Below are 144,179 nucleotides of genomic sequence, written 5' to 3'. Positions count from 1 at the left end.
TACAAATGACAAATGACAAAAAATAAGAGTCCTTACTGAGATGTGGGTACAGATTGAGGCTTGATAAGGAAGAGTTAACATCTGCCTAGATGATACTTTGCAGAATAGAAATAAACATTTATAAATGGAAGCACAGGCTAATATTTCTTCAATTATGAGTAGATATTAGGTCACATTTACAGTATTAGGCCTCATGTAGAGTCCAGAAAATATAATTTGGGAAGTGTTGGTTAACTCCTTGACAGTAGAAACTATGTATTTTACAGTGACATAAAAATGTCATCTAGAAACATGTCAATGAAAATTGCTCTAATGATAGCTTGCATCCCATCAGAGGGGAATGGGGATCATTAATCATAACCAGTTATGAATCCGATAGGTTACAATAAAGACTGACCTTGCAAGTCAGGCCTGCTTGTTCAGTAGTGGCACAAACAGTATGGGAATAAACAACCAGTTGTTTTTTTGTTGGAGTTTAATCTTCCTCCACAAGATGGGACCCATATATAACACTGTTATCAGGTCCTAGAGTGATCATAGTTCCCAGGGGGAAAGTCAAATATCTAAAAACTGCTAAATAGACACACTCCTTAGCTGACTCCTAATGATTTATTCTCATATCCATAGACTAATGCCTCCCTCAACCCTAATCAAAGAAGCTTTTATTTGTAGTATTTTCACAATTGACACAAAGACTCAGAATTGTTCATATGTCTTGCACTCTTTTCACAGATTACTGTGGGAAATAGATCCCCCAGAAGTCCTGAGTTAGGAGAGGACCATCATAAGACTTAACTATCTTTTTTAATTAGGTATTTTATTTATTTACAATACGGATGTCATCCCCTTTCCCCTTTTCACCTCCATAGAACCCCCTATCCCATCCCCCCACCTCCTTTATGCTTTTATAACATTTTGATTACATGCATGTATTAAGGTCAGTTCTAGGTTGAGGGTCTAACAATACAATAGATGCAAATAGTCAAGGAACAAGCTAGAACAAAGAAGTAATCTCAGGCAGGAACCTAAGTATTAGGCTAGAACAAAGACATAATTTCAGATAAGAATCTGAATTTTAGGCTAGAACAAGGAAGCAGGCTTCAGACATGAAAATGACCTTGGGCTAGGACAGGGAAGTTGGCTCAGATACTTTGGTCATCCTGATAAGCCCTTAGAAACAGTGATCGCGGGAGTGTTCACATAATTGTGTTTATTGTCTTGCTTATTCCTAGACATAACTCTCTTAACAACAACAAGGGAGATGTATAAAGACTTGCCTAACACTAAAACACATGGAATATGAGAGCTAAGGTTTTTACTAGGATCTACCTTTTATAATTGGAGGCCGTTGTTACACTTCATCAGTATTCAGCCTTGCTGTGGTCTAACAGAAGACAAATTGTTACAGCATGACACAGACCTACACATAGATATTGGTGTCACAGTAAATGTGTGTGAACATCATATATCTATGTGGTCTACCCTAAAATTTCACACATACTAAGACCTTTAAAGGCAGAATATCTTTAGGGGTTTATAGGTTATCACTCCCAGAAACTGATCAAAATTCAAATTCTGAAGATCATCTAGGCCTATGGAGTGGTTCTTCATTGAATACCCTCTAGGAGTGAACAGTTGATTATGGGTAACTTTTCTTGAACATCAGGGCTGTGGGTTTAAGCTTGCTGATAGCATTCAAAAACACTTCATGTAAAAAGCCTAGTTTGATTTATTTGTCTATAGTAATTTAGTGATACAACACAATAATTTAGGCAGTTCATTCGTATTTAGGTAATGTCTAACTGTGCCATACAGTTTTGAATTTACATTCAATGTTGTATGTATATAAAAATACATGATATATAAATCTGTACATGTGTTATACATACATATATATTTATATATACATAAACACATATATGTATATTAAACATGAGTTGATGAAATATAACACTTAGAATGCAGATGAATGAAACTGTAATTCCATCAAGTGTGATGCTGAAGAAACAGCTTGGCAGAATTTAAAGCTAGCTTCAACTCCATAAATGAGTTTGAGGCCAACATGGGCTACAAAGCCTGACTTTGTCTAAGCAAAAATAGCAGCAACAGCAGTAACAGCAACAACTCCCTTAAAACTAAACAACAACAACAACAACAACAAAAAACTGAATTAAGTACCAGCTTCTAAATGGTAATGTGAGTCAAAAATGAATGCAAATCAAGTGTACAGGTAAATAATATAAAGAAATGATCCAATTAAAAATTATTGCTATCTTGACTAAGAAAACAATTTCACAAAATACACTAAGCATATTTATAATTGAGTAACCCATATTCATGGAAGAGAGAAATTTTCCCATGAAAACTTACAGGAGAAGAATTATCCAAAGCAAAGCTTTTTGATATTAGTGCTTATAAGTGCAGACATTTTAATATAGTTTATTCTCTTGTTACTTTTTATTGTAAAAATATTTATATGAATTAACATTTGCAAAAATTGAATTAGAAACTTGGGTTTGGTTAACAGAAAAATAGGTTAAATTACTAATAGAGTGTGTTTGCTTATTATAACACATCGCCTGAAGTGGGCAGAGGCTGATCCCACAAAAGCCAAGATTCTGCCTGAATTGGCTTAGAAGTTTATTGTAAGATATTTTGGAGCCAAGGACATTTAGAGGAGCTTCTCCAAGTAACGATGAAGGTGCCAATGTGGCATGATCCTTAAAAGATGGATGCTCCGTTGCTGAATTAACTGTCAGTACAATTCATGTCATGTCAAATTAACGGAAGACATTTGCTTCCAGGACATGGAAGCCAATCTATCTATTTAATTCTAAGTAGGACTATTCAGCATGCACTCACTCTATTAGTTTTAATAAATATGTTGTAAAAGCTACTTTCAAAGGCTGCTTTTGATGTTAAGACAAGTTTTAGTCTGTGCCATTTTTGGTCATTACATCAGTTTTTGAAGAACAGGTAGAGGAGAAGGAAGGTACAGACAGAAAATTCTAACCATTGTTGGAATGAGGTCATTTCTCAAAAGACTTCCTTCTATATTGCAGCATCCCTCTGGAATTGTTCTATTAGCCAAGATCTGTGATAGTCTTTACTTTAATAGTTGAGAACTTCTGTATTGCTTGAAATGCTATAGTTTTTTTTTTTTTAACAAATGCTTATTTAATGTCTATCAGTCAACTTTCAAAGCATTTTTTGAACGAACATATATAATGTCCTAAATGGTAATGACAATTTCTTAAATCAACAACCAATTAAGTAAAAAAATAAAGTTTCTTTATAAAGAAAAAAAATGACATGTCAAAAGTAACAAATTTATTATTTACGTAAATAAATAGTATAGATGTGCCATCTAACAGAGACCCTGGAGGCAGAGTACAAGTAACTTCCACTTAAACTGGCCAACCAATACCAAATAGTCCTGCAAACACAACTACAAAAGTGAGAAGGTTGTATTTATACATAAACAGACACACACACAGGCAGACACATACACACATGTACATACACACATATGTATACACACACACACATACACACACACACACGCACACACGTACAACAAGTAATGGAAAAAAAGAGAGACCATGAATTTGTAAGAGAGAAAGGTCATATATGTGAAAATTTTGAGGAGGAAAGTGCGAAGAAATGCCATAATTATAATCTCAGTCAATAAATTATGCTTGCAAAGCATGCTCACACTGCTGTCTTGTTTGACTAGTTGTTTATCATTAAATGTGATCCACTCCTTAACAAACTCTTTCCTTTCATACTTATATTTGAGTGAGTTCTCAAACCTGCAGACCAAGTAGTGAGTCTCATTGATTGTGGTGAGAGATAACACTGAAAACACAAATTATAGCACTTACCTGGGAACTTCCAAGTGTCCCAGAAGGCTCATATAAATTCTGATTTTAATCACAGAGTGTGATAGGGAAATTCTGTAGCAATTCTATTGACCATAAAGCCAATTCTTATAATATACCCCAAACTATAAGCTCACAACCTATCTTACAATGCTTTTGTGTCTGGCATCAGTTTAACTTTCAAATTCTTTCAAATTTGGTGTATGTGTTGTGTTCATGTATGTTTAATTTCTTGGGTGTATGCCAATCTTACTTCAGAGAATGTCGTTGGCCCTCCATGGATCCACATTCAAAGAGACAATTTTCAGGTTTATGCCAAGTTTAGAAATATAAAAGCAGTGTGGGCCATTCTTTTCCTCCAGTTATGGCTTTTAGATTCTAATACTTTAGTTAAATAAAGTTATTTTAAAGTCTCAATTAAAGAATTAAATGATCATTATTTATTGACTATTTAGATTTTACATATTTGTCAACAATGTAGGATTTTTTCCAACTAAATATACAATAAAGCATTAAATAACTCTAATAATCCAAAACTTCTCAAGCAAGGGTTTACTGGACATTGATTGAATGATCTTGAATATGAAACTGTTTTTATTTTTCTTGCTTGAAATTTTGTGTATGAAAATTGTTCCAAAAGTTAATATTTAGTGTTAGGTGACTGAGAACTCTCCTGTATATTTAGGCATTAACAGTTAAATACTGGTTTGTGCATTAAATTTAGTTTGTTGAATTGAAAAGTGACCTCAGATATTTTTTTTAAGAAAAAATGAAGAACCCTTCCAAATGCTTGTGCAAACTTTTGCTGTGAGGCCAAAGACAACCAACTGAACAAAGCATGATTTTTACATTTCAATAACTTGCACCAATTTCTAAGCCAAAATAAGCTTTTATAGTCAATGCATATTTAAGTTTTAAGCTTAAAATTGAACAGAAGTATTTAAAATAATTTCAGTCACCTATTTTCAATATCATGTATTAATAGAAGATTTTCATAAAGGTTTTGAAATAATTTTTTAACACTGAAAATACCTGCTTACCTATAGCAAAAAAAAGTACCTTTTTCATATTTTTTCATGGTTTCTCCAACATGAGAAAGAATGTAAATAATTTTAGAAGTATATGGTGTCACGTGAAAAATCTTCAGGAAAATAAAATAACATTAAGAATAAAAATAGTGTTGGTTTAAGTCTACTTTGTTACTGATAGGTAATTAATTTTAATGTGAAAATATTTAAAAAACCAACAGAGTTTAATTTACAACCTGTGATAATTGTTCAATAATCCCTCCAAACCTCTCACCTGGCAACCCACATCCCCACAACAGGAACAGGATGTGTCAGAAAAACAATAGAGTCCAGTGTAACAGGGTTTACTTAGCACAGTGGCTCTCACCCTGTGGTTGTGACTCCCACACACTTTTAGAAAACACAGATATTTATATTACTATTTGCAACAGTAGCAAAAATACAGCTATGAAATGGCAACGAAAATAATTTTGTGGTTGGAGGTCACCACAACATGAGAAACTTTATAAAGGGTCGAAGCATTAGAAAGGTTGAAAACCACTGGGAAAGCAGCTAATGGCATTAACCATTATGCCTGATAACCAGAGTTATATTCCCAAGAATCATACAGTGGAAAAAATTAAGTTATTCTCTGGCCTCCACACATTAGACATGATTCATGTGTGCATACACATACACATCATATGTACATACACACATATCACAAAATAAGTAAATGCAGTCATAAATTTTAAAAATCAAACAATAGATAATGAATGCTTTTTTTCTGATCTTATCTTTTCAGTAGCAGAAATTTATTTAGTATTTAAATTCATTAGAATAATCCACAGAAACACATGAAAATAATTTTATGTTGAGTTTCTTCTCCATTGAAAATGAAAATTACTGTATACTGCATGATTAAATAAATTATAACATCTGCAGGTATAGGTATGAAAATAAATGAGTCTACTAATGCATTATTTAAATATATTTTGAGCTTTAAAAGAAGTTGGAAATTATGACAGTTGTTGCTAACATTTTATTAAAGACTTTTTAGCTATTACTATACTCAAAATATTAAAATGAATCTTCTAAACTAAAAACTAAAATATACCCATGAAGAATATCACCAATAAAATTATAACATTTAAAATTTCTTAAAACCTTGACTATCTAGGGAGCCACATAATTTTATATTTTATTTCTGAGATTATAATTTAGTTACATTTATTCCTTCCTTTTTCTCCCTCTAAACCTTCCCATATACCCCTGCCTGCTCTCCTTCAAATTGTGACCCATTTAATATATATATATATATATATATATATATATATATATATATATATATTCATAAATTTAACCTGTTGGGTCCATATATTGTTATCTATATGTATGTCTTCAGATCTGATACTTTGGCACTGAACAACTAAGTCATGTGCTTCTCCCTGAGGATAGGCACTTCTCATGTTTCCTATTCCTAACTTTCCACACATTTATTTTTCCACATATTTATTCTCAGAAAAAAGATGTTTGGGACAGCCTGGAAAATCTAAGTTATTTCTGTATAATGAAATACTCTATGTTTGGAGCATGAGATATAATAGTTATGTCACTGTCCATTGGAATAAACTATGCCATTCAAATAAAACGATTTACTTCAGTTAAAGAAGAGCCTTGGATTAAGAAAAGTAAATTCTGGTCCTATTCCTTGTGAAGAAGTCCACTAAGGAATCCATGTATAACTTTCTTCAAGGCCTGGGTGAAGACCAATGTCAAGATTTGATTGCTCCAATTGTTTTCATTAAATGATCTGTGTCATCAAGTGAGAGTTTGTCTGTAATTCTTATTACTTTCCATTGTTGTATACTAAAATGACTACAAAATCCTGAAATTGTATTAATGATGAATGACATCAGTTTGTTTCACTATCCTATAAATATCATTTGGACCTCCTTTAATAGCTTTTTTAATTTGTAGTGGAAGAGAAGGTGAGGTATGATGTTTAGCTGTTTTGTCTGTTATTTTTATCAACATTCACAACATAATTATTATAATTTTATTATATTAATGACAAAGTATCCAATTTACCCATAATTTATTCTCTTTGATGTCAGAGTTTATGTTAATCTATATCAATGTGCAAACTGAGAAAAATCCTGTTTTAAGACAGGAAGATATTTAAAATATCTGTCCAACATGACTCTTATTCATTTTACTTATATTTATGAGTAGAAATAGCACAGAAAATATCATTAATATGCCCAATTAAGAGGTTTTTAAAAAATATGCTTCAAACCCTGTGCACTAAGTTCCTTGCTTCAGATGGTCAGTAGCAAGTCCTTCCTACAGAGTTCATTATGTAGAAACCAGTGGCTTTATAAATATATGTAATTAATAAGATAGTTTACAGTTCATAGCTTAGGAAACATTCTCTTAGCTCATGAGATTCTATGATGTACCACTGGCAATTTGTATGTAATTTCGTGAGAACAAAGAATCATCTTCTCCTACAAAGTATCATTTTGATGGTCAAGGTGTTTCCGGCCTCCAAGTTGTTCTGTTGGTTTTGTCTGTAGTACCAGGAATGGAATCTAGAGCTACTTAGTAACAAGCTTTACCACTGTGCTGTAGTTCTAACTCTATTGATACTTTCCTTTCTATTTTTTATTCCAAAATAAATGAAATAAAATACCTGAACCATTCCTTCTACAGATTCTAGAGAATCCAAATTAAGATAATGATGAGCTGTATGTCATTCATAACTATACATCTAGAAAACGTATCTCAGAGTGACACATACTTGATAAGTGAAAACTCACTGTTATGCAACTAAACTTAGTGAAGCTTTGATTGGTATCTCCTTTTCCAGTCCTCACCAGAACTAGAAAGTGCTAGCCATGACTTAATTTCTGTAAATCTCTGCATGTGTCTAAAAAGTAACCACATTATTAATAGTAAGTTCACCTCCACAAAATCTCTCCATGTTCCCTAGAAGCGAGACAAATTCAGGATGTAATAATCATCTGTGAAACTGTTTCAGTGAGATGACACATTTAGTCCTCTGTGTCTTAGTAAGATGTTAAGGTAAACTGTCCTTGTCTAGATGATAACAAGTAAGACATCAAAGAACTCACAAGTAATGCAAGCAGGACTTATCTTAATCTTAATGACACCGAAAATTAAGGGAGGTGTGTGGGGGAACTGGGAGGAGTGAACAGAGAGGAAGATGGGGTTAAGAGATATTGGAATCTCTAGGCAAAATGATCCACCACTTGTTTTCTGTATCATCACATAGCTTTGTTATAACATTTGTATTTCTTGTTTGTTGAGAAAGGGTCTACAGTGGCACAGGCTGGCCTCTGACTGTCTGATGTGCATGAAGTTGAACTCATGATCTTCCATTATTCACCAAGTACTGGGACTATAGCTGTGATTCATTGTTTATATCTCTCCGGTAATATATATTTAAAATAGGAAGATATTTAAAATCACTGTCCCTCATGATAGTAACTCTCTGTCTGATCAAATACTAGTGTTAATTGGTAACACATTTTGATTTTTCAACAACCTAGGCGTTATATTTCTTCATGTGTCCTGAAACAAATGCATGGAATTCTGTTCAAATTCCTAAATCTTGTAAGTAAATAATCAAATAGTTTTAAATTATAAATGTATTTTTATATGTATATTTATGGCAATTTATCACTAAAATAAGAACACTGGCATAAAATGAAGATATAAATTAAATGCTAAAATGAAAATATACATTTTGTCATCAGAAATTTCTCATATGCACTTGAATAAAAGCAGTCAAAATATTAATATAAGTTGGCTTTTCAGCATTGTCTGTGAGGAATTTAGTCATGAGGTAGACACTGGACCCACAACATTAACGTGACCTAACTATTCTGAGTAAGAAGACTGACTTTCAAGAAACTGGAACATTTACGTTTACTCCCAAAGTGGCTCAGATTATGTGACCATGTAAACATCTTTTGCAACCCATTTTTTTCACTTTACTTTTTCTTACTACATCAATGGTGCATATTTTGTAAAAAACATTTCAGTTAATGTGCTAGTTTTATGAGAAATGGTGTTACTAATGCTGTTAATTAATGCTAATTTGTTAACCATTGTTTCACCATCATGACAAATAACTAAGAAAAACAACAAAGTGAAAGATTTATTTTTGTCACCTAGTTTTACTCTGTGCTCTACTGGGTATGATAATTTTGGATTTGTACTGAGACAAACATTATGGTGGGGTGCATACAGAACAAAAATACTGTACACCATGTTGTACCCTGAAATTGAAGAGAACGAAGGGTCAAGACCCTTTGTAAGGATACAATTTTAAGGACCTAACTTCATTCTATTAGGTATCACCTTCCAATGATGCTACCAGCTCTCAGTTGTATCATGAACTAGTAACCAGTCCTCTAGGATAGGACCTTTCTGAGAATCTAAGACCTGAGCCATAATTGTGTTACATATGTGATAAGGTTGAATACATCAAACCATCTAAATGTTGCATTTTATCAATATTTTTCTAATGCACAAAATATGTGAAGAACAAAGTAAAATCATTGTTGATTAATTTAGTGAATTGTTTCATGTCAGTTTATTATATTATTGCTGCTTTTCACTGTATATAAGGAAATAGAACAATATCTATTTCCATTGTGATGGAGGAATAGACAGAAATGAAATGATTCACTGCTGACTCATCTAGAACAATCAATATTTGTCAGGAGGCTGTAGAAATACTTGCATATAAAGAATCGCAAAATACAGGATTCAGCTAGTTTTGTTGGCTTTGTCTATAATCCCAGCAATTTGGGATCTGAGGACAAAAGAGCACAAGTTCAAGATCAGCCTGAGCTACAGTTTGGGAAACATTAGTGAGACCTTATTTTATAAAAATAAGAAAAAGATAAAGGTTGAAATTTGTAGTGTGTGCTAGGTAGGCTCTGATTTTAATCCTCAGAACATAATAAAACAGAACTGAACTTAGTCTAGGAGTTATTGCCAATATACATCGTAAGTATCTACTGTCAGTAGTACTTGGTTTAATTATTGTTGCTTGCCATCTGAGGCTTCATGAACACTTGGCAGATTTAAGATCAAATAAGAACTAGGACTTGGAAGAAGTAGGGTGAAGGCATGAAGTTATTTTTTTTTTCTTGCAATTTGACAGTAACTGAAGAAGATGGAAGAGTTGGGATGTTGACATAGGTTAATGAAATGTATTTATTTTCAGGTTAAAAGTTAATAGAATATGTTGACATAAAGGCTTATGAAAATCAGCAAAGATAAAATAGTTTACATGTGGTAAAATCAGAAGAAGTAGAGTTTGATTAACAGCAGAAGAAACAATGCCTACGTAGTCCTAGAGATGGTATTTTTCAGGGTTGCCTAGAGAAACAGAACTGATAGATTGAATAAACGAAAAGGAGATTTACTAGTGTAGCTCATGGGCTGTGGTCTGGATAATCCAACATCATATATCTCTTGATAGATAGTCAAGAAATTAATAGATCTTTAGTCCATAAGGCTGAATATCTCAGCTGATCTCCAGTTGGAATACTAAAGAAGTAGATTCTAGACAGGGAAGGACTGCCTTAGCAAAATGATAGATGATATTGCCAGCAAGAGTGAGGACAAGCAACCAAAAGCAGATGCTTCCCTTTCACATGTCCTTCTACATAGGCTTCCACCAAAGAGTGTAGGCCAAAGTTAGGCTTTTTCTTCCAACTTCAAATGATCTAACGAAGAAAATTTCCCCCAGGCCTACTGAGATGCTTGGGTTTAGTTGAGTCCAGATGTAGTCAGGTTGACAACAAAGAGTAGCCATCACGGGTGACCAGGAGAGCAAAGGTGTAGAAATCAGAAATAAGAAATTTAGAAAGGGAATTGTTAGAAAAAAGTAGCATTTATCCTTTAGTAGATCAATGTTGAAATTTAGTGACTGGGAAGAAAGGTGAATTTTCATTTTAAATGTGAAGAGATTCCTTTTCAGTAGAGATAAAAATCCCATTCATATTCAGAATACTTTTTAATATATCATTTTACTAGTTGTTAAATAGAACAAAGCTCTGCTTGTTCCAATAGTTCACTGTCTGTGTGCACCAGGATTCTGGATGCTTAAAGGGAAGGTATTTTATCTAGCTATTGAGTTAAAACAGTGACAGAAAGGCTGATGAAGAAAACTGCTAAGTCTTTAACTTGGAGCTAGAAAAATGGTTTTATGGTTCTCAGAACTAGCTGCCCTTGTAAAGGACTCAGATATGGTTTCCATTATCTACAAAGAACGGCTCACAATTTCGAATAACAACATGTCCATGGATCACATACTCTTTTATGGTTTCTATAGCTACCCCAATACATATGGTGCACATATAGACAGATAAACAGGCACATACTTTCATAAACTGAAATAAATAATAATAATAAAAGTTTTTTTAAAGGGTCTTTGCCTGAGAGTTAGAAGTTGCTCTCCCTCATTTCAGTTAGGCCTTTTAAATCTGAGCTAAATTTATAAACACTGATGTTTCTGTCAACATCCTCCTGTGTGCCAAATTGGAATGATTTCTAACTCCTACTGAACCCAACAATGATTCCAGTACACAATTCCCAACTCCTGTCATGCCAGACATACAACTGTAATAGCCCATTCCTTCCTCATGTGTGGAATTTCTAGACAGTATCTCTAAGGAGACAATTTAATCATCATTTGCAGGATAGTATACAAAACATAGTTTTCAAGCTTGCACCTCCTTTCAGTACTGAGAACCCAGAAAGGTCAGAATGTGACTTTGGCTTTATGACAATGGATTTGAAGAAGAGCTGAAATTGTTAAAGCATGCATGGACAATTTCAGTAATAAAAAACCTATTAGGAGAAAATGGTGGTGGGGAAAACTGACTGCCTGCATTGTAAGATACAAACGTCTATTTCCAATAATTGTTATTCCTTGTTCTTTTCATGTATTGAGTGTGTGTGTGTGTGTGTGTGTGTGTGTGTATCTGATGTTGCTATTGTGACTCTTCCTTAGTTGTTCATTTACCTCATTGCTTTGAGGAAGGATCACATAATCAAGTTCAGAATTAGTCAGATTCTTCTATGATCCACTATCTCTGCTATCCAAGGATAGCATACAGGTGGCCCACCATGATACCGAACAATTCCATCAGTTCTTGGGATCTGAACTCCATCCTCTCATTGGCAAAACAGGTACTTTAACCACTGAACTATCTTTCCAACCCTATTTTTGCCTCTTTCTATTCCTATGGCCTGATATGAAGGGTTTCCCATAGATAATACAAACTACACATTCATGCACACATGTGTATGTACACCAATCTATATATAATCTTCCTTCTTTTTCTGCTTTCTTCTTCCTTTCTCCTTTCTCCCTCTCTCTTCCTTTCTCTTCCTCTCTTTTTTCTTCTCCCTAAAGATTTATTTCTTAAAAAATTCTCTCTTGCTTTTTCATTTTTAAAGAATTAAAAGAAAATGTAACCTCGGTCTTCTAGTAGGACTTCTAACAGTGGAAGTAGGGGATTTATCTGATTTTTTTTTTACTGATTTGAGGACCCTTACTTTTTCCTGTTACTGGTTTACCTTGTCCACCTTTAATACAAGGAGTGGAACCAACTGTTACTGCAAGTTGATATGTCATATCTGGTTGATATTCATTGGAGGTCTTCTCTTTTCTGAAAAGAAAAGGAGAAAAAGTGGATGGGTATGGGGCCAGAAGGGGAGTAAGGAGGGGAACAGCATTTGGAATGTAATACATGGGAGAAGAATAAAATAAAGATAAACATTCTTCATGGGGTCATAGTTTAAATATGACAACTCACCGAATAATTTAAAAATGAACCACAAATAGCTTGCTATGTGCACTAGATATTAGAAATGACAAACAAATCTTAATATTGGCCCACATTTGCTGGGAACTGATTTGTATCACTGTAGCCATTCTAAGGAGTTGATATGTAGCATTTCACAGCAGGTTTTCAGGTAACCACAGAGCAGTTCTTTTGCTCCCTTTGTGACCCAGGAAATAATAAAGAATTAAAAGGCAGGAAGAAAACAAGAGCAGATTCCTAAGCATCTCCCTCAATTCGTAAGTATTACCTTAGTCAAGATAATAACACATTCTTAGTATTCTCAGGAAAATATAATGTGTCAAATGTTTACACAGATTTTGTATGTTAAGGATTGTACAGGTTGAACTGAGACAAGCCTTACCTAGACTTAACAGTCTCTCCACCCACAAGAAAATAAATTTCAGTGGTCCTCAAATAAATATCATTTTCTCTTTAAATATACTTAGGCTTGTGTTAAAGCATATATAATATGGAAATGCATGTAGGTCTCAAAAGACAAATACTTGTCTGGGAAGATTTTCTGGAGTGCTCAAAAGTGGTTGGAAACTTTCAATATGCTTCTAGGAGGGCAATGACATCATGTTACAGACCAAACCAATATAGATTTTCTAAATTTATAAAAATAAATGTTCTTGTGTACATCAGGCTGTGCTGAAGTCATGACATCATGCAGCCCAGGGGACAGCCAGAGTAAATCATACCACGGCTCCCCTTGAGAAGTCATGCTATCCTCTGTCAGTTTCTCCCTTTTGACCTTTAGATGCAAACCAGTTTCTTTATGGTAATATCAGGTAGCATCTAATTTGTTGATTTAATACTTCCTGGCAAGTTTGGTAATCATTAAGTTAGGTTCCCTGAGACACATCAACCAAACAGTGGTCATCACTAATATTCTAATCAGGTTATGATGTCTATGCAATTGGAACAGTCCCAACTTCTAATGTGTCAGGTTTCTGTTGCTTGTTTTTTTTTTTATTTTTAAAAATAAGAACTCTCCATATCATCCATATTTTTACAGTAAGTAATACTGACAAATTTTGTGGATCCTTGTTTCTTATGATGTGGAAATAATAAAAACCAAAAGCTAAAACAACTACTTGAACATAGGAGACAGGTGGTATCAATGAAAGTTGGTTGAGAATTTTGTTCTTCTAAGGGCTGCAAACCCCTTCATCTCCTACAATCCTTGTCCTAACTTCTCCATTGGGGTCCCTGCCCGCCATCTGATGTCTGACTGCATACATTCGCACATTGGTCCTATGAAGGCTCTATGACCCAGTGTAGGGGAATGCTAGGGCACTGAGGCAGGAGTGGGTGATCAGGTTGGGGAGCACTCTCATAGAGGCAGGGGGGAGGAGAAGGGGATAGGGAATTTGTAGAAGGGAAACTGGGATGGGGGATAACATTGAAAAGTAAATAAATATAATAACCAATAAAAATTTTTTAAAAAAGAATGATAGCATCATTTGTAGAAGTAGGTAGAAGAGAGAAAGGTTAAGTTTGAAGAAGCAATGTTTGATGCAGATCTTTCAAGATGAAAAAGACTATGCGGTGGGAACTCTTGATGTGGGCATTAAGAGAACATTCTAGAAAACATTCCAGCATGCCCATGTTTGTGAGAGAATTAAAAATTAGTGAACTTGAAAACTGATAAAGAAAAGTCAAATTTCTCCTTCTGTTGGTAAAATGTAGCTGGTGTTTGGTTTTTTGGTTATAGCAGACAGCAGGCTACATCTCAGATATAAAATCTTAGAATGAGTCATTTTCGTGGAGAGTTTTACCCTTCGGAGAAAGAACTTCTTCCTTCCAAGGCAGGTCTGAGGGAGTTTTCACCCATCCAAAGGCCAAGGAGAATTAGCCTTAATATCTGCACTATTTCAGATATTACCCTAGGGTACGTTCACATCTGCTTTTCCTCTTTTTTCCGCATGATGTCACTGAGTTAGGAAAGACAAATATTACTCTTTATTTTATAGATAAATATTTGGAATGCTATCAAGTTAAAAAACAGATGAGATTAGAACTCAGAACTCATAAATATTCATCTAGAACTCACCTCACCCAAACTGGTGTCCCCACACTTAAAGAATTTAGCCACAAGGTGAATTTTCCTCTTTCGGATAACTTTTTTTTTATTCACTTTATTATTTTTTTTTCTGAATTGGGATCTTTGAGAGGACTAACACCTTAGTGTATGTACAATGGATTTTTCCTATGAGGTAACCGCTGTCCTTTGCTTCACCCACAAAGCAGCTGGGATAAGTCACTTTGGAGGAAAGCTTCATGCCAAAGACTCAGGCAAAGGAGTTCCAGTGAAAAAAAATATTTTATTAAAACAAATCCAGGCTTTTTTTTTTCTTCCATCGTTTGTACTTTTAAGAGTCCCTTGGTTAAACATTAAGGTGTTCTTACAACAGAAATAAATAATAATTTTATGTGTTTGGATATATAGTGTAAAAGTAAAAGACATTATGCTCTCTGAAAATGAGACTGTTTACAAAGCCATTGAGTGTGTACTTTCAAAAAGCTTAGAAACCAAACACATGAAACACAAACAACAGGGTTTTGACATAGAAAGTCTTAGACTTCAATAGAACAAGTTATTTGGACGATTACATAACTACAGAGTACTTTTTTTTTTTCACTTAATGACTAATTTGGTTGATTTGGTTGGGAATTTCTGTAAAATAATTCATGGAGATGGATTTATTTATTCCATATGTTCATTTAAAAGCCAGATCGTTAGAGAAAGAAAGATAAATACTCATCAAACAAAGATGAAGGTCTAGCTTTGTTTGCCTCTGGCCTAGAACTTGGCTCGCTTTGCTTCATATGAGATGAGACTCATGTGACACTCCCCCCTGCAATAGAATCTGTCAGCATTCATAGTAGTGGGTTCTGAAAGATCTGTTACTTTCAACTGTCTGATCCCTTTATAGAATCACCGTGAAATGACAGTGGGGCTTGTGTTTCACTCCGGGGCAGATAAACATCAACATCTGAATTGATGAACTAGGTTTTCTTAGATGTTTCCCCAAGGAGGTTTCAATGCAGGGAGAACTGAAACCTTCCAAGGGTAGGGTTATGCTGATGCGCCAAATGAGATCTGAGAAAACAACACCAGGACCTTTCTTTGTGAGAAGCTGGCAGGAGCTTGTAACAATTTCTACAAATATAACATGACTCCAGCATGGGACTGCCTGTTACACTGTATTCTAAAGATAGCTTTTGAAAAGCTGGGTCAGTATCATGCATAAACCAACTTGCCTAAAGTAAAGCCAGGCTGTGACATGACACTATAGACAGTGATTTAGATGCTGGTCAATGCTGATTTATGTTTAGTTTGACTTACTTGCCAAATACTTTTTTTAAAAATGTATTCTTCTCTCGTATATTACATCCCAGCCATAGTTTCCTCTCCCTTCCCTCCTCCATGTCCCTTCCCGACCGCCTTCCTTCCCCTAGTCACTCCTCCATCTCTCTTTAGAAAAGGACAAACCTCCCACAGACATCCACCTAATGTGAAACATGAAGCTACAAGAAAACTAAGCTCCACCCCCATTATTACAGCTTCATGAGACAAACGAATAGGAAGAAAAGTGTTCCCAAAACCTTTTATTTATTGGAAATAAATATGAAAATGAATTGAAGAAAATGAATTGTTGTTCTTACCCTCTTACTCTCTTACTCTTACCTTCTTGCTTCTCTGTCCCCTCCCCTCTTCTCTTCCTCTCTCTCTCCACATGGTCATGGCCGGCCTCTACTTCTCTTCTTCCTCCTCTCTCTTATCCTTCCATCTTCTTTCCCCCACCTTTGCCCTTTCTCCTGAATAAACCTCCCCCTTTTGGAAAAAAAAAAACAAAAATGAATTGTTAGTTTTTAATAGAGAAAAGTTAACAGTGACTTAAAAAATCTAAACATAAAGTGTGATTGGAGACACATTCCACCAGGACAAGCAAATCAAAACAGCCTGCTCAATATGTTGAGCATAATTTTCTATTATACTGGTTATAGAGACTGCTGAGTGACTAAAAGCACTTCCTGATCTTCTAGGCTTCCTGAGTTCAGTTCTCGGAATCCATGTCAGTCAGTGGGCAAACAATTACAACTTTGGATTCAGGGTTTTCAACATCTTCTTCAGGCCTCTGTGGGAGTCCATATACATTTGCCACACAAATACACACACACACACACACACACACACACACACACACACACACACAACTTACCCACACAGATAGTTAGATAGATAGATAGATAGATAGATAGATAGATAGATAGATAGATAGATAGATAGAAAAAATACCAGCTCAAGGGATAAAGAGCTAGGTACACAAGAGGACCAGGTTTCAGATTCCCACCACTTATGTAAAAGTTGTACCACTGTGGTGACCACAGTGCTTTCAGGATGCAGACAGAAGGGTGTACTCAGCAAGCTTGATAAGTAGACTAACAGGACCTATGTTGTTACAGGTTCAACTAGAGACCACGCTCAATGAGTAAGATGGAGTGATATAGAAAGACAGCCAGCATCAGCTTTAGGCTTAGACATCCATGTGCATGCACACATACATGCATATACATACATATGTCTTTATACATGCGTGTCCACACACATTAAAAAAAAAAACCAAACATACAATAATGAAGAAAAAACGCTGTGTGCAGAATTTGTAGAACTCACAATGAATAAATAGCTATGTTTCCACAACAAATGCACATACAGTATTTTGTTTTATATATTATTATTAATTACATTCATACCAAATTATATTTTGTTATTATGTAATAGTAAAAATATATTATTATATTAAAATTCATTTCAATTATTATGTTCTGTGAGGCTTCCTGAGAGCTCTACCTTGATACTGTCAAACGTCTCTGTAGGTTAAGGCCAGCTTTCACAGTGAACACTCATCTTTAGCTTTCAGACATTTATTTAGTCTCTTTAATGATGTAGTGAGATGGCAGATTTAGAGTACTGTAGGGGGCAAACACTAGTCTGAACAATCCCATTGAGATGACAGACAACAGAGGCACAGTAAGTCTCTTCAGTCAGGTTCTCTCTGGTGCTTTAGCGACACTAACACTAACACTTCACAATGGTTCTGTTTACAAAAAAAAGAGACCTGACACAGGAGAAAAAAGTATCTACCTAGCAAATGACAGCATTGCTGTCCACTCCCTGGTCACCCAGATCTAGAAAGTGTGTTTGCATTCTATGTACACCTCAGTTCCCTAGCTAACAAGAGCAGTGGTTCCTGTGTGTCCTATGGAGCTTACTGCTGCAAGCTCATGCCATCCTATATCCACTGCCTCTCAAACCATGTCTTCCCAACTGGAACCTTCAATAACAAATCAACTCTCTTGTCTACTCAAACTTTCTTGACATTCTATTTTATGAAGTACTCTCCATATGTCAAGCTTTTCTTCTCTACAAACACAGAACAAGAGAGAAACCTTTAACTTCAGTAAAATGGAATCTGGATGCAGGAGAGAAAGTACTGGAATAAATGCTCTCACCTAGAATGAATAATATCAGGGACAAACGTGTAACTGTATCATCAGAATGAATGAGAGATGCTTATAAGGCTTTAAGGGATGACAAACTTTGTAAGATTTCAGATTTATTATTTTATTAAAATGTATTAAGTGGATTAGAATGTATCATATTTGATAGTACTTGCTGCAGTAAAAGAAATCAGTTTAATTTCATTCAAACTAATACTGAAAGATATTGATGGTGATATAAAACTAAATACATTTAGTCAGACTCACCTGAACAAAATAGAATGCTGTGTTCCCCAGGCTTAGGGTACAGCTATGAGATCCATCATATTTGATAATCTGTTTCATATGTGACATACCATGGAGTATCACATTTGGGATATTGACCAGATGGCGTACTTTTGATTGTCTGAGAACTTAAAAAGCTGGAAAGTCCTGTGTTCATGGGAAAGAAAGACTGTTCCTTTTGAAATGCCTGTAACAAAGGCACTATTTATTCAGGTGTCTCTCTTGATCTACAATAAATAAGAAAATAAATAAATGCTTTCAGTAACTTTGGAATAAAGGGGCAAACTTATTCAGAAATTTTTTTTTCAAAAAAGAAATCTAAGGAATATCTCATGATATTTTTAACAACTCTGCATTTGAGTTAATATTCAGATTTTCAAGTAAAAAAACTATATATTTGCATTTGAGTGTGAATATTCATGTAGCTCTTTCCTCATAGCCCTTTGCTGATCCACAGTTTCTACATCTGTGAAATTCAGAACTGCAATAAATACGGAGATTTCTGGCTAATGCACACACAACATATGCAGACACACACACACACACACACACACACACACACACACACACACACACACACACACATACTTATACTCTCCTACTACAACCACCCCTACACCTTCCCCCACACACTCACCAAAACTGATATCCTTGATATGATCCCCAAGCTGAGATAAACATCTTTGTGACCTTTACTCTGCCTCAACGCTTTGGGGGCTAAGTGTTCTGGTCAAGAGCGAGAGTGGGGCTGCAGGGGCAGGAGACGCAAAGAATGGAGACAAGACAGGGTGTGATCAAGTCTCTGGTCTCAAGTCTCTAGTCTCATACCAAGTCTCTTTTATTGAAGGGAATTCTGAGGTATTTATACGCTTTTGCCACGTGCCTTGTAGGTGCGTGGATATCACGTGCCTTGTAGGTGCGTGGATATCACGTGCCTTGCATGTGTTGATATGACGTAAGCCTTACAGGCATCTATAGTGTGAATAGCACGTGCACTGTGTGCCTTGCAGGCTTGGATACCACGTGCGCCTTACAGGCACATATGGCTTGGATAGCACGTGGACAGCACATGAACTGCATGCCTTGTAGGCATGGCTACCACGTACGCCTTGCATCTGGGGGCAGTAAATAGCAACACAAAATATGTGGGATATCAGAGTGTGCTTCAGCTGTTGTAGGCTATTGAAAACCAAATCTCTTATAAGGGTATATGGTTCCAGATGGCTGCAAAGATAATCTAGCCGCTTTCTGCTAAAAGTCAGCTCCCAACAAACATCTATATTTACAGATTTTCAGCATGCAAATGATGTTATTCTGCAGAACTTGCACTAACAATATAGATTCATAATGGTTCAGTGTTTTAAATTATTAAATGACTAAAGAGAAAGCAAACAGCATTTATTGAAATTGAAATGTAATTGTATACTAGTTGAATACTAATACTTAGGAATCTGGATGAATTGAATTTTCATGAATTTCTAGCAGTTCCTACTCCAGAGTTAATCTAGGATAGGAGAATTGTTGTCCTGCCTTATGCCAATGGTAGTAGGTTGTAGTTTATTACTCAGTATTGTATTCCCTCCCAATTCTGGTTTTCTTTAATGATTGTTTCAACAGTCTCAAGGAACATGATGGACTTTGCCTCAAGCCCATGTAAGTTGATATCAAATATTATAAATATATACATAATTGTATCATCTGCTCATGTTCATCCTGCTGAACCTGTAAGGATTCACCAGTATGATATCAACTGAATCACTGTAATTTGTAATTATTTTTAGACTTTGTTTTATATAGTCCTCCCTCCCTCCCTCCCTCCCTCCCTCTCCCTTCCCTTCCCTTCCCTTCCCTTCCCTTCCCTTCCCTTCCCTTCCCTTCCCTTCCCTTCCCTTCCCGTCCCTTCCCTTCCCTTCCCTTCCCTTTCTTCTTCTTCTTCTTCTTCTTCTTCTTCTTCTTCTTCTTCTTCTTCTTCTTCTTCTTCTTCTTCTTCTTCTTCTTCTTCTTCTTCTTCTTCTTCTTCTTCTTTCCTTCTCCTTCTCCTTCTCCTTCTCCTTCTCCTTCTCCTTCTCCTTCTCCTTCTCCTTCTCCTTCTCCTTCTCCTTCTCCTTCTCCTTCTCCTTCTCCTTCTCCTTCTCCTTCTCCTTCCCCTTCCCCTTCCCCTTCCCCTTCCCCTTCCCCTTCCCCTTCCCCTTCCCCTTCCCCTTCCCCTTCCCCTTCCCCTTCCCCTTCCCCTTCCCCTTCCCCTTCCCCTTCCCCTCCCCTTCCCCTTCCCCTTCCCCTTCCCCTTCCCCTTCCCCTTCCCCTTTCCCCTTCCTCTTCTCTCTCTCTCTCTATCTCTCTCTCTCTCTCTCTCTCTCTCTCTCTCTCTCTCTCTCTCTCTCTCTCTCTCTGTATTCCCCATAGTCTCTCATTTTGTTGTTTTTGGGGGGAGATCCACATGAGATCAAGATTTACCTTATTGGGCTGAGCTGACTGACCAGTGAAGCCAAGGCACCTATTTGCCTATTTGACTCAGCCTTTCCAGTGCTGGAATTTCAGACATGCCTCCCCTGGCTCAGAGTTCTTACAAGTATTCAGGTGATGGGACTCAGTTCTTCAGGTTTGTTATAAGCACTCTGCTGAAGGAACTCATCCCCCAACGCTGCCATTGCCTGTCTCTTTGACCATTTGCTTCCTGAATTCTTGTGAAAATATTTCTAATGCTCTTCAGGAGTCATTATCATCTTTTTAAGATAACTGTTGTCTATGAAAATTTTTGAAAAAATATTTTAATACCTTGAATGAAGAAACACATCAAAATCCATGTTCTTAAGTCTTATTCAATGTTGAGGAAATATTCACCCTAAAAAAGTAAGGAAAAACTCTGTGATTTTTTTTAAAGTCTGTTTTCTCAACCAAAATGAGCATGTGGTAAAGTGCTTGTGGCACAGACACAGGCTTTTTCTTTCTGTGGAAAAAGGCGCTGCTGTTTTACCATGGCCTGGAGGCCACTGGGGGCTGGCTGCCAGGGACAGCGGCTATGATGATGTCAGTGGGCAGGAGGAACCTGCAAGAAGGGGGTGGATCTTTCTCTTAGGCTGTGCTCTCTGTGGAGAGCCATGTGGAGCTGAGGCTCTTAGTGTCTTCTTTTACTGCCATCCCTCTGATATCTTGTAGTGCCCTTCAGTAGGAATTGGTTGAACTTGATGGTGGATTTCCCATTGTAGATTTCTTGTGCTTTCAGAAGAGTTAAAATAAATTGGGGGGGGGGGCATAGATGGTGTGTGTTATTGGATTCCAAAGTGCAGGTTCTTGAGCTATATATAGAACCCCTACTACTTGCTATGGCTGCATAATTTACTGTCAAATATCAGCGAAATCAGTTAGTGAAAAAAGTGTTTACAGTAGCCTTGGTCTCTGAAACCCATCCTGGCTCTCTTACAAAAAGGCTCTATATCACTGTTTTTACACCTGAAAATTGCAGGACTCCAGTATACAGAAAAGATGAAGTCAGAAATAAGCCAGCTTACATGGGGCATTTAGCATATTTCTGTCATTTTTCGATTATGAGAGCAATTAAAAATATGCATGATACAAATTAAAATATCTTGTGACTAATATATACTATTAACTTATGCATAAAATAAATAGCCTTGTTAAATATCTTCATTTACCATGATGAAATATTATGGACTTTTCTAATGCTTGAAGGGATAAAGGATATTTTAAGTCAGCTTGAATTTAGAGATAAAATATCAAAATATTATTTATGAATATTTGATAAGAAATCTGATTCTTAAATCTCCAAAAATATTTTATATCTCTAATTTGTCATACAATTTCAACTCTGGTTGTTTATTTTCAAGTCTCAGAAATTAGAATCTATTGCTGATTATATGTACTTGATATTCAAAGTATGTTTATAGGCCTTTATTTTAACCATCATCATGTGGGTATTTGCTAGTATGTGATGTCCAAATCTCATTGGAGTTATCAAATGTGCAGTTCAATATGTTCCTTAAGAGCTTTTATACATGCTTTAGTCAAATATACAAGACTACATTTGTAGATAGACAGTTTGTCAACTATACTTGAACATACCAAGTATTGAGGAAGTGTTTCTCTGCATATTGAGACACTTGAACCATTATTGGATGATTTAGCCGTCAATAGACCCATTCAAGTGTATAAGGTAATATTTCTCATATCAAAAGGATGAAAGTATGCATACTTTTATTCTGTTTTTTGATTTAGTTATGGCATCTTTTGTTGTCTAAGTAGAAGAACCATGATGACTTCCCGAAAGATACTAGCAAAACATTTTTAAAAAGGGGGGGTGGGGGGGAAAAGAAGGTATATCTCTAATAAATCTTTGATTTAAATATGCAATAAGAATGGTGTTCTAATATAGGTAAAGTCATTGGTTGCTTATTTTTACAAATGAAGGCTTATGCAAACACAGCCATGTTCTTCTGTTTACATTCTTTCTGGTCAGTTTCCTGTGATATGGAAATGCTAAGTAGTTCCAACACAGACAGCATGGCCAACAGTGTAGAGTTTTTCTCTACATATCTTCATCTAAATGAATGGCATTGCTGAACCTTAGTACAAAGAAACATTGACTTTTATCCCACAACAGATATTTATAAAACCTCATATGGCTCCTAGGAGCTGAACTGGAAGTTAGGAATTGTTTGTCTATTAAGTGAGGCAGGCATTTTTAAGGAACAACTTCTATTGTAATGTACATTCAAAGTGGTTTTCTTTTTATTTTTTGCTAAATGATCTATTGCAAAGTGGTCATGCCAAGATTCATTGCATCAACAAACTTTATATCAAACCACATATCCTATACCCAGGTTCTTAGAGTCAGTCCTATAGAAGATACAAGTTTCATACCTAGGTGTCTTTCTTCTTTGGCTCTGCTTTTCTCAATGAAAATTTAAACAAGCCTTTATTGTGATACATTCTTTTAAACTATGCTATTTTACTGATTTTGTTCTTAAATATTTTTTATATTTGTACTCAACATATAATGGTCACATGATGCCACCTCTGTAAACCAACTCCTCCCCACAAATCTCTTTCAAGACTGTTACATAAATGGAATCAGAGAGAATACCATGTTAGAGGGTGTGTTACTAAGGATCAAACGATCAAAGGTAGGATATCTTGAACATGCTAAGCATGAGCTATTCACAGAATTTTATCCCAGAGCTGAATGTAAGTTTTTACATGTGACTGGTTATTCAGTGTAATTGCCTCACTAACTGCTGCCTCCTGAGTAGCTTCGGTCTGGAAATCTGACTGGAGCAGTAAGGGAATGCAGAAAAGATAAACATGCAGACAGATATACAGAAAAGCTGGAGTTAGGATGGTGGTGACACTTTGATGGAGTGGTAACAACCACACAAAACCCAGGAACCCGCCATGTTTATTATATCCAGTACAGGAAAGGGTTAGCTAGTCTTACTAAAAGGTATATGTAAGTGAACAGTCTCAGCTGACAACATCCTGGAGAAGGAAGCTGCAGTTGCTAGTTATTGCACACACTTTTCAATCTTTAGGGAACATATGTATGCTTTGCCATCCTGATTATAACCCTTGAAGAAAAGGTTTTTTCCAGTCTCATGGACTTGAGGCTTTGGAGTCTTGACATAGCTCGTCTCATGTCAATGATATATTTTTACTCAGGACTTCTTGTATTATTTACATATTCATTTAATTATTCCTCCACTACCATCAGATAACCACATATAATACTACATGAATTATTTTTGTTACTGACAAATGTCAGTGATTTTAAACAAAATCCCTCCTATTTATAATGGTGGAACATTAACTGCAATACAGGTGTCAATACTTGCACTGAGCGTAGCTAGTTTGTTCCTTTCTGTCCTGGTTCCAGGACACTGGAGACATGTCCAGAATCCTAGATAGCACAAAAGAAAATCAACTGCTCCAGGCTCATTAAGATATCTTGCAGTTTGAAATTAAGAAACACAATTCCAGTGGAGCAAACCTGGGAGGAATATAGGGAGGGGATACTTATTCAAATAATATTATATGAGAAAATAATCTATGCTTAATAAGGGAGAAAATGGGTTTTAATAACCATAAGATGCAGGTGAGGGTGAGCAGGCCCTTGCCAACATGTACTCCTGAGAAATTTCACCATGTAACTGAACTAATGTAAGAGATTTATTGGGTGAACAGAGAGTGAAAGGCCATCTTGGAGTGGTCAGGTCTATAAAAGACAATAGATAGAAATGGTACAACATTACAGAGAGGAAAGAGTTGTTTTCTTGATGTAAGAATGGGTATACGTCTGTTGGCCCGTATGTGTTGGAAAGTTCACATCACATATATACCAAGGCCAGTAGAGTTCCTTGGTTGATATTAGGTTTCTTTCTCTGTCCATCTCCACTCTATAGAGGGAAGGTCTTTAGCTAGAGCTTTCAAAATTCACTATCTTTTCTAACCAGCTTATTCTGGAAAAATCTTTGCCTCTTGTCTCATGCTGTGAATATAGGTGGGGACCACACAAATGTTGGGCCTTATCCTGGGCTTAGAGGAACTGCTTGAACCTGGCTCAATTTTTGCAACCCATCCTGGTTACTTTCGCTGCGGAGTGACTCAGCACAACCCACATGACCTAGCTGAACCCTTGCCTGCCCAACAACTGCTGATGTACAATAATCTCATAGGCCCTACCAGATCACCGCACATAACCCTCATCATCTGCTCTTCCAAAGCGAGAAAATGATGCAATAAAGCAAGTTCCATCTTCAAGGAGAGTCCTGTTGAGTCTCTGTGTTTCTTTTGGGCCATGGACACTTGCCATCCAGCTCAGCCCTGGAGAGACTGGAGAGACCTGGACCTCTATCCTCTCACTTGGACCTGCCGGCAAGGAGCCTTCACACTAACATAGATTTTTGTGGATTTATGGAATTTGAACTCAACTCCTAACACTCCCACAATGCACTTTACTGACTAAGCTATCTCAAGAACCCAAAGCTTATAAAGGACTCAAAACTACAACAAACCCATTTTGTAGTTGTCAGCTCCCATGCTCCCAAAATCATGTGGACAATACTTTAATAATTCATATTTTGGAAAGCAGCTGAAATTAGAAGGTGGTTAGAGTGTTTGGCTATGGAACCCAGGTTTGATAATGACTCTCATGTCTTAGTGAATTTGCACATTAGTACCATAGTCAACTGTGCAAAGTACACTGATGATTGATTATGTCTCCATCCTGTGATTGGTTATCTCAGTTATGCAACGTCTTGGACATGAGAATGTCTAATCTTCTAGCTCTGCAAACAGATGTGAAAATAAGTACTAATCACCAATAGCTACTTTTACTGACCACCATTATTTTTTAATCTGCTTTCTTTTGTACTCTCGAGTGATTGAAAGAAATATACAATTTCTGGTTTTCTATTCCTTCTGTATTGTGTAAGATTTATCTTTATTTGTCTTCTTCCCTATGTTCTGCTTCGGGATACTGAGCTTGGGCTACTGTGTTCCCCCTCTACTCTTGGCATGCTCACTGTTCATGTTTGCCAGTAGTGGGTCACAAGGAAGAAACTAGAGAGTAAAGGACTGAGAAGAAGCATAGCTTTTCCCTATTTGTTTTCTGTTCATCCTTTTGATTCCTCTTTCCTTTAGAATAGTTTGTGCTTCCCCAGTGCTCATAGACACCATTTTTTTCTTCACAGAAACATGCAAAAGCCAACTTCAGTCCATTCTTCAAAGATCTGAGTTCCATCTCTCTGGAGCTGCCTCCCAATGGTCTGTGTTTTAAAAGTTTCAAACGCTTCTCTACTGCACTCAGCCCTAGGAGTCAACTTTCTTCTCTAACTGGTGTCTATAGAATTCATTTAACCTCGCTACTGCCTGAGTTATTTAATATCTATTGTGCAATCACTATTTATTTATGTATTCATGTATGTATTTATTTATGGAATAGAGAATTTAGTTTAGCTAATGGTTTAAGAAGTAGATTATTTTATGGCTGGGGAAGTTTAAAAGTATGAGCGCAAGGCAACAAGTCACATTGTGTCTGTTGGCAGGAAGCAGAAAGTCATAAAATCTTAAATTTATTCTCATTGTATATATTTAAGGTGGTAAACATGACTTACTGGCATGCATATGTGCATTTTAAAGATTATTATAGTCAATGAAATTAATATACTCATTATTTTCAAATATTCTCCCATACATGTATATGTAGTAAGGGCAAACAGTTACACTCTTAGCTCTTTATAATAACACTGCTGTGTTTAAATAACTGATTAACAGATGCATATTGTCTCAAAGAGCACACATTTGCTATTTTCTCAGTTATCATTATGCTTCTCTATTGCTTAAAATTTTATACCCCTATTGCTCAGTATTTTGGGTGGTTTCCTCAGCATCCTGATTAGTTTTAATTTTAATTTGACCCACTTGGGAAGAGGGAACTCAGTGGAGGAATGGTATAGATCAGACTGGATTTTTGAACACATCTGTGAGGATTCTCTTGATCGCTAATTGGTGTAGGAGAGCCAGCCCACTGTGTGCTATATTACCTCTAGGCAGTTGGCCCTTGGATACAAGAAAACCACCTTTGCATGAGTCCAGAAAGAGAATAAACAATCCTGATGGCAACCATCATTCCTTTGTGGCTTTTGCTTCAAGTTTCTACCTGGAGCTACTCTCTTGGGTTCCATGGAAAATCAGGAATAACCTAAAGTCAAATAACCCCTTCCTCTCCTAAGTTTCTTTGGCTCACAGTGTTTATAAACATAAAAGAAGGCAAACTGGATCATTCACAATGGATGTATTCTGGCAGTCTTGTGGAAAATCAGAAAATGGTGGATTCTGAGAAATATCAGATTATAGTAAACAGTAAGTGAAGCAGAGTAAAACCATCATTATATTAATTCTTAGAGTTATCTTATTTGAAGCTTCATGGGGTATGAATAAGGAAACATTATATTTTGAGACAATGCATCTTCATGTTGTATGTTTCAGAGAAAAATATGCACTGAATAGGAAAAGTAAACACATTGTTAGTTTGCATACAAAGACAAGTGATATTATGTAATTATGGTTAAGTGACTAGAGTTTAAGCTTGTATTATTGATGCATTCTTTTTTACTCTGGACATTATGGAATTGTTTTTAAATTTAATTGTTCATCTGGGTGTCATATTTTATATAACACCCTATTAGACAGCTTGCTCATTCCCTTTCTGGAACTCTTAAATTGCACTTTTGTCTTATGATGGATTTATGCTTAGGCATACAGTTTTCTGAGGTATTTACATTGATAAGACATAGGTCTTAAAGGAAACAGTAATTGAATAGTGTTTTTTAATCTATAGCCATTTGATAAATATAGATCCAGTATTGCAGCAAAAAGTACTTTTCAAATAGTGCATATATTTCTACTACAGGGTGCCTTCTTGGAGAGTGGGCTAACCTATGAGTTTATTAAGTGCTTAACAGTGATCATAATTCCATGAGATGTCTTTCTTAAATACACTCTAGAATGATATACACAGGCAAGTCAATGGCATATGACAGATCACCAGAGATGCTTTTCCAACACTCAAGTGTCTGCATTTTCTACTTTGATCCATTCATAGTTATTGGTCTGGCATTGCTTTCTATAAAGTATTTAACTGATTTTAATTAAATTTCTCATGTACATCTATTGTGCTGTACCTCTATAACTTAATGATGCAAATTCTATAATTTCACTTTTCTTTACAGCTGAATAGAAATCTACTGTGCATACATTTCACTATCCATTAGTTAGTTGATATCCACCTAGGTTGATTTCAATCCTTAGCTATTATGAGTAAAGCAATCAATGATAAGGAATACGTAAATATCTTTGCAGTAAGAGATCATATCATTTGGTTATATGCCTAGGAGTGGTATAGCAGAGTGATATGATTAATCTGTTTCTTGTTCCTTGGGAAACATTCAAACTGATTTCATTTTGCATTCCTATTCATAGTGTATAATTATTCTTTTCACCAATTCCATTTTTTTCATTTCTCAAACATAGCCTTAAAGAGTGCTTATCAGCCTACTTTATCCAGCAATGGTTACAAAGCTCCTTTTGAAAAACCTTCAAGGTTTCTTTAAAGGCATCTAAAATATCCTAGGATCAGTTAAATGAAGAATAATATATTTTAGAGTGTCTACCACTAATGAGTTAGTGAGCTATGTTTATGTTTATGTTTAGCTGTGTATTTGGGGTCTATACATGTGTGGTGGAGGCAGATGTATATGTTTAGATTTAAAAATATCCCTCTGAATGCATAAATAACAACAGAAGATGGCCAGTGTCCTCTGCCACTCTCTGTGTTATCCCCTTGAGAAAAGATGTGTCACTGAACCTGGATCTAGGTTGGCAGTCATCAAGACCCAGTAACTCTGGTCTCTGCCATTCATACCAGCTGGGGATATAGGCATATGAAATATCATGCCTGGGTTTTTGGAGGTTCCAGGAATATGAGACCAAATATTATTATATATTTGGCCATCTTCCAATTCCCCTTATTATTATTACCATATGAATTTTATTTGGAATTCAGATATAAAAACCTCTCACCCACATGTATTTCTTTTGAGAGTGTACAACAGTAATGTTTAGAACTTATGAGTAAATATAGTCTCATTTAAAATGAATGACTACAAACAGGTGTCTTGAATGGAGATTTAATCATAGTGTTCTTTCATAGCATTCATGTGTATGTTTCACCCTTGTGTTTTATGCTCAATCCTACATGTCTGGTCTGTATAAATACATATGAATTGGCATGAATGGATGACTGAACGAACAAGATCAGGGATCAAACATGGACTAATGGATGAATGTCACTGACTGTTTGGAAAATCAGCGCCAGATTCAGGGGTAAGGCCCTTGAATGTGGCTTCACTTCAGAAACACTCTGGATGCTCAGAAAGGAGTATACTCTTTGCTGAATCATTGGTTTATTTTTCATTATTAATAAAATAAACAAAGTGAGAGTTTGCCCACAGCTTGTAGCTACATTACCTAGGAGAGAGGCTCCTGAAAAGAATTCAGTGACTTAATTTTTCTCCTTAACAATAAAAGGAGGGTAATATCCATAGTCTGGGATTCTAATCTGCTGAACTCATTTTGAACTTTAAATTAAAAGAACGGCAAAGTGAAAACTCTCACCAAGTTTTCCTACCTTAGTGATCTCCCCATTCTTGGAGCTAAATGATTTTTTCACACATATGACTAAATTCCACAGTAATTGAATTACTGGGGGGGGGTTATTAGTTTTATAATGATATTTTTTCAGGTTCACACATCCAGTTTTGACAAGAACTGATAATATAGCTTACAAAAAAAGTATTTGTTAAGCAAAAAAATTCAAGAGTGGTAATTTGGATAGGATTTGAAACAAAATTAAATCACAGCAGGTTTAGGGAAAGTGAGCCAAATAATATGAGGTTTACTGGAATTTGGCTGGGGAGTTGCTTAGAAGCATGTCTGATGTATTTCCAGTTATAAAAAGGATTTTTACATTGCTCTTTCATGGAGACTTAACTTCAAAGAGATTATTAACAACTAGCACTGGGAAGGTGTGGGCAAGACCTTTGTTCACACTCTAGGATTCAAGAGCATGAACCCCCTTACCATTTTGTAACAATCAATTAGACTGTTGGAACAGGAACTTGGCTTCTGTCAGAGTATTGTAAACATGAAGCATTCTTCAGGCCTACAGTTATACCTCCCGGATGCACAGGGCAGGAGTTTACAGGAATAAAATCAAAGCTGGTGGCCGACTGTTGTGCTCTTTACTGGCTTCATAGTTTGCAAGATAAGGCCATAGGCACTGAGATTTTTAAGTTATTTTTTTTTATGTGAAAATTCATGATTTTGTTTACTTTGAAGATTTTTAAGGTCATTGGAGTTTAAAGAGCCTCCAGGGATTAAAAACACTCACTTTTTCAGAGCTGTGATTTCATTCCTGAGTGAAATACTTGAAACACTGTGTCTGTGAAAAACAATTGTGGCTACTGCATCACTGTTGAATTTGGGAGAAGAGCCCCGTGACTCTACTCTAAAAGCTCCACCCCCAATCTCCCCCAACCCCCGTGTTTCTAGAACTCATGCTAATTTCATTCTATAAACACAGACAGATCTTTATTGGCTCTTTTCATGTAATTTCCTCCTTAAATCATTAGAAAATAGTATGAAGAGAAAATTAAACAAGTGTATACCACATGCCTGCCCTCCTTGAATCTGAGAAGTTGAGGCAGGAAGTACTGTACTTAAGGCCAGCCTGACCTGTGTAATGGTACCTTGTTTTCAAATATCAAAAGATCCAAAGAAAGGGTAAGGAAAGAAAAAAGAGAAGGGAAGGGATGGAGTAAAAATTGGAGGGAGAGATGATCGAGTGGAGGAGAGTAGAAGAGAGGATTGGTTTAATATTTCTTGACAAATTCCCATCTTAGTCAAGTCAGTTGATGGGGTAAAAACATTACTATCAGATTTATTTTATCGTAAAAGATATTTTTCTCAGAAGTGTAAGTTCATACAATCTTGCATAGAACTTTTCATGTATGGGTTATATAAACTAGTAACCTCAAATTAATATCAATGCTTATAATAAATGTGAGGTTTTGGGGTTGTTTTGTTTTGTTTTTTGAGACAGGGTTTCTCTGTGTAGCCCTGGCTGTCCTGGAACTCACTTTGTAGACCAGGCTGGCCTCGAACTCAGAAATCCACCTGCCTCTGCCTCCCAAGTGCTGGGATTAAAGGCATGCGCCACCACCGTCCGGCATAAATGTGAGTTTTAGGGGAAGGAGATAAGGGGCTTTTGGAGGGGATACTGGAAGGGGGATAATATTTGAAATGTAAATAAATAAAATAACCAATATAAAAATGAAAACAAAACAAAACAAAAAACAAACAAACAAACAAACAAACAAACGAGAAGAAAGTCCCAAGGAGGAAACGAGGGGTAGCTGAAGTGAGTACTTCTGGGGCTGTGTGCAGCACAGCTGTGCGGTTTGTGGTCATTCACGTTCGTTTAGCCCTGCAATCATTCGCTTTACCAGAAGAGCTATTTGAGCCTCTTCCTAGAATCTATCACAATAGATCAGGACTAGGAATAACAAAAAGCAAGTTGAGATCATGGCAGAGAAAAGCAACTCTTCCTGGTCAGCTAGCAAGCTCATTTTCATCCTCCGTGCCAACTGTAACAGAAGACACATGTGAGCAAATGCAGGCAAACTCGCTTGGTATCAGTTACATCTACTTGAATACGTACCTCTTTTGAGTCATTCCTGCTAAAACAACCTCATCCTTCTTATTAAAGTTCACGTCATGAACGTGTTACTCAGGCCAAATTCCCTTTAGTCAGTGGAAAAAATTCCTTTGAATAAAAGCCCTTAACACTTTTTCATGACATAAGATGCTATTTTGGAAGCTTCTTAATCATATATATCCCCTGAATCTCACAATTCCTGAATGCTAGGCCTTAACCATTTGGTTAACGCGGGTTCGGGAGGCAATTTACACCTCTTTTATTGGCCTGTATATTTATGTCTCACTCTTCTCTTTAAAGGTTGTGAATCCACTTTCTACTTCTATTCCAGTCTCTCTCTCTCTCTCTCTCTCTCTCTCTCTCTCTCTCTCTCTCTCTCTCTCTCTCTCTCTCTCTCTCTCTCAATATATACATATATATGTTACTTTCTAAACACCTGTAAGACTTGGGTGAAGTAATTATTTTTGTCTTCTGTAAAAGAAGAATTGGTAGCTACAGCAAAAAACATTATTTGATTGGGAATGTATTCAGCCCTCTGGGACTTGTGACCTCCTTTCACTGAAGTTTCGTGGCATTTTTTCCCTAACCACAGATCATCAGAGGCTGCCTTGCTTAACTATGGAGTACACTCACAAAGTGATAAAGAAGTAAGGTACCACAAACATAAGTCGGAAAATTTTAAGACCAAACTTAGAAGAGTAACTCATATTCTAGAGCATCTAGATTTTTTCCGGGTAAATTAAATGTGTGATCTTCCACAGTTTGTAAGGTAGTCCTCTCCAATCAAATGCACTGGGATCTTGGAAGGACAATAACGCTAAGGTGATTTAGCTTATTTTTTTTGTTGCTGATTGTTTTTAAACAGATTAATTTTCACTTGTAGGATTTAAAAATCTGCTTTTTTCTAGTGTTTTGATCAAATAGATAATGCTACCTAGAGGAACATTGATATATTTAGTAGAATTTAAATAATATCTTTATAGCCTCTTAAACATATATACTATCTCTGTGCCTTCCCAATTTAACTGTTCAACGAGTGAAAAAAATTAACAAAAACAAAGTAAGCATGATACACTGAGCATAACTTAAAATTTTATGTAACAACTGTTTTAGTTTGCTTCCTATTGATATAGTAAACATGGTGACAGAAATAATTTTGAAAGGAAAGTACTATTTTGGCTTATATATCCTAGGGATACATGCTATACACAGTTTATCACTAAGGGAAGCTAAGACTGAAATTCAAACAAGGCAGGCACCTCCAGGCAGGGTATGTAGTAGAGACCACAGAGGAACACAGCTTATTGACTTACTTTTTGTGGCTCCTAAAGATTAAAATCTTTATGCAACCCAGAACCACTTGTCCAAGATTGACACCACCTCCAATGGTATGTGCCCTTTTGTCAATCATAAGACAAGAAAATTCCTCACAGACAAGTCTACAAGCCAATCTTAAGGAGGCATTTTCCTAACCAACAGTCTCTTTTCCCAGATAAAACTTTTAGTGTCACGTTGACAAGAATCTAACCAGCACAGTCATATTCACCTTGTCCACACTTTGCTTTTGATGTGCACTAACTTACTAGTTATCAATATCAATAAAGTAACTATTAATTTAGTGAATAAGGTTTATTTAGCACCCATATTCTGTGCAGTGTTAAAGATCCTGAGATTTCTGCTACAGATAAGACAGGTAAAATATTTTGCTCTTGTGATGCATACATTTATGCTAAAATATATATCATTTGAAGGATGATCAAGAGCAAGATGAGAGATTATATAAATGCTAGCCAATAATTCTACAATACACTGCTGTAAGATCTTTGAACATAATTTGTACTTTATTTTTTTAGCAACATAAATTCTTCATTAAATACTTAAGGCCAGTGTTCATAAGAAAATTGTATTAATTATAGATAAATGAATGTAGATAACATCCTATTTCTGATACAATACGAAAATAACCAAATAAAATAGACAAAGGTTTTTGAATTTATCACACTTCTACCAAAACTTTTAGCATTTAAGATATATTCTCACCATGTGCCAAAGGTTCTACAATTATTTGCTTAAAGTACAAAAGCATTCATCTCAAATATCAGCTAATTTATAAACTATCTGCACATAATTGAACCTTACAGTGAGATTAATGAAGATAGTAATGTATTCTGAAAAGTTTAATCAGTCATTTTACTGTGAGCCACCACTTCTTTTTCTATTATAATAGAAAATTTCCTAGTTCTATTTTCTATAAACATACTTAAAAATGCAGCATTATCAATTACTGAGTACAGATAATGTTCACCCGAATTCAATAATTTTATTCTTAGTTCAGTATGGTAGATCAATAGTGGTAGGATTTGATTAAATATTTGATGTTTTCTTACATGTTCTTTCTCCGTTTCTGCTCTGCCCCTGTGTCCTAAATGGATACCATACATCATCTCCTATACCATTGCCTCTTTTTAAATTTGCTTCTCCTAGAGTCAGTAAAATTAGAAGGCTTCCTTTATACTTAAGTTAAATACTATTACTTACAGTTAACACCAGTGATCTGACTTTTATACTTGCAAGTAATATACTTTGTTATTAAGCAATAACACTTAATATACTCTTTTATTAAGCAATAGCATACAATAGCATATTATGTTATCTTAATAAAAATGAAAAATGATAAAATTCTAAAGAAAGGGAAAAGATTCTTTATCAATTTGACTACTGTACATTGTCCTATTTCATCAAGAAAACTGGTCATATCTTTTTTTATCACTTCAACCTTTCCTCATTTTCTCATACTAAGTAGAAATTAACTGCTGTGGTCTGCTATAAACTGCCATGCATTGTATTTTTATTAACTATCGAAGATATAATCAAAGATGGCTAACATATAATTCAAACTAATGAACAAGGCAGTTTTTAAAAACAGAAGATGCAGAAATATGGTGGAAAAACACAGTTAAACCCATTGACATGATAAGCAGAAAGTGAAGTTACTAAGGAATGAGCAATTAGTGGTGAGTAATTGCTTGGCTTTGGAGAGTTGTTCCTAGCTGTTTGAGGCAGGAAGAAGTGTAGAAAGTTTTTGTTTGTTTGTTTGTTTTTTGTTTTTGTTTTTGTTTTTACATGCCTTTGTATTCTGGAGGCAGAAGTAGGTGACCTCTTGAGTTCAAGACTGGTATTCAGAAACCAAACCAAACAAACAAACAGAAAAAAATGTAGTGCCCACTCTAAAGCCAAAAGATTGAGCCCACAAGTTAATTTACAATTCTGTTTTGTTTTAACTAGAATTAAAATAATAATTTTGTGGTATTTTTGCATCTTATGTAGAAATCTTTTTATGAAGGAAAAAATCTCATCTAATGCATGGTCATTTATTCAGTCATTTTTTCTTTGCCCCATATGTTCCCCTCTTTGTGGTGAAGAGGAGTTTCTTCTTCTGTCTGTCAAGAAGTTGCATGTGTCTCTACACTGAAGACAGTTGTTGCGTGAAAATAATCCCCTTCTTCTTCAAAAGCTATCTGGAATGAACTGGAAGTGAATGGACTGAAAATGTTTGTCATAGAACATAGATTTGTTAGTCTGCACTGGAAAGCTCACAGGAGAATATGAACCAGTGCCACGGTGGTATACAAGGGCATTATGCACCCTTTGTCATACCTTGGGAAGAAATGGGAGGTGCAAGCAGCTTTTGACGGCTAATAAATCATTAGTTGAGGGATGAATGGACACAGAATACAGACAGTAGTTTATAAATGGTTCTTTTTTAAGGAGCATACAGGGGACATTTAACAATCTGTGACAAAATCTGTCTGGGAGTCCTGAAATTCTTCAAGCTTCTGCTCTGACATAATGAAATCCCATAGAGAAGAATGTAACTGCTTTTGTTGTTGCTGGGTCTAGTGTTTAAGCAGATGGAAGGCTATTAGGGTAAAGCATCTTCTAGCATATATTTCTCCCCAGGGCTTCATTCAGTGATCAGTATGTAATGATACCACACTTTAGAAAGACAGTCTAGTGTCCTTCATGCCCAAGAAATATTTTAAAAAACACCCACCCTCCCTTGGTTATGCCTTCTTTCCATAATGACATTTTATTTTCAAAGTATCTAATATTGCCTATTCACTTCATTTAAAGTTATTCTGCTAAATATATCTGCCCCTTCAGTTTCCATCTATCATATCACAGCACTAAAATTCAAGAGAGGCCCCTCCTCAACCCGGTAGTCTTCAATCTGCTTCAAGATCAATAGATGCTCTTGAGTGATTCTTGCTTATAGATGTCAGTGAGTTTTTAATTTTATTTATTTATTTATTTATTTATTTATTTATTTATTTATGTGTTTTTCCACTGAACTCATTTTTCTATTATAGCTCTACAGTATGTGGCGAGTTCATTCTTGATCTGTCACTTAAAGTCTTAATTAGTCCTACACTCATCTCTTCTCTCCCCCAACAGGCATTCACAGAGAGACACACTACATCAGTTTTCATGTGTTTACATATGCTCCTTGGCATTTAAATTCAAAGAGGTATAGATTTGTCTCTAATAACCTATGTGATATTTCAGTAAAATTCTCTCTATTATGTTGAGCTTAATAAAGTAAAATTGGGCAAGTTTTATTTTAGCTTCAAACAACTCACCTTTTCAAGTTTTACAATTTCTGATCATTATCATCAGTCTTATTCCAATATTTTATCTACTTCTCCTTCACCAATTGCATGCCCGTAGTTTATATTTCAAAGTTATGTCTTTCCACAATGTGCCTGGGAAACAAAGTTAAACATTGAGTCACAAATTATAATTAATATGCTATTTGTTTTACTATTATTTCTTTGGTATAACTAAATAATCCCCTGCTGCCTACAATGAAGACAAGATGAGCTTTTTCTGAAATGCTTATGTTCTTTCACATTTAATGGTTTTTCATGCTTACTGAGTGTTAGGATTCATTTAAAGTATCCCAATGTGTCTCTTCTTACACATATATTAAGCTTCTCTTAAGAGAGAAAGATAATAATAAATATACTGTAATCCTCTCTGTGAGAAAGGTTATGAGTAAAACTTAGAGCCAGAAGAAAGCATGAGGCATCACAGGTAACTGACCTTCCTTTTGATTTAAATTTAGCTGAATAAAACTATAAATAACTTTTGAATTTTGCTCTAATTTGGGAAAGGAAGTGAGCTAGACTACAAAGATAAAGATGAATTCACGAAAATTGAGGAAATGACACAGAGCTCTACTTCCATTAATATTGTTGTTTGGAACAGTGTGTCCTTTCCCACTTTGAGCCTGTATCATTTTCTAAGGAGTAAAAAGAATTGACAATGGAGCATAGTTTATATGAAGAATTTTATGAACATCTGTTCACTCTCAGTCCTAAATCAGGTTATGTGAGTTATTATTGTCAGATTATCCCATTAGAGTTTGAAAGCATTATCTACTCATTCTAGCTGTGCCAAGTACCTTTTGTGAGGTCTCTCTTGCAGACCACTTAAAAAAGTATTTATCCACCTGAAACTTGATTGTCTTGTGAAAGTTCTTAGGGATGCAAAGCATTAATTACTTAGAATATTGTTTATAATTAACAAGGGTATGCATTCCTCTCTAATTACTTCTCTCAATAGAACAATTATGCTTTAAATGCAGATCCTTAACTTGTAATGTTTACTTTCTTAACTGTACAGCTGAAAATATTTCTGTGAAATAACTTTACCATGTGGCAAAATCTTTTCTGTATCATATTCTTTAATTTAATATGATCTAATTTTCAAGAATAACAATCTGGTTCTTAAAATAGCATGGTGCCAGGGAGACAATTTTGCAGGAATTAATTCAAAAAAATAACCTCTGTGTCTTTTCTTCCTGGCCTTCCTTTTGAACCTTGTCCTGTCCTGAATTTTTCCTGTAGGAAATTATAAAAATAACTCTGATCCTAATGAGAACACAAGTATCCAGAGCAGTTTTCAGAGATTATCAACCCCTGAGTCATACTTGTGTGACAGAGCTCTATTGTATGTGCCATCTCACATTCTGCAAGTGTTTGACCAGTTTCCAAGAAAGGCTCAGTCAAGGAAGATTTTTAAACTGGAGACAGCCTTTGCCTTCTCAAAGAAGATGGCATTGTAGCTTGTAGCATGTGATCATAGACTATATAGTTGCATGTTTATAATTGCCTATAAATGATGCTAAACATTCACAATAATGAATGCATAAAGGTGAGAGTGTGATAAAGTGTAGTTGTGAGACAGTCTGACACTGTAAAACAGATAAGAGGAGTTAAGTATTTTGTTGATGCCATATTATATCTAAAGTCTTAAATGTTGTGTTTTTATTTAAAAGGAAATGAATAACTCTTGGAATATATCTTTAGTTATTATATTTTGCATGTATGTTTTAGTAAGTATGAGAGGGAAATAAATCCACAATGCAGAAAATAATATTTCTATTTTACATTTGTGATGGAGAAAGGAAGGAGCACTATAAAGTGTTTATAAGGATATAACTGTAGCTACACAACTATAATTACAGATTGGATTATTGACACTTGCTTTAATCTCAGCAATTAGGAAGCAGATGGAAGAGAATCTGTAAATTCAGGCCATCTTTATATAAGTAGCATGTTCTAAGACAACCCGTGCTACAGAAAGAGACACTGTCTCAAAAAAAAAAAAAATTAAAAAGAGGAGAAGGAATAAAAGGACAAAAAGAAGAGAAGGAACAGTAAAATAGAAGGAAAAGAAAGAAAGAAAGAAAAATAAAAAGAAACTATATACAAGGCCAATTGCTATAGCAGCAGTCTAGATTATTGGTACAACTTCAGAATATATGAATTCCAGAATGTTAGCATCATTGGAATGGTGCTGGTAGTCATCTGCCCTTCTAAAGTTACTTAAATGCAGGAATTTTAATAGATGAATTTAAATAGTGCTTTGCTTACCAATTTTTTTTTGTGATTTTTGTATATGTTTTGATATTTTTTTCAAGATTGAATTTTTTACTTTTTGATTATGTGTATGCCTCTATGTGCTGGCATGTGCTCATGAGTTCTTGTTCCCACAGGATCCAGATGGCCGGGTACTGCCTGGTGTTGAAGTTATAGCTGTCTGATGTGGGTGCTGGAATTTGAACTTATGTCTTCTCTAAGAGCGATAGATGATGAGCCTTCTCTATACTTCTCTTATTAATATTTCTTACTATGTCTTTGTATTTATTGTAGAAAACAATTTTAATTATACACATAGATTTAGGATAAATGATAAAGAAGGTATGTTGCTTAATTCATTTATACACAAAGTGTCAACGTACTATCATCATGCCTGTCTTCAATTCTACCTTGATAAACTCTTCAATGGCTTCTGATGTTCAGTATTCTTTTAAAGCAGTGCCTTGGAGCCCATCCCTGTACATATGTGGTCTATTCTGTGAACTACTCTCTAACACCAACCCAAAATGTGACACTTGCTGAAGATTTCTGTTTCAACCAGTGACATGTTGGCATGAAATTCATAGGATGTTTTTGAGATTCAGTTTGATGGGATCTCAATAATCAAATTGATATCACTCATCTTAGACACTCAAGACAACAAAATGAGGATTCTATAACCTGTCAACTTGGTTTGTCAAGGGACATGTGTTAATCATGCGTGTGATGATTGAACTTTTTATTACACTAGTGTGAGGCTGTTTGGCTTTACCCTTAGGCCTGTGTTGAAGTTGAGTTACCTTCATTTCGAGGGACATTTTATAGAATTTTATAGAATTTTTAAAATACGTTTTGCAGATAACTTAAAAGTACATACATGCTAGTAGTTGTCTTTGCATTTCTTTCTTTGTGATTTTATTCTGTAAATCTTGACCTTGGCTTCACAAAGAGGAATGACTTCTATGTCATCTCTCTGTCTGGTTTTGCTCTGCTTACCATAGTCTCATGTCCAGCTAAGAGTCCATTACCCTGTTTCCTGTCAAAGGTTGTCTCCTATTGTTTGTTTCAAAATATTTGTTTGTGTTTAAGAAGTAAAACTTGATTTCTTTTGAAACCATAAATCACCAATTTAATGAGATCCTCCAAGTTAAGTAGAAGTGTCATTTGACAGTTTTTTAAATAATTATCTCTTTGTTCATGACTGAAACAAACCGATTATGTTGTACATACTATGACACTATTGTGGAAAGGTTGATATTCTGTTTCAAAAATATAAAATACACCAATGAATAGATGAATAGTATGTATCAACTTGTAGTCACATATGATCATTACTTTTTCTTAGATTTCCTATATACATTTATAGCCTCAAATAGCTTTGTGAAATCTCACTAGACCATGATGAGTCCTCTTTGGGTACCAACATCAAGTCACTCCAGGATTAGTCTCATCCTCTCCCACTGAGGCCAGACAAGCCAACCCAGTTAGGGGAATGAGATCAATAAGCTGACATCCTCCCATTGCTAGAAGTCTCAGATAGAGTCACCTTCAGACTCCCTGAAACCTCCCACATCCATGTCTCTGGGACATCCTAGAGCTGTGTCCCAACCCTGATCCCTCTGCTGATTTCTGTTCACTTTCCCAGCATTCTCTCATTGGCTTTACCTCCATTTGATCCCTCCTTTTTGTTATGTCCCCTGGAGAGCCAGAGGGAGGATGCTTGAGTCTCACTTCAAAGGGGAAAATTCCCTCACCTCTTGGCTTAGCCTTGCTACCTCTCAGTTGTAAACAAGGCTTCCCTTATGATATCAGAAAACCCAGAACAAATGGAATTGTTGTAATGAGACTTTTGTTATAGAGTAAAAATATATATAATGTAATATAAGAAGGCAAAAATAAAGTTAATCACAAATTATGATGTATTTTGAAGGAAATTATATTCTTGAAAAAAAATGAACACCCAAAGCATAAGATTAAAGGCAATATAGGATCTGAGATCAGAATGCAGAAGGCCCTGGGTTAATCCCTTAGCAACAACAAAGTAAAACAGACAAACAAACAAAGCAAAGTCAAATCAAAACTACTATCCCCATTTCAGGACTAAGCTTATTGAGGCAAGGGAATTTCTGTAAATTTTAAGCCATCATGAATCCAGAGCAAGATCCTGCTGCCAAAACTAAAGAACAAACAAAAATAATAAAAAAAACTTATGGGTAAAATTTAAGAAGGGAGGTCCAGCGATGCTCCTTAGGAGGCCTCATTTATGGTTACATCAATACAGTAAGTGACATTAGTGGATGAAGGGTGTGAACAGATGTATTCTGGAGAGAAACTAAGGAAATGGCAGGGCTAGAAGGAGAGAGAAGAAAGTTGTGTGATTCATTTGATCAGTTACAACTGGGGGAAAATAGAAAAGTTCAGGACAATGTTGGGTGTATAGGCATGGGATTTTTACAAAAGGAGAATGCAGAGAGACCAAGTAAAAAAGGTTGTATTAAGCACTGGATTGTGAACAAGTATATATATATATATATATATATATATATATATATATATATATATACACACACATGTATGTATATCTATATCTATATCTATATCTATATCTATATCTATATCTATATCTATATCTATATCTATATAAAATCTCACAAGTTTTAGTAACTACATCTGAGACAACTGTTTTAAACTTTCAGAAATGGAAGGCTCATTCTTTCCCCTTACTGAGAATGAAATCTTGGGCAGAAGCACAGTTGTACTGTATTGTTTAACAGTTCAACTACCAAGAGAGGTGGAAGCCACTTTGCAAACTTTTGGTTCTGTAATTAGAAATGAGCAATGATACATCTTGTAGATTCCTTTGATCCGCCATGCTTACCCCACAAGATGCTAGATGCGATGCAATCCTTTAATCTTGGATCAGAAGAGTTTGGCTCCCTTTTTTACAGTAGCAAAATAATATATTTGAGGAAATAAACAATTGCATGGGTGGCCAAATCTGCATAATTAACTACAATTAATATCCCCAGATCTCTTTGAAGGCTGACATTAATAATGTAAACAAACAGAGGAAGATACCATGGTTGAAAACCAATAAAATATAATTTAATTTAAAAATTACAGAAGAAACTTAAGCTGTTTCAAGTGCAGATGCAGTAAAAATAAATTCATGGAGCTAAAGCAACTTAAGCAGAAAACTTAATCCCTCTTGGATGGGTTCTTTAAAAATTATTAAGCTTGCACACATAGTCACGGGCACATATATGTGCACACACACAGATACACACCTCCATCAAATTACCTGAGACTGTGCATTATTCTGCAAAACACAATGATAAAATGAAGAGGAATGAGCTGATTGAATGGGCAGTGGAAGAATGTAGAATTTGCCTGCTCCTGGGTCCTGCTAGGGGACTAGTGGCTGATGTAGATGGCTAATTGGGAAATAATAAGAAGGGTGCATCTCAGGACAGCTGCATTTAGGGTGTGTGGGTAAGGTCTAATTGGAGGAAATGCATCTCTAACGAAGTGTCACATGTTAAATTTAGGTTTTTACATAGGCAGAACACACCAAGAATGATGAAGATGATGGACACCGGGCACAACACACAACACAGCAGATGAAGCAGTGAACATACTGTATCATGATTTCTTCTCTATCGAAACATTTTCTCCAAGAAAGAGGCTCATGGGATACAGGATGTAAACAGAGGCAACATGGCTGGGAAAGTTGAAACTTGCAAGATTCCTGGCTGACTCTCACCAGTGATTTACAAAAGTAGTAATCAATTGCTAAGGAGGAGACTCAGACTGGGGAAAGGCTGTCTCTAGGAGCCATTAAATTGCTGTTAATCCTGCAGAAGTGTCCAGGGATTCAGCTTTCCAGTTGTCATCTGGGTTAGGGGTACTTTCCAGGGATGCATTGTTTTCTAGATACATTCCTAGTCCTGTAACTTCTCACCCATACTCCTGCTAGTAACCACAATAAAGACTCATTGGTTCTGCAAATTTGACTCTGGTATAATTGTAACTTTGCTTTGTTGAGTTCACTTTCTGGGGTGAATATGTTGACTGTCTCCTGAAAAAGTTTTTCAAACAATAAAACTGCATGAGAAACACTGTAGGAAACAACAATCAGAAGAAAGAACAAATTCTTCCAAAGAGACACAGGAAATAGTCCATGATTTTGGATATCTATCTTTCATCCATTATCAATCAAACATTATGTCAATCTATCTGTCTATCTATCCATCTATGTATCCATCCATCATCTATCTATACAAGTACATCAGTATACCTCAGAAATAATAAATGGTCATCAATGTTATGAAAATAAATTCCTAAATATTCCAAGAAGAAGAATTTGCTTCAACAGGAAAAGAAATGAGGCATAGACTTTCAGTTTATGTTAATGTGGCTTTAATCACTATTATTATTTATTCATTAGACTCAACATGAAAGCTGATAATTTGGACATCCCTTTATTTTAACAAAGATCTAATCCAAAACAAATCATCATGTCTTTAATGGGGGCATTTAAGAATGTTCAATGATAGGTTTGAATAAAAGTAGGCTTCTGGTTTAACAGTCCATTACTGTGGACATAAATTCACAATTGCCACAAAAACTAAGTCTTCGTTATGCGGATAAAGAAATAAGGACACTGTTCTCCTGTTCCTCTTATTCCTGTAACTGGCTATCTGAAGTATGAGCTGAATCTTTGCTTTAATTACATCATTCTCAGCACACATACAGCACCTTGAAGTAAAAGCATGTCTTCCCTGTGTTTCCTATAATAGATAGACCTACTAGATGATTATCTACTGGCTTCTCCTGAGATAATAAAGGATATCAAAACAAGTCAGAGCATGCCAGTGAAAAGATGTTTCAGCAGTGCTACTTCTAAACGGTTTTAAGTTGCCAAACCACTAGCTTCCTTTAATTTTGTCTTTCTCTTGTTAACCCACAACACTCTCCACAGCTGGAAAGTCTTCAAAGAAGAAAACCAAAGAGAAACAAAAAGAAATTATTATTTTAGGGCCAGAGAATATGAATAATATATAATAAGCCAAATCGACTTTAAAGCAAAAGATGATGAACTCTCTTCATTGCAATGAAAATTCATCAGAGTCCATTTTGTTGGGGGATGGGAGGCACAGGGGAGATGAAAACCTTAGAATGGGATCCAAATCTGAGTTTGTGGATAGTGGGGTTATATACTTTAATTTTGTCTTTCTCTTGTTAACCCACAACACTCATGCTAATATAGAATGATTTACTTCCTGAGTTGCCAGATTATGATTTAGTAAATATTCACTGCAATACAGCATTCATTAAAGCATATACTATACACGTGTATATAATATCCATATTAACACACGTAATTCATTATAGGTTCACTATATAATCTATCAAATTTTAAAATACTAACATTACAGTAAGAATTTGTTTGGCTATAGGCTTGTAATCCAATATGAAGGATGTCCTTGTAAGACAGAGAGATTTGGACAGTGATACTTTTGTAGAATTATGTGGGGTGACAAAATATGACCAGAGTACCAAACATAAAGAAGTAACTCCAAAACATAGGTAAGGATTATGCTTAATAATAGTAATATTAATAGTAATATCCTCACAGCACTTGGGACATCATAGAACCTAGGCAGAAGAGAGTCATGTAAGAGATGTACCCTCAGATACTGCACTAACCACTAGAGCCTTTACAGAGGAGATATTTCCTCATAGTCTTCAGGGAGAATGAATCTTGACAATATCTAGAGGCATGAAACTGTGTATTTCTCAGCCTATGGTATTTTGTTAGAGCACTCATGGAGCATTACTACATCATATCATTGTGAGGGAAGGAATATGAAATTAGTATTTTATTCCTAGAGCAATCTTTGATGAAAACTGTCTAAACCTAACAGAGCAGTTAAAAGTGCCTGAAGATATTCTAATTCCTGAGCTTTGTATTCTTTGACTGTTTCTTGAGGCTGACATTTTTATTAAATTAAATAATTTGATGTGGAGAAAGGTTTATTTCTCTCTGTGTGTTTTATGTGTAAAGCATTTTCTTCGCTCAAAATAGTGCTGATTATAAGTATTTTAAATTTTAAATTTTAGCCTTGTCTAAAATTTGGCTTGGCTCTCGATTTGTAACAGCTCTTTCTTTTTGAAGAATGTAGAAAAAGGGAAAACTGCTTCCAGGATATCCTGGTCACTTTTAAAAATAAATCTATTATCTAATCAAAGTGCCTGGCTAGATCAGAAGGCAGCTAAGAGGTACAATTGATAAATAATTATATTGTTCCTCATTAGGAAACAACAGAGACAGAACATCAGTTTATCATTATACTGTTGGTAACCAGAGAATAAGAGAGTTGCTACCATCCTGAGAATCAAGAAAACAAGGTTATTGACCATGAGCCTTTCCTTTTAGAAATTGGCATCAGGATCTGATTTTAGGTTTCTATTGTGTGAGTTTTCCTTGAGGGACATGGAAAAAAATCTCTATTCAACCCGAGCACCAGGAAAATGACAAACTAAATTAATATGCCTAACCCTGTCTAGGTTGATGAAGTGAAGTTCCTTCCAGGAACATGAGAGACCCCTGTGAGTAAGTGGAAAGTTTACCCAGCAAGGATTACTCAGAAACACTGCATAATGGCATTCTTGGTTCAGTTCATATGTTGTCCCACCAGCGTTTCCCCTACTAAAGATTTCTTTACTACTTATAAAACTTCAGGAAAGGGCTTCATGGATATAAGTTTGACCCGCATTAGGAATCTTGTACTTTTTCAGAGCTTTCTGAAACTCACAATCCCCCCAACTCCCTTCAATTTAAATAAAAAGCTGCTGTCCAACAAAGAATGGTATTGAACTTAACACAATTTAAATGACTTGTACATACAGATAAAACTGTTTTATTATGCTACTTTTCATCTGTTGCTAGTTTCGACGTTACTGCATTCAGGTCAGTAAATGACTCATCATGGATTATATCATCTCTCTTTTTCTTGAAGTAGCTAGCCCATCCTTCTTTCCCAAAGAAAGACTTTGAATTCTGACTTACGATATTTTAATGAAAATATGTCAACATTTATTACTAAGTGAATGAACTGATTATCTATTCCAAATGACTAAACATTGCTGAAGGATGGATGAGTGAAATGGATGCATTTTTTTAATGTGTCAGTGCCTGTGCTATGGATCAATGATAGCCAAAAAGGATTTATTAGTACAAGTTGTACCTCTGTTCTAGTTCTAACTAACCTACATAATCTTTCTGTACAACTACAATGTATGATATTCAAAATGATGGTTCAAGCATTTTAGTAATATGCAATATATCAAAATAGATATTGCTGACTGTTACCTATAAACACTGCACACATGACCCATATCCAAGAACAGACATAGCCCTGGTTCAAGGTTGAGATCTATTTGTATTCAAAGATCAAAATACAAACTTAATTTCTTTCTGTTGGTTTCGTGAGATGCATTTTCTTCATAGAATCTATGGACTTCGTGATCTTTCAGATATATACACTATAGTAAATGTTAGCAGCGCTCAGAAATGTTAATAACACAATGCTTTGTTCTCAGTGTCTTTTCAGTAAATGCTTGATGAAAACCAAAACCACACAGACAAAGGTTTTGCTGATATACAATAAATATAATCAACCAAAGACTACATTCGTATTTATAGAAGGATTGTTTTAATGTATGATCTTAATCTACAGCTGTAATGAAGAGTTCTTTATACCATTTGGTAGCATAGTTTGGGCTCTGGGAGTCAGGGTATCCTTGAATAAGAACTTGTATACATATTGCTTAACTCAAATCCAGCTGAAGTGCTGACCAACAAACAATAAAGTCGCCTGCTCTGAAGGTAGAGTCAAACTGTGACTCAGAATTCATAGACCCAATTAATATCTCCTGAATGTTCACTTTTTATTTCCCAATCAACTCTTTCAAAAACCCCAGGTGTTCAGAATGAGCTGTTTCATAGATAATTAGGAAATGAAACAATTAAAGGACCATCCAACTGAAAGGAAAGGACTAATCTCAAGACCGAGACAGAGGAAACAAGACATTCCTTTTTATAAGGTGTAGATAACATATCCTGTAAACTTTAAGTTCAGAATATTCAGCAAATTCTATTTATCTTATGCTCTTATCTTAGAAACTATAATCAGTTTCTTGCAGTTCAACTGCAAGGGCAATGTAGCTTTTGTTTATATTTGTCCACATAAGAAGACATAATCAGTAAATCATAGCATGAAGATTCCATTCTATATTTTGCTAAAACAGAAGGATTTTGTGGTCATATATTTTTTCTTTTCATTATAGAAAAAAATGATATATTTATTTAAATAATAGAGATGAGAGGAATTACACTATTGCTATCTCTTAAATGGCAGTTGGTCAAGCATGCTGGCTTCGAACTCCTTCATACAGTTATCTTAGTCATCTATGGTCAGGATATTAAAAGACCATAGGAAGATCATGTAAAATAACTGTGAACATACAAATTATAGAAAAATGTGACAAAAGATATGTTTCAATAGCTGGAGATGAGAGGTTTATAAAGAATACAGGTATAAGGCAGAGCTACAAGGGAAGGTGATCGTACTGAAGGCAGACATTTCATCATGTGCAAGAACAGGCAAACTGATGCTACATAATTTCATCTTTTGATAATAGTGAAAGAAATAATAATGATAAAAGAAAACATTGATTCTTTATGTTCCAGAACTTCTAAATCAAAGCTCCCAAGATAACAGAGTGGAAGAGTTAAGGATAAGCCAGTTATTGAGAAAATTCAGTTTTATTTTGCTGTATTTAGTCTTTTGGTGACACCTAAAACCTAAATATCACTGGCTAAAATTAAAAAACACAAATATGAAAAAAAATTTTCAGTTCTTTGTTCATGCTTATAATTTATTTGCTTCATTTGAATTAATGAAAAAGAGCACAAATTTGATTTATTATAACTTATCAAATGTATAATTAGTGCCAGAAAGAAAATTACAATGTTATTACATGTTAAATTCTTAAGTGCATTTTCTGACAAGTTTCATTAAGTCTGAGGATGTTGGCTTAACAGAAGATAAGACAGTTATGTTAATTTCAAAGAAGTACATAAAACAGGCTTTTATAAAATAAATATTTAAAACATGTTTCTTATTCATACACATAAATAATGTACAAAGGGGATAACATTAAAATTTTAAATTCAGAATAAAGTTACTATTAAAAATAATAAAATAACAAAATGATAAAAATAAGAATAAATGAAAAAATAGTATTTTTATTAATTATATTTGGTTTACACTTCAAAAAACCCCTTCCCAGTCCCCTCCACAAGCCCCCCACCCCATCCCTCTCTCATTTGCCTCTAAGAGGGTGCTCTCCCACCCACCTACCCACTCCTGCCTCACCACTCTAGCATCCCCTTTTTCTAGGGTATCAAGCTTCAACAAGAACAAAATCCTCCCATCCCACTGATGTCAGATAAGGCAACCCTCTGCTACATATGTAGTAGGAGTCATGGACCAGCCCATTTATATGCTTTCATCTGTGGTTTAGTCCCTGGGAGCTCTGAGGGGTCTGGTTAGTTGATACTGTTGTTCTTCTTATGGAGTTGCAATCCCCTTCAGCTCCTACTGTCCCTCCCCTAACTCTTCCATTGAGGTCCCTTGCTCAGATCAATGGTTGGCTGTAAGTATCTGCATCTATCTTAGTCAGGTGCTGACAGAGCCTCTCAGAGGACAGCCACACTAGGCTCCTGTCTGCAAGCTCATCTTGGCATCAGCAATAGTGTCTAGGTTTGGTGTCTGCTGATGGAGTGGATCACACAGTGAGGTAGTCTCTGGATGGCCTATCCTTCAATCTCTAATCCATTTTTTTTCTGCATTTCCTTTAAACAGGGACAGTTCAGGATTAAAAATTTTTAGATGGATGGATGAATGGCCCCATCTCTCTACTGGGGGCACCATTTATCTACTGAAGGTAGTCTCTTCAGTATCTATATCCCTGACATTGGGTATTTTGACTAATGTCATCCCCACTGGGTCCTGGGAGCTTCTCACATCCCAGGTCTTTGGAGCTTTCTAGAAATTCCCCATGTTCCAACCCTCAAAGCTGTATATTTATGTCCATTCTGCATATTTCCCTGGCATCTGGGACTTCCTAGTGGTTCTGCCCGCTGTTGCCCACCCTCCACTGCTCCTTATTTCCATTCATGTACCCGGCCCTCTGAATTTCTCTACTGCCTTTTTCCATTCCTAGCCCTGTCCCCCTTTTTCCATCCCCTTTCCCATCCAGGTTTCTTCCTCCCTCTGCCTCCCATGATTATTTTGTTCCCCCTTCTAAGTGGGTTTGAAAGATCTATACTTTGGCCTTTCTTCTTCTTGTTAGGCTTCATATGGTCTGTGAGTTGAACTTCAAGTCGCTGAAGAAAGAAAGAATGAAAGAAAGGAAGAGAGAGAGAGAGGGAGAGAGAGAGAGAGAGAGAGAGAGAGAGAGAGAGAGAGAGAGAGAGAGAGAGAGAGAGAGAATGAATAAAAGTACTTCTGGGGGTGATTTCCTGACCTCAACCTGTACTACAGTGTAATAGTGATAAAATATGTATGGTATTGGTACACAGACAGACAGATTGATCAATGGAATAGAATTGAAGACCCAGAAAAAATGACACAACTATAGTTAGTTGATCTTTGACAAAGAAGTCAAAACCATACAGTGAAATAAAGAAAACATTTTCAACAAATGGTGCTGGTCTAACTGGCCGTTTTCATGTAGAAGAATGCAAATTGAACCATTTTTATCTTCTTGTACAAAGCTCAAGTCCATGTGGATTAGGGACCTCCACATAAAGCAAGAGACCCTGAAACTAACAAAAGAGAAAGTGGGGAAGAGCCTCAAACACGTGGGCACAGGGGAAAATTTCCTGAACAGAACACCAATGGCTTATTCTCTAAGTGCAACAACACATAAGTGGGACCTCATGAAACTGAAGTTTCTGTAAGGCAAAGGACACTGTCAGTAGGACAAAACAGCAACCTATAGATTGGAAAAAGGTCTTTACTAATTCTACATCCAACAGGGGTTTAATATCTAAAATATATAAAAGAACCTAAGAAGTTAGACTAAAGAAAACCAAATAACACAATTTAAAAATGACTAAATAGCTAAAGAAAGAATTATTAACAGAGAAATATTGAATGGGTGAGAAGCACCTAAAGAAATGTTCAACGTCACTAGTCATCAGGTCAATGTAAATCAAAACAACCCTGAGATTCCAATTTACACCAATCAGAATGGCTAAGATCAAAACCTCAGTTGACAACACATGTTGGCAAGGATGTGGAAAAAGATGAACACTCCTCCATTGTTGGTGGGATTGTGAACTGGTACAATTACTCTGGAAATCAATCTGTCATTGGTTCCTCAGAAAATTGGCAATAATTCTCCCCAAAGACCCAGCTATACCACTACTGAGCATATATCCAAAAGATGCTCCAACATATAACAAGGACACATGCACCACTATGTTCATAGCAGCCTTATTTATAATAGCCAGAAGCTGGAAACAATCCATATTTCCCTCACTGGAAGAATGAATACAAAAAAATTGGTACATTTACACAGTGGAATACTATTCAGCTATTTTAAATGACAACTTCACAAACTTTGTAGGCAAATAAATGGAACTAGAAAATATCATCCTGAGTGAGACAACTCAGACCCAAAATGACATACATGGAATGTACTCACTGATAAGTAGATATTACCTCAAAAGCTCAGGAAAATTGTATTAATTTGTTTTTTTTTTTCCTCCTAGCTCCACATGTTTTCTTAAGCCTTCTACATGCCTAACAAAGGCATAAGACCCAGTACTTCAGGAGAGTAAATTGCTAATAATGGTCCCATTGGTGAGCATATAATTGAAACCTAAATAGACTCAAATGGCTTAAGGATATATAAATGTCATTCTTATCTTTAATAATGAAATAGAGTTGTGGCTGTCTAGAGATGGATTACATTTTATCATTTGTCTACTCTGAACACTGTCATTGTCAGATTTTCCCTGAAGTTTTGTAGACTTTACAACAAAATTTACATGTCTGTCTCTATGTCTCTGTTTATGTCTCTCTGTCTCTCTCTGTCTCTTGTCTCTCTGTCTCTCTCTCTGTCTCTCTCTCTGTCTCTCTGTCTCTGTCTCTCTCTCTCTCTCTCTCTCTCTCTCTCTCTCTCTCTCTCTCTCTCTCTCTCTCTCTCTCTCTCTCTCTCTCTCTCTCATAGTCAGGGTTTATATTTCTGCACAAAACATCATCAGTGTCCAAGAAGCAAGTTGGGGAGGGAAGGGTTTACTCAGCTTACACTTCCACATTGCTGTTCATCACCTAAGGAAGTCAGGACAGGAACTCACACAATGCAGGAAATTGGAGTCAGGAGCTGATGCAGAGAACATGGAGAGGTGCTGCTTACTGATTCGCTTCCCCTGGCTTGCTCAGTTTGTTTTCTTATAGAACCCAGGTCTACCAGCCCAGGGATGGCACCACCCACAATGAGCTGGACCCTTCCCTCTTGATCACTAATTGATAAAATGCCTTACAGCTGGATCTCATGGAAGCATTTCCTCAAGGGAGGCTCCTTTCTTTCCCTCCTTCCCTCCCTCCCTTCCTCCCGTCCTCCTCTCTCTCTGTCTCCCTGTCTCTCTGTCTCTCTGTCTCTCTCTCTCTCTCTCTCTCTCACACACAGACACACACTCTGAGTATGAATGTGTGTGTGTGTGTGCATGTTTGTTCATCTGTGTGTGAACATGTGCATAGATGTCAGAAGTAAGCTGTGGATGTCCATCTTAAGGAATGACATCCACTGTATTTTGAGACATTTTTCTCTCTCATTGGCCTGAAATTTGCTCTACAGTCAGGCTGCTTGCCCAGAGAGCAGAGAATCTGCCTGTTTCACATTTTGCGAACTAGGATTACAGGTGGGCAACACCACACAGCATTTTTTATGAAGGTTCTGAGACATGAACTCAGGTCCTCATATTTGTAATGTAAACGCTTTACTCAGAGCAACTTCCCTGGCCTTAAGATGAATTTTGACTTGTTTAGTAGTGAAGTATGGGAGGAACTACGATTGGGTCAGAGAAGATGTGTTTCTTGACTTGTGGATTTCTGCCATCCACCATGAGCATAGCAGACACATGCTTGCTTCTGGGTCCTATTTTCCTTGGAACAAGTCTGATTGTTCTGTAGATGGATGGCCCCAGCTGGCCCAGCAAACCCACAAAAAATAAGTGTTTTTGTTCTTTTGAGTCAATAAGTATATACAATATTCATGTTGCAATTAAATTCCTACTGAGAGCCTGGAACTTTGCTGGCAATGCGAAGGTGTTACTGGGGAACCAAATATGTACCAAGAGGCAAGTTTCAGTTACTGTCCTTGCCAACAAACAAAGAAGGATGAGAAACAGACCTCTCCCATCTCATCACCAATGGGCTCAAACCAACTAGGATAATGTGTCCTTTCCTTGACAGGCTAAAGACTTGTGAACCATCAGGATTAGGTCAGGACTGGGGAGTAGAGGGACAGGCCGACCGACACAAGGACATGAGCCAGACTGATTTCATCTAAGGATGCTTGGAAAAGAACCGAGGTCCACAATGGGTTCATGTAATCAGTTCACAACTGGCAGGCACAACTCCGATGTTAAATTCATCCAGAGAAATAAAGAAAATACACTGCTTTGTTACAATTAAAGAAAATTAAAGTTACTTCCCATGACCATCACCTTCTGGTTGTTGTTATTATGGGTACCTATGGTGAGTATTTGTCTCTGATTATAAGGCTATCTATTTTTTTCCACTGCTCTATAAATACAATGTTATTTTAAAAAAAGCATGCACATACTCACCTTGTCTTGAGGACCTCTGATCTGCCTAAGGGAAGTCCAAGAGAATTATTACCGTTGATCTGCTCAAGGTCTTTATTTAATATAGATAATGATAGCATTAGGAATAAACTACATTGACAAATTTGTTTATGGAATCTCATGGAAAAGCACACACAGATACACACACACACACACACACACACACACACACACACACTATAACCTATCCCTTCTTTTTCTCTAAGATATGGAGTCACTTCTATTAATCTTATCTTGGATTTACAACATGTATTTTCCTTCATCTCTTTCCTTTTATCTTGAGGAGAAATAAAAAATCTTCTCCAGATGAATCATGTCAAACTTTCTGAGCATCCAAGAGCAATATAAATAGTAGTCAACTTATCCCAGGAGGCAAGAAGTTTATTAAGAAAATTAAGAACACTCACATCAAACAATTTCAACACCCACCAGATGCTATATTGGCATAACTTAACCAACTTATCATTCCATCAGCAATATAATCTAAAATAGTAAACAGGCTTGATTTTCATTTTAAACTTTCACAAGCTAAGTAGAAATCAGAACAGACAGTGCTTGTTAGAGCATGATTTAGAAAGGTTGTTTCCACTCACTTGAAATGCTTTACTGTGAACTCAAATGCTTTGCTTATAATATTCATTTACCATAGCTCTCTGTCTGTATATGACAATGGCTAACTGCATGCTTAACGTACTAGATTCAGGTGGCTCCAGCTGATTTCAGAAAGAGATTTGTCCACACTGCTGCCTGTGAAGATAAAGAATAAAAAAATATAAATACTGATACTCTGCATTTGAATACAGCCCTTTATTTATGAAATCAGTATCTACATTAACACACACACACACACAGACACACACACACACACACACACACACACACACACACACACACACAATTTATCTCTTCCACTTGGAAGGAGCAACCACCTAAGTCCATTCTTTCTTGCTTGAATCTTTAAGATTCATATAAGCAAGAGGAGAAAAATTAGGAGTTCTGAGATTCAAACATTCTATTATTATTATTATTATTATTATTATTATTATTTAATCTTTTTAAACATTCCATTCATTATCCTCCTCCCAGTCCACCCTCTGACTGTTCTTCAAGACTCCTCTCCTGTCTCCAAGAGAGTGTCCCTCCCCCCAATCTCATCTCACCAGACCACCCCTGGGTTCTAAAGTCTCTTGAAGGTTAGGTACTTCTTCTCTCATTAGGGTCAGACCCAAAAGTCCTCTGTTGTATATGTCGGGGGCCTTATATCAGCTGGTGTATGCTGCCTGGTTGGTAGCTCAGGGTCTGAGAGATCTAGGGGATCCAGGTTAGTTAAGACTGGTGGTCTTCCTATGAGTTTGCCCTTCTCCTCAGCTTCTTCCAGCTTTTTTCTAATTCAACCCCAGGGGTCCTCAGCTTCTGTCCATTGGTTGGGTGTAAGTATCTGCATCTGACTAGTTCAGCTGCTTATTGGGTCTCTCAGAGGGCAGCCATGCTAGGCTCCTGTCTTGAAGCACACTATAGCATCAGTAATAGTGTCAGACATTCTTGTTCATTGCATATAGGCAAAGACAGCCAAAATAGAAACTTATGAACATTAGTCATTAAGATCCTAAACATGGTTTCCATATACTAAATCTTTAAAAGGAAATACAATTTTGTTCTAGAAAAATAGTCTATCATGCTAACTAAGTTGCCTCAAAATTCCAAATATGGAGTGATTTCAATCATTTTCCTTTGAACTTTCTGTCAACAATGTTCAGATACTTTGAAATCCAGGTAATATCTATTTTCAGATACATCATATGGTATTTAAAAATAAGACACCAAATCCAGTTACATAAGATTGATGAATTGGAGTTTCAGAACTTGAAAGTCAGCAGACAGTACATCAGTACTTTCCAGTTTAGTTGCATCAAATTCTTTAATTTTGATGAATCTTTTAAAAATATTCTTTTTATTTTTTAATATTGCAAATACATCATTTCCCTTCCTTTTCCTCCCTCCAAATGCTCACATATAAGCTTGTTTCCTCTTTCATATTCATGGTCTCTTTATTCATTCATTGTTGTTACATGCACTTATGTTCCTACATACAGTCTGCTTGTTCTCTATAACATTACTTCTATACATATTTAGGGATGGCCACTTGGTATTGGATAAAGAATTGAAATACACTGGCTTGGGGAATATTCTACCAAGCTATTATGTCTGTGAATCATACCAATGGCACTTGTGTCACAATAACTCTACAGGAACAGTAGTGGTACATTCAATTTAGAAGTAACCAACAGTTCTCAAATTAGGCTTAAGGTCTTCTTAACAATAGTGAAATCTTTCATAGTACTGAGCTTTTAGCTAACAAGAATGGCGAATGAAGTCATGGATCTTGAAAGAGAACCTACAACTATCACTTTAATAAAACAGCATAATCTTTCACTACATTCTAAACATTTGTCCTCATAGTCTCAGAGTAGACTGTTTCTCAACAATTATCAACATTTTTATGAGGTATATTAGGTAAAATCGGAATCCAACTTGAATTTAGAATACTTGGAATGCACAAATAAGTATAATTATCAAAATTAAAAATAAATTTTATAATGTTTATGGTCTGTTATATGAATCTCTCCTTTGCAATTTTCTTTGTAATTTTTAAAAGCGTTTTAAAATAGTCTGTTAAATTTGTCCTTTCACATCATATTAACAACTCTTTAGATTCAGTATATTATGTTTCTGTGTGATATCCAGCACAGACCTTCATGAATGTCTCTGAGACACTCAACTGCTACATGACTGGCAGGTGGAATTAAACTTGAACTCTTATTCTCTTCCCTGAATACAGTAATCACCACAGGAAATGCCCAGAAACAGCACTGCTGTATCCATTGAAGAGGGATAAAACCTAAAGTGGAAGTACTTTGGGAAGTAATTGAAATGTCACTTGTAGAGGAATACTTGTTGTTTTTCTTGGTTACATCATGATGGATCTATGATGACAACTACTCAAAAATCTGTCCAGTTTTCCTGACTTCACTACTAAACTTAGGCTTCTCTCCAACCACAACAGAAGGCAAGGACATCTTTCATCACCTTATCCACTTTGCAACAAGTTCTCCCAGCCAGCTAGATTAACTAAGATCAAAGCAATGGGTATCCAGTATTTTTAGTTAATGAAGATATCTTTGGATACAGCTTAAATAGACTTTCCATGAGTTAGTAAACTGCTATTCTTGTCACATAATTCCTTGGGAAAGAGAATTCATCTAAAATAGTTATTGAGGGAATAAGGAAAGAATCTCCTCCTTCTGTGCACTCTACTTCAATGGTGTTTTAATTAAGGATATAGAGAGTGAATAAGATCTATTCTGGAGAAAATGGGATGAAGATACTATGTTTTCAAACAACTTATTATTAATTTAAAAATGTCTTAGCTGATTCATCTCAACCCACTACAGGTATTTATAGAAACAAAGATATTTAGTAAATACAAATTTAATACTAAAAGCTGTCTGGACATTTGGTAGACTTTTCCTAGTGATAAGTTTTAAAACTGGCATGAAAGAGGACAACAGCTACTCATCAAATTTCCAAGTCATTTATATATAAAATCATTATTAAATGACTTAAGTCCATTATTATACACTCATAAAATACATGTGTTATAAACAAAAATCCTGTTGTTACCACTTACATCAAACAAAGCCATTCCAAAAATGTAAACATTCAATTTAGGTTAGACCTATATTTCAGTGTTGGGATATAGATAAAGAAGATATATATATATATATATATATATATAAACAAAAGCTTCGACATTCTATATGAGACAGTGAGGTGTGGGGTTTGTCATTCCTGGTTTTGGAGTTTTGGATGGATTACCTCAAAACATGAGTGACTGCTGTCCTTGTCACTGTGTTTTCTGTTTCTGTTTCTCTTTTTCTCTGTTTCTCCCTCATTTCCTTCCTCCTTCTATTGTTTCATGGCTTCCTTTTTTTATGAATAAACTAACAGTAAACCTATTAGGTAACCCTGAGTGAGAAAGATCTAGGCTGTCAGAAGCTGGACAACTGAGAGAGGGAGTTAGCACCAACGGCAGAAGCTGGTGGAAGAAATCAGGAATGCAGGGTAACAGTCTGCCAGAATTGGGACCTACAGTAAGCAGAAATAATGCAGCCATGCTGGGAAATGGCATGAAGCTGTCATGAGAAATAGCATCCATTGTTATTACTACCATAGAAGTGAGACTTTGATATAGAAAAGGGAAGGAGAGAATGTGTGTTGTGGTGCTTTATGGCAATTTGAATAATTAGTATAAACACTTAACTTTTGATATGTAGAAGTTGACAGGGAAGGAAGTGCTGGTAGAATAGTCTATGCGTGTATGTGTACACACAGATTTCCTAGGTCAGTTTCATGTGAGAACCTATGCCTTATTCCTCTAGTATGATCAAATACACTTACCCCTGGTCTTGGTTTCAAAAATCATATTCACATCCATTGGAAGGAACCAAGCTTCCTGGAGAAAAATAACTAGTTTTAAGGCTCGGTTAGCAGAAGTACAAGAAGGAATGTTGTCTTTGGCAAGAAAATGTGGAATATTCAAAAGCAGGTGGGAACATGTTATATGGTCATAGAGGCCAGGCTTTAAAGAGCTCTACTGTTCAGATGTGGGGAAAATTGACGGAATCTCAATTATGCTTTCTTGAGTAAAATAGAAATTTGAAAGCATACACAGAAATAAAAATAAATGAATAAAAGAGAAAACATGTAATAACTTATTTAGAGTAGTAAGTTATCGACATCGAAAAGAGTGAATGAAAACATTATTGACAAACTGTGCAGTTCATTTGCCACAATGTGTTCAAGGTTTATCAAAATTTTAAATTAAAAAAGTAATTTATGTTCATGAGTGATTTGCCTTCATATATGTGTATGTATTACGTGTATGACTGTTACTTTTGGAGACCAGAATAGGGCATTTTATCTACTGCAATTACAAGTTCTGAACTGCAATGAGAACATTGGGAATCAAACCTGGGACTTCTGGAAGAACAGCCAGTGCTCTTAGTTGCCAAGCCCTTCTTCCACTCCATTTTTTTTATCTGCTTTAACATGGGTAAATTTTTTCAGAAATTAATAATATTCTACTGTACAAATCATACAGCACTCTGGATATTCAGATTGCTTCCTCAGTTTTGCCACTGCAAGTAATGGTATTATAAACATAGATATATAGTTTTCTCTTACAGTTACTACTTTTAATGATTTTGGGTACACCTAGTGGTGAATGACTGGACCACAGAATAATGCCATGGCAAACTGATTGAGAGATCTTCATAATGATTCACACAGAGATTGTAGCATTTCCACTGACACTTTGCAAAGATTCTACTTTTCTACATTCTCATCCACACTTTTCCCTTCTTAGATAGTAAAATTTGTATTTGTGACCTTTTCAGTTCCTAATATAGAAATACTTTAAGAGAATAGCCTTAGTTGTTTTCTTCTTGCAATTATAACATATCCTTACAAAACCAAACTTTAGTGAGTAAATTTATTCAGACTTAACAACTTCAGAGAAATACAGTCTACCGTAGTAATAATTAAAAAAAAATCCTAGTTCAGGGTTTCTTCCCATGTTTGACCATATATGTTCCTGGATGAAAGACACATATACAGCCCTTATATTTTTTAATATCCCTCAGGCAGCACAATAGCTGGGCAACTGTTTACCCTCCATGGTGTTAAAATCCACTTTCCTATTGATAACTCTACGTTCCTACTTACTAATTTCTATGTTCCATGTGTTCAGGGCTGTGCCTAACTCCAATTAGCCAACCCACATGGCCACATTTTTATGGCTCAGCTATCCCATGGCAGTTCTCCTCCTACCTCCTGCATGTTCTTCCTCTTCCACAGAGGCTCCTTTTGCCTCTCCACCTTCCTCTTCCTTATGGTCCTAAGCCTGGGAAATCTAAACCTTGTCTATGTCTCTTATCCCTAACTACTAGCTGCTGGTGTCTTTACTTACCAATCAGAATTAACTGGAGGCAGAGTCCTCCAGTGTCTTACATGTGGACCCATATTTGGGGCAAACAGTTTTTGGGGTCCCAAATTAACATTTGGAATACAAGCAGCATTAGGCCAATCCACTGTATTTCCCCCTTTAAGTAAAGTAAAATGTTGTTTTCTCTCAGATATAAATTGGACATAATTATAACAATTATGCAAATTATAAGGTATAATATACACTTATAATGTCTACGCCCATCATATTTAGAAATTTAGATAAAGTGTTCTATCATTTATCCTAACACAGAGTATAAACTTCTATACTTTAATCATGTTTGATTTTTAACTGTATTACCATCTGAAAACCATCCTTTTAAATCTAGAACATCTTCAATGCTAAACAAGATAAGTTTAATTGTGAGACTGTAAGTAGTCTTCAACCCCATCAGAGATTTGAGAAGAAGTTAAATATTACCTGAGTGTGTAAGAAGCACAAAGGGACAGCTTTCAAATTTATACAATTGGCAGAGACAGTTGACTGGAAAGTCTCCAGTGTTTCTTATAATATTGGAGCATCTATCTTCAGCCTTCTGGCTCAGAACATCTCACACACCTTAAGTGAAGCAGGAATTATGAAGGACTAGCTTACCCTGTATTGGCAAAGCTTAGCAATCAACTATTCTGCATCTGTTTGTCCTTTTGGGACAGTATTCTGTCTGCGGATAAAATTAGGGCATTTTTCCCCCAGTGGCTAGCTTGCCACAATTGAAGCAACTCCAGCTGGAAGTATTGATGCTCATCTCCTCCCTTGAAATGGAATGGGTGTAATGTCAGGAGCAGACATGTCTCATAGTCGAAATTTCTATTATTAATGAAATAACATTAAATGACATATTCTCTGGATCTCTGACACTTTTGAAGACCATCTACCTATGTATAGTAGAACTGAATTGTTAAATATTGATTATTTTTTTTAACTATTTACTACTTGAATCTCCTTGAAAACACTTTATTGTAATTAACTAAATTAAAATTACTTTAGCCTATAATGACAGAGAAGACACAGTGATGGGCCAAGAAGTCAGAGTGGTAGGAGCAGGAGGTTACATGGTGACTTTTCATTCACACTCATGTTGCAGAGAGTGAATAAGAAGTGGGGCTGTTCAGTAATGCCTCAATAGCTGCTTTCAGGAACGTTCTTACTTCAGTACAGGTCCACTTTCTTCTTCTCAGATGTCTTTGTTAAGACAACAACAAACAAACAGCACACAAAATTACATATGAGGCCATGAACTATCCATTTCTTACTATTTGTTATAGAAAAAAGTAACTGTTTGTTGGGATGAAGTTTATAAGATTTCAAATGAAGGTAAATGTTCCTTTTATGATAACAAGTATCTACTTGTTATGATATGGTTCAATCATTTATGATAAAAGTCTTGTTATCATTCATGTCAATTCCAATGAATAGGTTCTTCTGAGCAACAAATAATAAAACTGCATTGCATTTATTGAGTAAAATTGTTTGAATATGAGATATAATGTTTGAGGTTGGATAAAATAATATGATAGGAAAAAAGTCTGTACCATGATGTGGACAGACTCACTCACATTCATTTGCAATGGATAATAGTCATCCAAGAATTCATAATGTGTTACAAACATACAAACAAACAAACAAACAAACAAACATATCTTTCCTAAGTAAGTGACATCAGAACTGAGATTTGAAATTTAACTTAAAGATGAAGAAGAGGAAAAAGAAAAACAGATGACACAGTTGTTGTGAATGGAGGTGACAGGGTACAAGAAAAAAGTTTCATCAGAGGTCATCAGTGACAAAATTCTGCAAGGGCTTAAAGAGCATATGGAAATACTCTGTTCTGTAATCGCAAAAACAAGAATCTATTAAAGAGTATTCGATACAAGGGTATCATACATATTAATATGGAGATGTAGGTATGGAGATGGCAGTATGGAGATGATATATATGATATATTGAGCTTGACAAGAAGGGAAAGTAGAAGAAAAATATAAATCCCAGGAACAATCTTGGCAAACTCTGTTAATCGTCCACATGACAAAAAAAAATGAATTAGGAAATTAATTCCGAATAAAAAAAAGCACAAGACGAAAAAAAGTCCAGGGAAGGACAGAGATTGTAAAAAGAGCAGTTTAAAAGGAAAAATGGGTAGTCTTTTAATTAGTGTTGCATGCTACTAGGATGCCATGTATGAGAGCAGATGAAAACTATCCATTGGATTTAAACATATATAAAGTCATTGGTGCCATAAGCAAAACCATGGGAACTGACAGATTACAGTGTTCTCAGAAGCTCTTGAAAGACAATCATAAAACCTGTCAGGGGAAAAGGTTTTTTATGTTGTAGGAAAAAGAATATGCAAAGCAGACATTTCTGTAAAGAATGGGGGAAGATTTAATTTAGTTTCATTATAAATATTAGAAATTGGCATATATTTAAACATTGATGAAGATAGACTTCACTGAAACTAAGGAGTTTACAAAAAGAGCAAGAGAAACACTGAAAAAGCCTGAGACGTAGAGAAGGTTTTTATCAATGTAGTCAAAGAGGAAAAGTTGGGAAACACACCTCATTAATGGTTCTGCTTTTGTCCACATGACTCAAAATAACCGAGGGCTTCTCCTAAGTTGTAAGTTTAATAAATGGATATAGGTAACATAACACTTATGTTCATTTCTCTCCTAGAATCCATCAAATTGTTTCTGAGTTTTAAGTCTGTCAATGAAAGAAAACATTTTACATTCTGTTTCCTTTTCTGAGAATGCTTGAACTTCAATTTTACTAAAAAAAAAAAAAAAAAAAAAAAAGACTGCACATGTAATTCCTTTATGTAGACAATAGTGAACAGATAAGGTTTTGTCAAATTCTCCTCTGATTATACGTCTTGATGTAAGTGGCAGTCACCTGCCATTTTCAAAAGGGACTAGTGCTAAGATCCTTGAGCAAATGAAACATGTTTCATTTTAATTATCTTATCAGGGTTCTTATCCAGCTCCTAAAAGTTCCAACCTCAAAATTCTTTCTGTAAATTCTTGTTCTGTGATTTCATAGGAACCTTGGTAATGGCTTATTAAGCGCTTTGGCCCTGTTTTAAAATAAGTATAATATTTGTTGAATCATTTTGTTACACAAGTACAGAATTTAAGTTGTGCCTTCATTAGAGTTTCCATTGCCTTGAAGAGATAACATAACCATGGAAACTCCTTTAAAGAAAAACAATTAAGTGGGGATGGCTTAAAGTTTCTGAGGTTTAGTCCATTCTCATCATGGTCAGAAGGATGGCAGCCTGCAGGCAGGCATGTTGCTGGAGAGCGAGCTAAGAGTCCAGCATCTTGAGATGCAGGCAGCAGAAGGGGACTGTCTACCTCAATGGACATCGTCTGAGTGTAGAATACCTCAAAGATTACCCCCATATTTCCTCCAGCAAGCCCACTCCTCCTAACAGTGCCACTCCTTATGGGTCAAGCATTTAAACATATGGGTCTATGGGAGCCATACATATTCAAGTTAGCACAGGAATCTCGGTGAACAATGAAAAAAAATGACTCATTTTAATATTATTAAGTCAAATTAAAGCTCAAAAGGCATAGTGTCACTAGGAACCACAGGTCCTGGTTTTGATTGAGATAGAATATCAGTTGCCATATTCATTTTGAAAGCATAATAGAAATGGTGAACCGCATGTTGACCGTCTGTTTGAGGATTTGATATGAGGCCATGCCATTAGTACCACCTCTTAAGTGAATAGAAATGTATTGTCTTTCCTTAACAAATCCAGATACTCAGGTTCTATAGGACAAGACCTCTGTGTTTTCATTTTCACGTTACTTCTTTTTAAGTAGTGTTTCATCTTCTATCCTGGTTTGTTGTTGATGAGGTGGCCACCAGGGGGAAACCTTGGACCACAAACGTCCATGAGCCCTCATCTCTTAAAACCACAGTGCAATTTATTACAAATTAAATTTCTAACACATCCTTTCAAACCTTGTACAAAAATTTGAGATATGATTTGAATAGCGTTTACATTCTTTATGAAAAACACTTTTGCTTGATTTCACAGTAATCATATATTAATACAAGTGTAGCTATGTGTGGGTGCATTCAGCTATATAAGAATGCATATGTGTACGTGTGACTCTGAGCTTTAGGGGGCCAGGTAAAAACATTAGGTATCTTTTCAATGGCTTTTTACCATATATTTTAGACAAGATCTCTCATTGAACATGAGATTTGTCAATTCAGCTTGTCAGATTGGACAGGAAGCCACAGACATTTTATTGTCTCTGTGGCCCAAGTTCTGAGCTTGCAGGGATGTTTTCTGGATTAAATTAATGTTACTTTTTTTAAAAAAAATACTCAGATGTTAAATATTGGAGAACGATGATCTATGTTTTCACGAATGGGTTAATTTCAGACCAAATTTCTCTACTAGTTTATAGGTTCTTGCAGAAAGGTGAATCACAGGTTGGAACTTATGCCTCACACATTTTTTTTGCATTAATCATCTAATTCCTTCTGTGGCATCATGTCAAGTTGCACTAGGTAACAGCTTCCCATAAGAAGTCATTTGGGGCATGTCTCCTCACTATGACTAAGAATATGAAAATTCACCATGTTCCCATGATCTAATACATCCTTATTTGGTACCCTAACAACACCTTAACGGAATCCTTTTCCACATTTCTCACAAAGTAAAGGAAAGTATGAAGCTCAGAATGCCTCCTGAGTGCACAGAGGGATTGCTACAGAAGATGAGTCAGGTGTTAGAAACTGCAGCTGTGTTTTCAAGTGACATTTGCATTGGTAAGGAATCGGCATAGTTACAGTACGAATAAATTCAGATCAAAAACATTCTAAAACCAAGATATGTTCTCTCGAGCATAATTAGGTGCAACTGTCTATATAAGAAAGTTTGTTTCTAAAACATTTCTGTGTTTAATGGTCCCTTTTCTCAGGCACTGAAAGTGGGGTGATTGATCATAAGAGGTATCATTCAGGCACTTCCAAAATCTCAAACCACGTAGCAAGAGACAAGATGAGGTTTGACCATTTACCTATCCCCGTGAAGGTCAAGAGTGAACTTGGACATTCAACCACAGATCACATTTCTAGTGCGTTGTCAACTTCCACTTCAGTGGTAAATAGCGAAGACAAGAGGACTTCAAGACCCATTTCTTTCAGCTAATGGTCAGGATGCTGTGAAACTGTCTTAGACCACAATGTATTGAGGCAGGACAGTTATACTAATAAAAACTCCAATCAGCAAAAAAACTCGGCATTTCTGCAAAGTCATAAACATAGAGTTTAAACGTGAGCCCAAAAGAATCATTCCCAGATATATGGCCAAAAACCCATAAAGCATACATCCACACAGGAATTTTATCTGCATGTCTATAGTTTCATGTATGCAAAATGGATAAAGTATTTCTAGGGAACCTGCTTGTATCTATCAATAAATTATAAAATCTTTTATGTTTATAGAATGGAATATTGTGCAACATCAAAAGTAAATGAATAGTGATACATACATACATACATACATACATACATACATATGTCCTGGATAAGCCTTAAGAAACTCACCTCAAAGAAGCCATTCAGATTCTTTTTTCAATGTTGTACTTTTGTATAAAATTTCCAGAAGAGGGAGATCCTAGAGAAGCATATGGATTAAGGTTGCCTCTGTCTGGAAAAGGGAATATGGGAAGGGCAGTGGGGAGTTTCTTTTGAAGATAAAAAAATTACTCAGAAATTAGATAATGGTAATGTCTGTACACTGCCAAAACATATGTAGTCATGATGAATTGACACATTGGATGCAGGAATGGTTTTGTTTATTACAATATCCCTATAAAATTGCTTTAAAAGGGGGATGTCTGAGCTGGCTGCTCATCACCTGTCAGGCTCAGTGTTTGACCTAAGTGCATGCATGCTTATTGTTAAACTTATTACCTCCTTATCCCTAAAAATTAGTAGATTTCTCTTTTCTTACCCATTCTCATGTCTGTAGGTTTGTCTGTTCTTTCCCTTCATATTCTTTTCTTTCTTCTTTTCCAACATCTCATCATTTCTGTCCTATCCTCACTAACCCCTCCTTCTTTACTGTCTTCTCTTCTTACCTCCATCTCTCTGTTCCCTTCTGGTGAGTTGGAAACTTATTTCTCCCACCACTCGGAATCTGTCCCTAGACCTTTTCCACTCAGTAACCTCTGCACCAGAACCATTTTATTTATTTTTGATAGGTCTGGAATTGATACAGTTTCCCTTTGATTTAATCTTTTTTTTTTTTTTTTTGTTTAGAACTTCTCTGTAATTCCTTGTAGAAAGGCTTCATTGTCACACCATCAGGTGTTGGTAACTCAGTGTCTGTGAGGTCTTGGTTAAACATCATAGTTGAGCTTCCCAACAATGTAATTTATGGCTTGCTGAAAGTCTTGTTTCTTCTTAATGCTCAGGACTTTAGATGCTACAGAATAATGACACACTGGACACTACCTACTTCTTTAACTATGGTCAAATGCACACCTCCCTGTGCAGAATGGTATCCAGAAGCTAGAAGTGTCCATCAGCCACTTGGAAGTGAGATGAGATATGTTGTTTGTGTGGAGTCCACATAGGACTCCAACTTAAAAGTAATGTAAATTATTATGATAATTACAATGATTATATTTATCTAAATCAATGTAAATTATATCAATAGAATTGACATAGCTTTAATTTTTAAAACAACAAATTAGGTGACTATTTGAAGCACACTTAACCTTCAATTTTTAGCTTTATTGGCATATAATATAGGGCACAGTATGACATTTCAATATGTGTATATATTTCTATCAGTTTCTTTGTTAATTTATCTCATTATTTTATCCAACAGAATATTTTATTTTATAACATGTATTTAATCATCATTTCTTTGTATATAAGTTTTTATATTAAAAGATTTATTTATATATTTTATGTATATGAGTGCTCTATCTGCATGAACTCCTGCATGCCAGAAGAGGGAATCAGAACTCATTATAGGTGGTTGTGAGCCTCCATGTTGTTGCTGGGAATTAAACAGAGGACCTCTGGAAGAGCAACTGGTGCTCTTAAACACTGATTCATCTCTTTAGCCTGGAGTGCATATGCTTGATTAAAACATGACCCTCAAAGGAGTGTTTATTCACTTCTGCATTTCAAATTTGAGAATAATGAGTTCCATGGTTTATCATCTCAGAAATGTCTTTTATTAAGTAATGAATAATTTAGTTTAATATGTAAAAATGACATTGATGTAATCAAAGTTCATATATATTTAAAGTCATATGTATTTACTTCTGTAGTTTGTCTATTTTTTATTTTGGTTACTATTTATTTATTTATTTTATTGAGCCCTATAACCACTTTGAATGCTAAGAAAATGCTCTAATGCATATCAGTATTTTGCAAACCACAGAATATCAGAGATGGAGAGATATGAGATTAATTTACTCTGTTCTTAAGTCTCAAAAGTGTGTGTGTGTGTGTATTCCTTGCTATGTGAACCTCTCTCCCTCCCCTCCCTCCCCTCCCTCCCTCCTCCCTCCCTTCCTCCTCCCTCCCTCACTCACATCCCTTCCCTCTTCAGTTTATCAATAACAGGTGCTGCTGTTTTCTACATAAGGCAAATTTGATGATCCCCTGCCTGCAGGATGGATCCTGTGCTTGGCATCTGAACTTTCTACCTCTGCTTTCTTCTAGGCTCTCCAGACAAGTTCTGTTGCCTTGTCTAAGATATATGCTATTTATGTCTCCCGGGAATGACCTATCTTGCAATGTATGCTTCAGCAGATTTTCTTAGTAGAAAAACCATTAATGGGGAGACAACATAGACATGAGGCTGCTACTCTATTCTCAACACTCAGAGAAAATTTATTTAAATCTGCAAAGATTGTAGTAGTTGTAGTATCTCAAGCCTTACTTGGCTCTACCATCAGTTCTTTGACCATATAACATGCAATATTGCATTCCAGATCCATTGCTCTTATGTTAGCCAATTCAGAATAGTTCAAGCTTGAGTAGGAAAAGCTACCCATGGATGTCAAATCTACTTAATTTTTATTTACATGCTTTTAAATCAAATTATTTTAATAAGTCTTTATAAATTACATAGATGTATAATTTTACATGTATAAGACAATTGAGTCATTGCAATATTATTTAAGAAAATTTCTCCCATTAAAAATTATAAAATACCTACTAAATATTATAAAGAAAGTGATAATAAGTAAAGTAATACTTACACAAAGATATATGAGTGTTTCTTTGTGTATTTGAGTGTGTGTGTTTGTGTTGCCTTGTCTCTAATAAAAGCCTTTGTTTCTGGTTGTATAGAGATAAAGAAATAGTGTAAAATGTTATGAAAAGATGCTGCTGATACATGTCTCTCTGGTTCAAATCAAAGCCAATCAATGGCAGATGTAGTTGTTTTTTTAAAATGTGAAAAGTAACTACTAAAACAATACCAATATTTTACTATAATTTACTTAATTTTGTGTTTAACATCAAATTCTTATAAATAACCTTATTTTTTAATTTTGAAAAATATGAACTATTTAATACTATATAATTAATTTTTAATTCCATGTTGCAGTAGTTCTAACTTTATAAATCTTAATCAGTAAGCAAATTGAAATAAAAATGAAGTCAAACTTTCTCATCTATAAATTTCTAAAGATGTAGAAGTGTTGCTTTTCACTTTTAGCTTTAGTACATTTTCATGTAGTCAATTATAATATAATTATCAAATAATTCTATTGAATATGAAAAACAGCATAATGTTATTTTCTAATTCTTTTATCTATTTTTTTTTACTGTTGAAGCAGAAAGTTTGTATAATTTTTTCCTAATGCTTCTGTTTTCCCTGGTGCCCATCCCTGCCCACAGTTATGCTCACTTTCCCACATACTTTGCTGTATCAAGCTGGAGCCTTCATAGGACCTATTTGTAGTGAAGCAACAGAATTCCTAGATTTGATAATGATCAGAGAAATCCTAACAATACAGATACAAAACATCAGTTTCCTCAAGAAAAAACTGTTTATTTACAAGGGCTCATAAATATGTCTTATTCTTTTTGGTGATATGTGGCACTTCCAATGAGTCCCTGTGGGCCTCCACTGAGGTCACCATGAAAAAAAGGAAGAAAGAACTAAGGGGAAAAAAAAAGGAAGAAGAGTCAGCTTGTGAGAATTTGTCTGAATGGTTTTGTCACTAGATAGTGTTACTGTCAGTCAATCCTGGGTTGTACATGAAACTCGGTCTTGAAAATATTTGCTTTGATCTATAATGACCCGGAGACTTCTTGTTGGTATTCTCTGTTTTTGTGTTTGTTTTGTGGGATGCTTGATTCTTTCTGAGAACTATAGAAGGAAGAAGATAAGAGCCTTGGGGACATGGGATGAAGCAGAATCCACTGCTAGATTTTAAAATCCAAATTCTCAATGGTCTGGTGGCTGCATCCATAGTTTGTGCAGATTTCATAATGAGGGAGGCACCTGTGGGACTCTGCTCAGAGTGCCTTTGAGGGCTACGTAAGCCACAATGATGGGTTTTGGCAAGAAGCATTAGCAGAGACAAGAGCTACCAAGGCTTTATGAACAGGAGAAACTGACCCACAGATCAAGAAAACAATGGAGTATTAGTAAGTGCTAGTAGGATAAAATATCTGTCTGTGTGGCCTGAGAGTGAGCTGACTAAAGTACCTAGTGCATAGTGTTAGGATCTGTGGTTTGTACTTAGAAGAGAGATATTTTGAAGGCAGAAAAGTAAATGGTTGCTGCTGGATGTCAAGACTGTTAAGGGAATTCAGTATGATCATGTGTTTACAGATACACAGGCTAGCTTACCCATGTGAAGCATTGCTGTTCCACTAGGGTAACTTCTTAGACAAACTTTTATCAGTGGATAAGCTACCTTTCAGAGTTTCTATAACCACAGCCCATATTCCAACTCACATATTCTAAAATTTCCACACAACTACAGCCAAAGTTCTTCAACACCACACCCACCGTTAAAACAACAACAACAACAATAACAATAACAACAGCAACAGCAACAGCAACAGCAACAGCAACAACAACAACAACAACAACAAAAACAAAGCAGAAAGCTACAGGCTTTCTGAAGTGATGGAAGGAAGACAGAGGTTGTATACAGAGAATAGAGACAGAGAAATAGCCCAAATTCAGACATTTTCAGTCTCCACCCTTAAAGAGAACATCCAGGTGAGGTTTGTTGAAACTACAGCAGCCATGAAGTTATTTATGGTATGTATTCCCAAAGTAAGTTCTTGATGATTCCAACCTCAACTCTCAGGATTGTTCTAGAAGTTGGAGTATATGTAGCACAAAGGCTTCACACTTGGGTAGGACTTCTGGTTTCATCCTCTTTGGAAGCATCTGTGATGCCTCCTGGTGCCATGAAAACTAGATCTCAGGGAGGAGGCATTAGATGAGCCAAAGATCAGAGGCCAGGGAGGGGGAATTCAGATTAGCCTGAGCTCAGAGGCCCCTGGCTCATATATATGAAGTGCATGGTGTCAGCAGCAACAGGGACTTATCTTCCATGTTTCATGGTAACCAAGGCCAGCAGCAATAGCCTGTATATTTTGGGTAATTTCTTCAATAGCCCTGCCTAACAACTAAAAGAGAGTTTTTCATGTTTGATATTGGATTTGTTTAGATGGACTTTGGTTCTTGGTGGAGCCAAACACCCTCAACCCAGATGAGAAAAGTTCATTAAAACTGATGTGTGTGTGTGTCTGTGTATAGATGTGTAGGTATGTAGATGTGTATATATGTAATATGTATCTTTATGTGTGTATGTATCTATGTGTATTTATATGTATAGTGTATACATACACAGAATTACATGTACTTGGGTTTTTCTCTTGGGTAAAAAGCTAATAGTATGATTCCTTATTGCATTTAAAAACCTTATTTCTTTGATAGTCCACTAAATGTCATATATTCCTTCAAAACTATCATTGAGTTCATTTTGTGTTCGCCATATATTGTTCAGGATAGGTCTGTCCCTAAGAGTGGTTTGTATACCCATTCAGACTCTGTTGGAGATACTAATTTTTCATTTGTGAGCACTTACCCATAGGAGGATCTTCTGGCTTAGTGATGGGGGCTTTTGTCCACTTCTCTTCTCACTAGGGCTACATCTGGTTCAGACCCATATGTGCCCTTTGAATTCTCATAGGTCTTTTTTTTTTAAAGTGCCATTGCAATAAAATGACCCGTAGTGACATTTTGCTAAGTTCAGTGTAGCAAGATCAGTGTCTTGCTGAGGTATCATCAGAGAAGCTTCCTCATTCAATACATGGGGACAAAAGGACCCATAGTTGGACTATATGCAGTGTGAGAGATCTTGGTATGATTATTCCTAAATGGGTTATCTCTATCAAAATTAGTAACTTTTTTTTTCCTGTGGAAATACACTTTATTTCTTCATTAATTTTCAAATGTTACCTTAAACACCTTTGATTATTTGATTCTTTTATTACATAATGTAAACACACTTTGGTTAGAATATTTTGAAAACTTAAGTCTAATTGTGTGTACTACATTTTTGTCAATTTGAACCATGCTAGAATCATCAGAGAGGAGAAAGACATCATTAAGAACTTGGCTCCCTAACCCTGTCAGATAGGCAAGTATGTGGTGCAATTTCTTAATTAATGCTTGACCTAGAAGGGTCCCGCTCATTGTGGATGGTATCATATCTGGGCAAGTGGTCCTGGGTTGTATAATACATCAGGCTGAGCAAAACATATGGAGTATGCCAATAAGCATCATTCCTCTGTGGCCTCTGTATCAGTTTCTGTGTTATAATATTTATTTAAACAGGCAGCCACTGGTCAAGCCGACTGTTTAGGCTGCAGTGTCTGTGCCTAGATCAGATGCCATGTTCCGAAGCCATGAGGCCATGTGCGCACCATACAAATGAGACACCCGCCTTGCCACCTACAAGACACCAGCATGGGAGATAGCTCTGCCAGTCTTCCATGCTGTCTCTGCAAGGCCCAGACTATCCCGCCAACCACACAGGCTCGGTACAGATGAGACTCTAATGCTTAGATTATCCAAAGGCTTATATATTTAGCAATGATCAAAAACAAGATGCCCTTACAATCAGAGGTGTAACCCAATACCCAACCTAGATATACCAACTACCTTTGATTGCTACAGACAAATGAACATCATCCTCCATCTCTCCTCTCTCATTCTGTCTCCACTTAGCTCCTCCTCTTCCTTCTCCTTTTGCTCTCCTTTCTCCACCTCTTCCTCTCTTTACTCCTCCTACCTTAGCTCCTCCTACATTCCTGCCTCTAGTTCTTGCCCTTACTTCCCACAGTGATGGAGTATGATCTGAAAATTGTATCACAAATCAAGCACTTTCCTCTCTAAGATGCTTTTGGACATGGTGTTTATCATTAGCAATAGAAACACTAGGAACTAGTTACAAGAATGTATGTTCAGAAGTCATTTACAATGTGTGTTTTGCCAGTGTAACTCGGTTTCTCTTAAATATAATTTTATTTGCATTAGGAGTTATTAGAATAAAATAAAACCTAGGACTTGTTTTAAAGATAGCTCCCATTGGTATTCCCTTTACCAACATCTGATGATGAACACATCACTAAGATGTTTGTGGACATGTGCATTGCTTCTTGTTCATCACTCTCTTGAATGTACTGATCATGATGATGTGGGTATTTTCTTGATTAATGCTTGACCTAGAAGGGTCCCGCTCATTATGGATGGTATCATATCTGGACAAGTGTTCCTGGGTTGTATAATACATCAGGCTGTGCAAGACATGTGGACTATGCCAAGAAGCATCATTTCTCTGTGGCCATAATATTACTTTTTACATGAAAATGCAAACCAGGGGCATCTTTGAGAACACTGACTTTCTGTGTACTTTTCCTAATGCTTATCACGTAATGAGTTTCCTTAAATAAGCTTCCAAGGGTAGTCATCCATGACAATGGTTATTATTTGAAGTAAGCTGCTGGTAAGTGAAAAGGAAACCATAAACCAGGCCGAGTGGCATGCTGTGACTGGCAACAGGGTGTATCAAGTGACTGGAACAGGCAGTTTTGGTTAAGAAGACGTCCTGAGGCCACATGTGTCATTCTAATCCTGACTCCCCTATGAAGAGTGGGAACTGGCTTTACACTAGATTCTGTGTACAATGTCTAACAAACTGTTCTGAAGTGACCAAACTCAGGTTTAAGCCACAGCGAAAAACAAACTGCATTTTTCTTTAGAGATTTAAGAGATTAATAGACCTTAGATTAATAAAATTATTCATGATAACAATATTTATCATGTTGTAATATATGTGTCTTTATGAGAAGTTTAAATTTTATTTATTGGAACTAGCAATAGCACAACAAAGAAAATATATCCATGTCCTCCATGTCCTCCTAGTATTCTTTAACTAAATTTGAAAACATTCAAATATTTCATAAATGAATTGTATATTTATATTTTTTCATCTTTTTCTCATTTTTCAACTCTTCCCATGACACCCCCCCCATTCCTCTCAAATTCATGACCTCTTCTTTAATTATTGCAGTAGGTGTTTGATTATTTATGTATATAACATACTGGATGTATTTATAGTTGCTTGCATGTAGATATGTTTAGGGTGGACCATTTGCAATTTGCAAACCTATCAGGGGACGTGTCCCTGAAGAAAACTGATGCTCACTCAATCTGCAGCCATTACTGTTCTGTAGGTCTTTATTGAGGGATGGGTCCTCACAAAATTTTATTCTCTCCATGTCAGCAGAACAACTTACCTTTATGCAGCTCTTCTTTGAAAACCATCTTGTTGAGGTTTTATGGGTTTAGTTTCTGTGTTCTGTCTAGATGATGCTATCTATAATGGGCATTGCAGTCCTCTGATTCTTATAATCTTCTGCCCTGTCTTCTGGGACTTTTCTTGGGCTTTAAATTAAAAGTAGTCACATATTATAAATATTGAGAAAATAAATTGAATAATCCTATAATATAAATATTATAAAATGATTCACTTGGTGGTTATTAAACTTGCTACTCACTAGTATTCTGTTAGAGATTAAATTTCACAGACTGAAGCAAGTGACTATTTAGAAGTAGGGGTTGTATTGTTGATGTGTTAGTCAGAGTTGCACATCACACAGCCACTCGTTTCAAGCATTTTGATAAATTTTAGATCTCCCTGATAGTCAGTATCTGTTGCAAAAAGATGTTTGTTTGATTAGAGGTGAGAGAAACACTTACATGAAGGTGTAAAGATAAGTGTGATACAGTCAGAAAATGTATTGTTATAGTAAAGTGTCAGTAGTATGTTTGCTTCTAGAGTTTACAACCTTTTCATACATGCTATCTAGGTTTGCTGTAAAATGCATGGATTCCTTCTTTGGGACTACCTTTCTGGGAGGATCATTTTCGTGGTTCATATGCAAGTAGATAGGTACAGCTATTTAATGTTTTTACCTTTGGAGCTTCTCACTGAGAAATGAATTAGTGTTTAAGGGTCTTGACTGGATTGGTGCCCATAGTCAGAGCAAGATTCTCCAACACAAGAGAAGTGGGCCCCATCCCCTGGTGCTTTTTATCAGTGGTTGTCCTAATGCAACAAGTCAGTTACAGAAGGAAAATTACCAAAGGCAAAATAATGTTGATTCAGAGTAGATGTGAGTAATCCCAGCTAATAAACAGAGTAAGACAGTTTTAAACTTACTTTAATATAGTAAGCTAACTTGATTGACAGAAAGTCTCTTTCAAGAATGAAGTGTATTATTTCTCTGTATATTTTTCTCTATATATTACCTAAGGTTCTTTATTAAAATATTATAATCTAAAATCTATGAACTTAATTTTAACTGATGTAACCCATAATCAATACAGAAGAAGCATAATTTCTTAATCAAGTGAAAAATAGGAAGGTTAGCATATAATAATCCATGGTTGTATTTTACTGCCTCTTATGGCTCTAGAAGTAATTGATATGAAATCATTAGAAATAGTTCATAAGATTTAGCTTTCATTTGAAAAATCACTATTACCAAACATGATGGTTTTTATGTCACAAGCTACCTTTGTGTGAAGTAAGTCTATGGAAAATAGACAGTTACAAAATATACACTAAAAATGAAACTCAATCACAATATCCAAAGCTTCCATTGTTCTAGGGGAGAATATTGGGTTTCTCTCCAGCCTCATTCATGATGGATGCTGCTGTTAGCCTCTGCTTGAGCATATGGATATATGAATATATATATATATATATATATATATATATATATATATATATGCCATAAGTATAGCCACAAACTCCAAAAATGGTGAGATAATAAAAGAGGAAAAGAGGAATGTGGCTGTTCCCATGTATAACCACCTACGGTGCCTTTGCCAAGTTTGTAATAATAAATTATGCCAGTTGCATGATGCTATGTGGGCTGACTGCTAGGATCCAATCAGAATCTCTTCATGGATATGTGAACATTTTTGTTGGTATGAGGTGTTCAGCATTGTTTTTCAATGTGAGCATAGTTGAGGCTTGAGGGCTGGCATGTATCCTGAATATGAAATTCTATTTTGAATTATTAGATTCTTTAAGGAATATATTCAAGGAACACATGAGGTATAATCTTAGCCCAAAGCCTGCAAGAGTGAAACAAAATTAAGTGGTCAGCTAACTAATGTTAAAACCATAACCTTATGCGTTAACTTCTTTAGGTAACATTTATATGTATTATGAAATATAGTTCAAAAATATACAAAATATTTAATTTCCAAATATATATGAAGTATAAAGTTAATAAACTCACTAATATGTCTCTTGGGACGTTAAATAATAATAATTCTGTTCTGTATCATACACAGAATATGTAATAAGAGTGTAAAAAATATAGGTGGTTGGGATTTGGGATTTAGCTCAGTGGTGGAGCACTGGTCTAGCAAGCGCAAGGCCCTGAACTCAGTCCTCATCTCTGAAAAAAAAACTTGTAAAACAAGTTTTCTTTTGATTTTCACAGATCTATGATAGGTAATCAAAGAAGAAATTTATTGTAGCTGAAAAAAACTTAATTATTTCCAAGACTATACAGATAATTAGCATGTAGTGTTCTGATACTGTTGTAATTCTTCCAGGAGACCTCCAAGCTGTCTTAATACTTCCCCTACTATTAACACTCCCGTTGAAGTGGATAAGACCTGAGACTTTTCCATACTTTGTCAACATGTTTTAAAATCTTACTAGCAGATTGGCTCGACCTTTAATCCCTAAGACAAATTTAATATTTGATATATGGTTCCCCAAGTGTCTATTTCATTTTGAACTTTCTCTTTCAATATCTCAAAGCAGTAACAATAATGGAAGTAGAAATCCAAGTTATATCATTTTATAGTTTCTTGGCACATATACTCAAAGCCTTCACATTCATTTTGTATCTGTTGCCCAATTCAAGACAAGGTGATAAAATATGATAAAATAAAACTGGAAGGATTTTTTTTTTTTTTTGGTGTTTACAGCAGAATGGTTAGGATTGTTCAGGGGTATGGCACATAGTAAGTTGTCCACACTCTAATGGATCTTCCTACACTCCTCTTTGTGTTAGTAATGCTACCTGAACTCAGTGAGCCATTTAAAACAGAAAAATGTGCTTAAAAAGAAGGAAATATAGATGATGAGCATGTTCTTTGTTCATGGATAATTGGTTCCCCCCATTGCTTTCACAGTGTAATCAAACTAGAGTGAACATTTTTGTTGACAAGTTGATTCATATTAATCAACTATTTAAACGAATGTTGGCTCCCTGCTGCCCTCAGGGCTACCCATTCTCTTGTATCTGGCTCATAAAACATATTATAGCCTTACACTGCTTAATGTAAAGGCTTTTTAAAAACAAGCTACATGCCCATTAACCCATCAAGACCCAGCCCAAATGTCTCCTCTATAAGATTTGTTTCACTATTCAAAGATGAGTCTTTTCTATGAGAACACAGTATGGAACTCCCCACATCTATGAAAACAAACATCTATCAGAATTATCTGGGGAAATGGTTGACTTTTAAAATGGAAGTTAGAGTTTTGGCCTGAGCATGTGTATTTCATTTTCTGTTATATATATACAGCTTTGTACTTAGCATCTTGTACAATAGCTGACCCAGAAAAAGTAGTTGTCCAATAAATGTTTTTTTTTTGAGAGCTTAAATTATTAAAAAAAGAAGGGAATATGGAGTTGTGAGAAGAACATAGGATCTTAGAAGACTTGAAACAACCATTGGGTATAGATGTGATTTAAACACATAACAATTTATCACACATTTCAATTTATCAAAGAATAACAAATAACATCAAACAAAGGTTTATTTGGAAAAGAATAAGTATTAAGGCCTAAAGATTAATTTCCTGTGTGTTAGTTAATATCATACCCTAAAGACTATGAAGCAACAATTCATATTGTACCAAGAATCATAGTCTATAAAATTAATGTTATTTAGGACTGAAAATTGCCACACTTCTGTAGCTTAATGTAGTTATTGGTAATATCCAGAAATGATCATCTCTATGAATCACTCATAACATAGAAACATTTGAATATCTTTTGTAATGAGGGAAAGTCCAATTAAGGTTACAAAGAGACACCATTTAACACTCACCAGATTGGCAAACGTGTAACAGGTTTCTAAACATGAAATTTTGGCAAGAATAAAGTACAGTGTGAGCTCACAAAGGCAGACAGTACACTGATAACATTTTTAAGGAGAATTTGCTATCAGTCATTAAGCTGTGAATGAGAAGACCCAAGTGTACGTAATTCCACTCTTGGGAAATACCCTAAAGAAACATTGTCTCAGCTTTGCCAGGAGCCACAGAAATCAAAAAAGTGTTGAGTGAGATCTTGCAATGGTGCTGGAAAATCAAAATGAGACAGCACATGAAAAAACAAAAATAAAAAATAAAACAAAAAATCTCAGTGCATTAGAGATAAGTTCATACAACATGTTACGATCTTTGCCAAAAAAGGTGAATCAGAGCTACATGCACAAATACATGAATCTAATTCTTATGTTAGTTAATAAGAGGTAAGCAGTATCTGAAGTAATAAATAAAAAAGTTTACAATTACTGCAATTCAACTGTTTCTAGGAGGACCTAAAAGAGAGTAAGAGTACTTACACATGGACAACCAAACATTCTCTACCTCCTGTTAATGATTTGTCTTGATCAAGTGTTCACTCATTTACTAGGGAAACCATGTCATAAATAAGCACAAGAGAATCCAGTTATTCACAGTAGTAAACAGGAAGATGGTCTTAGTTAGGATTTTACTGCTGTGAACAGACACTGTGATTTAGGCAAGTCTTATAAAGTACATTTAATTGGGGCTGGCTTATAGGTTCAAAGATTCAGTCCATTATCATCAAGGCAGGGACATGGCAGCATCCAGGCATGGTACAAGAGGAGCTAAACATTCTCAATCTTCATCTAAAGGCTGCTAACACTAACTGGCATGCAGTTAGGAGTAGAGTCTTAAAGCCCAAGCCCATGGTGACACACCTACTCCAACAAGGACACACCTTCAAATAGTGCCACTCCCTGAGCCAAGCATATACAAACCCTCACAGAGCCACATATACGCCTCTGCTATTGCTCTCTGTCAGAATATACTAACTTGTACTCTGTCTAAAAAGATGAAAAATTGGAACATATTGATAAAATTAACCTCATGGACAACAAAACACTCATACTGGAGGGAAGAACAGGGGAAAGGGAGCCTTACAAAAATGTATATCCACATAGTGAAAAGATGATTTGATATTAGGCAGGATGAACATTTCCACAGAAAACAGTCAGAATCCCACAAGAAGAAAAGCAGTTCATTCTGTGCTGGCACTCAGGACAGATGTCAGGTGCAGAATATTTGATGGTAAATCTTCAAGAATCATTTTTATATTTTCATATTTTCTTTTTAACCCATTCTGAGATGTTATATAACTGTATTTACATAAACATAATTTACTTGCTTCCAAAGGCTGAGAATTTCAGTAGAAATGGATTCTTGTGGTTTCCTGGTGATCTCTGATCAGGAAAAGTGGCTGTCTTAATGAAGTCCTTCTTTCTCCTTATCAGACTCCTATGTTTGTGGTCCAGGGACTCAGAATGTTGGGGCTTCTTTACTATGTCAGGTTTTCCACAGAATTGTATTCATGGAGAGTATCTAGGTCATATTCAACTAACTCTTGCTATAAAATTGAGAATCTTTCAAGCAAATATTTAAATACCTCAAGCTGTTAAGAAATCTGGATGTCTACATGGAGAACTGACTTTGGAGACTCAGTACCCATTTACAGTGTGACAAATCCCCTGTCACTCTGATACTGTACCTCATTCTTCAGGAAGCAAGAAAGTCTCTAGTAGTGAGTTTAAACAAATGTGCTAAATATCCCATCCTGAAGGCAGATGCATAGACTGATGTGTCAGTCAGTAGAATATCTATCTTAAAACCCAAACTGACTCTCCAAGGAGGACATTACATGAGATTGTAAACCATCAGTGAATGATGTAACTCCTTTTCTATGCATTTAGTAGAAACTCTGTTAATAAATTAAAGTGTTCTGCTTACCAAGCAACTTTTAGCTAGGCTTAGCACATAACAGTTTTTTAAATTCTATTTAAAACATATTGTTTGCCTATTCTTTTCCAGATAATATCTAAGTTAAGATCTTAAAAAGCAAAATTCTACTCATTGCTTTTAGCTGTGTAACGGTACACCCAGCATCTTCAGGAGAGATGGACTTTCTACATTCTTCTGACATTTCTCTACCTTTCTGGAGAAATGCTGTTAGACAGTTTTTCCGGCCAGAAAAGATTGTCAATGCAAGGAAGTATTAGTTTAACACTAATTAAACTCTCCAAATAAACCATCTGTTTAAACCCACAAGTTTTTCCCAGACCCAGAAGCCTCTGCTTTCCACAGTCCTGTGTAAATTAACACCCACCTTCGTCACTTTGGCAGACAGAAACAGAACACACTTCCCATGAGTCTTTTGTAGGATGGAATTTTTTCTGTTGCTCACCATCCTGGTTTGACCTCTGTGATCTGTGCTCCAACCTGTCAACCTTGACTATAGTCCTGTCCTTCCTCCTTAAGTACATTCTCTAAGTACAAATTCCCTAAACTCTGATGTTCAACATTCCTTTGCCCATTGCTTGGCTTGCCATCAGCCAGGCTTGACCCTCAGGGCTGAGTTCCTTGGCTTGATTCTGTTAGTCGTTGTATTAAATCTGTTATGGATACATTAGGGTGTAGAATTGTGGGAACTCTCTCTCTCTCTCTCTCTCTCTCTCTCTCTCTCTCTCTCTATCTCTCTCTCTCTTTTTTTTTTTTTTGGTTTGGATGTCAATCACCTAGTCAGTCATCTAGTACCTGGATCTGGATGTTACTCTTCCTAGTACTCTGTATACTGTGTTCTTTTCTGGACAAACACTGTTGACAAGTGATGGGACCTGCAAAAATAAACTAGAGTTTGCTTTTACAGCTTCTAAACTTGTTTGGGTTTGTAGCTGTGTTGTCTTGGTACACACAAGCTGCTTCATCTGTCTATATAGTTGTGTTTCTACATTGGTAAAGGTAAAATGGTAGAAATTACTTTGTTCTGCAGACACTTAAAATGTAATGCATATATGTAAAACTCTTTGAACTCCCCGTGGGAAAAGATAAATGTCTGTGATTTCTATTGTATTGTACCTTCACTACATCTTACATTCTTCACTTATGACAGAAATTTATGTAAGCATTGTTATATTCACTCTGATGCCTTCAAAAATCTTCTCTTTGCACCCCCAAATCTTCTCTCATAAATATACACATTTTTTTTTTAATTTAAAGTAAGTTCTAGATGACATTATATTATTTACCTAGGGTTAGAGAAAAAAGTCCACATTACTTCATCAACTTAAACATATGCTATGCATAAACAGATACCTAGGCTAGAACTTTTCCTTAGGCATCAATGAAAGAATGACATACCTAAGTTTTCATGTGGAGAAGTGACAGAGATCTGGGAAGAGATCTATTTGATCATTACGTTCTAGAAATGGTCAGGTGGACAGTCACTACATGATTTGGTCCAGTTACACGAAAGAATGATCTCTTCTGCTATACAAACCTTTCACATGCTGATAACAGGTAGAGTCTCTGAATGCAGAGAGAATTTAATTTATATAATTTAAAATTAAAATCATGAAAGATGAAGAGGCATCACCAACCTATATTTGGAGTCTATAGGCACAGTGACAGATGGAGAAAGAAGAAGTTGACATCAGATTTCTCAAGACGATGAATGGGTAAAATTGCCTTTCATTATAAAAGGGACTGAAAGTATTTTTAAATTATCTTTAATCTTTTATTACAGTTCATATGTTATCCCCCAGGATCCATCTCAAGGGAAGGCTCCAAGGCCTGACACTATTACTGATGCTATGGCATGCTTACAAACATGAGTCTAGCATGGCTGTCCTCTAACAGGCCCAACAAGCAGCTGACTGAAACAGACACAGATACTCACACCTAACCAATGGACAGAAGCTGGAGATCCCTGTCATTGAATTCAAGAAATTGGTTTTTAATGCAAAGATGTTGACTCTAGATTTAGACATTAACATAGAAGGTAGTTAGGATATAGAATTTTAAGGACATCCTTTCTTATCACATCAACTATTCTTATCCAGGGCAGATAATATCATAGCAAGGAGAGCTGGATTTTCTTACAGAAGAGTTATGAAGCAAAACTGAGCTGCTTGCCTAAGGAGACTATGATTGAAATGCATTCTGCGTTTCAAACTAGTGCTTAAGTAGCTATATATTGGAACACAAAGACAAAATGGTTGTCTGTATTTAATCACAGACAACCCAAAGACAAGTTAATAAGATGCATAGATAATGTGGATTTGGGTAAGAGAGTCACTGTGTTAAAATGTCAGATGGGAAACAAAAGTGAAAGACAACTGAAAATGTGAGGACAGAGAACAGCCACCTAGACAAGACTAAAAGGAGGATGTGATGGAAGAAAGGATGAATCAAAGAAAGGAAAATTGTTCAATGAAAAAGAATTATTAAAATATTCAGATTTGTGGCTAGCTAAAGATCTATTGGCAATTATTAGGTACTGAGAGAGTGGTAGTCAGCTTTCTTTATGAGTGTCACCCCTGATATGTTGACCACAATATGTGGAAGATTACTTACCCAAGGAAATATGTATAATACAAATTAGACTTAATGGATTTAATGAAATGAAGAACAGATGCAAAGTTAGGTGCAGTAGGGAAGATAGGGTTGACATTTAAACATGTTGGGAGAGACAGATGGAGATGTAAAATGTTTTTTATTCTGTAAAATGCTGACTTGATATTTTGACCATAGGCCATTACACATAAGTACTAAGTTGTTTTCTGCTTTATAGATTAGACTTGCCTTCAGAGAAGTAGCTTACTTTTAATACCTACAATACTTAACAAAAATAATAAATTGGAGGATTGAAGTGAATTTTAAAGCACTTAGAAAAATTGTCTTGCAGAATGTAATGGCAACTGTCTAGTCATGAAAAGTGACTAGTGAGCTTTACATTAGGTTGGAAAGGGCTCTATTAAGCTGCTTCCTCATGTAATGGGTACACGTTTAGATATAAACAACTCAGGAATGAAAGCTTCAGAATATATATATATATATATATATATATATATTTTTTTTTTTTTTTTTTTTTTTTTTTTTTTTTTTTTTTTGGTTTTTCGAGACAGGGTTTCTCTGTGTAGCCCGGGCTGTCCTGGAACTCACTCTGTAGACCAGGCTGGCCTCGAACTCAGAAATCCGCCTGCCTCTGCCTCCCAAGTGCTGGGATTAAAGGCGTGCACCACCACCGCCCGGCAAAGCTTCAGAATATTAATGGGAGATAAAAAAAAGAGTAGATAATGAAATAGGAATACAAGAACTAAAATCCAATTCAAGGTTATGCAGAGTGAGAATAAAAAGTAAAAGAGACAACTGGTTTAAATGAAATCTATAAATTGAGCTTACTAACTTTCAGTGGGAGTATATCAATCTTTAATTTCTAGAGAGTCAGACAGATATGTGTTAAAATTAATTCTAGGAGAGGGGCAAAATATTCTTTTACAAATTTCTAGTGCTTTTCTTCTAACAATTTTTTTGTCATCTACCATAGCCACTTTGGAAAAAATATATTTTAGCTTGTTTAATAGAAAAATTATCAGAGAAGGGGTCTCTCTACAGTGTTTCAATGGCTGTATTTAGATTTTTTTTTTTCATCTCATCATTCTGTATTCCAAATCTGGTTGAATTCAATAGACCTTTGATTAACACCAGTACCAACATTGTGCTTATAAAATTTTAAGACAAGAAGCACCCTTGTGGATTCAATACATCGGTCTTTTCTTAGTTTAGAACTGAGGTACCAGATGTTTTTTATGAGCTCACAGAGGTCATGGGTCTGAATGATGACTCTTGTTTTGATACTGGCCCTGCTTTAGGGTTTTAGAAGCCCTTCCTTCACACAGAGCCCATTCCTGTGCACTTGCCTACCCCCCACCCCAAATTTCACCTCTCTACTCACCAAAACCTTCCTTCTTCCTTTGCCTCATATCTCCATATCTTGACAAGCATATCTTGCATTGTTTAAAGGTTTAAATGAAGCTTGAGCATCAGACTAAGTTTCTAACCACACAAATTTATTATTTCCTGTTTTCTATGGCAATAATTGTTTGAGATTGAAGATTTCAATGTAAAACTAAGTGTGCCATTTATTAATGTTTGTAAATTCCATTGTGATATTTCTGGCTCAGCTTGATCTAACTTAAATTGTACTAGAAATGGGGAACAATTGGATTAATGTCAAAAGGAGATAGACTTGCCTCAGTTTTCTGTTTCTATTCCTGCAGTGGTAGAAGTATCTTCCATTTATATTTTTAGAGCCCCTCAAGTCTAGGAAATAACTCTTTTAAGCAATCAAAAGGAATTCCCCTCTGGCAGTGTCCAGATATAAGCTGTATCTCTAACTTACTGTTGGATGCTGGTGTAACTTAAGTTGATGCTGTGATGTCACATCCCACTGTTGCTTTTATTCTGTTGTTTATATTCAGCTCCGTCATAGAAACGTAGAGTATCTTAAAACAAAGATCTTGGGGTGGTCTTTAGGTAACATATTGAATTGCATATAGTTTTCAGCAGCACTAACTCATGTTATGACCATCACAACCAACACATTAGTCATAAGTAATGTGACAAGAAAGTAATATAACAGCTACTCTTAGTGACTTTTTTCTGTGACATGAAAGACAAATGATGTTCTTTTGTATTCTATAATACAGATGAAGAATTTTTTTATTTGTAACACCATAACACCTTATAAATCTAGCAGACAATTGTAAAGCATAGAAAACAAAATAAAAAAAGAAATGAATGAATAAAGTGAGCGATAGAGGGGGAAAAGAGAGAGGGGTTTGGTAGACTAATATATGAGATTTGGAATTCATTTGTCATTCTACCTTGACTTGTCTAATGATCTTATTTTAATAAGATCCAACAAAATTTAAACATAATATTAAAAATACTGACATTTTAAAGTGCAACCAAAAGCACTTTAAGAAAAGTTCTTCATATATGTTGCAAATTGATAATGATGATGATATCCAGGGCCTATTTCTTTAGACATTATGATTCACAAGAGTGTGTTTTTCCAAGTATCTAATAAAATTTAATGAGGTTTTAGATTGTTTAAATTGTCTATTTAGGAAAAATCAATTCTTTCTTGGCCGTTTTAAGTATTGTAATAAAAAGCTATCAGATCTTTGAATAAACCAGGCTAAAACCAAGAAACAATGTTCTAGTTTGTTTAAAATTATGTGAGGACATGAAGGAATGTTTTTCAACATGGACCTTGAGGATACAAAAATGTGTTCGTGAAATATTCTTTGTAATTTTTGCAGATTTTGCACCCACAATCTTAGTTTTGCTGTAACTCTGAATAACTGCATTAGTTTTAGTCCCTTTAATTGTTCTTGAATGAAATGTAATATATGAGAAAATAATAATAATAAAGGAATTATCTTTTTATTATGAAATTTATGGTGGAAATATGGCATCTTTACATCCCTGCCCTCTTGCTTGGAAGTAGAATCCTTCTTTCCTATGAGACTCCAGGCCTTCACAGCTGTTGACTCTATCCACTCACCCCCTTGATAAGCTTGTTTCTAGTTTGAGGTTTTGGAAGAGTATGCTGGATAAATAGCTTTAATTAATGAAAGTTGATTAGGCAACCAAAAGCACTTTAAGAAAAGTTCTTCATATATGTTGTAAATTGATAATGACGATTTATTTATATTTGCTTGCTTATTTATTATTTGTTTTTCTTTCAGAATATATCTTGACTGCAGCCTCCCCTCTACTTCATTCCTCTCAGACCCCCCCCCTTGTTTTCCCCTCTTCCCTGCTCTTCCACTTTCTTTTAGGAAACAGCAGGCCTTCTAAGAATGTCAATGGAACACCACAAAACAAGATGCAATAAGATTAGGCATAAATGCTCATATCAGGCCTGCCAAAGCAACCCAGCAGAAGGAGAGGGCTCCCTGGCAAGAAAGTGAGAGACAGGAACTCTCCCACTGTTAAGAGTCCTGCAGAAATCTGCAGCTAAAGAACCACAGCATGTATGCAAAAGGACCTAATACAAACTCATGCAAGGTCCATGAGTGTCACTTCAACCTCTGTGAGCTTCTGTGAGCTCTGCTTAGTTGCTTTTCTGTACCTTCTTCTCATGGTATCCTTGACCCCTCTGGCTCCCCAAATCCTTCCTTCCACTCTTCAGTGGAGTACTTTTCAGTACTCCCAGATAGATCTCCATCTCATGTTTGGCTGTGGGTCTCTGCATCTGTTTCCTGATGATAATGTTTTGAAACAAAGTAGAACTATATCACTTTTCTTCCTCCCTTCCTTCCCCCACTCCTTCTCAATTATGCTGCCTTAAGCTTCTCAGACACTGCCCCCTTATTAGCTGACTGTAGTTTCTTTGCCTGGGGAGAGACCCAGTACAGTTCTTCTCTTCTCATGCTAAAATATGAATGGACCTTTCCACTGTTCCAGGCTTATGTATGCAGCCTTTTCTAGGTGAGGCAGTTTTACAGAAGACTTCATGATTATATGGCTCTTGTAAGCTTTCCACCCACTCTTTGTGAGGTTCTTTGAGCCATAGATGCAGGAGCTCTGATGTAGATGGATTTGTTGGGGCTTGGCTCCCTACAATCTGTTCTTCTCTGCATTGTGTCCAGTTATGGTTTTCTTTTATGTTCTTCATGTACTGTAGAGAGAGAGAGACTATACTATATAAAGCTACATTTTATATAGTTTATTATTTTAGCCCTTTGCTATCTCTCAGGGTTTCAGGGTAAGTCTCTATTTCTGGAGATATCGCACACTTAGAATACAGGACCTGGATGATTTGAACTAAACATAACTCCTTTCCTTCAGCATAGCTTCTGTGATTCAAAAAAATACTATACAAGCTACCAAAAGAGGGAAGCAGTTTTCTCAGCTGTAATATAATACTTATGGTCCATGAAAATGACCACATCAAAATGTACTGGCTGGTTTTGTGTGTCAACTTGATACAAGCTGGAGTTATCACAGGGAAAGGAGCCTCCCTTGAGGAAATGCCTTCTGAGATCCAGCTGTACAGTATTGTCTCAATTAGTGATCAAGGATAAGAAGGCTCATTATGGGTGGTACCATCCCTGGGCTGGCAGTCTTGGGATCTATAAGAAAGCAAGCTGAGCAAGCCAGGGGAAGGAAGCCAGTAAGTAACATCCCTCCATGGCCTCTGCATCAGCTCCTGCTTCCTGACCTACTTGGGTTCCAGTCCTGATTCTTTTGGTGATGAACAGCAATGTGGAAGTTTATGCTGAATAAACCCTTTCCTCCCCAACTTGCTTCTTGGTCATGATGTCTTGTGCAGGACTAGAAACCCTGACTAAGACACAAGATATTCCTAAATGTACAATAAATGCCTTTCATATGTTGATGGGAACAAAATAGCTGTCTAACTAGATTTAAAGCCCACTCAACAGGAGGGCACTCATGTATATTACTGTAAACCCAACCAGTGTTGTATGGCTAGTGAGGTGATAGGCCCTAGAAAAGAATCATCTTCTGCCACTTTGATAAACCAGAAAAATCCCTTTCTACATTCCACATCTTATGCTTATATACAGTTATTGTCCCCAGAAACTAGAACCCATTTTATCTTTACAAATATAGAAGCTTGAAAGTCTCACAGAGTTTCAGAAAAAAATATCTCTGTGTAAAACACCTTCTGTCTACACATAAGCACATGTATGCATCTGTAGCACAATACTGGTAAGGCAGAATCCACCTTGCACACATTCATCACTTAAGTCAAGTGACTAGACAAACCAGAACTGTTTTAAGCTGATATACTACAGGTGGACAGTTTTCTTAATAGAAAAAAACCATAAATAATAAATGTGTTTGTAAATGTCATCAGCATTGTTTGAGAATAACAGATTTAGTTGCTCCTACTTAAGGCTTATTTTAATAGACCCAAGAATTTGAATTGGAGCCACTCAACATAGCTTTCATTAAAGAAGGACACATTTTATCAGGGCATGGTAAATCCTCCCTTGGTTCACAGACAAAATTTTTTAGAATTGGAGTACTAGTTGAGACAAACTCTAGCATTTTGCTATATAATAGCCTTGGCTCTAAAGAACTAGTCCACGTTTTCCTTAAAACTAATGAGGAAAAAATCTGAAGCATTCTTTATTGTGCTTTAGGTCAGAGAAAAGCAAAGAAGGTAGAATATCTGTGACATGGTGGGAGGGGGGGGCAATAAAGAAAATGGAAGTAAAGGAAAATAAAGCTTCAATGTAAAATATTTGGGAACTTGCTTGACCTATGGCCCTTTCCTCTGTATAAAGTTTTTATTAAATCGTTTCACTGTATGCTGCTTTGTCAGCTAATTTTGTTGTTCTTTTTGTGTCTGATTGTTGTGGCGACATGTATGTTTGTGTTCTATGGTCATGCCTTGTGCCTAACGAGGCCAGAAGATGACATCAGATAGCATGGAACTGGAATTATAACAAGCTGTGAGCCTTCATGTAGGTGACCTAATAATGTGAGTCCAAGTCTTCTAGCAAAACAGCCAGTGCTCTTAACTGCTGTGTCATCTTTCCACCCTTTGTTTTTGTTTTCTTTCTTTTTTCTTTTTCTTGTCTTTTTTTTTTTTTTTTTTTTTTTTTTTTTTTTGACATTTGATTGTGCCAGGGCATGCATGCTTGAAGTGTGAAATTCTGAATTGTCTTTATTTGACACAGTCAACAAATTCACATTATAATACTGTTTCATCTAAATTCTCTGAACTTTTCCAGACTCTTTAATCAGACCCTGGATACGCATTTAAAGTATTCTTCCACATGTGTTGCACATTGTAAAGAGACTTTAGCACACGAACTTTGAAATACTCCATGAGGCAGCAAAGAGAGAAGGCTCACTTCCAGACTGAGCATTGTGAGATCAACAGATAGAACACTGTTTATTTGCATATTTCTACACAGTCCAAGAATGTTAGTATGAATTAATATGCATCATTCTAGAATATTATCAGCACATCTAACATGTAGTCAAAATTGCTTTTGTATTAAACCATGCTTTGGTTTTATTTATTTTATTAAGCATTTCAATAGTTAGAATTCCTCAGGCAACTCAAAATATATGTCCACCTAATATCAATATTCATGCTTTCCTGAGGAGTAGCTAAAATATGCTTTCTCAACAGCTTTAAAATATTTCATTTTTATTGGATTTTTTAATTTACATTTCAAATGTTATCCCCTTTCCTGGTTTCTCATCTGGAAACCCTATATCTCAATTCCCCCCGCTTTGCTTCTATGAGGGTGCTCCCCCACCCATCCACCCACCCACCCACTTTCACCTCACTACCCTGGCATTCCTATACACTGGGGCATTGAGCCTTCACAGGACCAAGGGCCTCTCCTCCCAGTGATGCCAGATAAGGCTATCCTCTACTACCTATTCAGCTGGAGCCATGGATCCCTCCATGTGTACTCTTTGGTTGGTGGGTTTTCCCTGGAAGCTCCGGGGAGGGGGGAGTCTGTTTGGTTGATAATGTTGTTCTTACTATTGAGTTGCAAACTCCTTCAGCTCCTTCAGTCCTTTTGGAATAAAATCTCACTTAGAAAATATTTCTAAGTGAGATGAGATTTTATTCCATAAACATCAATTAGCCTTTATGTAGCCATTTGCCTACCTCTGGTGGTTACATTTCTGAAGGTTTTCTTAATGTTATGATAGCAATAAATTCATTTCAACAACTCATGATGACATTAACTATATCTATGTAACACTCCCCAAAGTTCATTTTTAATTAAGATTCTTCAGGAATTAGATAATTGAGCATGAGCTCATATTATGGATAGCTTCCAAGAAGTAACAATAGTTATGTTAGTGAACTGTGTTACCTAGTAACAAGAGCACCATAGCACGTCCATAATATTTTACTAAGAAATCAAGATCGTCCCAGAGTTCTCACAGGCAAGAACATTGTAAAATATTCTGAAAGTGATAACTTCCTCATGAGAAATGTGTTTGTATTTTGTCTCTATGTTTCTCTTGCATACACTACCTTGATTTTTTTCTACTTCTATTAGAAACAGCTTCTATTAGAGAGTGTATGCCAAATAAATAGAAGCAATATGACTGAACTAATTCATGGTTGTACAACTAAAATATACGACTATAAGTTTCTGAAACAAGAAAGTGCTAAATAGGTATAAGAAAGTAAGTATAAGTCAATAGAAGTCATCTATGATAATAGAAATAAGAGGGCTTTAGAAAGAGAAACATTTTTTGAGACCTGTGAATAGGTCACAGAATCTGAAGGAATCCAACATATGTGTAACTGGAAAAAGGAGAGAAGTGAGAACAATGTGTTTGATAATATAAAATGATAAACTATGACTTGAGGTTTCAGGGTCCTTCATTGTCTCCCTTGTTAATGGTTGACTCCTAGGTTAGTGACTCATCTAGGCGACAATGGTAACTGTGGATGTGTTTAGAGGTTTTACTGCTTACTCTGTCTCATCTCCTCTGTTTCTGGTTTCTATCTTCTATGAGGTGAATAGATGACCTTCACCATAGACTCCCACAGTAATGCCCGGCCTCACCTATGGTCTAAAGCAAAGGAATCAGCTGATCAAGTGCTGAAAAATGTCATACTTTGATTCAAAATAGTTATTTTCTCCTTATAAAAAGATAATTTGTCACAGAGATGAAAATTTAACTAACATAATAAATCAGGTTTAAAATTTCCCAAACTGAATGGTAAAAATGTGTATTTTTAGATCTACATTGCTTTGTAAACAGAAATCAAATAGAAATAAGAAATAAGTGTCATGATAAATCAAAGAGTGACAGTCAGATAGAGTCTACATCTTGGAAATATGAGAACAATCAAAGTGATAAAATTCTACACGCAAGCATATATACCAATGATGAAGATGAACTAAGCATATTTTCAGACAAAAATTATTTTCAGAAGAGATCTAAAATCTGCCATGGGTATGATGATCTGTAAGTGTCTAGATTGAACTTGTTAATCTAAAGATGTCTTCTTCAAAGCAAGCTGGGTCATGAGTAGATGTTTATTTCTAAAGTTTTATATTTTTCTTCATCTGGCAAAAATTTCTCATTGTGTTAGATGCAGAAATTCCACTGCATAAAAGTCGAGTCATTTCTTTGAGCTGTTTGAAGTTGCTTTGGCCTGATTTGAGACCAGACCCACCACTGTCTAAACATTATGCTCTGTTGGTAGGGTTGCCATTGGCTGTGACTCATTATGTCTAGAGTTTGGCTGGCTACAGTATTATGGAAACTTTTGTGTTGGAATTCTGTGATGTACCATATGTCTGTTGAACAACTAGGTTTCCTGTGGTCTAGACAGTGGTGGCCTGGGGATAGTTTTGTCAGTATGTGTTTCGTAAAGCATAGTGTGTGAATGCTGTTTATCAACATTACTTTTTAATACTGTCTTAAAAATCTTTTATATGATTGCTTATAGCATCTTAAGAGGTGACAATTCTGGGTAACTAATGCCGATGTGTGTTGCTTAGTGAGTTATATTCTAAAAAAGACTTCATTTAATATTTGTGTCCTCATTAGTTTTATTCGTAACTATTTTAGTACAATGACATAGTTTGGTAGAAAATATATAAAATGATAAATCTCACATTCACAACTTAGAGTATTTCTTCTTGAGACATTTTGTATTTTAATAAACATAATATAGATTTAATTGTCTTTATATTTATGTTTATAGGTAGCAAACATACAGGTTGTTCATCACCAGAAAACCCAGAATACAAATCCAAATAATGGTTTAAATATCTTAGACATAAGTTATTCACCATATAAGAATACTAATTTTAAATTTCTAAGGTGTTAATGACTAATGAATTTGCTGTAATTTAATTTAAACAATTCTGTTTTAGGAATCTATCAGTTCTCTAAATTGTAGTTTATTTTCAAGTGATGAATATCAGTTGGAAACTGAACCCATTAGTCTATGTTCTCAAATATGTGAATTTTGCATAGGCAAAGATCAATAATATAAATACACACACACACACACACACACACACACACACACACAAGATTCTTGAGTTTTTATCCAGATTGTTTCTGGGTCATAAGAAGCATGTAATGTTGCCCTGTGTGTTCTATATTTAATGGATCATAATTGTCTACTTTGGCATAATTAGTCTAAATTACTGTTAGAAGTTTTGGATTTTCCAGAACACATACAAGAAAGAAGTGGAAATTCCTGGACACTCTCAGGGAATTTCCCTATCCTCTACTATAGCCAGGTCAATACCAGGAAGAAATTACTACTTTTTAAGAGTCATTTTCCCTAGGAATCCTTATTCAAATGCTTAGTGAGCATATTATTAGAAGTAACATAGAAGCAGGAGATCTCCTGTAAGGCAAATCTCCACCCTAAAGTAAATAGCTGTAGTCAAGTCTCCAAGAGAGGTTACAAGCTTAGCATTGGCACAATGTGACATGTGGAAATTAGCCAGAAAGAAAAAGGCCTGCATTGTCAAAATAAATCATCCTTTTAGTTTTAAAATAAAGAAAAAAAAGTGTGGACATCTAGAGTGTATCCCAGCATAGAGATGGAATTGGATCCATCCAAATACTTGGCATCCAAAGAATACACTAAAAGAATACTTCTGGGGAGTTTATTTTCCTTTATTTCCTTCCTCCTTTATTCTCAGTACGTGTTCAATTTGTCAAAGAGCAAGGATCAGTAGATCTAATCAACATAACTGCACTATTTCTACTTGCTATGATTTTTGGAGATGAAGAATCACTTTCTTTTCATTTCCTGTTCAGACTTGAAATGCTGCATTGGTTTCCAGATTAGAGGATGTCTCTGGCAAAGATGTTGTGCTATGTGTTATAAACACTTATCTTTTCATTCTTCCTGGAGCATCACATAACATTATTTCCTGTATCATGGCAAAAAACTGAGATTGTTATAATATTCAAGATGAGGAACTCTTCCCTTCAACTTATGATGTAAGGTATCTACGATCAGTCTTTTCACTGTTTGCTTATTTCCGAGCAACTAACTGGCAATTAGTCACTGCTCTTTTAATAACCCCAAGGACACAATTCATGCTTCAGCAAGTTTCATCTTCCCCACACATATTTACTATCACTTAATCTTCTGGCAATAGCTCTAAATATTTGATGATCTAGCCCTTGTTTTCCTCCTTTTATTTCTGGGAAATGGAATTTATTTTATATTATCTTCTCTTCAGATTTTAAATAGTGATGCTTACTTCACAATGAATTGGTTATGCTGATAAATATGTAATTTAAGTGGTAAAATATCTATTATTTCATTTATAGTGTGCTTCATTAAAATATAAACCTGATAGTTTCCATAGAGCTTTAGTGAGGGCATTATCTCTAAAAATAAGGTTATTCTGGTAGACCTTTCCTTCTGCCCTGATATTCATCACTTAATGTTGAGGAGGAAAGCTATCATTTCTCTTCTGGTATTCAAATCAATAACTGGTAGCTAGATATTACTTAGATTGGGAATCTGGATACCAACTCTTAATCACATTATCCTGTAATGAGATGTCACCTTTTGTGGGACATGGCAAAGTACAAACATGTTTTTATAAACAAAAATCAATACTTGTGGTCTCAAACAGGGCCACAAATTCTTGGATGCTTTTCATTAATTAATGAATATATTTTATTTTCTCTTGACTTTTGGCAACTTGACTGTTCAGCCAGTGAAATATAGCAGAAGGTAGATGACTTCCCAGGTGTTGTCATAAAAGCCATTAAATTCTGTCCTTAGGACAGTATACCTGAAAAAACAAAATGATTAGTTCATAAACAATAAACAAAGGATCAGTATTTTTCATAGTCAAGGAATTATTAAACCTTTGATCAAAGGTAGCAACCCCTGATGTTGTTAGCGGTTGCCAGAACTTGTTCTAGTACAGTTTTGTAGATGTGTTGTCACATGATCTAAAAGATGAAAATCTCTTGACAACTCTTCTAAAAAAGTAGAAGCATTGTCCTTAATCTTTGGGCAAATGGATTCCTACTCAGGAAATTTTTTCCTATGTCTATACAATGTGGGGTTCTATCTATGTATCTTGTACCTGTTTCAGATTTCACATATAGGTCTTTGATCTATTTTGAGTTAGCTTGTAATCATTACAAATGTAGTTTCTTTCTTATGCATGTGGACATCAAGTTTCCCGAGCATCATTTGTTGACAATACTTTTTTCTCTCAGGTGTTTGGGTTTTGTTTTTGACATATTTTGTCAAATATCTATATAGTTTTACATAGTTACATTTATGTGTTTGATTTTGTTTCAATAGTCTATATTTAAGCTTTTGTTCCAGTTCCATACTGTGTTTATTACTATGACTCTGAAGTATGTTTTATGATCTGGAATGGTAATCTCTCTAGCATTGTTCTTTTTTCTTTTGGGGGGGTTGTTTGTTTGTTTGTTTGTTTGAGACAGTCCTGGCTGTCCGGGAACTCACTCTGTAGACCAGGCTGGTCTCAAACTCAGAAATCTCTGCCTCTGCCTCCCAAGTGCTGGGATTAAAGGTGTACACCACCACTGCCCAGCTGTTCTTTTTACTAAAGATTGTTTGGTTGTCAGGGGTATTCTAATTTCTTATGAATTTGAGGTTAGTTTTTCTGTTTCTATGAAGAGTGCAATGGGGATTTTGATTAACATTGCACTGAATTTATAAATGGCTTTTGGCAGAATGTTCATTTTCACAATATTAATTCTACCAACCCATGGGAATGAGGGTTTATTCCTAGATACTATACTTTCTTTCATGCTATTGAAAATGGGAGTGTGTCCATGATCTATTTCCCTTGAATTCTGAAAACTGATGAAGTACCCTGACACAGTACTGAAATTGTTTATGATTTTTAGAAGTTTTCTAGTAGAGATTTACCATTTTATGCATATGATATCATGTATAATAGCATATAATGATATCTTATGTGTAGTATTCTGTAGTTAATTCATGGATCTTGGAGGAGAATCTTCAGTGACTACTTTATTAAACTAGAATAAATTTCTAACAGTATTCTAAATATTTGTTCTTATTACCACAGATAAGTATAGTTTTCATCTATCCTCAAGCATTCTCTTAGCAATAGACTGGGACCATTACAGAAATTACAACCAATCAAAATTCAGAGTTACGGAACTCAGTTTCAAATGATATAAATAAAATACAACTTCTGCTCTTAGGAATCAGTGATCTTGCAGAAGAGATGGGGGGAACAATTGTAAGAAAGAGAATAGCAGGGTGTTTGCTGTGAGATTGTGATCTTAGAAATTTCAGACTACACACATGCCGTTTCACCAACAAGGCTGCCAAAGCATGACCTGAATAGAGATGACATTAATAGACATGATAATAAGGAATGAGGAAGCCCAGGAGACTTCAACCCTAATCAAAGAACTACGCATGTCTAAAGAATGCTTAAAGTGTTAGAATTCTCCTGGAAAAAAACCCCTCCAACTGGTCAACCAGTATTAAATACTCATCCCTGAAAATATTTTCATGCAAGTAAAATATAAGGACTGAGCAGATTGTGCTTATGTATTCAGAAAGATGTGATCATGAGCAGGAGAGCAAAGAGGAGTACATGAGAGTGTTTGGAGGGAGGGAAGGAATAGAATGATATAACTATATTATAATCTCAAAAATAACAGAAATATAATGAAAAAAGTAGATTACACACAAGAACTCCATTCCTAAAACTTCATCAACTTCCCATTCTGTACTCATTTTTTCCTGCCACTATCTAGAAGGTTAAGACTTCAGAATATGAATTTTTGAAAGAACACAAACATTCATATTACACCAGAAAGATAAACTGTTTAATTCAGAGTCATAGACCCAGGCGTCCCAGAAGCATAGCCACAGTAAATTGCTGTAGTGTAGGAGGTACAGTGGACAGATCCATCCAATCCTGGCCTCGGAATCTTTCCAGCAAAATTTTGTCAAATATTTGTTTAAAAACAACTTTGGGTTATTAGGAGGTTCAATTCCTTTAATCTTGAACTCTTTTTGATTCCATCTGAGGGTTATGGTATCACCAACAATATACTGGTTCCACATCTGTTACCTACACAATTCATCTATTCAAATCTGTCCAAATAATAATGATCTGTCACTTTGCCAAATGTATTATTATGAATTATTAGTTCCTAGAGTCTGGGCACTACTGTAAATATGTAATTTTATGTAAGGTAATTAACACCCAAAACACTCATGATGGCTTATGGGCATGCTGGATATTAAGGAAAGTCTTTATAGACACAGCTGTATTTGTTTTATATATTAATTTTAGATTTGAAGACTGTACTTAAGGTCTTGTGAAATAATTGATGATCATCAGAATTAAATTTGATATCAAAGCACTTTGAAAGATGCCAGTGAGATAAATTTCATCTGTATATATTTAAGAAGCATGATAACTTTAATTTTCTCAGAAGTTATCATGTCTCATCATGATAGAAGGTTCACCCCAAAATAAAAAGATCGAGGAACTTTAAGTTTTGATTTTAGCCAAATTCAAGACCACTTTCAGAAATAATTTTAATTTCAATATAATTAAATTAGCACTCCTGGAAAAACACAGTCTTTTGTTAAAGAGCAAGGATCTCTGAAGGCTGTGTTTGGAAACTGTGCTCAGATGGAAGAAATGTTATTTATGAATGGAAGAGGAAAGAATTAAAGTTACACAATGCTGTTTGGTCTGTTTCTCCAACTCTGTGTTGGCAATAATAAAAAGTCAAAATCCTTTGGAAAAAGATTTGTTTCCCTTCACTAATCCCCAAATCATCTTCTCAGATAACCATCTGTGTCTCACAATGAATATATTTCATTGTCCAAGGTAATATTTTAAAATTCATTGAAACATTGTGTTCTTTAAACATAATTTCATTTTTATTCACCTTTTCTCAGTTGTGATATTGGGAGAAAGTTTCTGACAGTAAGCATGGGAGGTTTTGAGGGTTTTTTTTTATTATTATTATCTTTAATCTTTTTTTACAGTCCAGTAGTTATCCCCTCCCATCATTTGTCTCTTTATCAGACCCTGTCTCCCATATACATCGATTAGAAACCTATTTAACATTGTACTAGGACACATATACATGTTATTCAATATGCAGATATAATCGCCAACCCTATGATTATAAATGAAAAAAATAGCAAAAATAATTTTACAATTATATAACCCTACATATACTTTAAATACATGTTTGTAAAATATTGACATTTTACATGGAAACCTTTATGTCAAAGGCAAATAGAACAGAAAAGAAGGAAATAGCCTTTAACTTAACTCAAACTCACATTTTTAGCCAAAACAGATTTGGAAGTTTTTATAGTATTTTTTATTTCTGGATGTTCTTACCACCACAAAAATGAAGGATGAAGAAGAAAGACATGAGCAAGCACTACATAAGCCTTAGCCTCTGTTTTTCATCTTATTGCAGAACCAAAATATTGCACGTATTCACATACTAAGAGATCTTGAAAGTACTGCACACAAAAAACCATACTTACAAATTATATGAACTATTTTACCTCCCATGGAAATGTTTTATAGAATACTGGATAAATGTTTAAAATAATTTCCCCTTGTAGTTTTCAATATTTCTCTTTCTGCCCTCCTAACCTTTCAACACAGCCATTCTTACTCTATTTCAAATACACAAACATTTTTTATGTTAGTTCTTGTAAAACGCATATAACTTCTAAACAATATTTTTAAAACATAACTTAAGTTGAATTTATTCTAAGTATTAGCTAGGTACATTTGATAAATATTATAATTCAAAATACTAACATGACAAAATAAATTAGTAAACATGAATAATGATTGATGTATTCTTTCTTCTAATATTTACCTAATTTGTGAACATTAAGAATAGTAGATTATATCAAATAGTTCCATGGGATTATTATACACACATTTGGAAGAAACAGTTCTCACAATATAAATTATCCTCTTATCATAATATGTTTATTTTAAAATGGCATCAATTAAATTATACAACTCATTTTGTTCATCTGTTTTATGAAACATTTGTTGAAGAATTTTCATAAGATGAGGAATTTATTATACTTATAATTCTATTTTCCTGTCATCTGTTTTTATGCTTTTGATAATGAGGCAAATTCTTATTTTCAGAACACTTAACAACCCCCTTCTTTTAAAAAAAATGCATAGTGAGCCCATAGCATGTGTCTGTTAGTATCTCAGTTTCATAGCAGAAATATGTAGTTGCTCATTTACAGCTTGGGATTTGATATAAATAAATGTATAAGATAAACATAAAGTGATATGAGAGATGCACCCTTGTGCCTTCATAAAATGATGGCTCTATATTGAAGAAAGGCTGAGTAAACAAACTCCTAAGAGATAATTTAAGACTGAGCTCTGAAGTTTGAGGAGGATACAGATGGACAAAGACACAGATCTCAGAGAGTTTGGCAAGAAGGGAGCTCCTAACACATATTCCAAAGGTTGCAAAATATTATATCTTGGGAAAGAAAACAGAAGTCCAAGAATATTTGAAAATTGGAACATATAAATAAATTATTTTAATTGATAAAACTCTACATAGTAAGAGTGTACAGAGTAGAAAATCTACATGTCACTGGAATGTGAAGCCTTAATCATGATGCAGGAATGTACTAAAAAGTACATAAACAGTGTAGAAATGAACTCTTCTCCATCAGCATGGCTGAGTGATAAGGAGAATCTCACATCTTCTGTAGATGCTTCTACATTGGACCCAAGGTTCATTTTGTTCCTTGGCCTGTGTTCACTCAGAGATGTCCTCTATCAAGAAGAGCTGGGGAAGATAATTCTTCCAGACCTGTGATCTCATGTGTTTGTTTGCGATCATGCTTTCTTTGCTTGGTTGCTCCTTTCATTCAAGGTTTGTCCTTTGCTGGGCAAAGTCATCAGAATTTGTGTGGTGCATGAGAAGAACCAGCCGACATTCCAGAACCTTTTTGAGCTTTAAATATCTTAAAATAGTTTTCCTAATTTCCCCCATGGTATTAGAAGGGAAGGAAGCAAATTCTGGTACTTAGTTTATCATCTCTCACTGGGGGATTAAACATTGATTGCCTAAAATCTTTTCCTGAAAGTTCTATATAAAAAAAAAAAGAAAGAAAGAAAATATGCACTGTAGACAAAGCAATCACTTCTCTTTGGAAACCGGTATTGAGAGGATGCAAGTAAAATTAACACTTGAGTAGTATGTTTTCTTTTTAATTTATTAAATATTTTAGAAAATTGAGGCAAGAACAGCTTGTTTTCAGCTTTTCAAAACACAGTGTAATTACTTTTAATGCAACTCTGACATTTGCTTCTCTTCTGAAATGCAACTTTTGTTTTTCTATACTAAGTGAGACTGCCTGAGGTTTTAAACATTCTAACTTTTAGAAAAGGTAAAAGAGAAAATACATGAATAACCCAATTCCCTTAATGACTAATCTCTTATGTGTTAGAATTTTTGAATAAAACATATATATCTTAATTTCTTTTACATTTGGGGAAATTATCACGGATATATAACAAATACATACATCAGGATTCCCTTCAAGGAAGGTTGTTGCTACAGATGTGCTAATACTCTGAAAGCTTACTGTTTCACTGATTGATAACAGTGTTTTCATAAGATTGTTGCTGTCAAGGGTTTATCCATGAAAGATCATAGACCCAGGGCAGGGAGATAACTTAGTGGGTAAAAGCATTTGCTACAGGTTTGAGGACTTGAGTTCAAACTTCATAATTTAGAACAAGGCTGTATGCACAATGCAAGTATCACAAAGGTTATCTTGGAAAATGAGCCATGAAGGAAGAATAGTTACTGCAGCTCTATAGTCAGCTGATCTGAAATGTGTAGCAGCATAATAAAATCATCCCCGGTCAATCAGGTGGTGAGGGCCAACAGTCAAGGTTGCCTTTGACTTTTTACGTGTGGCCAGATATTTGTGTACCCATATTCAAGTATAAGATTGAACATATATCATGATCACATTTACAAATATTACACACACACACACACACACACACACAGATGCACAAAAAATTAAAAAAACACTATACACTCATAGAACATAATAAACACCAAAGCCATGTTTGCTGATCCTAGTAAATAAAAATTCAATTCAAATAAGCTCATGGTTTTCAGGTCCTGTTATTTAATTGGACAGTGTCATATTTTGTTGAAATCTGTTAAACATCTCAACTGAAACCCATGTACATAACTGATGTTCATTTGTAACAACGTGCTTTCTTTTCTTTTGTTTATTTTTTCATTTATTTTCTGCTTGTACAAAAAAAAAAAAAAAAAAAAAAAAAAAAAAAAAAAAAAAAAAAAAAAAAAAAAAAAAAAAGATGTACCATGTGCAATGTGAACTGGCTGCTGAGCTTTCTGAGCTTTCTGAGCTTGTCCAGCTGCTCAAAAAGAAATATAATCCCATGCTTTTCAGGCTCCTTGGGGGAAAGAAAACATTTTTTTTATGGCAGGTAAATACATACCATGGCTCTTAAGAAATCCCACATGAGTGGCCTGATGCATCGTTATTTTTAAAATGATTATGACAGTCACAAGAGTTCAGCTAGGCAAGAGGAGTAAGTTAACTTTCTGTCTGGTTCTATTTCTCCCTCCCCTCTTTTGAAACAAATAGGAAATTATCTTCCATGATGCATTGATGGTAGCCAGAATAGACCTGGTGAGATAGCCTATTGTATGACGAGATATATCCCAATTGTTACTTAGGCTGTTTTCCAACATGACACTGTCATTGGCAGAACCATTCACCATCACAAATCTTCTAGGTCTCACCACTGTTTTCCACAAGTATAAATTATTAAAACAAAGGAAGCAAGTTTTGCAGACTCTCGTGAAGATAAATTTTCCCTGAGAGAATTATACTGAGTATTCTAGATGTAATTTCTGTAGATTACAGAGTACCCTTTAGACACTGTGTTTGAATGTTTGTAAACGTTGTACAAGGGCTTTCATCTCCACTCAAACTCAACCATTCACTACACGCACCATTGGATTTCTCAGCTTTTCAAATAAAAATAGTATTTTAAAAATACGTATATTTTTGTTTCTTCACATGTACTCTTTCTTACTTGCTTTGGTGATCACTTTACAATCTACATATTGTTAGAGTTAATACAGTCTGAATTCAAGTCACTCATTATAATTCAAATGTCTTTCATTAAAAATATACATTGTCTCTGAAAGTTAAAAGAATAGTCTCTATTCCTATCATGAGATTCTGCATTGATGTGGCAATGTGTGGCAAAGTCGACTGTTGATAAACAATTTTCCATCAAAATCTTAAGCATCCTTCATTCTCATACACAAGTTCATTCCTGAATATATGGAAAATAAAGAATACATAACAGCCAAAATTGTTTGTACAAGAACAGATCTGTAGGAACCTGCAGTAATTCTGTCTTCCTCAGTATTAGTAGTTATATTTTTATGACTACTCCTAGGTCTTGATCAACTATTTCTCCTCCTATGAATCTAAGTTCCTGTTCTGGGAAGAACAGGGAAGTGGCATGTTGGTGCCTCTCAAGCTTAGAAGTAAAAATGGTTCTTATGCCTGCTATTACCTCATTATTTAAAAGTTCTCTCTGCCTTTGCCTTTAATTCATCAGTCCCCACTGAAATAAATTCTAATGTTAACTTTTTTTTGCATTAAACATTTCTTGAAGAAGAGAGCAACCCTGTAGGAGGACCAGCAGTTTCAAGTAACCTGGACCCTTGAGATCTTTCAGACACTGGCCCACCAACCAGGCTGTGGTATGAATGTGCTGTCTTCACACACCCAGACACACAGGGTGCAAGCCCGTCATCCATGATTTGGGTTATGGAGGCAGGCACACGCCCTCATATGCAGGCAAGGGTCTGGGTCTTCAGTCTTTCATACACACACTGTCAGGCCATTTCTGTGGACCGTGATCTGGGTGTCAGGGGGAAGTGCTCCCATGAGACCCCACCCCTGACTAGGGTCTACAGACAGATGACGGCTGTATACTCAGGCAGCATACACCAGCTGATATGAGGCCTCCAACACATATACAGCAGAGGACTGCCTGGGTCTGGGTTCAGTCAGAGAAGATGCACCTAACCCTCAAAAGATAGGATGCCCCAGGGAGTGGGGAGGTCTGGTGGGGTGGGTGGTTGAGGGGGTGTGGGGATATCCTCGTGGAGATGGCGATGGGGTCGGAGGAGAAGGTATGGGATGTGAAAACAGTCAGATGGTGGACCTGGAGGGGGATAAAATCTGGAGTGTAACAAAAAGATTAAATAAAATTACAAAAAAAAAAAAAAACCAAAAACAAAACAAAAAAGGTTTCTTAATCAAATTATCTCCTGACTTCTCTGTTGCTATGGTTTAGGCACCAGTGTTTATGCAATTCAGCAAACTCACAATGCAATAATTCTCCAACTTGGTATCTTGCAGGAGTTATAGACTAATGTGCTTAAGGTGGGAGTTTGTTTGTTATGACAACAGTGGGCATGTTTTAGAAGTGAGTTTTCCCTGTTTGGCCTGACTTCTCTCTTGTGCTATCTTGGCTCTGTTTCTTTTCCTTTCAGTATGCCATGACACGGCCACAGACCCTTTGGAAGGTCCAGATGCCCCTACCTTCACATTGGACCACTCAGCCAGAAAAACTGTGAGAAATACATTTCTTTATAAATTAGCAATCTGTCTGGTATTCTGCTAAGACAACAGAAAATTGATTAAGTGACACCTCATGGCAAAATTTTAATGAAAACATTGCCAAAAAATTTGGAAACAAATCAAGTATGCATTGAGTGGTAAATACGTAAGCACACTAGTATATCCTTACAATAAAATGCATTTTGCAGTCAGTGGAAATGCATTTCTGATAAGCGTTATTGTTTAGATAAATAACAAGATGGCACTATCCCAAGTGAAAGAAGCTAGGCAGAAAGTAAAAAGGAATGTGCTCACTCCCTCACGGTATTTACAGGCTGGAAAGCAGATGGGTTAGAAATCAGATCTGTGGAGTGAGGTTCAATCATTTATAAGTCCACTGATGTGAAAAAAATAATTCAAATTTTTGTTCGTGGTATGGTAATGGTCCCAGGTCTGCATACATTAACCAATTTCATAGGAATATAAAAAGCTGAACTGTCATAGACAGTAATGTTCTAGTCAAATGATTTAGAGAGAAGAGAGGAAAAGACAAAGGAAGCCTTAAAATGATAGTATAGTTAGAGAAATTAAATATATTTTTTATAATTTATTAGGGTAAAGTTTTCCTTTGAGCCCATATTTACATTTTATCATTTAAAGTGGGGTCATACACACACAACACACACACACTACATTTTTTACAAATGATACAGAAGTATTTAAAAGGTTAAAATTTTGATCTCATTTTTATTTCTTTCTTGTGGATTCCTGTTCTAAAGTGCACTGATTTCTTTAAAATTAGTGACTACATGTATTTTTATTCAAATTTTAGTACATTTTAAATTAGAATCACATGCATTTTCTCCTTTTGCCTTCCCCACTCCAGAGGCACCATGTTCCTTACCTGCTAACCATCTCCCCAACCGTCCCACTCTCGAGTTGATAACTTCTTTTTCCTTAGGCTTTCCATTTCTATCTCTAAGAGCAATAAGCTTATTGTTTATATACATAATTCACTTTCTTTTCTTCCTACCAAGTCCTCTGTGTTGTAACTTGGCTTCCTCCCCCAATCATTCCTGTAAACCTGCTTCAATTAGCTCCGCAATCGCCTCTCACTCAGTCAGTCCAAGTCCTTATCTAAGAGGCTCTTGGGCCTGGGACAATACTATTTTGCAATCTTATTCTTAATCTTGATTCTGCTCCAATCATGTTCACTTCATTTTGTGTCTCCTCTTTGAAGTTTTGTTTTGTGACATTGCTATCAAGAATTGATCTCTGTCCTTCCACAGAATTTTGTCCTTGGATTTTTTTCCATGCAATTTTTATTCTTTCCTTACATAGTATTTTTCAAGTTAATTTTAACTACTACCTACCTACCTTCATCACAATGACTTTAATATAGAATTTCCTACAAGACTTATTTTCACTGGATCTTTTAATCATATATTAAAATCAACCTCATTTTATCATATTTTTTATTTATTCATCCCTATATTTAGCAGTTATTCATTTAAATACACACACACACACACACACACACACACACACATATATATATATTAGATGTTAGTAAATGTGCTAAGGTTAAAACATAGTAAAAGTTGGCCAAATTTCTATCTAAGACATGGAGAGAATGTAGTTTGATCAGGAAGCTGACTGACAAAGAGGTACATACATAAAACATAAGGTCATTGAGTGAGTCAATAACAAACTTGGATACCAATTGGACAAAAAATAAAGAATTTTTTTATTTTTTCTATTAATTTATTTATTCATTCACTTTATATCCCAATTGCTGTCTCCCCTCCCTCCCCAGACCCTTCCAACACTGTCTCTGCTACTCCTCTGAGAAGGTGGAGACCATCCCCTTGGTATATCCCCAGCCTGAAGCATTATGTCTCTGAAGAGCTGGGCTCATTCTCTTAGCCAATTAAAAAAAGTCTGGGTAGGTAATTTTGTTATGCATATGAAAAAGAGGAAATAGTGGTTTGAAGTACTGGAAGGTAAGTTCATAAATATTGTTTCTTTTTAAGTAAGTTAGCTTTTGAACATTTTTTATTTATTTGCTGAAAGGAATTTATTGGTAACTTCCTTGTTATATTCTTTGATACTTTTTTAAACAATGGTATGGGAAACACTGTTCTAATTAAATAAAAGCTGGAAATAAAACCACCAATTAATGACCAGTTTCAAATAAATACAAGGGTAAAGCCTGCTTGTATTGAACATGCATATTTAATATTTATATTTATATCTGATGTGCAAAAAGTAGCATAATGACATAATGGTCAGGAAATTGGTTAATATAAACATATAAAGATTTGGGAATGAGTGAAATCCCTATAGAAACAGTAACCGCAAGAGTAAACTGACTGTAGAACACAACAGAGGACATGGTCATCAAAAAGAATATTCAACATTCCCTTGGAAGAATATTCAAAAACACAAAAATGGACTCAGATGTAAGTGACCACTTTTATCCATTTTTAATACTATGACAGACTGCTGGACACTGACTGATTTCTTTTTAAAGGGAAATTTACTTAAGTCACATTTCTGAAGCAAGGCTATTCAGGCTAGAAGCCATTTGATAAGAGCCTCCGGCTGCCTCACTACAAGGCAGATGGCATCACACAATAGAGGAGCACATGATAGCAGCACACAGTGGTATGTGGAAACCAAAAGGGAAAATCGTGCTTGACAACAGCCTTACAAAATCTTATTTCTGAGTTCACAACTTTCATCAAGGAACTGAGGACAACATCATTTAAGCACGTGTGTGATAAACAGGATGGAAAGAATTTTTGAACAAGGATGTTTTTCAGTATTTATTTGGAGAAGCAAAGCATTTAGAAAGAATTGAGTGGTGGTGGGTAATCACAAGCTTGCCCTGCAGTTCTGACATGAGTCAGACGACCTAGAAAGCCAGAGAACTTACAGCATAAGTCCAAGAGCATGAGATGTTTTGTGTCAAGCTCTACAAGGAAGACCAGTGAAAGAGCTTTTGTATAGACTTGGGCACCAATTGGTTCTATAGTATTTACCTACAGTGAGGAACACTCTCTGCTTTACTCCATATACCCGTTCTGACACCAGTCTCATTGGAATCACCGTCATGCTCAATCAGAAATATTCTCACCCGAAATCTGAGGTTCCATGAGATGATCTGAATGACTGATCCAATTTGTCTTCATACTTCCCTGACACAGTACTCTCTCTTAATACATATCCCTTAAAAATGAGAATTGGGTCCTTATACTTTCTTCACATTGCCTGGATTTTATGGCTAGCCCTGAGGCATGGGATAAGCTAAACTGAATAGCCTTGATTGTAACACTGATTACTAGCCACAGATTTATTACTGCTCAGCTACTCAAGTTGGTGAATATATTTCTGGAATAGCTTGCTCATTCCACTCCCACATCTTTAAAGATGGTGTGAGTTCTCAATGTGAACCCTGACATTTTAATGTTGTGTACGGAAAGAGAGCAGCCTTAGGAAACATTTCATAGTGGTATGCAAGACAATGTTAACCATTTGACAAGGTACAACAAAGCAGCAAACTCAGACACAAGCCTCAGATCTCCCTTGTGGATATCAATTCACTTCATTAATTGGGTTAGCTTGAGTTATATCAGTTAAATCTAAAAATAAAATAGTATAGGGGAATACTGCAAAGTACCACAGTGACTTTTCTTCTATACTTTGTTTGAAATGACTAGGAATAATTCTTTCTACTGAAAGTAGCTTTCTCAGTGTTCCACATATGGACAAGACAGTCCATGAGAGTATTAAGTATAGGACTAAGGAAAAATCTTTACAAAAAGAGAACAAGAGGTAAGATCATTCTTGAGGTTGAAATGGAAACTTTACCATCCGGAAGGTCTTACAGTGAAAAGGTAATGAATGTTTGAGGAGAAAATGAGTTTACCTCAATTTAAGTATATGAATGTGTATATGATATACATGTATATGTACAAAAATTGAAATATCATAGAAATTTAGGCCAGGAGATAGAGTAGAAATATGTAGCAGTCGGGGAAAAGGGTAAGTAACTTGGGGAATCACTAGAATGTCCCAGACACCAGTGATGCAAGAGACTCCCAGGATCCAATGAGGATGGCATTAGCCAAAATACCCAACAGAGGGGAGATAAAATCTGTTGAGACCACATCCAGTAGATAAACATGGCCCCCAGTTGAGGGATGGGGCCTCCCACCTATCTCAAAATTTTTAACACAAAATCACTTCTTTCTAAAAGATACACAGGGACAAAAAAAATGAAACAGAGACTGAAGGAAAGGCCATCCAGAGACTGCCCCACCTAGGGATTCATCCCATCTCCAGACACCAAACCCAGGCATTATTGCTGATGCCAAGATGTGCTTGCAGATAGGAGCCTGGTATGGCTGTCCTCTGAGAGGCTCTGCCAGCACCTGACTAAGACAAATGTAGATATTCATAGCCAATCATTGAACTGACCATGGGGACCTCAATGAAAGAGTTAGGGGAAGGACTGAAGGAGCTGAAGAAAATTGCAACCCCATGGGAAGAACAACATCAACTAACTGGAGCACTCAGACCTGCTAGGGACTAAACCATCAACCAAAGACTACACATGGGCTGGTCTGTGTCTCCTGCTACATATGTAGCAGAGGATGACCTTATCTGACATCAGTGGAAGAGGAGGCACTTGGTCCTCTGGAGGCTTGCTGTCCCAGAGTAGTGAGATGCTAGAGGGTTGAGGCAGCAGTGGGTGACTGGGTGGGGAACCATTGTTCTATAATGATTCTTGGAGTTAAATTAATGAATTTGAATTTAGAAAAATTAAATTCATATTGGTCTTCAACAGTGATTTCCAGATGCCTGACATCATTTGCAATAGGAGAAGTCTTTAAGATATTCTTATATGCCATTTTTGAAACTTATCATTTCAAGATTCAAATTAGAAGCTACTGGAAACTGAGACTTTGCCTCCTCTTAGAGGCAAAGGGGAGGGGAATAAGGTGGGGGTTTGTAGAGGGGCGACCAGAAAGGGAATAAGAGGACAACACTTGAAATATAAATAAATAGAATAATTTATAAAAAAAGAAAACAAAGGAAAACATTATAATAATTAGTAAAAAAAATAGTCCATAAATTTGAAAAAATTAGTAAGACTAGGTATGTTTGCTCATTTGGAGGGAGGCAGGGTAATGTGAAGAAGTGATATAATTATAATCTCAGAGATAAAAGGAATAATTTTTCAAAAGTAAAATTAAATGAGCAGTTAGTTTTACTCAGTTCTTCTTAGTAATGGACAGGCAGGAGGGATTTTTAGTTGTGCCTGGGACTGTTTCCAGGGCATCCTGTGAGGCATCATGAAAAGAATGTGTAAGAATTACTGATAAAACTGTGCAGCACATAAAATCTTTGTACAAAATCTAATGTTTGACATTGAAAAAGTTAATTGGAGACTATAACTAAAAATTGACAGGCAGAAGTATAACAGTTTTCTTACTCTGTTCTACAATGTTCTTTTGGAGTTAAATTAATGACTTTGAATTTAGGAAAAATAAATTCATATTGGTTTTCAACAGTGATTTCCAGATGACTGACACCAATCTTTAAGGTATTCTTGTCTGGCATTTTTGAAAGCTGCAATTTCCAGATACAAATAAGAAACTACTAGAGACTGAGTTGTATTTGAAATTTGATCTTTATTTTAAAAAAACTTTGCCCATGTAGGGTAAAAATCAGTCTAGATTTTTTGTAATCCATAAAAGAGTTCTGTTTACAGTTTAAATATGCCCTGCCTATGAACTTTCCTCCCCCAAATCATAAATTTTCACAGAATCTGACACTTAATGGAAAGCTAAATGTAATGACAAAGGCAGGTTTCCAAAGTCACATGAAAGCACTTTCCAAGTAGAATAAACAACATGTGACCCATGGGCATGGGATCTGAGTCACACATAATTTTTAAACTTTATGTGGAAAGCAGTATTCAGAAGTTCCTTTTGAATTTGTTTATTATATTGGGTGTTTTAGAAAGAATGAATTACCAGTAAAATTTAAAAATAGCAAGCTTACTAATAAAACTTATTCATCTATTAAGTGTATGGATAAAATGTTTGTGGATTAGATAAATCTAAAGTTCTTAAATACAACTAACTCCCTTGATATAACATATTTCTTAAAAATAGATCTATTTGGACCCTAGCCCCTATTACCTGGAAACATTATAGCCATACCCATATCTCAAATGCGGCCCCACACTTAACATATTTTTAGCTCCTACCACTTGGGTACCAAACAGACCAGCCCTTACTTCTCACAGATATCACTGACCAACCCTATCACAACCCAGTTCCTACCTAAGGACTATTGACAGAACACAAACTCCTATCAACCTAATTTTGAGGACCTACAGCAAAATTCTGCAGGGCTTATGGAAGGTTCATCAATGTTTTTAGTGGCTTCATTTAGTCCCAGCTAAGCTAGGACCACTTATGGTACCCTGTTCATTGAGCGACCCCAAAGCAGAATGTTAGATGATACAAAACCTAAGAGTTGAAGTAGCAGCAAATGCATATCTAAATTCACATTGAACAAAGCTGGGACTAATATCCATATCAGAAGATACTACCAACCACTTAACTCTATATAACCTGGTACTATCACAAAGAAAAATCTCAAAATATAATATAAAATATCTTGTTCCTATATTAGTACCTCCTTACTAGTGTTCCCAGAGTGAAAGAAACTTAGATTACACATGAGAGAATAACTTAAAGTAACAATTATAAATATGCTCAGGGAAGTCAAAGAGGACATGAATAAATGCTGGAGTTCAGACCAAGACAACACAAATGAGTGGTTGCAAAATATGAAAAACAATGAAAGGAATTAAAATAGAATTAGTAAATAAATCAAATTTCTGAAATAACTGAAACAAATAAAAATTGAAATGAAGAAAAGGAGGAGGAAGGAGGAGGAGGAGGAGGAGGAAGGTGGAGGAGGGGTAGAAAGAGGACGGAGGAGGAGGAGGAGGAGGAGGAGGAGGAGGAGGAGGAAGGAGGAGGAGGAGGAGGAAGGAGGAGGAGGAGGAGGAGGAGAAGGAGGAGGAGGAGGAGAAGGAGGAGGGAGGAGGAGGAAGGAGGAGGAGGAGGAGGAGAAGGAGGAAGGAGGAGGAAGGAGGAAGAAGGAGGAGGAGGAGGAGGAGGAGGAGGAGGAGGAGGAGGAGGAGGAGGAGAAGAAGGAAGGAGGAGGAAGGAGGAGGAGGAGGAGGAGGAGAAGGAGGAGGAGGAGGAGGAGGAGGAGAAGAAGGAAGGAGGAGGAGAAGGAGGAGAAGGAGGAAGGAGGAGGAGGAGGAGGAGGAAGGAGGAGGAGGAGGAGGAGGAAGGAGGAGGAGGAAGGAGGAAGAAGGAGGAGGAGGAGGAAGAAGGAGGAGGAGGAGGAGGATGTCCAGATTAATGGCACAGAATAAAATCTCCAAAATTAAGGGAAAGTTGTCTTTTAATGTGCTAGAGGCATATATAAAACTACATAGACAGGACAAAACAAAAACTTCCTTATTCAATAATCAAATATCAAATATACAGAACACAGAAAAATACTGAAATCTCCACACGAAGAAAACCAACTCACATATAAATGCAGGTTACTGGAATAACATCTACATTTTCAGTTGATATTTTAAAAGCTAGAAGGGCTTTAAAAAGTTTTGAAACACTGAAGATGTCAGCCCAGAAAATTACACACAGCTGAAACGTGGGGTGTAATTGAAGGAGAAAATAAAACTAGAGCAAATGTATAACAATCCTCTAACAAAACTTTTTTATGCGTGTGTGCATGTGTGTGCGTGTCTGTGTGTGTGTTTCTGTAATTAAATGAAGACACATACACATGTGCATCATCAGATGAAAGAAAGAATGGTTTAAATGTGACACACATACATACACATAATAAAGTTTTTGTCATGATGATATTTCGTTTGAGAAATAAGAATGAAACTGGATGTCTTTATATTAAGGTTAGTTAGACAGATGAGGAAAGATAGATTTTAGGTGATTTCTTGCTATATGAGTGTTGAGGAGGGCATGCACATGTGTACAGTGAACACATGCATATTTGTAACACACAAGAAGAATGTTGTCTGTGAAGGGAAAGAAAATATTCTATAGGAAGTAAAAAGGGATGATTGTGACAAAATATTTTTTTGTTTTCTCTCATGTGAAGGATGTCTATTTAATACCATGTATATGTGTACCCACACACACACACACACACACACACACACACACAGAGGAGGGAAGGTATACAAAGAGCATCAGTGTGAGGGAGAGAAAGAATGGAGATGGTAGACTAGATACAAACATAAGCAAAGTACAACAGTATACATGTATAAAGTAATGTAATTAAACCTATTATTTTACGTATTGAAATAGTTGATGACTAGCCACTGGAGGAAGGCTGGGTGATCCACGGATGGGATGCAGTGATGACTAACTTGTACTGGGAGGACTGTGAAACTGCTCTGCATCATACTTAATGATAGAGACATGTCACTCTCTATGTGTCAGAACTCACAGAATGTACAGTAAAGCAACAGAGGGAAAGTTGTGGGAAGAAACATTGGTGGTGAGTCTTAGATTCTTCTCAATTTTCCTATAAACCCAAGACAATTCTGAAAAATCAAAATCTATTCATTTTAAAACTGGGACACAGGCTACCTATGAGTGGAACTGTATTGTAACACAATATAAAGTAATTTATTAATACTATTTATGAATCTATTTGTTATAAATGAATAAATATTAAATGGAATAAATGTAAGCATAAATTAATAAATATAAAAATGCCATGGAGAATTTAGCTCATTTTATATAGATATAACACTCTCCATGCATTCTAGCATAATTCCCAACTTACTAAGCATGAGATGCTAACAGAAACCTTACGCTAAAAAAGGCTCTGGAAAGGGTGAGAAGAACATGACTATAATGGATATGCCTGAGAAGCACTGCTTCAGATAAGTGACAAAAAAAAAAGCCAAAAACAAAACAACAACAACAAAAACCAGAGCCAACAATCATAACTCATTTTGGAAGTGTGGCTTCCATAATGGAAATGATATTTACTTCTGTTGCTCAACTCTGAAAATCTTACACATTTCAGGAAGGTGAACACAAAAGTAAGAGACATCTGAAAAATAGTTACAAGTCAATCCTAAGAATACATATAGCTGGAGAAGGTGTGATTCTATAGTGTGGTGTCATGCATGGAAAAAGTACGTTGAGTACAACCTAAGAAACCTAAATCAAGAAGAGATTTCAGTTGATGGCACATATGAACATTGGTCATTAATTGTAACAAACTTACCTCACTAATGTAATATATATTAGTTTCCATCCAGCCTAAAGTGATAAAAACATACCCCAAGGGAGCAATTTAAAGGAGAAATGATTTATACTATCACATGGTCCAGTGTGTAGTCATACTTTGAAGAGAGAGAAATCATTTTCTATCAGAAGCAGACAGTGATAAGTGTGTGGCTGTATTCAGCTTCTTTCTATACTTTGTGCAAATTCTTTCACCAGGGAATATTCCTGTCCACAAATAAGAATGTCCTCACATTAATTAATGAAATCACCAACTTTCTCACAGACATGCTCAGAGCCCTATTTCCTAGAAGATTCTGGATCTGTCAAGTTAACAGTTAATGCTAAAAATCACAGATGTTAAAAGTAGGGGAACCTAGGACAGGAATTAAGACAAATATGTATTATTAGTTTTACTGCCAATAAAAGAGAGTTAGGGTCATTATATGAAAGAATAGATAGGACTGAAAATGGAAATGAATAACACTTGGTTGACTTATTCTCCTGATTTGTAAAACTTTCAGTTATGTTACCTGCATGGGTAATGATTACGGATAAAGAAGCTTTGCTAAGAAGTGATGTTGGAGAATCATAACTTAAAAACTTGCTCGCCAGATGATTGTCTCATTAACTTGGGCAATTCTCTTGGGCAATTGTTCTTAATTTCTTGAGCGCAGAGAATAGCATGAATAAGGAGACCTGATATTTTACTACATGTATAGTATATAGGACATCACATATTAAAAGACACTGGTAACAATTCAGTAGGAAAGAAAGAATTTCTATTCCTAAGAAAGAACGAGAGGCAGACAATTCATGAATATGGAAGTCAGCATAGGCTAGGATATGACGACATAATGAAATCACCTCCAGTCTTAGTAGTCTGAAACAGCAAAGTGTATTGCTGGAAGATCCTCAGAGTTCACATTGCTTTTTAAAAAAGATCTACTCTTTATGTGAATCATTCAAGGCTAGAATCATGAGGGGAATTTTATTGTGCTACATTTTCTCAATCTCTGAGTACCGGGGAAGACAGATAGGTTGGTGACTGAAATGCTTATTGATATGAAGGCTCTTGCTAAATCAAATAAAATAGTAAACATAACTTTTTTGACAATCCAAAATTGCAGTACTTTGGTGTCCAATGAAATGGTTCAGCCAGGAAAGGTGCTGGTGACCTGAATTGGAATCGAGAGATACACATGTTATATGTAGAGAGCTGAACTGAATCCTACAGATTGTCCTCTGACCTCCTTCCACATGTGCACTGCTGTGTCTATGTATACACACACACACACACACACACACACACACACACACACACACGGAGACAGAGAGAGAGAGAGAGAGAGAGAGAGAGAGAGAGAGAGAGAGAGAGAGAGAATAAAAACATTTGGTACATCAGGAAGAAAGGGTTATAAAAAAAAACGTGGTCAGGAGTTGCAGTTTTTAGCTGTGTGGCTTCAATCTCACTCCTGAAACACATTCATATTTAATCACAAAAAAGAATTTCAGAAGCATCTCCTAAAATTCATGTTTTCTCTTTCAGCATTAATATGTTTCCTATTAACATAGTATTTGCCTTAAAAGTTACTGAGGCCTAAGCCATTTTCATTTTGTGTGCTTATAAGATTTGATTTGAATAACTAATACTATAGAAAATACCATCTGTGGGGAAAAATTTTAGAAAATTATTGTGAAGTCTATGTGAAAATATCTTGATGAGAATGATTATATATATATATATATATATATAATCATTCTCATTCATATATATATATATAATCATTCCATATATATATATATATATATATATATATATATGGAATATCTGAGTGAGTTGTTCTTCTCACAATAGAGGTAGACAGAGAGAAGGGTTAATTTGCTTCTAATTTAGCAATACTAAAAGTCAGCAGTTTATTTCATTCACACTAAAATAACTGCATACACAACCAAAATCTGAGATCCAGTATTTATAACTGAGCTAAACTGAGCTACGTCACTACCATGTTAGATGAGGCTTATGGTTATTTTTACTTTTTTACCAACAGCTATAAAGACAGCTGGAAAACATAGAACTAATATAATTCATATAATGTGCTAATGGGGAATTGAGATAGAGTCAGTTAACTTTTTCAGGTACTTATTGGAAATTCCAAAGCTGTTTCAAGGCAGGAAATGTGACACCGAACTTTTCAAACTTGATTTCCATTGCCTGGGAATGAGAATTGTATTTCCAGATGAGAACACACTCTCTGAACATGATACTATAGAAACCTTGCTCACACCTCTGAAACCATTTTGGAAAGATTTCTGCACTTTGCCTGCTTCAGGTCAGCTACCTTCCTGGTCACAGTTGCAGTGCTATGGGATGTTGCAGTTCCTGAGCAGCCTCTTAGCTAGGTCCTTCCGACAGCGGTCTCTTTACTGAGTGCATGCCTTAATACTTCTATTGCATTTTATGTTTCCATCACCACAGTGTTGCTTCCAACCAGGCACTTTTAGGAAATTAGATTTTAGTTTAGACTGACATCTGAGGTTTTGGGGACTGATGCTTGTATCAGGAGAAAATGCAATGCATGATAATAATGAAAAAAATTATGAAAATGAAAGAATTTCTGGGAAACAGTTGGATATTACTGTAATTTCTATATTTGCATAGCCAATGTCTGAGTTCTCTTTACTTTGATATTGTTATTGAGATGGAAAATGATGCAAATGTCAGAATTTCTTGGTTTGCTTAAGCCACTGTCAGCTATTACTCAATGGTAGCAAGTTTCCTTCGGAAATAAACAAGAATCACAGGTTATGTTCTAAGAGCCAGATGCCACAGGAAGCTCAGCTATATTTTGGAAGAGTACTACAGTCCCGGATGTCCTGAACTTTCTTTTTTACGATAGACATGGGGAAAAAATGTCCCATTTCTGTAAAATGGCTCATTTCTGTTTTCCCAACCTTATTTCATGCAAAGTCTTGTTGGGGAGAATCCTAGCATAATATACTCTCCAAATACCCTTGAAAAGTAAACTTCAAAAATATAAATCATCAGATTTCCACCATATAATATCATGAAAAGAAATATTTCATTAATTTGGAATCTTGGATCTCTCTATAGAAGGCATCAAAGGTTTATCAAGCCAAGAAACAGTAGAATTGACAAAATTACCTCTTGATCTTTACAGAATAGTCACTTAGAATGGGAACTCCCTAACTACTTCAAAGGAGTTGGAAAATTTATTTTCTTCAGAAATGTATTTGAAAAATAAGATTAAAAAATGCAAGTTCATCATCAGAATTTTACATGCCCTACTAGGAAGTGTGTTTTAACTTGACCTAAGTTTATAAAACATGCCTTTGTGCTCAAGGACGTCATAACAATGGAGAGATATGATAAGTGAGTAGTGACATGTGAGGGCAAACATAAAGAATTCATACATATATAATGGTATGTCGCATCTATTGTTAGCCCAGTTCTTCTCACTAAAGCTTTGGAAATGGTTTCCATGTCACTGAATACACTGGATGTCAGGAACATTTTATTTCCTACTGTAGAATAAAATGAGACAATCTCATAATCTTTAGCATATTTCAAAATAAGAGCAAAAATAAATGTGACAGAAAATTAATTTTAGAAATATGTTGTTATTCTACTAGTGATGTTTTACCACTCTACATGAAAATTTCTCATTTTCATAATTGAATAATATTTATTCTAACAAATAATTTTTCTTTTATAATATGAATACTTAAATAAACATCTATTATGTGGTAATATATCTGAACTCATTCAGACTACTACAAAAATGTTAACTCCCTTTAGATCATTAAGCCTGTGCATGTAAAGAGAACAGGATTCTCTCTTGTAAATTCTGTAAGTTCTCCATATTGGAAAGTATCTTTGAAACAAAGGTAACCAAAGAGGTTATAAGGCTTTGTACTGTAATTTTGATAGTCATTTTGATTTCCATTTTGGTTTTAATTCAACTTTAATACATTAATGCATACTCTGTATATGCTAAAATTAAAAATGCCATCTTGTTTACAATTTATTATGTTTAGCTTTCACTTACATGTTCAGATATTCATGTACTGAATTTATATAATCATCATCTCATGGTGGACATTCTTCCACATTTGGGGCCAAACTAGGGAGAAAACACAGTAAACAAACAAACAAAAAAACAAACAAACAAACAAACAAACAAAAACCCAAAAAAAAAAAAAACAAACCAAACAACAACAACAACAAAAAACACGTTGGGAACTGCTTGACTCAAATAAGCAAGCATTATTTGTTCCCGTAGTATGACTAGAAAATGAGGGACAGAACCAAGTTAGGTAACTTTCCTGAGCACACCCAGCCAAGCGGGGTTGAGTCTGAACTCTCACCCAAAAATTCCCTGTGGCTGGGCCACAAGTTTCATAACCTCTGGCTCACAGCAGCATCAGCATCAGACAGGGAGTTTTCTGGTAAGCCCTAGAGAGTCTGAGCAGACCACGTCAATGAAAGTACCTTCTGAGAGGAGGCCACACATGGGTCAGCAGCAGGAATTCTTATTGCTTTAACCTTTCCATCTATGTTCAGGAAATTCATATCCAGGTAAGTCTTGCCAAGAGAAAGACACAAGAAGAACAACTCTGGAAAAAAAAATATCGTGACTTGATAGCCACAAAGGAAATCTCACAGTGTACAAAGCCTGGGAAAATTAACAGTTTTGTTTCAGTAAAAATCATGAAATTTAATGTAACAGTCTTGGTTCCAAGATGCAGAAAAAAAAAAATATTTTTACTTAGTACTCAGAGCCAGGCCACTGAAAGACTCGAAATGCACTGCAGGCTTCAACATGAAGTCTGTGAGTTTAAAAACAAACCAAGTTGGATGTAGGTTCATCTGAATCAATTGCAAACACTGTGGCCTATGAGGTACAGGGTTTCTGGCCTAGATGGATTGCTGTGTGCTTGGGTGGCCTCAGAAAACTTGAGAGGGAAACAAAGTTAAATGCTATTGAATCAAATCAAGAGATTAGGCCTTTCACATTCAACACATGAGTGTGATGCACCGTAGACTTGACTACGTGAAAGATGTCAGTATTGACAACATGTAAAATAATGAGTAAATTTTGGAAAGCTACACTCAGCACTCGATTCAGTATGAAGTCACCAATGAGGTCCTCTTGATGCTGCTGAAACAAGAAAAGAATTGAAGGAGATGTTTTTTTCCACTGTTGGATACTATTGTTCTTTGGTATGGAACACTTCCAAAACCATTATTTCAATGACACAGCCAGAAGTGCAGGATACAAACCTCCATAAAATAGGTGCTTAAGTAATGAAATATTATAATCGAATATATAATTATACATAAATATAAACTATATTAAGCTGAAATCCCCAGCCAAGGCCTGGAATTCTACATCTTGGGATGCTGAGCCAAAAGATTGCCATGAGTTTGAGAGCAGATTGGACAGGAGAATCATTTCTGAGATAGTCTGGATGGTACAGTGAAACTTTGTCTCTGACACAAGTAAATAAATGTGTTTTCTATGCATCCTGCAGTTTCGCATCATCCTAAGAAACTAGTGATGCGTAAACAAAGTGTCTTTGTGTGGTCTTCATGCAAATCACACACAACCTTCAGGCAGGTGAGCTGAAATAGAGCATCTCTCTCAAGAATGCATGTTAATACAGACCTCAGAAGTGCTTATTAGAAATGCAGAGATTAGTGATCAGTCTGAGGGGTAGATGGCTCAGTGACGTTGAGGCTACATGTAGACAGTGAATGCAGATGGCCTACAACAGATTGGGGCTTAGTCAGGGTGTTTTGAAGAGGTTGAATCTTACCAGTAAAGACTACGGGTAAAAAGAGAGATTTAAAAAAATACTTTGGGCTGGAGAGATGGCTCAGTGGTTAAGAACACTGACTGCTTTTCCAGAGGTCCTGAGTTCAATTCCCAGCACCCACATGGTGGCTCACAACCATCTATAATGGAATCCGATCCCTTCTTTGGGTGTGTCTGAAGACAGCTACAGTGTACTCACATACATGAAATAAATAAATCTTTAAAAAAAAAATACTTCATGGTTTTCCTAAATTTGCTTCTGAATAGATTCAATCAGTTCATTCATTGCTTTGACCTGACAGGTTTCATCTACCACACTATAATATATAGTTTTATCATTTAGAAGTGCCCGTTCTGTAAGTTAGATTGAAAGCAATATTAAGAACTGAAGAGAGGGCTCAGGGGTTAAGAGTGCTTGCTTCTCTTCCATAGATCCGAAGTTCAGTTCCCAACACATTCAGGTGGCTCATAATCCCTGTAACTCCATCTCCAAGTGACCCAATGGCCTCTTCTGGTCTCTGCAATCATCCACACACATCCAATTATTACCATCTTTTTCTATCTTGAGTTAGAGCGAGCTTAAGGCTGGGAAGTAGAGACAGAGTTTAGATACCATTTGATTTTAAGATTTTATTTATTACAATGATAAGGATTAGCTTACAACATATACATGGGGTACCTGACTTAGAAGCAAGGGGCAGAGAGGCTCACAGGCAAAGCTTGCAATGTGTCCATAGCTGGGAAGGTTTCTGGCAGCTGTTCCTTTCTCTGGATCCTTTATCTCAATGTAGCCAGGATGGCAGTCAGTTGTTCTCTGGTTGGAGAGCAAGACAACCTAATGATCTTTACTGTCACAGCATCAAGCTCTCTGCTTACATGCTGTGAGCCTCTGCTTTTATTAACTACATGGGGCAGCCATACTCTAGCCAATCACACTTTAGCATACAATCATTACATCGTATATTGTACTTGTTTGCTAAGCACAGCTGACCTGAGCTGGTATTCATCCAATTCTTATCTACTACACTCAGCTCACATAAGCTAGCTGTTCCTCACTGTAATCTCCAACTCAGTCCTGTCTATTCTTATTTTCATAAGAAATTTTATTTTCTTATTTTCATAAGAAATTTTATTTTCTACAGTTTCCCCTTTCTTTTTTATAAATGTAAACACAGTTTAATACCAGCCTAAATGTTTAAATAGTAAAGAAGATTTATTTTTTGTAAAGAAATTTATGTGTTCTTGTTGTGATACAGACCAAGAATGGGGCATATAAGGCTTATGAGAAAACTCTAACAAGAGCCTTGTGATCACAGTTCCTTCAAAACATCAAATTCTTTTTTTGTGCTCCTCCCAGATGTAGCAGATAGAAGTGAGTTTTCTTCAGCTGTTGTTATTCGTATGCCTTCATGGAAACATGTTTTGCCACCTGTGACTTGTGTGTGTGTGTGTGTGTGATTGAGTACCTTATTCAGGTGACTCTTCTTAACCCCCAGAATACAAATTGCCTGGTGCTCTGAAGAAAGTTGCCTATTGCATGAGACTTTTGTCCAACACCTTTCTGGGTCCCCCTCTCCCAGGTTCACACTGCCAACTAGAGCAGTAAACATGTCCTCAAAGAAAATAAACTACATTTTTATTTTTTCCCTTTTAAATTTTCAGTACACCAGATCTATTCTATTTGTAGGAATAAAAACATTTGTGTTACTTCTGTTATATGTTAATAACTTTACCACTAATTTTAAGATAGTTTTCTGCTTTCCGTGAGAGCAAATATACGACTAAAGGTCTATGGGTCCCCATTAGTTCCCTAACCCTTTCATTCACCTCTTATCAGGCTGTATCATCCAGGGCATCCTCTGCTTGCTCTCAAGGTCTTTCCCCACAGGTCAACTTGATTCACTGTGGGTGGTTCCCACCCACCTCTAGCAGTCCAGATTCCAAACACTAAGGAGTGCCTTCTGCCAATTGTTATTTGCTAACGTTTTTTCCTTCCGTTTTTTCTCAGAAATCTTCAAACTGATGTCTACTGGCATCATTCTTGTTCAGCAGTAACTTTATGAGACTTTACGTGTGTAGCGTTTGACATCCCTAGGAGATACAACCTCATAGCAAATTTCCTATTACTCTGGCTATTGCAATCTTTTGGCCACCTCTACCCCAATGCTCCCTGAGCCTTACGTGAAATGAGTGGTACTGTAGATGTATCAGATGGGGCTGATTGCCACAACTGTAAATTTTGGTTGACTGCCATTTTCAGTATGAAAATAGTAACTGATGGTAACCTTTTGTTTTGATTTGTTTAAAAGGGACTAAAAGTTTAAGGTTGGGGGAAGGTCTTTTTTCCCCCTGTTTATTCAGATGCCAATGTCTGTGTCCAGAGAGCTAGTTACATTCTAGACATGAGCATTGTAATGAATATTAAAGCATCTCCTGTATCAGTGTGGTGTAAAGAGTGATCCCCAAATATCTCTGATCGGTTAATAAAAGGCAGAACAGTCAATAACTGGGCAAAGGAGATCAAAAGGCTGGACTTTTTATCCCAGCCACGTATCCTGAGGAGAGAAGCCATAGAGAACAAGATAACTACTATCAGATGAGGGTGCAGGAGAAGATGGGCCAAGAAGTGGAGGAAGAAGGTCAGGATGAGGTTGGTCATGTGGAGAAGTTGCCAAGGGAATTCTCCATGAGAACAGACAACTACAGCAAAGCCAGCCAAGGAGAGACTCAAACCAAGTAACTTGGAGCACATGGGTGGGAAACAGCTAAAATAGGATAGAGGGTTAGGAATATCTGTTGTTATTGTGCTTAAAGTTTGTTGAATACATCTACAAGTCTGCTCTATTATTGAGAGCTAGTAAGGATAACAAACCTGTCACTTTAAATTCATTCTACAGTTCAATACTACACTCAGTAGAGAATGTGAGTGACTAGACTCTCTAGTAACTAGAGAGTAATTTGGTAAGCCCCATGAAGACGAATGGTATTAATCACTGAAACTGAACGCAAGTGTAAACGGAAAATGCAATCCAACTTTGAGGAGTTTGTCCTACAAAGACACTTTACATTTTTATCAGAGTATTTTGTTTGTCCCTTTGTTTTTATCCTAATGCAAGGTTAGACACAAATTATGTATTAAAGACACTGGTTTGAAAAATTTGTATTGTATATGAAATGATGTCTGAATTAATAAATGAGATCTTTACATAAGTTTTATTCAATAAAAATTTTGATATTAAAATGTGCAGAAGGATATTTTAGATATACTATATAAATCATAACAAAATAGAACAACAAAGTTCTAAAGCTATACTTACAATGCATTTGTGTAGTGATATACATATTATACATATGTGTATATTACTATATATATGTAATTGTATATGTATGTGTATTTATAATCTCAATGGTGGTATTAGTATATAGAAACATTATTAGTAAGGAATGGAATAAGAATAAATGTAAAAATAAATAAATCTCTAAGTGGCTGATTTTTTTTTTGAGACAAGATTACTTCATGTAGCCCTGGCTGTCCTAGAACATACTCAGTAGTGTAGGTTGGCCTTGAGACCAGGTTGCCTCCTGAGTCCTGAGAATAAAGGTGTGCTGCTTCGTACCAGCTGTAAGTGGCTTTTTAAAATTATGAAGTACTAATGTTTATTATTTAAAACACAAATTTTGATTCAACATTGTTGCTATTTTGGGGACATTACAACCACCTGTTTCTATCATATAAATTAACATATTATTCACTGCTAGGTACTCAATGAGATTTCAGTGAGACAGTGGTGAATTCTTGCTTCAGATCATAAAAGGTACAACCTCTGATGTCTAGGAAGGGTCTTAACCTCATACAGAGATGGTGTGATAGTAGTATTTGTCCCTGTGAGAGAATCTAAAGTCCTCAGGAAATGGCATTTTGGGAATGTCTGCTACAGAATTATCTGACTCGGGTGAATTGAAGCAGACTTCCACAGACTGAGTAGCATCCATTTCTTGGGATCCTGGGCTGTGTTAGACTGGGCTGAGCACCATCATATAGTCACTCATTAGTGACCTTCCGCTTTTTAACTGTGGAGGCAGCATGGCCAGTGCTACTGAACACCCACAGCTGTAAGTACTCTGTCATGATGAACTGCATCCCGGAGCCCTGAGACTAATAAACCCTTTGTTATTTTTGTTAACTTTTCTCAGGGTGTCTCATCACAGTGACAGAAAATGAACTAAGACCCATGGGCAGCAATGGCTGCAGTTCAAACAGGATGTGGCAGAAAATCTCAAGGCTGACCTTCCATGTTTGATGAATGTTCAAATATCCGAGAATTTATCACTCATGGGGGGGATATTTCTTAATATTGTATCTTTATTTTTGAGAATTACTAAAAATTGGGGCACATTATTACCTCTCAAACAATTGTAATTAGTGTCCAAAAGAAAAATGAAAGTCATCATATAAAGAGATCATTTTAACACGATGAAAGCTTTGAGTCAAAACATTGTTTATCTGTCATTATATTTAGTATTTTAAACATATGCTTTAAATTTTTAATTTAAAAATTTTTACTTCCACTGTATTTTAAAATATTATTGAAACTAAAATATAATTACACTTTTTTCTTTTTCCTTTTCTTCCTCTGACCCTTTTCAATACTACTGCTCTCTCTCAAGTTCAATGGCCTCCAGTTTTAAATGGTTTATGATGTTACAATCTTCCCTGGTATGCTTCCTTGCTTGGACCTGTCCAGACTGAGTCTACTTACGAAAAACTTCAAACCAAGTCATCACTGCAGCTACCATTAAAACTATGTAAGATTTCACAAATTAACTGTGATTTCTTTTTGATACCAGTGCTCCTTCTAATGCTGCAGTCAGTAAACTGTGAATGCAAAAAGCATAACACAAAATTAAATTTACTTGACATGGGAGTATAAAAATGGATTTGTGGTTTGGAGAAATATTTGAATTCGGTTTTTAAATGACTGCTATTAAAATTAAAAGATACCAATTAATATCTCGATGTTTATGAATGCACTGGAAATATTCTGCCACAAAGAACACAGACTCAATCATTCTGATAATCTGGTGGTATTAGTGTATGTTTCTTTCCCTGTGCAATATTTCATAAAGCTGAAAATAATGTCAACAGTCTATCTTAGGATGCATTCATTAATACTTATATGACCAGGGTTTTGCCTTTATGGTCTAGATTGAGAAATGTGGGTATTTTATCGAATCCCATTTTCCCTCTTAATCTTTATTGTTTGATGTTTTCTACCCATATCTTGAACAATAATTTGGAAGTAAAACAAGAGTTAAATATAGAAATTCTTTTTCAGATACATAGGCAGTTTTACTATTTACTATTTAAATGCTTTATATATTTCTGAAAAGCAGTGCGTATGAGGACCTTTGGCAAGCAGCACAGGAATATATATCTGATGAGCACGTTTAGATATTGTGGCCAGATTTAAAGCTTCAGTTAAAGTTATTTTCTTTGAGTACTGAGATGGATCTTCATTAGTGTCTTCTATAAGTCACTTGGGGAAGTTAAAGAAAAATAACCATTGCATGTTTTTACTTCTTATCCACATATTTAAGACAATCTTTTGCTATTCCAATGGAGGAGGCTCCCTTGGCCTGGGTAGTTGAATTCTTGACAGATATCAGCTGTGCCTTTCTGCTGTCATTTAGCTTTCAGAAGCATATGTTCCACCATTGCTGAAATTTTACCGCCTGTGGAGAGTATTTCTCTTCTCTCAGTCAAGTGTGTATATGATATAGTATAGCTGACATTAGAGAACTGGCATTTTCTTTTAATTGCCTTCTTTTTCTCAGACCCAGATCTCAGTTCAACAGTGCTAAATTTTCTCTAACATGATACGATCTGTACAAATACATCCAAGATGGGGTATCCCACAGCAGAAATATCAGAGAGAGTTGTAAGTACATTATCATTGAGTCATCTGATATATGATTTTTCACATATGTACCTAAGAGACTGTATGGATTAATACATATTAGTCTTTAATTTCCTGATGACCTTAATAGGTTTAATGCACTGCAAAATAACACCACACAATATTCTGTCTCGTTGCTGTGCCCTGTACTGTTTTACTAATTAAAAGCAAGGGTTAATCTATTCCTACTCTTGAATTAGAATAAAACTTTGAGTAATGCAAGAGAGTAGTATTTTTGAGCTAGGCTTTTTCAAGAAGTCTTTAAGTCAGGAAGTGATAATCGCAAGCATCCCATACTGAAGTATGCCAGTGAAGTAAATGTGGATATGAAGAATTCAGTGAAAGCTAAAGAAATGTCATCCTGCCCATCCTTCCTCCAACTAACTCAGGGAAATGATAGTTACAGATCAATATTTTATTGATGAGAGAGAGGGCTTCTTCCAGATTTCACATTAATAGCTCACAAAATGTTTAAATCTGCATTGAATTGCAGTTTCTGCTGTAGTCATTGAAAACAAACAAACAAACAAAAAAACCCAAAAACCCAAACAAAACAACACAACAACAACAAACAAACAACAACAAAAAAAACCCAAAACTATCATTTCTCTGTCCCACAAGGACAGAGCTCTCCTAACCAAACCATCATCTACTGCAAGAGAACAAGATGAATTTGTTATCCTCTTGGCTCGGAAAACAAAAGGTTTAGGGAAGGAACAAAATTCCCAGCTGATGAATACACCTCATTTCAAAAAGGATCTGTTAATTAGAACAAAGTTAGGAAGACCATTAAATGAAGTATTTTATAGTACATAATATGATGTCAGGAAATTGAGACAGGTCTCTGTTGTGTGTCTGTTCAAAGTAAGGCATATCAAATAAAAATCAGGCGAAAAAACCCATAAATGATAAAATAGTGATGAATGTGAGTTTTAGGTTTGCAAAGGGTATATTCAAATATAAGGGCAAAAGAAGGCTTTATGAATTGTATTTGATAAAATCCTCAGTAGTGGTCTCTGATATGCTGTTGTAAAAAAGACCAGATTCTTTATATATCTAGGCATGAATAATTAGCTCACTTCAAGACCTGGGTAAGGATCTTCTCTGCCAAGTCATATAGCCCAGGAGTAAAATTAGAGGCTTATCTTCTATGTGGGAAATGAAAATAAAGTGGCCAAATAAACCTACCCATGGAAGAAATAAATATCAAAACTCTTTTAAATTTAACACTATGTAGAAGTATACTCGTATACTAGTCTAGAAGTTAAGGGTATACTTTGCAGATTTGCAAGCAAGGCAAATGTTTGAGGGACCTTAAAAAGGACATGACTATATCCCTTAATGAAGTCTTTGAAAATACAAAGAAGAGGTGGAATAAGATGGCTAAAACAGTCCAAGATAAGAAGTTATGAGCCACATGGAGGCAAAACTGGAAATGGAAAACTTACGATGTCAAACAAAACCCCCAAGATAATCCTCACCAACAGAGTTTAAAAGGGCAAAGAGACAATCTCTGGTATTGAAAACAAGGTAAAAAAAATGGATACCTCAGTCAAAAAAAGTTAAATGTAAGGAAATCCAGGCACAAAATAGCCAGATAATCTCAAACATTAAAAGAAAGACATATGGACAATAAAAATAGAAGAGAGAAGAGACACTGGTCAAAGATACAGAGAATATTTTCAACAAAAATCAAAGAAAAAATTTTAACCTAAAAAATGAGGTGTCTATCAAGTACAAGAGGCATATAGAATACCAGATAGAAGAAACTCTCTACTACATGAAATAATCAAAACACTGAACATACAGAAAAAGAAAGAAATTAAAATCTGCAAAGGAAAAAGACTGAGTAACAACCTGTAAAGGCAAACACACTAGAATAACATCTGATACCTCTAGTGGAGCCTCTAAAAATCCAGAAGTGCCTGGACAGATGTTCTACAAGTTTTAAGACCACAGATGCCACCCCAGACTACTATATCAAAAGAAAAAACCCAACAACAACAACAAAAAACCCAACTATTGATCATGATAGATGGAGAGAGAAAAAAATCAATTAAACAAGATCTTTTTTCATTTGCCTAGAAATGTATGTGCTAGATTGGCAGGTCATGAACAGCTGATATCTTCCTATTTATGTCTCCTGAGAACTACAATTCCCAAGCACAGCTTTGAGATGCTCTTTCTTATATGGGTATTGGGATAGACTAGGGTATTTTTGCTTATAAGGCAAGTACTTCATAAATCTTTCCAGCCTATGAATTATTGTTTGGCAGTTTCATACATTTTTACAACAAATATTAGTCAGTATCACACCTTTATTTCTCTCTTACTCTCTCTTATTCTTCTTTTGGAACCCTATGGTAAACAAGCCCCTCTTCTTTTGTATCTACTTTCTGTAAGTGGCACATTAATTTAATTCATTCCTCACTAAAGTAGGTTATATGATGGAGAATAGTCACTTTATCTATAACTTCACAACTGAAGAAAATAGCATGCCCCTGCTTCAGCTATACCACTCCTGGACATATTGCCAAATGACCCCATATCCTAAATCAGAAATGCCCACAATGCTCACTAGAGGCTCTGGTCATAACAAGGTGACTGTCAAACTAACTTATCTGTGCACCAGCTGGAGAATAAATGAAGAAGCTGTGATGCACACACAAAATGGAATTGTATTTAACAGAAAAAAAAAAGAAGTTTGTCAGAAAATGCATGAACCTAGAAAATAGTATCTTCTGTGAGTTGACCCAGATCCAAAAAGACAAATGCTGTTTTTATATTTTATCAATGGATCATAGTTACAATTTTTTTGCAGATGCATGCTTAACATTATATACTGATTAAGTCCACGAAGATAAGTCCAGGGAGCAACTGAGGGAGGGAGGAGAGACAGAACCATATTCCATACATTATAATGGAGACTAGGAATGTTGGGACTAGAAAGATCTCAGTAGGGGTAGAAGGAAAAGGATTCATAAAAGGGAAGTCTAACAAAAACTAAGTATATATGCAAAAGACATAGTAAGCCTGCTATTTCATAAACTTGTTATGAAACTAATACAATCTAGATTGAATGAAGACAACTTTCATAAATTGGTAAATATAATTGTTTTAATAATTGAGTGTGAAAAATTTTATAACTCCAAAATTAAAGATTATATATATATATATATATATATATATATATATATATATATTCTAATTTTATATCATTGGATAATCATGTATATCTATATGTTTAGTATTTATTACTCTGGCTACTATAAACCAAAGAGCATCTCCATTATGATTGCCTTCAATATAAGCATTACCCTCTCAAAGACTCTAATTGTGCTCTGGTATGAAGATGTGTCATTAAAAATGTGTCACAGATTAAGAGTTTCACTGTGAGTGACTCACAGTTACGTGCTTGAAAAGGAGGTGAGGGCACTCTCAATAACGCATCCAAATTTCACCTTTACTTTTTATATGAACTAAGAATGTGTAAAACACCTCATAACTAGTTGTTCTCTCATAAAAGTGGCAGGTGAGTCCTAACCAGCATCGTCATGTGAAATAATGTGTTCCGGATAGGAGAGTCTTTCTATATGAAATACATGTGTGTGATTCAGAGAGCAAGTCGTATTTTCCATAGTGGATGCTATGAGCTTTTTAACAATATCACAGAAACACTGAATCATTTCAGAAGTGTTCAGTTTCACTTATATTAAAATATTTGTGCTCCATTTTAAGGAATTTCCAAGACCTCCCTCCTTGCTTCACCTTTTCCTAGCTTTTATCTTCTATCCATGTAGTAAGTATCTTCTTTAACCCCTATATTCTGTTCATACATTTTGTATTGTTTTAACAATTTCTAATGTTTTGAGTAGTCTGAAGACAGGATTTTCAATTGCATTTGCTGAGTGAGTTTATTGTCTTTTCAAAATAACTTCAAACTCTACTGTAGCTTTGACACATTCTAATGCTGCTTTAACATAGACTCACCATTCCATTTGAATAATCAGTGGCAGTCCTGATTTTTAGTTTTACATTTAAAGTTACTGGAGATGTCTGTATTTCATTTTTATTATTTAGAAATAAAATACAGTTATTGGTGTAAGTTTGACTTCCAGTTTTGGATACAATATTTAGGGGTTACTGAAGAGAAGTATTTATGATTGTCAATTATTTTTATTACATTTAAAAAAATGATCTAGATATGAATTCTATTCTCCATATTAACTTAAAAAAACTTTTATACTCTTTCTGTTTTCATCTGTGAAACAGAATTTCTATTTTGTTCCACAGGATGAATATTATTATAGTCAAAATTGCATTCCTTTTGACATCAGGTCACTTTTCACAGACTACCCAAGTGTGGAAGTGATGGGACATAAAATGTAAAAATACTTAACCTTGTGTTACTGATTCAACAGTGGCACTGGAGCAAGACTGCTCTACAAGTCATTCCTGAAACATTACCTCATCTTTACAATAATGATTCATGACAAAAGAAGTCTCAAGATTTCATGAGAGTTGTAACAGCGATGTGCCAGGAGTGAAGGGGGTTGGGAAGAAAGGATCTCCAAGGGAGAGAGAAACAGCACAGCATGAGGGATGAGCAGCTATGGTAGGCCTAGCATGTATCTGCTATATGTGTCATGTTGGTCTTATTTCTGGTTTTAGAACCTTACACTCAAGAGATGAACATCTCCTCTCTCTCGCCCCCCCACTCAAGTGTATACATGAACACACACATTCTTGCATATATATGAATCTTACATTAATTTTTAGTGAGCTATATGGAAAACCTATTAAATTCCCCTGATATATGATAGATAGATAGATAGATAGATAGATAGATAGATAGATAGATAGATAGATAGACAGACAGACAGAAAGACAGAGTGTGTGTATTTGTACTAATATCAACACTCAAAGCCCCAACATTCTATTCTATGTTCAGGCAATTTTATCTGAACAAGGCTCATTCTAGAAAATGTAGGGCTCTATATTAGAATGAGCCAAACCTAGAGATGTAGCTCAGTTGATAGTGTTTGAGTAGCATACAGTAACCCTGCTGTTCAATCCTCAGCACCACATAAATCAGGTATAATGCTTCATCTCTGTAATACTAGAACTTGGATGGTGTAGGCTAGAAGACCAGTTCAAGGTTATCCTGAGATACATGGTGAATTTGAATCCATTCTTTTCTTTTTGAGGTCCTAACTCAAAAATAAACACCATCATCAACAAGAACAACAATGAAGTAAGAACAGCATCATTGATCAGTTCCTTTATTCAGTAGAATGAAAACCTATATCAAGTTGGAAATGGCCTAAGTGGATCCTTTACTTGTATGGAAATATCTATTATTTATAAGTAAGTTCATTTCTACTCAACCCTCATGGGATGTCTTTATAAAACCCCTCCCCCCAATGCTCAGACTATGCAGAAGAGGAAAGGAAACATAAGACGAACCAAAAGAGATGAGTACAGGTAAACAGAACAGATGTCCATGGGAATTCATAGAGACTATGACAGCATACAAGACAGGCAGAAAATCAAAACAGATAGAATGCCAGCATGGGCAAGGGGAAATGGACTCAAATTCTCAATCCTAACAGAGAAGCTATTTGCAATTGATACTTTCTGGGAAAAAAAAATCAGTTTCCTCTAATGAAGTGTCATTGGGTATATCAACAACACACTGTGGTAGGTTCCATGCCCTACAGTAGATGGCAAAGAGAAAATTGACATTGTACTTTTTTTCTCTCAATCTATTATGATCTTGTTTTTGTTGTTTTTTCTGGTCTTTTTTTGAGAGATAGATAGAGAGAATCATAAAGCTAGATGGGAAGGGAGGTGGAAAGGATCGTGAGGAGCCCAGAGAAGGGAACTGATATGATGAAAACATATTTTATAAGAATTGTAAATTAAAATTAAAAAATAATATATAAAGAAAATTAATTTCTACATTAATTATTAATATACCAAATTTCATGCCAGGCGGTGGTGGCGCACACCTTTAATCCCAGGCACTTGGGAGGCAGAGGCAGGCGGATTTCTGAGTTCTGAGTTCGAGGCCAGCCTGGTCTACAGAGTGAGTTCCAGTACAGCCAGGACTACACAGAGAAACCCTGTCTCGAAAAACATATATATATGTGTGTGTGTGAGTATGTGTGTGTGTGTGTGTGTGTGTGTGTGTGTGTATATATATATATATATATATATATATATATATATATATATATATAAAATTTCAAAAATTACCTCCTATTAAGTACTTTATGACCTAGGAAACAAGGCTGTATTAGAGAGTTGTAATAAAAATTGCAGATTTTATAGCTTTCTTTCCTCTTACAAAAAGGAAACTACATTAAAATAAATTGTTTAAAAATCCCCTCATTTGAAAACTTTAGAAGAAGCTTTTCCTTTAAAGTATGTAGATATCTATCCATCACACCTTTATGACTGTGAAGCTAAAAGAAAGCTACATGGCATACAGGATGTTAATGTAATTTACTCATGCTAGAAAAGGGAGGTAATAGCTAGATGACACATTTGTCAAATAGAAAGCATGCATCTGTGGATGAAACATTATTCAAATGATTGAGGTTCCACATCCATTGCTCCATGATGTCAGGATTTGTGCTTGTGCAATTGTGTTGGTTTGGTGATACTTTTATATGTACGAGACAATTTGATTCTATAATCAAATAGTGCAGGTTTTCAGAGTCTTTTTTATAGAACTGTGGGCACAGATAACTGGGAGGGCTGCAGTGAGTAGGATGTAAAATGAATAAGTACAAAATTAATATAAATAAAAAAGAAGAAGTTCTTTGGGTGCAATTTCAATACCGTTGTCAGAATACCAGCAGTCCAGTGTCAGAGTAGCAAACATGAATCAGCAGTAGTGGCACCATCTAGCAAAAAAACTGCTGGCCTCCTCCAAATCAGCTCAAGTCAGCAGGAGCAATTGGGACCAGGTGGGATGCCAAAAGAAGTTCTTTTCTGTGTGTCTTATTTAGGGTTTTACTCCTGTGAACACACGCCATGACCAATGAAACTCATAAAGTACAACATTTAATTGGGGCTGGCTTACAGGTTCAGAAGTTCAGTCCATTATCATCAGGGTGGAATCATGGCAGCATCCAGGCAACTATGGTGCAGGAGGAGCAGAGAGTTCTACATCTTCATCTGAAGGCTGCTAGCAGAATACTCACTTCCAGGCATCTAGGATGAGGGTCTTAAAGCCCACACCCACCTAACAAAGCCACACCTACTTCAACAGGGCCATAACTTCTAATAGTGCCACTCCCTGGTCTGAGCATACAAAAACCATAACCCTATGACTCCCTCAATGAAGCAAAGATCAGTGAAGACTTGAGACCAACAAAACATTGCCAGGCTATATATGCAAGCCTGTCCATTGAGTCCTATTTATGCTCTCTCTAAATATCATATGTCCTCCCTTCTGGTCTTGTCTTAGCAAAACACCACATGTGAGTCTGTATAACATGATCCAAAAAGAAACTTCCACACAGTGTATTGTGCCTATACTTCCCAAGTCCTGCCTCTTAGAGTCTTTATGTCTCTCTTTCCATGATATGTCTGAATTATGGAAAGAAGGTGTGACATACATGTTCAATTTGAGGCTGAGTGAACTGCAGTCTGATATTCTCTGCTCCTTGGCCAGTTGTGACTTTCTGCATTAACTCTCATCCACAGTAAAAAGTAATATTGCATTTGAGATTAGAATGCTGCAATAATCCATCATAGTCAGGTGAATTTAAAAAGACAGGTTGGTACCATGGCCAACCCTTGATAATAAGACTTCATTGCTTAAAACTCCCCATGCAGTGGTCCCAGTACCCATAGAAATCATGTCATTATTAACCTAGAAGCTTCCTTCTTTCTAGCTAATTCTCATAGGACTTGATGGTATTAGATAGGCTGCTAGGGAAAAATAAATCTTCCACAGTCTTACCCAGTAGCCAGCATGTCAATATTCACGTCAATACAATAGTTGTATGAATGTTATATGGATTTACCAACCACTTTCTATAAGATATACATATCAGACACTGCAAATCAGGCTATAAACTCATAGTTTGGTGGCTCACTGGTCTTAGAGTAAAACGTACTACTATTGCTTATTTGTGTTTCTTCCTTCATGTATTCATCCATTCAGTATACTGAATGTAGGTAGTCTCAGGTGTTGTGTGCTTATAATTGGTATCTAGAAGAAGGTACCTTACTACCTTTCTTCCCAACCTTAGAAGCTTCAGTCTCCCAGATCTTCTCTGATGTTCCCAGTGCCTTGGGAAGGGTGACATCTATATTACATCTGTGTTGTTATCTGTGTTAATAACTTCATCTCTGGTCTTTTGTCATTATGAGCCCCCACTTTGGCTATCAACCACTCTCAAATGAAGCTTTTCTGACCAAGACTGTAAACTGCACTAGTTTATGGTTATAAACATAAATATTTGAAGGTTCTTTAGATACATGTCAGCTTGGAATAATGCCAGTAGTTGTTTTCCCATATAGCCTATGACTATCTTATTCAAAGGGCTTTGACTCAGTCTGCAGTGACAGAAATATATTTCCTCCCATGGAGGGCATCTTGAAGCCAATGAAGTAGTTGATTATTTGCTTAATAGTCATTCTGCTATTGTAACACTGGGCATATTATTTTAGACAGTTCAAACTTCTAGCATGCAGGGTCTGGATCTATGTGTTATTGTTGATGAGTTTTCTCTTCCAATTCTTTGTATATTACCAAATGGAAGTATGAAAGTTAGCCAAAAAGAAAGAAGGAAGAAACAGATCAATTTCAGTTTGGTTTCTTTGTATCCTTTATCAAGAATGTTTATTGCCATTCTTTTGTTTGTTTGTTCTGTTTTTGCTTTGTTTTAGATTTTAGTAGCTATTCCAATAGAAAGATAAAAATTTGGGCATTGTATCTAAACATTTAGTTTAAAAACCATTGAATGTCACCATTGAAAAATGTACAGCTTCCCCCTTTGTGTAATTTAATATATTTAACACGAAGAAGAATTATGCTCTTGTAAATAATTTCAGATGATGTGATAACAAATACAGAAGAACAGCTGCTACTTCTAGTAGTCACATAAATGCAAATGTAAAATGAAGATGTGACATGACATCAAGCTTCCTGCTTATGTATGCGTCCTCATGCATTCTTCCTTGAACTTGGTTTTCTTGTCTCATTGACATTTCAGCAACTGCAGTGAGCTCTCACACTGTACCACTCTCATGTACTCTCTTATCTCTGCAATGGCAAAAAGTACAAAAATCAATCGAGTTAAAGGTATTTATTCTGTTCCAGTTTGGGATACCAGAATCCTGAAGTCTGGTCCTTAGTTAGGCCAGGCTTCTTGGAAATATTCTAGAACAGTCTATGTTCCAGTTTCCTTTATTTTCTCATGGATCTTGGCATCCCTTAACTTATTGGAGGATAACTTCCGTATCTGCTTTTTTCCCCTCCTTCTTACATGCTCCATGGACACTTATGTCCACACTAAAGTCCCTAATCAATTAAAACAGAATTGATTCTTTGCCAAATTATATAACTTTTTCTTTAGCTTCTTGGTATACTTGAAACCTTGAAAAACACTGCTTCACTACCATGTTTTTAAATTTCAAAAATTCTCATGGTTTATTCAGTAGACTTTTAGTGAGTTCCTGTGTAGGTTCAAGCTGTTACAGAAAGCCAACATCTACTTTTGGCAAGAGACTACACAAAAATATGATGTCTAGTTTTGCATTTGTCAGGAAGAATAAACAAATGCTCACATTTGCTTCATCACACACCACTGTGGGATGTTCAGCTTTGCCCTTGGCTGATGCTTTAGATTCCACATCCCAAGAATTCCTGTCATAGATGGAATGTACCAGTTGGCAGGCCTAGAGACTGCAGTTCCCCTGAAGCAGCTGCATCTTTATGTGAGCCCTGATTGACAGAGAGCTTCAAGAGAAGACATTTTAACTACTTCTAAGACAGACAAAAAGAAGTCATCAAGACACTTGGGTATGGACATTACTCTAACATCATCAAAACAGGAATAGTATTTGGCTTGGATACCTGAGTGTGCTCTGGACAGTGATGAGCTCAAATGTAGCAGTGGGAGATGGGGAACCAGGGGTAGCCACTAGAAAGTCCCAGATGCCAGGGATCCAAGAGATTGCCAGGTCCCAACAGGCAGAACAACAAAGGGGAGATAGAATCTGTAGAAACCATATCCAGTGGTCCTGTCAAAAGGAAATGCAAGGACAAAGAGTGGAGCATAGACCAAAGTAAAGGCCATCCAGAGACTGCCCCACATAGGAATCCATCCTATCTGCAGACAACAAACACACACACTATTGCTGATGCCAAGATGTGCCTGCTTATAGGAGCCTGGTATAGCTGTCTCCTGAGAACTTCTGCCAGAGCTGAACCAATACAGATGCTGATGCATGCAGCCAACCATTGGACTGAGCGCAGAGATCACAATGGGGGACTTAGGGGAAGAAGTGCAGGAGCTGAAGGTGTTTGAAATCCCATAGGAAAAATAACAATATTAAACAACCAGATGCCTCAAAGCTCCCAGGGACTAAACCACCAACCAAAGAGTACACGTGAAGGGACACATGGCTCCAGCTGCATATATAGCCAAGGATTACCTTATCTGGTTTCAATTTGAGGGGTGCCTCTTGGTCCTCTGGAAGCTCAATGAGCCAGTGTAGAGGAATGCTAGGGTGCTGAGGCAGGAGTGAGTGGATGGGTGGGGGAGCACCCTTATGGAGTCAGGGGAGAAGCAAAAGGATGGGGCTTTGCGGAGGGGAAAATGGGAAGGAACATTTGAAATGTAAGTAAAAAATAACGAATAAAAATTAGAAAGTGAACTCGAAGCTTTAGCAAAGACTTTAGTGATGGGTGAAATGTTAGGTCAAAACTTTGATGGAGAAACAATTCAAACACAGTATATTACATTATTGAGTGGGTTCAAAGATTAAATCTAGTTAGAAAATTTTATTCATGAAAACCTGCAGGGACATTAGTTGCTAAACAGGAACAGTAATCTACTCTCTCCTCTGCTCTGTCTCTTATTAGTTACATTTCACTTCAGTTCTCAAAAATACTGCATACTTAGGTTCTCCAGGTTCTCACTGAAGAAATCCATATTTTCACTGGTGTCACATAGCTCTGCCTTGACTTTTGAGAGATTGCTAAATCTTCTACCACAGGAAAGGTGTTACTGGCTAATTCATGCCAACAGGGGAATGTAAGGCCACACACATTGTTTGTTGCATGATATGATATGGGTACCAGTGAAAAGAATTCTTTCTATATAGAATAAAATTATCCCAATGTCTTGTTATTGGTCCAAGCCAGTTAAATACTTTAGATGACTCTGAACAGTGTACTGTTTTCCATACCTTGATATGAGGGCACTTAATCCAGTGAGAAATCCTTACCTCAAAAAGCAGACCTCATAGTCAGTTACTGCCTTCTCACTCAGTTTTCTCTAGTATAATAGATTACCACAGATTGGATACCACAGATTGGATACCACAGATTGGATAGTTTAAAGACACTTGCAGGGTATTTGGTATAATTCTAACACCTCTCTGGATGTTTTAACTTTGAACAGTGAGATTATAAATTTAAAGAATGCTTCTCTGCTGAGCTTTGATGATGCAGACAATGCTGATAAAATTATTCATGGATTGATGTCAGTATTTCCATTTTGGTCAAGCTCCAAGAATGGAATATATGACTTGATCATGCTAGCCCTTTTTATCCTGGGAATACTTTTATTCCTGCCCATCATGTTAAAGGTTGTCTTTAACAACATCAACATGTTGGCAGACAAAGTACATGACTTGAAACTGAAAATGGACTTTAGTCAGAGTTATTAAATTAACAGACTGGCAAGCCAAGGACAGGTAAGGTTATGCACAGAAGCTTACCAACCTAAGACATAAGTACATTTCTTTTGATAAGTCATATTCTAAGACAGGTAAGGAAGGCATTCTTGTCAGAATGACCTATGACAGGTTCAGTCTTGTTTATACAATAAAAATTGGGGGGTGTGGAAAATTTTGGGGGCTGCATGGCAGGAACTGACTTTGGCCAAGGACAAGGAAATGGACTGCAGACAGGAATCTGACATTAGACTATAACAAAGAAGTAATTTCAGGCAGCAATCTAAATATTAGGCTAGAACAAAGAAGTAATTACAGGCAGGAATATAAATCTTAGGCTAGAACAAAGAAGCAGGCTTTAGGCATAAAAATGACTTTGGACTAGGACAGAGAAGTAGGCTCAGATATTTTGGTCACCCTTAGAAATAGTGATCACAGGAGTGATTATGGGACTCAGTTTACTGTCTTGCTTGTTCTTTGACTATTGGTGTTTATTGTCTTGCTTGTTGACTATTTGCATCTATTGTATTGCTAGTTCCTCAGCCTGGAACTAACCTTAATACTTACATGAAATTAAAATGGTATAAAAGCAAAAAAGGAGGAGGAGGGATGGGATAGGGGGTTTTGAGGGGGGGAGAATGGGGGAAGGGGATAACATCTGAAATGTAAATAAATAAATATCCAATAAAAAGAATGACATTTATTTCTCACTGATCTGAAAGTTAAGTCCCAATATCTGGTGTTATGTTCTTCTTCCCAATATATTTTTCATTTGTACAAGGAAAGAGAAAGAGGGAGACACAGAGACACAGATATGGAGAGACAAAAACATAGAGGAAAGCATTAATCTCTTGTAAATAGCCCATTGGCATGATGCATACGTGCCATATTCATCTCCAAGACCTATCACGACAGGAATTACAGTTTCTATATATTATTTTACATAGAATATTATCACTGGCAATGTCCCCTGGTATTCACATTTGTTTTTTTTGCTCATTATCTTTGAAGTTATAACCTCTGTGGAAAACAGATTTTATCTGTTTTTTTAAGTGTCATCTGTATTTTTCATTTTGGTTTTAAAACACTCTTCCACAGTGCAAGTGTGTTCCACGCAGTACACCTAGCAAAGTGTCTACAAGAAAATTCTTGAGGATAGATAATTTTAGGTGAATTAGTATTTACTAATGTTTAATCTGTATACTGTCAATGATGAAATGTTCATTTGTTCAGTGACACTGTTTCTAAAAGATAACTTCTGAATTAAATCATATTTGCTTCTTGAAATAAGTACAAACAAGGACTAAAGGCATAAAATATCTGCCCTATAAACATTAAAATAACATTTATCATTACTTCATCATCATCTTCTCAATATTATAGATAGAAATCCATAACCCTAAAAGATCATATGTAGAGAAAAGACACTCAAGTTCTTCTGAAATGGGGGAAAACAAAACAAGACACGACAATTATGGCGATCTAGTAAGAATCAGGTTATTTATAATGCAAGGTAGATGTATTACTGGAAACCCATATCAGCACAGATGGTTGACTCAAAAAAGCTATGTCCAGGGAGCTCCTGATGACTTGCAGGACTCCCAGCAGACCAGAGTGTCCTTCTCCCAGCTGCTTTTCATGTTTGTACAAAAACTGTGCAAAAAAGGTGGGACATTTGAGCTTTCTAGGACTGATCAGTTGTATTTGATTCCTGTGTCTTGGGAACATCTCTTTTCTTCTAATAAGCTAATGTTTCAGTTAGAAGAGAATCCCTATACAATAAAGGTACTTTAAAATTATACGTTTATAAAGACTTTTGTTTTCTAAGGATGTTTAGCAATTTTTTTTGTAAACTTAGTATCCTAAAATTATATAAATTTATTCTATATGTTTCAGATATAAAAATCCACATTTATGACCTTATAATCTCTTTGGAGACTTTTTAAAAAATCTAGTATGTATGTATGCGTGTATGTATGTATGCATGCATGCATGCATTTATTTGCACTCCAGATTTTATTTCCTTCCTGGTTCACCCTTAGACTGTTCCACATCCCATACCTCCTCACCTTGTAGAATCTTCCCTTTGTGAATTACTGCTTCTGGTATTGGCTAGCTGCTGAAAAACATCACTCTATTTTCTGCACGAGTCTCTGTCCTGATTTCTCATTTTAAGGTACATCAAAGTTCAATATTACATATTAGGAACAAGCCTCATAATAAGGAAACATTCTATGGTCATAGAATAATGTGGAGTTATATTTTGGTGAGGTTATTATGTTACTCACCAAATGCACTAATCAATTGTTGGACTAGTAAAAATAACAATATACACATCAATAACTGGAAAACAAAACAAAAAAAACCCTGTGCACTGTAATGTGATTGGTCAAGTTCAAGCATATGATCCAGAATTATTTTTTTAGCTTTTTCTGGTTGTCCATGTCCATTGAAAGATTATAGAAAAGGGAATAAAGTTAACTATCAAGAGGTACATAGGAACAAAGAACAAGTTTTAGTAGTACTTACCTATCTGATTCATGGTATCCTAAGTGAGCTTCTGTTTTTATCTTATTCTTGCTTTCATTGATGGGCTCTATAAGAAAAAGTAACTTCTTGACGAGCACTTTTCAGTTGCTGTCTTTTAAATTTGCATTTCATTTATTGTTTGTGTGTGTTTGTGCATGAGTGTGGGAATGTTCTGGCCTTGGTAGATATCTGTGGATCAAAGACAACTTTTTTACCTTTCTTACACATTGAGCTACCTCACTGCATTTCCACCACATAGCGTTTTCCACCACATTGCATTTCTACCACATAGCGTTTTTTGGTAGATATCATCGAATAACAAACAGACCCTCAAGAGATTTTGCCATATCTCATCCACAGCAATAATAATTCTATTGAGGTATCATTTAATTTCATTCAGTTGATTTGGTATGATGAGAATGTGAATTATTAATCCTCTAGATCATGTCTCCATGACTCATAGCTATATATGGGTCCTTTTGTGTTTGTACAAATAATAATAATGATAAATATATGCATGTGTATGTTCATATATGTGTTTATGTGTATTCAGAAACACCAGTAGTTTATAATTGGTACTTGTCATCAAAATGACTTGTCACTTTCATTAGACAATCCTATATCCATGTTCATTTACTTTATTTAAGGGATATTAATGTATACACACATTATATAAGTCCCTGTTTCTCATATATGAATATAGTCTATATCACGTTCTCAAATTCTTTTGTCTAATCATGATTGCTGACATGTTTAATGGATTGGTTGCTTCAAGTCTGAAATAAATGTTAAATTCTAAATATTTGAACTATGAAAATTAAGTCTATATGGACATAATTTCATTACAAGATTAAGAGTGACATTTAAGAAAAAGTCAACTAGTTGATAATTATAACATCTAAACTGGTAAAATTATCTTAAAGTGTATAAAAATAAAAGTATACACTGATATATCAAAATAAGCTCATGATTTTATAGGGTTGGTTTATTCATTCATATATGAATACTAAACATAAAACAATAGCAAAAATATAATTTTTTTGCTTAATAATCATGTCTCAGTAACTAAAGATCATAAGTAGATTTTTATAGAGTTTGCAAATTTGACTCTATCAGATTCCTTAAGGACTAACATATTTTCTTCCACCACTGAACCATTGCACACACACAGACACACAGACACAGAGAGAGAGAGAGATCGAGAGAGAGACAGAGACAGAGAGACAGAGAGACAGAGAGACAGAGAGACAGAGAGACAGAGACAGAGACAGAGACCAGAGAGAAAGAGAGCTCCTGATATTTTTTATCTTTTCATCCACATTTTCTACTCCGAGGCTGATGATTACTCAATGCTATGATCAAAAGTACATTTTATTTCCCCATAATTTTCTTACTGAATATGATATAAACTAAGGAACATGAAGAAATATGAATTTCGAAGAAAGTCTATATGTATGTTTTGAACCAAGAGTCTTCTCTTTTGCTATACTGATTTTTTTTTTTTTTTTTTTTTTTTGGTCTTTGGAGTACTAATTTGGTAAATAGCATAGAAGATATGAAGATTGTTTACTTTGAAAAGAAGCTTCCCTGTTTATACTCTTAATTATTTCAAAGAAGCTACATATACTGTAGAAAAAACCATGTAAAAATTAATATGTTTGTTTAAGAAATATTCCATCACTGGCTACTATGATTTCAACCTAGTAGGTGTTTGCAAACAATAAGAGCAGAGGGCACAGTCCTAGAAAATAAGTACTAGAAGGCTGGCTGGAGAGAGAAAGGTGATGTCATTTAATAGAGAGAAATTAAAAATATACTTATGATTAATATGAAAAGAAAAATTGAGAGAGATTTTAGTTTGAGAAGAGTAATGTGATCTAATGGTAGCCTTCTTGATCTAATAGTACTTAGATTGAAAAGAAACTTGGGTTAAAAACATAGATGAATAGGGACGACAGGAAATTCAGGCAAAGAAGATGGATTTGAAATGGGAAAAGTTGAGCCATGAAACATTGGAGACCTTTGTAGTTTTGTATTTTATCCTAGAATAAATTAGTAATCATTAGATGTTTTCTTCTATCTAAATATTTTCTTCATTAAAGGATAAGAATATCATAAAAACAGATTTGTGAATACTGTTGATTATACAATTAGGTAATTTCTGTGCTTGTATTTGCTCATATCTTCACCATCTCAGAGATGTCTATTCTTGTTCCTCTGTTTAGTATGACCACATGAAAAACCCATAACTGTCCATTCTTGTCTTCCTATTTCATTACAGTTTTGTTGTTGTTATTGTTTTGTTTTGTTTTATAGTGTTTGTTTTATAATGTCTGTTGTTTTCATTCTATCAGCACTTTACTCACTTTGCTCAGACCATTTCTGACTCTGCTAATGTGTTTTTAACGACATGGACAGAGATCTTGTGGTCCTTGTTCCTTTTTCGAGAATCTTCTTAAAGCATACCACATACAATAGAATGTGTTATTTAGTAGTTAAAGACTTGAGATATAGATTTCCTACAGTTAAGCTTAATCAAGTAGCACCTGTGTTGCTTAGTTTCCCTGGTACCTTGGCAAGGACAGTGTCAGCATTCTCTGCTTAAACTCTATAGCAGACATGTTCACATTCTACAGAGAGGTCATGAACAAAACTTTCTCATTCAGAGATATATTTTCTTTAGATCAGACTCAGGAGGTATGATGCTGGCAAGCCAGCATGCTCACTGTTTTTCTGGGCTCATTCTCACACATATCTGTTTCTGTTCACAACACAGTATGTACTGCACATTTATAGGAGGTGAACTTTCAAATTCACATAAATGAATCTGCCAGCACAAGTATTTTTGGCAGAAACTAAAATGTTTTTTTTAAATTAATTAAAATGTCTGCTCATTCCCTCAAAGTGTCATGGTATGTGTACCTAAAGGACATTATCTTTTGACAAGCTGACCAGTAAAAATCATCTTAAACATCTTCAGAAGACCGTTGATATCTGAAGTTGTCATTGTTACCTTTATCTTATTTATTTCCTTTGACATACCTGAGTATCACTGACTTTTAGTGGAATAAAATAAATATTCAAAAAGGAATTAAGAAAATCCAGAATATAACAATCACCCAGAAAGAAAACACAGCTATTTTGATATTCTAAAACCATCATATATTCAAATAAATATTATTTATAAAATAGCATCTTTTAAAAAATAGAATGAACATGAGTTAATAGGTTTTAAAAAATGAAATAAGCATATGATATGAATTAAGATTTGGAATTCATGGTAGAAGACATTCTCAGGTGTAAAAAGATAAAAATACAACTCATATTAATAGGAGTTTATCAGAAAAGCATGAATGAACTGAAAGAGTTCCAAAATGTTCAATATGGAGATAATTTGGATATCAAAATGAATAAGGAAGTATTGAGTTTTATTCTAAATTATATTTAAAAACTCCATATGGAAATATGGAGATAAAGTATGGAGGAGCAGAGACCGAAGGAAAGGCCATTCAGAGATTGCCACACCTAAACTATCCATCCCATATACAGTCACCAAACCCAGATGTTATTGCGGGATGCCAAAATGCTTGCGAAAGGAGCCTGATATGGGTTCTCCTGAGAGTCTTTGCCAGAACCTGACAAATACAGAGGCAGATACTCAAAACCAACCATTGGACTGAGACAGGGTGCCTGATGGAGGAGTTAGAGAAGGGAAGAAGAGCTGAGGTGGTTTACAGTCCTCAGTGTCAACTGAGCCAGACTCCCAGAGCTTCTGGGGGTGGGACCACCAACCAAAGGGTAGACATGGAGGGACTATGGCTCCAGCCGTATATGTGGCAGAGGATGGCCTGTTGGGCATAAGTGGTAGGAGCAACCTTGGGCCTGGGGAGTTGATGCCCCTATAGGGGATTGCCAGGGCAAGGAAGGCAGGAGTAGGTAGGTGGGTGGTGAAGTACCCTCATAGAGGCTGGGGGAGAAGGAATGGAATAGGGGGTTCTGCATAAGACGTAGAAAGAGGATAACATTTGAAATGTAAATAAAGAAAACATCCAATGTAAGAAAAAAATTTACATGAATGCTAATGCATGACTGGACAAATGAGGAGAAGAAATCAATCTGCTTCATAGAATTCTAAATGATCAAGGTAATTCCCTTCTAATAAGTATGGGATATAAGTACTGAATTCTTCTAAAGAGTAAAAAAAATACTCAAATACAGAGTATCTTTACTATGGAGAATTCTGTTTATGACAACAGTAGAAAAGATACCAAGGTCAAAGTCAAAAGATCAAATTAATAGACCATACACTTCACCTGGTAATTAAAAGAGCTCTTTACTGTTTTTATATAGCCACCAAAACCTTTGGCCTAGAGGAATGATGATTCAAAGAAAATTAAAGTGATACTCAAAAGTGATGTCATTTCTAAACCTATTGTTGGATAGAGAACAGGAGGGTTCTTAGATATTAACTGAGTCAGGTAAAAGGAAGGATGAAAATCTCTACAATATAGACTTCACTTATTTTGTTAATCTGAGATAAGGTTTAAAAATACAACATTTTAATTTAGCAAAATGTGGTGAAACTTCAAATCTGGTGTTGAGTATAGTCACTCATGTCTGCTGTCATAATACTTGGGCGTCTGAGACAGAAGGATTGCTATGAGTATGCGGCCATACTTTCATTTTGAGGAAGACCTTGTCTTACAAAATAAATAAGTACACTAATAATAAAACAGTTCTGCTATTATTACTTAGGGCAAAGAAGAGACTACATGAAAGAGGATAATATAAATTGGACACTGAGTTGGCTTGGAAACTGAGAAAATTAGACAAAATACAAAAATAATCACAGTGCATATTCCACAACTGCATCCATAGAAAAAAATTTGGCACTCAGTGTTGATTGAGACAAGCAGAAGATTTCTTAAACTTTTTAAAATTGCTATCAGTGGGATAGATGAGATAGCAATGACTTCCATAAGAATTCTTTTGTCATGGATTGATACTTGCTATAAATGTTAGTAACAGTAATCATACCTTCTCTAAATAGAAAGTAGATAGTAGCATGGGCAGACCTATATTGACACATTAACTACTTGTCTGGTCATTCTAACAAAATTCCTAAGAGAATGTTTTAAGTGTGGATAGGTTGATTTGAGTTCATAGTTTCAGAGGGATTTCTGTTAATTAAAGAAGGGTGGAGCAAAGGAGCAGATTGGTCCTTTGCTTAAGAGACTTGCTGCAACTCATGCAAATGCATGTGAATGTACAGGTGTCTAAACATACATGTGCGTTGCTGCTTCTATCAAGAATACATGGAGTCTTAAACTGCTAAGCAATCTCTTCTCCTTTTGTATATGTCAATTAGTGTCAACTCCCTGAACCTCTAACTTAACTGCCTACTCTGAACTCCCTCAAAATATCTACTGTGGAACACTGAATATATACTATATTTATTCCTGATTCTGGATCTTTGTTCCACATTCACTTTGGTGTGCACGGGATTCAATTTGCCCAAAACTGATAGAGGAAATGATAGTGTTTTTATTATTATTATTCTTGATTTTCATCTTTATTTCTGTCCTTTTTAGTACTAGCATATATCTTTCTGTTACAATCTCATCAATAACACAGTATATAAAGATATTTAGTATTCATACTTAATATGCTTTTTTTTTTTTTTTTTGGCTTGGTGTGTGCCTGTTTGGTATCACTTTCATAGCTAATCTCCACTCTACCCTCAGGGTAAAATTTTTAAAATCATGATCATGTCCAATGGCAACTCGAAATTCATCCATTGTCTCCTAAGAAATCAGGCTATTTTAGGATCTAGCGTAAATTCTATCGTAAAGATTCTTTTACTCTGTTTCAGGATTTAGTATAAATACTCTGCTGAACTGTATTTAAATGTTTCTCCAGAAACATTTTTCTCTTACAATCTTATTCTTTAAAAGTGTTCTACTCTTTTCAGAAGAGAACATTTCCATGCTCATAGATCAGAGTCCTATTAGTCATTACATTAAATGATTTTGTCCAGTTGTTGAGAACTGAACTAGCCCCACGTTAGGCGCCAAAAAATGTTGAGAACCGCACTAGTCCCACGTTCGGGCGGGCAAAAAATGTTGTGGCCTGAGCAAAATGTTGACGCCCAGGCTGCCCCGCGTTTGGCGGCTACTGTATCCCGGCCCAAGTCTGCAGGTCAGGGTTCAGCAAGAGAGAGAGTGAGGACAATGGAAAAGAATGGAGACCAGACAGAGTATGTTTCAATCCTGTTTATTCTTCAGTCTCTCTTCCTCTAAGTGTCTCAAGTCTTGATTTCCTAGTCCCTAGTTCCTAGTCCCTATTGCCTCCAAGTTCCAAGTTTCTTCTTCCAAGTGCCAAGTGCCTAATGTCTAATAACTAACTCCAAGTTGTTCTCTCTAAAGTGTCTCATTCTGCCTTTTATATCTCTCACTTCTAAGCCATGCCTTTTGGTCACACCTTTAATCATGCCCTTAGGTCTTTTCTCTAAATCTGATCTCTACACTTCTAAGTCACTCTTAAGTTACACACCTTTAATCTCACACACCCAAGGCATCTAAACCAAGACTATCGGAGTGTGCTCAGCTGTTGTAGGCTATTGTAATCCAAGTCTCTTATCAGGGTATATGGCTCAAGATGGCTGCAAAGCTGATAGCAGCTTTCTGCTAAACGTTGGCCCCCAACATCCAGTCATATTCCAACTCACTTGACAGCTCCTACTTGGGATTTATTGCCTTCTTTTAGCCATCCATATTAAATAGATAAATTTAAGAGGTGGAAACATTTTTTCAGAGAATCCAAATCAATATATACATATCTTTGGATGATACATTATGTCAAGAATATTCTAAAATATGGCATTTCTTCACTTATATATGGATGTTACGCATTAAGTCTTTGATAACTGTATAACTACAGGAGTTAGTTATAGAGTAAGGTACAAAGGATGAGGAAAGCATTCCCCAGGAATGGGAAATAGTTGATGGCTATATATGGAAGTAGTGTGGAACTGGGTCTCAAATGTGGAGGGATATGAACGAGGAAGAAGCTACTAGAGAGAATGTGAGGAAGCACAGCTACAACAAAGGACCATTTGGGGCAACAGTAGAAACTTCTTAAAATATAAATGTGTATAATAAATCTAGATAGAATCACCAAAACAGGGAAGACAAGCCCCAAATAGACATCTTTTGCAACTACATCAAAACTCCATTGTTGGAATAGGGTTCATCTATTTGAGTTGTTGTACCAAGAAGCCCTGTGGAAGCCCATAAATGACCAAGGCTATTGCCAAGGATATTGGTTGCTCTCCTCAAACTGATGCCAAGGTCCTATAACTGA

The sequence above is a fragment of the Arvicanthis niloticus genome, chromosome 12 (genome assembly GCF_011762505.2).
Source record: "Arvicanthis niloticus isolate mArvNil1 chromosome 12, mArvNil1.pat.X, whole genome shotgun sequence".
Lineage (NCBI taxonomy): Eukaryota > Metazoa > Chordata > Mammalia > Rodentia > Muridae > Arvicanthis > Arvicanthis niloticus.
This window is presented reverse-complemented; position numbering follows the sequence as displayed.